General features: G+C 45.3%; 6 protein-coding genes across 9 annotated transcripts in view; 3 read left to right on the top strand and 3 right to left on the bottom strand.

Annotated features, from left to right (window-relative positions):
* Positions 1-46,019: 46,019 nt before the first annotated feature.
* LOC129834732 (interferon regulatory factor 8-like) lies at positions 46,020-92,046 on the bottom strand. Of its 3 annotated transcripts, none has more exons than XM_055899969.1 (14): positions 91,719-92,046; positions 89,403-89,436; positions 88,510-88,592; positions 87,732-87,781; positions 77,187-77,261; positions 76,920-77,091; positions 52,396-52,569; positions 50,158-50,341; positions 49,761-49,864; positions 49,408-49,516; positions 48,640-48,687; positions 48,123-48,527; positions 47,810-47,925; positions 46,020-47,258 (listed from the first exon to the last, which is right to left on the bottom strand). In XM_055899969.1, exons 1-14 carry the CDS (start codon positions 91,737-91,739, stop codon positions 47,061-47,063), a joined length of 1,773 nt encoding a protein of 590 aa, XP_055755944.1. In that variant the 5' UTR covers positions 91,740-92,046; the 3' UTR covers positions 46,020-47,060. The 3 variants fall into 3 exon arrangements, with proteins under 3 accessions (XP_055755944.1, XP_055755946.1, XP_055755945.1); XM_055899971.1 differs by having other exon boundaries at positions 49,770-49,864; XM_055899970.1 differs by having other exon boundaries at positions 49,761-49,861.
* A 478-nt stretch (positions 92,047-92,524) lies between these two features.
* LOC129834730 (cytochrome c oxidase subunit 4 isoform 1, mitochondrial-like) lies at positions 92,525-101,694 on the bottom strand. Of its 2 annotated transcripts, none has more exons than XM_055899967.1 (5): positions 101,587-101,694; positions 97,893-97,969; positions 97,370-97,534; positions 94,037-94,168; positions 92,525-92,839 (listed from the first exon to the last, which is right to left on the bottom strand). In XM_055899967.1, exons 2-5 carry the CDS (start codon positions 97,966-97,968, stop codon positions 92,703-92,705), a joined length of 510 nt encoding a protein of 169 aa, XP_055755942.1. In that variant the 5' UTR covers position 97,969; positions 101,587-101,694; the 3' UTR covers positions 92,525-92,702. The 2 variants fall into 2 exon arrangements, with proteins under 2 accessions (XP_055755942.1, XP_055755940.1); XM_055899965.1 differs by having other exon boundaries at positions 101,573-101,674.
* Positions 99,513-100,038, top strand: LOC129834731 (histone H3.3A-like). The gene has a single exon (XM_055899968.1). The coding sequence runs from the start codon at positions 99,579-99,581 to the stop codon at positions 99,987-99,989; it is 411 nt and encodes a 136-aa protein (XP_055755943.1). The 5' UTR covers positions 99,513-99,578; the 3' UTR covers positions 99,990-100,038.
* A 1,757-nt stretch (positions 101,695-103,451) lies between the features above and the next one.
* On the top strand, positions 103,452-106,330 carry emc8 (ER membrane protein complex subunit 8). Its single transcript, XM_055899964.1, has 5 exons — positions 103,452-103,979; positions 104,266-104,342; positions 104,438-104,507; positions 104,606-104,700; positions 105,381-106,330. The coding sequence occupies exons 1-5, from the start codon at positions 103,761-103,763 to the stop codon at positions 105,538-105,540; spliced, it is 621 nt and encodes a 206-aa protein (XP_055755939.1). The 5' UTR covers positions 103,452-103,760; the 3' UTR covers positions 105,541-106,330.
* A 3,574-nt stretch (positions 106,331-109,904) lies between these two features.
* On the top strand, positions 109,905-113,018 carry gins2 (GINS complex subunit 2). The gene is made up of 6 exons (XM_055899963.1): positions 109,905-109,973; positions 110,129-110,450; positions 110,771-110,885; positions 111,044-111,143; positions 111,279-111,405; positions 111,698-113,018. Exons 2-6 carry the CDS (start codon positions 110,361-110,363, stop codon positions 111,824-111,826), a joined length of 561 nt encoding a protein of 186 aa, XP_055755938.1. The 5' UTR covers positions 109,905-109,973; positions 110,129-110,360; the 3' UTR covers positions 111,827-113,018.
* Positions 113,019-118,910: 5,892 nt separating this feature from the next.
* LOC129834726 (genetic suppressor element 1-like) overlaps positions 118,911-144,179 on the bottom strand; it is a 569,678-nt gene continuing 544,409 nt past the window's right edge. The window contains exons 13-17 of the mRNA XM_055899962.1: positions 143,419-143,532; positions 142,819-143,178; positions 122,675-123,019; positions 121,778-121,881; positions 118,911-121,399 (exon numbers count right to left, since the gene is read on the bottom strand). Coding sequence (XP_055755937.1) covers positions 121,259-121,399; positions 121,778-121,881; positions 122,675-123,019; positions 142,819-143,178; positions 143,419-143,532 — 1,064 coding nt within the window. The 3' untranslated portion in view covers positions 118,911-121,258. The remainder of the gene's footprint in view (positions 121,400-121,777; positions 121,882-122,674; positions 123,020-142,818; positions 143,179-143,418; positions 143,533-144,179) is intronic.

Below are 144,179 nucleotides of genomic sequence, written 5' to 3'. Positions count from 1 at the left end.
GGGACAGGGACAGGGAAAGGGACAGGGTAAGGGACAGGGAAAGGGACAGGGACAGGGAAAGGGACAGGGACAGGGACAGGGGCAGGGACAGGGACAGGGACAGGGACAGGGGCAGGGAAAGGGGCAGGGGCAGGGGCAGGGACAGGGTAAGGGACAGGAGCAGGGTAAGGGACAGGGACAGGGACAGGGGCAGGGAAAGGGGCAGGGGTAGGGGCAGGGGCAGGGACAGGGACAGGGACAAGGACAGGGACAGGGACAGGGACAGGGACAGGGAAAGGGACAGGGACAGGGACAGGGCAGGGAAAAGGACAGGGAAGGGGACAGGGAAAGGGACAGGGTAAGGGAAAGGAAAAGGGACAGGAACAGGGAAAGGGACAGGGACAGGGGCATGGAAAGGGACAGGGACAGGGGCAAGGGCAGGGACAGGGACAAGGTAAGGGACAGGGTAAGGGACAGGGAAAGGGACAGGGACAGGGTCAGGGAAAGGTACAGGGTCAGGGACAGGGAAAGGGAAAGGGACAGGGTAAGGGGCAGGGATAGGGACAGGGACAGGGAAAGGGACAGGGAAAGGGGCAGAGGCAGGGGCAGGGAAAGGTGCAGGGGCAGGGGCAGAGACAGGGAAAGGGACAGGGTAAGGGACAGGGTAAGGGACAGGGAAAGGGACAGGGAAAGGGACAGGGACAGGGAAAGGGACAGGGTAAGGGACAGGGAAAGGGACAGGTACAGGGGCAGGGAAAGGGGCAGGGACAGGGTAAGGGACAGGGACAGGGTAAGGGACAGGGACAGGGACAGGGGCAGGGAAAGGGGCAGGGGTAGGGGCGGGGGCAGGGAAAGGGACAGGGACAGGGACAAGGACAGGGGCATGGACAGGGACAGGGACAGGGAAAGGGACAGGGACAGGGACAGGGAAAAGGACAGGGACAGGGACAGGGAAAGGGACAGGGTAAGGGACAGGGAAAGGGACAGGAACAGGGAAAGGGACAGGGACAGGGGCAGGGAAAGGGACAGGGGGAGGGGCAGGGACAGGGACAAGGTAAGGGACAGGGAAAGGGACAGGGACAGCGTCAGGGAAAGGGACAGGGTCAGGGAAAGGGACAGGGACAGGGGCAGGGAAAGGGACAGGGACAGTGACAGGGACAGGGGCAGGGACAGGCACAGGGAAAGGGACAGGGTAAGGGGCAGGGACAGGGACAGGGACAGGGAAAGGGACAGGGAAAGGGACAGGGTAAGGGGCAGGGACAGGGACAGGGACAGGGAAAGAGAAAGGGACAGCGACAGGGACAGGGACAGGGACAAGGACAGGGAAAGGGACAGGGACAGGGGCAGGGACAGGGGCAGGGACAGGGACAGGGACAGGGACAGGGAAAGGGACAGGGAAAGGGACAGGGGCAGGGACAGGGACAGGGAAAGGGACAGGGAAAGGGAAAGGGACAGGGACAGGGACAGGGACAGGGGAAGGGACAGGGGCAGGGACAGGGACAGGGACAGGTACAGGGACAGGGAAAGGGACAGGGACAGGGACAGGGTAAGGGGCAGGGACAGGGACAGGGAAAGGGACAGGGTAAGGGGCAGGGACAAGGAAAGGGAGAGGGACAGGGACAGGGTCAGGGACAGGGACAGGGTCAGGAACAGGGAAAGGGGCAGGGACAGGGGCAGTGAAAGGGACAGGGACAGGGACAGGAACAGGGGCAGGGTCAGGGACAGGGAAAGGGACAGGGGCAGGGACAGAGGCAGGGACAGGGAAAGGGACAGGGGCAGGGGCAGGGACAGGGACTGGGAAAGGGACAGGGACAGGGACAGGGACAGAGAAAGGGACAGGGTCAGGAACAGGGAAAGGGACTGGGACAGGGACAGGGACAGGGGTAGGGAAAGGGAAAGGGACAGGGACAGGGACAGAGACAGGGAAAGGGACAGGATTAGGGACAGGGAAAGGGACAGGGAAAGGGACAGTGACAGGGACAGGGACAGGGAAAGGGACAGGGACAGGGAAAGGGACAGGGACAGGGAAAAGGACAGGGACAGGGACAGGAACAGGAACAGGAACAGGGAGAGGGAGAGGGAGAGGGACAGGGGAAGGGAAAGGGAAAGGGACAGGGGCAGGGGCAGGGGCAGGAACAGGGACAGGGTAAGGGAAAAGGACAGAAAGGGAAAGGGACAGGGAGAGGGAGAGGGAGAGGGAGAGGGAAAGGGACAGGGACAGGGACAGGGACAGGGACAGGGACAGGGAAAGGGACAGGGACAGTGGAAGGGGCAGGGGCAGGGTAAGGGACAGGGGCAGGGGCAGGGGCAGGGACAGGGTAAGGGACAGGGTAAGGGACAGGGAAAGGGACAGGGACAGGGACAGGGACAGGTACAGGGACAGGGAAAGGGACAGGGTAAAGGACAGGGTATGGGGACAGGGAAAGGGACAGGGACAGGGACAGGGAAAGGGACAGGGACAGGGAAAGGGACAGGGTAAGGGACAGGGAAAGGGACAGGGACAGGGAAAGGGACAGGGAAAGGGACAGGGAAAGGGACAGGGACAGGGGCAGGGACAGGGACAGGGACAGGGACAGGGGCAGGGAAAGGGGCAGGGGCAGGGGCAGGGACAGGTTAAGGGACAGGGGCAGGGTAAGGGACAGGGACAGGGACAGGGGCAGGGAAAGGGGCAGGGGTAGGGGCAGGGGCAGGGAAAGGGACAGGGACAGGGACAAGGACAGGGACAGGGAAAGGGACATGGACAGGGACAGGGCAGGGAAAAGGACAGGGACAGGGACAGGGAAAGGGACAGGGTAAGGGAAAGGAAAAGGGACAGGAACAGGAAAAGGGACAGGGACAGGGGCATGGAAAGGGACAGGGGCAGGGGCAGGGGCAGGGACAGGGACAAGGTAAGGGACAGGGTAAGGGGCAGGGAAAGGGACAGGGACAGGGTCAGGGAAAGGGACAGGGTCAGGGACAGGGACAGGGACAGGGGCAGGGACAGGGACAGGGAAAGGGACAGGGTAAGGGGCAGGGACAGGGACAGGGACAGGGAAAGGGACAGGGAAAGGGGCAGAGGCAGGGGCAGGGAAAGGGGCAGGGGCAGGGGCAGAGACAGGGAAAGGGACAGGGTAAAGGACAGGGAAAGGGACAGGGAAAGGGACAGGGTAAGGGACAGGGAAAGGGACAGGGACAGGGAGAGGGACAGGGAGAGGGACACAGAAAGGGACAGGGACAGGGACAGGGGCAGGGAAAGGGGCAGGGGTAGGGGCAGGGGCAGGGAAAGGGACAGGGACAGGGACAAGGACAGGGGCAGGGACAGGGACAGGGAAAGGGACAGGGACAGGGAAAAGGACAGGGACAGGGACAGGGAATGGGACAGGGAAAGGGACAGGGACAGCGGCAGGGAAAGGGACAGGGGGAGGGGCAGGGACAGGGACAGGGTAAGGGACAGGGAAAGGGACAGGGACAGCGCCAGGGAAAGGGACAGGGTCAGGGAAAGGGACAGGGACAGGGGCAGGGAAAGGGACAGGGACAGTGACAGGGACAGGGGCAGGGACAGGGACAGGGAAAGCGACAGGGTAAGGGGCAGGGACAGGGACAGGGACAGGGACAGGGAAAGGGAAAGGGACAGCGTAAGGGGCAGGGACAGGGACAGGGACAGGGAAAGGGACAGCGACAGCGACAGGGACAGGGACAGGGATAGGGAAAGGGACAGGGAAAGGGACAGGGACAGGGGCAGGGACAGGGACAGGGGCAGGGACAGGGACAGGGACAGGGAAAGGGACAGGGAAAGGGACAGGGGCACGGACAGGGACAGGGAAAGGGACAGGGAAAGGGACAGGGACAGGGACAGGGACATGGGAAGGGACAGGGGCAGGGACAGGGACAGGGACAGGGACAGGGAAAGGGACAGGGAAAGGGAAAGGGACAGGGTAAGGGGCAGGGACAGGGACAGGGAAAGGTAAAGGGACAGGGTAAGGGACAAGGAAAGGGAGAGGGACAGGGACAGGGACAGGGACAGGGAAAGGGACAGGGAAAGGGACAGGGAAAGGGACAGGGACAGGGACAGGGAAAGGGACGGGGTAAGGGACAGGGATAGGGACAGGGACAGGTAAAGGGACAGGGACAGGGAAAGGGACAGGGACAGGGAAAGGGACAGGGGCAGGGAAAGGGACAGACACAGGGGCAGGGGCAGGGACAGGGACAGGGACAGGGACAGGGAAAGGAAAAGGGACAGGGAGAGGGAGAGGGAATGGGACAGGGACAGGGACAGGGACAGGGAAAGGGACAGGGACAGTGGCAGGGGAAGGGGCAGGGGCAGGGGCAGGGGCAGGGGCAGGGTAAGGGACAGGTGCAGGGGCAGGGACAGGGTAAGGGACAGTGTAAGGGACAGGGAAAGGGACAGGGACAGGGAAAGGGACAGGGACAGGGACAGGGACAGGGTAAGGGACAGGGAAAGGGAAAGGGACAGGGACAGGGACAGGGAAAGGGACAGGGACAGGGACAGGGGCAGGGAAAGGGACGGGGACAGGGGCAGGGACAGGGACAGGGACAGGGACAGGGGCAGGGGCAGGGACAGGGTCAGGGAAAGGGACAGGGACAGGGAAAAGGACAGGGACAGGGACAGGGACAGGGACAGGATCAGGGAGAGGGAGATGGAGACGGAGAGGGAGAGGGAAAGGGACAGGGAGAGGGACAGGGACAGGGGAAGGGGCAGGGAAAAGGACAGGGTCAGGGGCAGGGACAGGGACAGGGACAAGGACAGGGAAAAGGACAGAAAGGGAAAGGGACAGGGAGAGGGAGAGGGAGAGGGAGAGGGAAAGGGACAGGGACAGGGACAGGGACAGGGTCAGGGACAGGGAAAGGGACAGGGACAGGGAAAGGGACAGGGACAGGGAAAAGGACAGGGACAGGGACAGGAACAGGAACAGGGAGAGGGAGAGGGAGAGGGAGAGGGACAGGGGAAGGGAAAGGGACAGGGACAGGGGCAGGGGCAGGGGCAGGGACAGGGACAGGGTAAGGGAAAAGGACAGAAAGGGAAAGGGACAGGGAGAGGGAGAGGGAGAGGGAGAGGGAGAGGGAAAGGGACAGGGACAGGGACAGGGACAGGGACAGGGAAAGGGACAGGGACAGTGGAAGGGGCAGGGGCAGGGTAAGGGACAGGGGCAGGGGCAGGGGCAGGGACAGGGTAAGGGACAGGGTAAGGGACAGGGAAAGGGACAGGGACAGGGACAGGGACAGGGACAGGGAAAGGGACAGGGTAAAGGACAGGGTATGGGGACAGGGAAAGGGACAGGGACAGGGACAGGGAAAGGGACAGGGACAGGGACAGGGAAAGGGACAGGGACAGTGACAGGGACAGGGGCAGGGACAGGGACAGGGAAAGCGACAGGGTAAGGGGCAGGGACAGGGACAGGGACAGGGAAAGGGACAGCGACAGCGACAGGGACAGGGACAGGGATAGGGAAAGGGACAGGGAAAGGGACAGGGACAGGGGCAGGGACAGGGACAGGGGCAGGGACAGGGACAGGGACAGGGACAGGGAAAGGGACAGGGAAAGGGACAGGGGCACGGACAGGGACAGGGAAAGGGACAGGGAAAGGGACAGGGACAGGGACAGGGACATGGGAAGGGACAGGGGCAGGGACAGGGACAGGGACAGGGACAGGGAAAGGGACAGGGAAAGGGAAAGGGACAGGGTAAGGGGCAGGGACAGGGACAGGGAAAGGTAAAGGGACAGGGTAAGGGACAAGGAAAGGGAGAGGGACAGGGACAGGGACAGGGACAGGGAAAGGGACAGGGAAAGGGACAGGGAAAGGGACAGGGACAGGGACAGGGAAAGGGACGGGGTAAGGGACAGGGATAGGGACAGGGACAGGTAAAGGGACAGGGACAGGGAAAGGGACAGGGACAGGGAAAGGGACAGGGGCAGGGAAAGGGACAGACACAGGGGCAGGGGCAGGGACAGGGACAGGGACAGGGACAGGGAAAGGAAAAGGGACAGGGAGAGGGAGAGGGAATGGGACAGGGACAGGGACAGGGACAGGGAAAGGGACAGGGACAGTGGCAGGGGAAGGGGCAGGGGCAGGGGCAGGGGCAGGGGCAGGGTAAGGGACAGGTGCAGGGGCAGGGACAGGGTAAGGGACAGTGTAAGGGACAGGGAAAGGGACAGGGACAGGGAAAGGGACAGGGACAGGGACAGGGACAGGGTAAGGGACAGGGAAAGGGAAAGGGACAGGGACAGGGACAGGGAAAGGGACAGGGACAGGGACAGGGGCAGGGAAAGGGACGGGGACAGGGGCAGGGACAGGGACAGGGACAGGGGCAGGGGCAGGGACAGGGTCAGGGAAAGGGACAGGGACAGGGAAAAGGACAGGGACAGGGACAGGGACAGGGACAGGATCAGGGAGAGGGAGATGGAGACGGAGAGGGAGAGGGAAAGGGACAGGGAGAGGGACAGGGACAGGGGAAGGGGCAGGGAAAAGGACAGGGTCAGGGGCAGGGACAGGGACAGGGACAAGGACAGGGAAAAGGACAGAAAGGGAAAGGGACAGGGAGAGGGAGAGGGAGAGGGAGAGGGAAAGGGACAGGGACAGGGACAGGGACAGGGTCAGGGACAGGGAAAGGGACAGGGACAGGGAAAGGGACAGGGACAGGGAAAAGGACAGGGACAGGGACAGGAACAGGAACAGGGAGAGGGAGAGGGAGAGGGAGAGGGACAGGGGAAGGGAAAGGGACAGGGACAGGGGCAGGGGCAGGGGCAGGGACAGGGACAGGGTAAGGGAAAAGGACAGAAAGGGAAAGGGACAGGGAGAGGGAGAGGGAGAGGGAGAGGGAGAGGGAAAGGGACAGGGACAGGGACAGGGACAGGGACAGGGAAAGGGACAGGGACAGTGGAAGGGGCAGGGGCAGGGTAAGGGACAGGGGCAGGGGCAGGGGCAGGGACAGGGTAAGGGACAGGGTAAGGGACAGGGAAAGGGACAGGGACAGGGACAGGGACAGGGACAGGGAAAGGGACAGGGTAAAGGACAGGGTATGGGGACAGGGAAAGGGACAGGGACAGGGACAGGGAAAGGGACAGGGACAGGGACAGGGAAAGGGACAGGGGCAGGGAAAGGGACAGGGACAGGGACAGGGGCAGAGGCAGGGAAAGGGGCACGGGCAGAGGCAGAGACAGGGAAAGGGACAGGGTAAGGGACAGGGAAAGGGACAGGGAAAGGGACAGGGACAGGGAAAGGTACAGGGTAAGGGACAGGGAAAGGGACAGGGACAGAGAGAGGGACAGGGACAGGGAAATGAACAGGGACAGGGGCAGGGACAGGGACAGGGTAAGGGACAGGGTAAGGGCCAGGGAAAGGGACAGGGACAGGGACAGGGAAAGGGACAGGGACAGGGAAAGGGACAGGGTAAGGGACAGGGAAAGGGACAGGGACAGGGAAAGGGACAGGGACAGGGAAAGGGACAGGGACAGGGGCAGGGACAGGGACAGGGACAGGGGCAGGGAAAGGGGCAGGGGCAGGGGCAGGGACAGGTTAAGGGACAGGGGTAGGGGAAGGGGCAGGGAAAGGGACAGGGACAGGGACAAGGACAGGGGCAGGGACAGGGACAGGGATAGGGAAAGGGACATGGACATGGACAGGGCAGGGAAAAGGACAGGGACAGGGACAGGGAAAGGGACAGGGTAAGGGAAAGGAAAAGGGACAGGAACAGGGAAAGGGACAGGGGCATGGAAAGGGACAGGGACAGGGGCAGGGGCAGGGACAGGGACAAGGTAAGGGACAGGGTAAGGGACAGGGAAAGGGACAGGGACAGGGTCAGGGAAAGGGACAGGGTCAGGGACAGGGACAGGGACAGGGAAAGGGACAGGGACAGGGGCAGGGACAGGGAAAGGGAAAGGGACAGGGTAAGGGGCAGGGACAGGGACAGGGACAGGGAAAGGGACAGGGAAAGGGGCAGAGGCAGGGGCAGGGAAAGGGGCAGGGGCAGGGGCAGAGACAGGGAAAGGGACAGGGTAAGGGACAGGGAAAGGGACAGGGACAGGGAAAGGGACAGGGTAAGGGACAAGGAAAGGGACAGGGACAGGGAGAGGGACAGGGAGAGGGACACGGAAAGGGACAGGGACAGGGACAGGGTAAGGGAAAGGGACAGGGACAGGGACAGGGACAGGGACAGGGTAAGGGATAGGGAAAGGGACAGGGACAGGGAAAGGGACAGGGACAGGGAAATGGACAGGGCCAGGGGCGGGGAAAGGGACAGGGACAGGTACAGGGGCAGGGAAAGGGGCAGGGACAGGGTAAGGGACAGGGACAGGGTAAGGGACAGGGACAGGGACAGGGGCAGGGAAAGGGGCAGGGGTAGGGGCAGGGGCAGGGAAAGGGACAGGGACAGGGACAAGGACAGGGGCAGGGACAGGGACAGGGACAGGGACAGGGACAGGGACAGGGACAGGGAAAGGGACAGGGACAGGGACAGGGACAGGGAAAGGGACAGGGACAGGGACAGGGAAAAGGACAGGGACAGGGACAGGGAATGGGACAGGGAAAGGGACAGGGACAGGGGCAGGGAAAGGGACAGGGGGAGGGGCAGGGACAGGGACAAGGTAAGGGACAGGGAAAGGGACAGGGACAGCGTCAGGGAAAGGGACAGGGTCAGGGAAAGGGACAGGGACAGGGGCAGGGAAAGGGACAGGGACAGTGACAGGGACAGGGGCAGGGACAGGGACAGGGAAAGGGACAGGGTAAGGGTTAGGTACAGGGACAGGGACAGGGAAAGGGAAAGGGACAGCGTAAGGGGCAGGGACAGGGACAGGGACAGGGAAAGGGACAGCGACAGCGACAGGGACAGGGACAGGGATAGGGAAAGGGACAGGGAAAGGGACAGGGACAGGGGCAGGGACAGGGGCAGGGACAGGGACAGGGACAGGGAAAGGGACAGGGAAAGGGACAGGGGCAGGGACAGGGACAGGGAAAGGGACAGGGAAAGGGAAAGGGACAGGGACAGGGACAGGGACAGGGGAAGGGACAGGGGCAGGGACAGGGACAGGGACAGGGACAGGGAAAGGGACAGGGAAAGGGAAAGGGACAGGGTAAGGGGCAGGGACAGGGACAGGGAAAGGTAAAGGGACAGGGTAAGGGACAAGGAAAGGGAGAGGGACAGGGACAGGGACAGGGACAGGGACAGGGACAGGGACAGGGACAGGGAAAGGGACAGGGTCAGGGACAGGGACAGGGTCAGGAACAGGGAAAGGGACAGGGACTGGGACAGTGAAAGGGACAGGGACAGGGAAAGGAACAGGGGCAGGTACAGGGACAGGGAAAGGGACAGGGGCAGGGACAGAGGCAGGGACAGGGACAGTGAAAGGGACAGGGGCAGGGTCAGGGACAGGGACTGGGAAAGGGACAGGGACAGGGACAGGGAAAGGGACAGGGTCAGGAACAGGGAAAGGGACTGGGACAGGGACAGGGACAGGGGTATGGAAAGGGAAAGGGAAAGGGACAGGGACAGGGACAGATACAGGGAAAGGACAGGATTAGGGACAGGGAAAGGGACAGGGAAAGGGACAGTGACAGGGACAGGGACAGGGAAAGGGACAGGGACAGGGGCAGGGACAGGGAAAGGGACAGGGACAGGGAAAGGGAGAGGGAGAGGGAAAGGGACAGGGAGAGGGACAGGGACAGGGGAAGGGGCAGGGACAGGGACAGGGACAGGCGCAGGGGCAGGGACAGGGACAGGGACAGGGACAGGGAAAGGGACAAGGAAAGGGACAGGGACATGGACAGGGACATGGACAGGGAAAGGGACAGGGACAGGGACAGGGACAGGGACAGGGAAAGGGACAGGGACAGGGTAAGGGACAGGGTAAGGGCCAGGGAAAGGGACAGGGACAGGGACAGGGAAAGGGACAGGGACAGGGAAAGGGACAGGGTAAGGGACAGGGAAAGGGACAGGGACAGGGAAAGGGACAGGGACAGGGACAGGGGCAGGGACAGGGACAGGGACAGGGGCAGGGAAAGGGGCAGGGGCAGGGGCAGGGACAGGGTAAGGGACAGGGGCAGGGTAAGGGACAGGGACAGGGACAGGGGCAGGGAAAGGGGCAGGGGTAGGGGCAGGGGCAGGGAAAGGGACAGGGACAAGGACAGGGACAGGGACAGGGACAGGGACAGGGAAAGGGACAGGGACAGGGACAGGGCAGGGAAAAGGACAGGGAAGGGGACAGGGAAAGGGACAGGGTAAGGGAAAGGAAAAGGGACAGGAACAGGGAAAGGGACAGGGACAGGGGCATGGAAAGGGACAGGGACAGGGGCAAGGGCAGGGACAGGGACAAGGTAAGGGACAGGGTAAGGGACAGGGAAAGGGACAGGGACAGGGTCAGGGAAAGGTACAGGGTCAGGGACAGGGACAGGGACAGGGGCAGGGAAAGGGACAGGGACAGGGACAGGGGCAGGGACAGGGACAGGGAAAGGGAAAGGGACAGGGTAAGGGGCAGGGACAGGGACAGGGACAGGGAAAGGGACAGGGAAAGGGGCAGAGGCAGGGGCAGGGAAAGGGGCAGGGGCAGGGGCAGAGACAGGGAAAGGGACAGGGTAAGGGACAGGGTAAGGGACAGGGAAAGGGACAGGGAAAGGGACAAGGACAGGGAAAGGGACAGGGTAAGGGACAGGGAAAGGGACAGGTACAGGGGCATGGAAAGGGGCAGGGACAGGGTAAGGGACAGGGACAGGGTAAGGGACAGGGACAGGGACAGGGGCAGGGAAAGGGGCAGGGGTAGGGGCAGGGGCAGGGAAAGGGACAGGGACAGGGACAAGGACAGGGGCATGGACAGGGACAGGGACAGGGAAAGGGACAGGGACAGGGACAGGGAAAAGGACAGGGACAGGGACAGGGAAAGGGACAGGGTAAGGGACAGGGAAAGGGACAGGAACAGGGAAAGGGACAGGGACAGGGGCAGGGAAAGGGACAGGGGGAGGGGCAGGGACAGGGACAAGGTAAGGGACAGGGAAAGGGACAGGGACAGCGTCAGGGAAAGGGACAGGGTCAGGGAAAGGGACAGGGACAGGGGCAGGGAAAGGGACAGGGACAGTGACAGGGACAGGGGCAGGGACAGGCACAGGGAAAGGGACAGGGTAAGGGGCAGGGACAGGGACAGGGACAGGGAAAGGGACAGGGAAAGGGAAAGGGACAGGGTAAGGGGCAGGGACAGGGACAGGGACAGGGACAAGGACAGGGAAAGGGACAGGGACAGGGGCAGGGACAGGGGCAGGGACAGGGACAGGGACAGGGAAAGGGACAGGGAAAGGGACAGGGGCAGGGACAGGGACAGGGAAAGGGACAGGGAAAGGGAAAGGGACAGGGACAGGGACAGGGACAGGGACAGGGGAAGGGGCAGGGACAGGGACAGGGACAGGTACAGGGACAGGGAAAGGGACAGGGACAGGGACAGGGTAAGGGGCAGGGACAGGGACAGGGACAGGGAAAGGGACAGGGTCAGGAACAGGGAAAGGGACTGGGACAGGGACAGGGACAGGGGTAGGGAAAGGGAAAGGGACAGGGACAGGGACAGAGACAGGGAAAGGGACAGGATTAGGGACAGGGAAAGGGACAGGGAAAGGGACAGTGACAGGGACAGGGACAGGGAAAGGGACAGGGACAGGGGAAGGGACAGGGAAAGGGACAGGGACAGGGAAAGGGAGAGGGAGAGGGAGAGGGAGAGGGAGAGGGAAAGGGACAGGGAGAGGGACAGGGACAGGGGAAGGGACAGGGACAGGGAAAAGGACAGGGACAGGGACAGGGACAGGGACAGGGAGAGGGAGAGGGAAAGGGACAGGGAAAGGGACAGGGACAGGGTAAGGGACAGGGGCAGGGACAGGGAAAGGGACAGGGACAGGGAAAGGGACAGGGACAGGGGCAGGGAAAGTGACAGGGACAGGGGCAGGGAAAGGGGCAGGGGCAGGGGCAGGGGCAGGGACAGGGACAGGGTAAGGGACAGGGACAGGGTAAGGGACAGGGACAGGGTCAGGGGCAGGGAAAGGGGCAGGGGTCGAGGCAGGGGCAGGGGCAGGGAAAGGGACAGGGACAGGGACAAGGACAGGGACAGGGACAGGGGTAGGGAAAGGGAAAGGGACAGGGACAGGGACAGAGACAGGGAAAGGGACAGGATTAGGGACAGGGAAAGGGACAGGGAAAGGGACAGTGACAGGGACAGGGACAGGGAAAGGGACAGGGACAGGGGAAGGGACAGGGAAAGGGACAGGGACAGGGAAAGGGAGAGGGAGAGGGAGAGGGAGAGGGAGAGGGAAAGGGACAGGGAGAGGGACAGGGACAGGGGAAGGGACAGGGACAGGGAAAAGGACAGGGACAGGGACAGGGACAGGGACAGGGAGAGGGAGAGGGAAAGGGACAGGGAAAGGGACAGGGACAGGGTAAGGGACAGGGGCAGGGACAGGGAAAGGGACAGGGACAGGGAAAGGGACAGGGACAGGGGCAGGGAAAGTGACAGGGACAGGGGCAGGGAAAGGGGCAGGGGCAGGGGCAGGGGCAGGGACAGGGACAGGGTAAGGGACAGGGACAGGGTAAGGGACAGGGACAGGGTCAGGGGCAGGGAAAGGGGCAGGGGTCGAGGCAGGGGCAGGGGCAGGGAAAGGGACAGGGACAGGGACAAGGACAGGGGCAGGGACAGGGACAGGGAAAGGGACAGGGACAGGGACAGGGAAAAGGACAGCGACAGGGACAGGGACAGGGACAAGGACAGGGAAAGGGACAGGGACAGTGGCAGGGACAGGGGCAGGGACAGGGACAGGGACAGGGAAAGGGACAGGGAAAGGGACAGGGGCAGGGACAGGGACAGGGAAAGGGACAGGGAAAGGGAAAGGGACAGGGACAGGGACAGGGACAGGGGAAGGGACAGGGGCAGGGACAGGGACAGGGACAGGTACAGGGACAGGGAAAGGGACAGGGACAGGGTAAGGGGCAGGGACAGGGACAGGGAAAGGGACAGGGTAAGGGGCAGGGACAAGGAAAGGGAGAGGGACAGGGACAGGGTCAGGGACAGGGACAGGGTCAGGAACAGGGAAAGGGGCAGGGACAGGGACAGTGAAAGGGACAGGGACAGGGAAAGGAACAGGGGCAGGTACAAGGACAGGGAAAGGGACAGTGGCAGGGACAGAGGCAGGGACAGGGAAAGGGAAAGGGACAGGGACAGGGACAGGGACAGGGACAGGGTAAGGGATAGGGAAAGGGACAGGGCCAGGGAAAGGGACAGGGACAGGGAAATGGACAGGGCCAGGGGCGGGGAAAGGGACAGGGACAGGTACAGGGGCAGGGAAAGGGGCAGGGACAGGGTAAGGGACAGGGACAGGGTAAGGGACAGGGACAGGGACAGGGGCAGGGAAAGGGGCAGGGGTAGGGGCAGGGGCAGGGAAAGGGACAGGGACAGGGACAAGGACAGGGGCAGGGACAGGGACAGGGACAGGGACAGGGACAGGGAAAGGGACAGGGACAGGGACAGGGACAGGGAAAGGGACAGGGACAGGGACAGGGAAAAGGACAGGGACAGGGACAGGGAATGGGACAGGGAAAGGGACAGGGACAGGGGCAGGGAAAGGGACAGGGGGAGGGGCAGGGACAGGGACAAGGTAAGGGACAGGGAAAGGGACAGGGACAGCGTCAGGGAAAGGGACAGGGTCAGGGAAAGGGACAGGGACAGGGGCAGGGAAAGGGACAGGGACAGTGACAGGGACAGGGGCAGGGACAGGGACAGGGAAAGGGACAGGGTAAGGGTTAGGTACAGGGACAGGGACAGGGAAAGGGAAAGGGACAGCGTAAGGGGCAGGGACAGGGACAGGGACAGGGAAAGGGACAGCGACAGCGACAGGGACAGGGACAGGGATAGGGAAAGGGACAGGGAAAGGGACAGGGACAGGGGCAGGGACAGGGGCAGGGACAGGGACAGGGACAGGGAAAGGGACAGGGAAAGGGACAGGGGCAGGGACAGGGACAGGGAAAGGGACAGGGAAAGGGAAAGGGACAGGGACAGGGACAGGGACAGGGGAAGGGACAGGGGCAGGGACAGGGACAGGGACAGGGACAGGGAAAGGGACAGGGAAAGGGAAAGGGACAGGGTAAGGGGCAGGGACAGGGACAGGGAAAGGTAAAGGGACAGGGTAAGGGACAAGGAAAGGGAGAGGGACAGGGACAGGGACAGGGACAGGGACAGGGACAGGGACAGGGAAAGGGACAGGGTCAGGGACAGGGACAGGGTCAGGAACAGGGAAAGGGACAGGGACTGGGACAGTGAAAGGGACAGGGACAGGGAAAGGAACAGGGGCAGGTACAGGGACAGGGAAAGGGACAGGGGCAGGGACAGAGGCAGGGACAGGGACAGTGAAAGGGACAGGGGCAGGGTCAGGGACAGGGACTGGGAAAGGGACAGGGACAGGGACAGGGAAAGGGACAGGGTCAGGAACAGGGAAAGGGACTGGGACAGGGACAGGGACAGGGGTATGGAAAGGGAAAGGGAAAGGGACAGGGACAGGGACAGAGACAGGGAAAGGACAGGATTAGGGACAGGGAAAGGGACAGGGAAAGGGACAGTGACAGGGACAGGGACAGGGAAAGGGACAGGGACAGGGGCAGGGACAGGGAAAGGGACAGGGACAGGGAAAGGGAGAGGGAGAGGGAAAGGGACAGGGAGAGGGACAGGGACAGGGGAAGGGGCAGGGACAGGGACAGGGACAGGCGCAGGGGCAGGGACAGGGACAGGGACAGGGAAAGGGACAAGGAAAGGGACAGGGACATGGACAGGGACATGGACAGGGAAAGGGACAGGGACAGGGACAGGGACAGGGACAGGGACAGGGAAAGGGACAGGGACAGGGTAAGGGACAGGGTAAGGGCCAGGGAAAGGGACAGGGACAGGGACAGGGAAAGGGACAGGGACAGGGAAAGGGACAGGGTAAGGGACAGGGAAAGGGACAGGGACAGGGAAAGGGACAGGGACACGGACAGGGGCAGGGACAGGGACAGGGACAGGGGCAGGGAAAGGGGCAGGGGCAGGGGCAGGGACAGGGTAAGGGACAGGGGCAGGGTAAGGGACAGGGACAGGGACAGGGGCAGGGAAAGGGGCAGGGGTAGGGGCAGGGGCAGGGACAGGGACAGGGACAAGGACAGGGACAGGGACAGGGACAGGGACAGGGAAAGGGACAGGGACAGGGACAGGGCAGGGAAAAGGACAGGGAAGGGGACAGGGAAAGGGACAGGGTAAGGGAAAGGAAAAGGGACAGGAACAGGGAAAGGGACAGGGACAGGGGCATGGAAAGGGACAGGGACAGGGGCAAGGGCAGGGACAGGGACAAGGTAAGGGACAGGGTAAGGGACAGGGAAAGGGACAGGGACAGGGTCAGGGAAAGGTACAGGGTCAGGGACAGGGACAGGGACAGGGGCAGGGAAAGGGACAGGGACAGGGACAGGGGCAGGGACAGGGACAGGGAAAGGGAAAGGGACAGGGTAAGGGGCAGGGACAGGGACAGGGACAGGGAAAGGGACAGGGAAAGGGGCAGAGGCAGGGGCAGGGAAAGGGGCAGGGGCAGGGGCAGAGACAGGGAAAGGGACAGGGTAAGGGACAGGGTAAGGGACAGGGAAAGGGACAGGGAAAGGGACAGGGACAGGGAAAGGGACAGGGTAAGGGACAGGGAAAGGGACAGGTACAGGGGCATGGAAAGGGGCAGGGACAGGGTAAGGGACAGGGACAGGGTAAGGGACAGGGACAGGGACAGGGGCAGGGAAAGGGGCAGGGGTAGGGGCAGGGGCAGGGAAAGGGACAGGGACAGGGACAAGGACAGGGGCATGGACAGGGACAGGGACAGGGAAAGGGACAGGGACAGGGACAGGGAAAAGGACAGGGACAGGGACAGGGAAAGGGACAGGGTAAGGGACAGGGAAAGGGACAGGAACAGGGAAAGGGACAGGGACAGGGGCAGGGAAAGGGACAGGGGGAGGGGCAGGGACAGGGACAAGGTAAGGGACAGGGAAAGGGACAGGGACAGCGTCAGGGAAAGGGACAGGGTCAGGGAAAGGGACAGGGACAGGGGCAGGGAAAGGGACAGGGACAGTGACAGGGACAGGGGCAGGGACAGGCACAGGGAAAGGGACAGGGTAAGGGGCAGGGACAGGGACAGGGACAGGGAAAGGGACAGGGAAAGGGAAAGGGACAGGGTAAGGGGCAGGGACAGGGACAGGGACAGGGAAAGGGAAAGGGACAGCGACAGGGACAGGGACAGGGACAAGGACAGGGAAAGGGACAGGGACAGGGGCAGGGACAGGGGCAGGGACAGGGACAGGGACAGGGACAGGGAAAGGGACAGGGAAAGGGACAGGGACATGGGCAGGGACAGGGGCAGGGACAGGGACAGGGACAGGGAAAGGGACAGGGAAAGGGACAGGGGCAGGGACAGGGACAGGGAAAGGGACAGGGAAAGGGAAAGGGACAGGGACAGGGACAGGGACAGGGGAAGGGACAGGGGCAGGGACAGGGACAGGGACAGGTACAGGGACAGGGAAAGGGACAGGGACAGGGTAAGGGGCAGGGACAGGGACAGGGAAAGGGACATGGTAAGGGGCAGGGACAAGGAAAGGGAGAGGGACAGGGACAGGGTCAGGGACAGGGACAGGGTCAGGAACAGGGAAAGGGGCAGGGACAGGGACAGTGAAAGGGACAGGGACAGGGAAAGGAACAGGGGCAGGTACAAGGACAGGGAAAGGGACAGTGGCAGGGACAGAGGCAGGGACAGGGAAAGGGACAGGGGCAGGGGCAGGGACAGGGACTGGGAAAGGGACAGGGACAGGGACAGGGACAGGGAAAGGGACAGGGTCAGGAACAGGGAAAGGGACTGGGACAGGGACAGGGACAGGGGTAGGGAAAGGGAAAGGGACAGGGACAGGGACAGAGACAGGGAAAGGGACAGGATTAGGGACAGGGAAAGGGACAGGGAAAGGGACAGTGACAGGGACAGGGACAGGGAAAGGGACAGGGACAGGGGAAGGGACAGGGAAAGGGACAGGGACAGGGAAAGGGAGAGGGAGAGGGAGAGGGAGAGGGAAAGGGACAGGGAGAGGGACAGGGACAGGGGAAGGGACAGGGACAGGGACAGGGACAGGCGCAGGGGCAGGGAAAGGGACAGGGAAAGGGACAAGGAAAGGGACAGGGACAGGGACAGGGACATGGACAGGGAAAGGGACAGGGACAGGGACAGGGACAGGGAAAAGGACAGGGACAGGGACAGGGACAGGGACAGGGAGAGGGAGAGGGAAAGGGACAGGGACAGGGAAAGGGACAGGGACAGGGTAAGGGGCAGGGACAGGGAGAGGGAAAGGGACAGGGTAAGGGGCAGGGACAAGGAAAGGGAGAGGGACAGGGACAGGGTCAGGGACAGGGACAGGGTCAGGAACAGGGAAAGGGGCAGGGACAGGGACAGTGAAAGGGACAGGGACAGGGAAAGGAACAGGGGCAGGGACAGGGACAGGGAAAGGGACAGGGGCAGGGACAGAGGCAGGGACAGGGAAAGGGACAGGGGCAGGGGCAGGGACAGGGACTGGGAAAGGGACAGGGACAGGGACAGGGACAGGGAAAGGGACAGGGTCAGGAACAGGGAAAGGGACTGGGACAGGGACAGGGACAGGGGTAGGGAAAGGGAAAGGGACAGGGACAGGGACAGAGACAGGGAAAGGGACAGGATTAGGAACAGGGAAAGGGACAGGGAAAGGGACAGTGACAGGGACAGGGACAGGGAAAGGGACAGGGACAGGGGAAGGGACAGGGAAAGGGACAGGGACAGGGAAAGGGAGAGGGAGAGGGAGAGGGAGAGGGAAAGGGACAGGGAGAGGGACAGGGACAGGGGAAGGGACAGGGACAGGGACAGGCGCAGGGGCAGGGACAGGGACAGGGACAGGGACAGGGAAAAGGACAGGGACAGGGACAGGGACAGGGACAGGGAGAGGGAGAGGGAAAGGGACAGGGACAGGGACAGGGACAGGGTAAGGGACAGGGGCAGGGACAGGGAAAGGGACAGGGACAGGGAAAGGGACAGGGACAGGGGCAGGGAAAGCGACAGGGACAGGGGCAGGGAAAGGGGCAGGGGCAGGGGCAGGGACAGGGACAGGGACAGGGACAGGGAAAAGGACAGGGACAGGGACAGGGACAGGGACAGGGAGAGGGAGAGGGAAAGGGACAGGGACAGGGACAGGGACAGGGTAAGGGACAGGGGCAGGGACAGGGAAAGGGACAGGGACAGGGAAAGGGACAGGGACAGGGGCAGGGAAAGCGACAGGGACAGGGGCAGGGAAAGGGGCAGGGGCAGGGGCAGGGGCAGGGACAGGGACAGGGTAAGGGACAGGGACAGGGACAGGGTAAGGGACAGGGACAGGGGCAGGGGCAGGGAAAGGGGCAGTGGTCGAGGCAGGGGCAGGGGCAGGGAAAGGGACAGGGACAGGGACAAGGACAGGGGCAGGGACAGGGACAGGGAAAGGGACAGGGACAGGGACAGGGAAAAGGACAGGGACAGGGACAGGGACAGGGTAAGGGACAGGGAAAGGGACAGGAACAGGGAAAGGGACAGGGACAGGGGCAGGGAAAGGGACAGGGGCAGGGGCAGGGACAGGGACAAGGTAAGGGACAGGGTAACGGACAGGGAGGGGGACAGGGTCAGGGAAAGGGACAGGGTCAGGGAAAGGGACAGGGACAGGGGCAGGGAAAGGGACAGGGACAGGGACAGGGACAGGGAAAGGGAAAGGGACAGGGTAAGGGGCAGGGACAGGGACAGTGGCAGGGACAGGGACAGGGAAAGGGACAGGGAAAGGGAAAGGGACAGGGACAGCGACAGGGACAGGGACAGGGACAGGGACAGGGACAGGGAAAGGGACAGCGACAGCGACAGGGACAGGGACAGGGACAGGGAAAGGGACAGGGACAGGGACAGGGACAGGGAAAGGGACAGCGACAGCGACAGGGACAGGGACAGGGAAAGGGACAGGGAAAGGGACAGGGTAAGGGGCAGGGACAGGGACAGGGACAGGGAAAGGGAAAGGGACAGGGTAAGGGGCAGGGACAAGGAAAGGGAGACGGACAGGGACAGGGACAGGGACAGGGAAAGGGACAGGGGCAGGGACAGGGACAGGGTCAGGAACAGGGAAAGGGACAGGGACAGGGACAGGGAAAGGGACTGGAACAGGGACAGGGACAGGGGTAGGGAAAGGGAAAGGGACAGGGACAGGGACAGAGACAGGGAAAGGGACAGGGTCAGGGACAGGGAAAGGGACAGGGTCAGGGACAGGGAAAGGGACAGGGACAGGGACAGGGACAGGGAAAGGGACAGGGACAGGGGTAGGGACAGGGACAGGGAAAGGGACAGGGACAGGGAAAGGAAGAGGGAGAGGGAGAGGGAAAGGGACAGGGAGAGGGACAGGGACAGGGGAAGGGACAGGGACAGGGACAGGGACAGGGACAGGGACAGGGACAGGCGCAGGGGCAGGGACAGGGACAGGGACAGGGACAGGGACAGGGAAATGGACAAGGAAAGGGACAGGGACAGGGACAGGGACAGGGAAAGGGACAGGGACAGGGACAGGGACAGGGGAAATGACAGGGACAGGGACAAGGACAGGGACAGGGACAGGAACAGGGACAGGGACAGGGAGAGGGAGAGGGAGAGGGAAAGGGACAGGGAGAGGGACAGGGACAGGGTAAGGGACAGGGACAGGGACAGGGACAGGGACAGGGACAGGGGCAGGGACAGGGACAGGGAGAGGGACAGGGACAGGGACAGGGACAGGGACAGGGGCAGGGACAGGGACAGGGAAAGGAACAGGGAAAGGGGGGATATCAAGTCAATTGTACAACTGAATGCGTTCATTTCCTTTCTTTCTTTCTAAGATGGACAGATCGGGTGAAAAAAGCTGTTACCCACATGGGATATCTCCCTCTATCACTATCACACAGTTTGTTTCGCTTCCCCACCCGCCATCTTTAAAAAGACCCGACAGAGCTCATAGCCTTCTTGAGGGTCTCGTCATTCATTTTGCTGGAAAGGGGAGAAATTGTGCTTTACAATGGTATTCATATTACAGTTGACCTGGAAGTGTTATGTTTTTTAGGAGCTAAAATTGTACGTTACAGCGCGATATACAAAAGTGCGTTAGCTAACTATAGTAGAGTGAGTCTTCTATCAATATTAAAGCCGTGGTCTCTGTGTATACACCTCACTACACACCTCACTGTTCCTCTGTCCCCCTCTGTGTATCTCTCTTTACTGCAGAAAGAGCTGAGGAGGGAAATGGCCGCCACAGAGGAATTTACTCTGGTGTTTGGTTTTCTTTAATCCCAACCACTTCAGGAAGGTCTCTTTCTCTCTTCATCCCTCTCTTTAACCCCCCCCCCCTCTCTCTCTCTCTCTCTCTCTCTCTCTCTCTCTCTCTCTCTCTCTCCCTCTGTCTGTCTGTCTGTCTGTCTGTCTCTCTCTCTCTCTCTGTCTGTCTGTCTCTCTCTCTCTCTCTCTCTCTCTCTCTCTCTCTCTCTCTCTCTCTGTCTCTCTCTCTCTCTCTCTCACTCTCTGTCTCTCTCTCTGCCTCTCTCTCTCTGTCTCTCTCTCTGCCTCTCTCTCTCTCTCTGTCTCTCTCTCTCGCTCTCTCTCTGTCTCACAGAAAGTTGCGAAGTTGTGCAGATGAGCAATATCCTGTCTGAGTGTGCATGTGTTTCTTTGAGTTAAATGTCAGAGTATCACATGTGTTTATGTTAGTGACCACAGCCTTCTGAGGCCTGACTTACAGGAGCCATTCATGTTTTTTCCTGTTGGAAACGAGGCACTGCTGTAGGCAAGGGTGCAACTTTGGTTTTAGAAGTGGAGGGGACATGTCCCCCCGTCCCCAGTGAAAGTTGCGCCCCTGGCTGTAGGTGTACTGAACCTCTCTCACTCTCTCTCCTTCTCTCTCTTTTTTTCTCTCCCTCTCTCTGTTAGTAGGTGAAAACATACATATTTCTTCCCCATTCACAGGTGTTATCTGTGATTGCGCGTGCGTGTGGTGTGTGTGTGTGCGTGTGTGTGTGCGTGCGTGCGTGCGTGTGTGTGTGTGTGGGTGTGTGTGCGTGTGCGTGTGTGAGCATGTTTCCTAATAATTGACCTTGAATGACAAGAAGGATGTCTGAATTACCCAATCTTTTATTTTAACCTCAAAACATAACTGATAATTAAAATCATTCCAGACTATTCTGCCCTTGAGTTGCGTTCCCATGCAAAACTAGACAGATAGCTAACAACTAAGTCTTCAATAAAACTCCCAAGGCGTGACTTTTCTTGAATGAATATATTGAAAACATTTATGTTGTAAAACTGCAAAATACAGAAAAGAATATACTTTAGTATTCAATTCACACAGACATACCGTAGCTGTACATTATACATTTGAAGTTGCATGAATACAAAGCACGTGTTAAGGTACCATGCATCTGGCATGATGCCAAATCATTTGGCTAATTGTTACTCATATGGTAATTGGCTAACTCTTTTCATTACTCTAATAATGTACAGCCATCTATGTAGAATAACAAAGCATATTACACTAGAAACAGTAACAAAACTACACTAATGTATATTTTACAATTCGTTTGCATGACGCACGAGGAAAGTAATACAGCTAACGGCATACATGAAAGGCATTGCAATTTCTGTGAGTAAATGCAACCAACCAACATTGATATGTAAACAACTCTATCAATAACAAGATTATCATCATTAGCTAAATGCTTGAATCGAACTTACAAACAAATATTTTCCAAGGCTGAAGCGTGACAAGAAATAACTACACTGAAAGACCTGCACAGTAGCGTTGTTTTTAGCTGCTTCTATGTGTGCAGAATGAATTCTCTACTTCCTGTTTGCGTACAGTCTAAGTACCAGAAAGCTCCACTAGGGGGCAAATAACACCATGGAACACAATGAAAATCCATTTTAACCATTGTAATAAAATAATCTGTTACCTTCTAACAGGATGGCAGCACACAGACCATAGACTGGAATTTACATGACCACAGACACACATACATACACACACACACCTACCTAACAATGGCGCTGGAGTAGAAGGCTGACGTTTCACATTCTCCCAAATAAATGTTAGCTTATTGTGTACATAATGTTGCTGCTACCATCTCTTATACCTGAAAATAACTTCTGGACATCAGAACAGCGATTATTCACCTCGGACTGGAATAAACTTTTTCCTTTAGCGAGTCCGATGAGAAAGATATACTGTTTTAACTGGAACAGGCCCAGATCTCCGAAAAGTGGCCGCAGATTGGGCAGCCTTCTGAGAATCCGTAGGCAAGCGAGTAAACTCCACTGCTATCTGTTTTTCTTGCTAATGTGCAATCATTGGAAAATAAAATTGATAACCTACGATTAAGATTATCCTGCCAACGGGACATTAAAAACTGTAATATCTTATGTTTCACCGAGATGTGGCCGAACGACGATACGGACAATATAGAGCTAGCGGGATTTTCCATGCACCGGCAGAACAGAGACACTACCTCTGGTTAGACAAGGGGTGTGGGTGTGTGTCTTTTTGTCAATAACAGCTGGTGTACGAGGTCTAATATTAAAGAGGTCTCGAGGTATTGCTCGCCTGAGGTAGAGTACCTTATGATAAGCTGTAGACCACACTATCTACCAAGAGAGTTCTCATCTATATTATTCGTAGCCGTCTATTTATCACCACAGAACAAAGCTGGCACTAAGACCGCTCTCAACCAACTCTATAAGGCCATAAGCAAAGAAGAAAATGCTCACCCAGAAGCGGCGCTCCTAGTGGCCGGGGACTTTAATGCAGGCAAACTTAAACCAGTTTTACCAATTTTTTACCAGCATGTCACATGTGCAACCAGAGGGAAAAAAATTCTAGACCACATTTACTCCACACACAGAGATGCATACAAAGCTCTCCCCCGCCCTCCATTTGGCAAATCTGACCATAATTCTATCCTCCTGATTCCTGCTTACAAGCAAAAACTAAAGCAGGAAGTACCAATGACTTGCTCAATACGGAAGTGGTCAGATGACGTGGATGCTACACTACAGGACTGTTTTGTTAGCACAGACTGGAATATGTTCCAGGATTCATCCAATGGCTTTGAGGAGTACACAACCTCAGTCAATAAGCTTCATCAATAAGTGCATCATCAATAAGTACATCGACGACGTTGTCCCCACAGTGACTGTACGTACATATCCCAACCAGAAGCCATGGATTACAGGCAACATGCGCATCGAGCAAAAAGCTAGAGCTGCCGCTTTCAACGAGCGGGAGACTAATCCGGACGCTTATAAGAAATCCTGCTATGCCCTCAGACGAACCATCAAACAAGTAAAGCATCAATACAGGATTAAGATTGAATCCTACAACACCGGCTCTGGCGCTCGTTGGATGTGGCAGGGATTGAAAACTACTACGGTCTACAAAGGGAAACCCAGACGCGAGCTGCCGAGTCACGCGAGCCTACCAGACGAGCTAAATGCCTTTTATGCTCGCTTCGAGGCAAACAACACTGAAGCATGCACGAGATTATCAGCTGTTCTGGATGACTGTGTGATAACGCGATCGGTAGCCGATGTGAACTAAACCTTTAAACAGGTCAACATTCACAAAGCCGCTGGGTCAGACGGATTACCAGGACGTGTACTCAAAGCATGCGTGGACCAACTGTGTCTTCACTGACATTTTCACCCTCTCCCTGACCGAGTCTGTAATACCTACATGTTTCAAGCAGACCACCATAGTCCCAGTGCCCAAGGAAGCGAAGGTAACCAGCCTAAATTATTACCGCCCCGTGGCACTCACGTCGGTAGCCATGAAGTGCTTTGAAAGGCTGGTCATGGCTCACATCAACAGCATCCTCCCGAACACCCTAGAACATCTCCAAATCGCATACCGCAACAACAGATCCACAGATGACGCAATCTCAATCGCACTCCACACTGCCCGTTCTCACCTGGACAAAAGGAACACCTATGTGAGAATGATGTTCATTGACTACAGCTCAACACCATAGTGCCCATGAAGCTCATCACTCAGCTAAGGACTCTGGGACTAAACATCTCCCTCTGCAACTGGATCCTGGACATCCTGACGGGCCGCTCCCCAGGTGGTAAGAGTCGGCAACAACATGTCTGCCACGCTGATCCTTAACACTGGGGCCCCTCAGGGGTGTGTACTTAGTCCCCTCCTGTACTCCCTGTTCACCCACGCCTGCATGGCTAAACACAACTCCAACACCATCATTAAGTTTGCTGATGACACAACAGCCTGATCACCAACAACGATGAGAAAGACTATAGGGAGGAGGTCAGAGAACTGGCAGTGTCGTGCCAGGACAACAACCTCTCCCTCAATGTGAGGAAGACTAAGGAGCTGATCGTGGACTACAGGAAAAAGAGGACTGAGCAAGCCCCCATTCTCATCGACGGGGCTGCTTAGGAGCAGGTCGAGAGCTTCAAGTTCCTTGGTGTTCACATCACCAACAAACTAACATGGTCCAAGCACACCAAGACAGTCGTGAAGAGGGCACGACAAAAACGTTTCAAGATTTGGCATGGGTCCTCAGATCCTCAAAAGATTCTACAGCTGCACCATCGAGAGCATCCTGATGGGTTGCATCACTGCCTGGTATGGCAACTGCTCAGCCTCAGACCGCAAGGCACTACAGAGGGTAGTGCAACCAGCCCAGGACATCACTGGGGCCAAGCTTCCTGCCATCCAGGACCTCTATACCAGGTGGTGTCAGAGGAAGGCCCTAAAAATTGTCAAAGACTCCAGCCACCCTAGTCATAGATTGTTCGCTCTGCAACCGCACGGCAAGCGGTACCGGAGCGCCAAGTCTAGGTCCAAGAGGCTTCTAAACAGCTTCTACCCCCAAGCCATAACATGCTGACCAGACCGGACACGTCGCGTGCGCGAGCGTCGCAAAATAAATGTAGAAATCCATGTTATTCAATTATTGCACCCACACTGCTTGCGCGCGCCAACGAGTGTCTGCGACGCCAAGGGCTAAAATAGAAGTCGTTCCTATTTCTGACGCAGATCGCGCTGAAAGTAATCTCCTCATTGGTTTATAGAAACAGGTACCCACGTGCCATCTCCTCATTGGTTGTACCCACGTGGGTGACTGAAAGACGAACTTTGTTGCCGGTTGTCGTGGTAATACAATGAAAGTTTAGATGCGATCACCATATAAGTTCAAAGATGAAAAAGCCTGGAAGGAGGAGAGATGACTAGAAACGATTCGGTTGGCCGTTTTATGTGTGGATTAATTGTCGGAGTAGAGGTCCTTGTGCATTTCAGGTAAAATAACAACTCAATGTTTATATCCCAGGAGAAATTAGCTAGCAACAGCAAGCTAGCTAAATAGGACAAATTAACATTAGCTAGCAAGTGCAAGCTAGCTAGCTAAATTGCCATACATGTTTAATGCTTTTCGACCTGTCCCCAAATTAATGTCATTGGTTCAGAGTTTGTTTTGATATTTTAACCTGTGTGTCGTGATCGCGTTTGGTGTGGGGGGGCAAAATACATTTATGCACGATGGCACACGCGCGCAGCCAGTTTGTGTTCCGTGTAAGACTCCTGAATATCTAATCAAATGGCTACCCAGGCTATTTGCATTTCCCCCCCCCCCCATCTTTTTACGCTGCTACTCTCTGTTGTTATCATCTATGCATAGTCACTTTAATAACTCTACCTACATGTACATATTACCTCAACTAACGAGTGACCCCGCACATTGACTCTGTACCAGTACCCCCCTGTATATAGTCTAACTATTGTTATTTTACTGCTGCTCTTTAATTACTTGTTACTTTTATCTCTTATTCTTATCCGTATTTTTTTTAACTGCATTGTTGGTTAGGGGCTCGTAAGAAAGCATTTCACTGTAAAGTGAATACCTGTTGTATTCTGCGCATGTGACAAATACAATTTGATTTGATTTGATAATCTGGTTGGGTTTGACCAAAACCACAAAATGCGAAAATCACAGTCTCACAGCCCCAAAAGCTGAGGGAACTCTCACACTCGAAACCTCAAATAAAACTAGAAAATAACTTTCACTATTTCGCTCTATTTCACAAAAAGAGGAATAGGACTTATGACCACAAAGCACTAAACATTTGTTTTTCTTTAATGATATTATGTTATTTCTGAATTTTATGTTTAGGATTCATCTTTCTGCCTGCTTCGCAAGCAATGTTGGGATACAGTCAATGTGTCCGTCGGTATGAGCTTTCATCCCAGTTGCCATCTAGCTCCCTCTCATGGCTGAGCCTCATACTACAGTTGAGATATTAAAGAGAAGTTGACAGGATTTTTCTATTTTCCAAACAATATTATCTCTTTGGGCAGCAATGCCCATCTTTGACACAAAATGTAACATCAATAAGTTTTAAATTAGACTTGTATTGTGGATTGAAGTCGGAAGTTAAAGTCGGATGTTTACATACACCTTAGCCAAATACATTTAAACTCAGTTTTTCACAATTCCTGTCATTTAATCCTGGTAAAAATTCCCTGTCTTAGGTCTGTTAGGATCACCACTTTATTTTAAGAATGTGAAATGTCAGAATAATAGTAGAGAGAATGATTTATTTCAGCTTTTATTTCTTTCATCACATTCCCAGTGGGTCAGAAGTTGATATACACTCAATTAGTATTTGGTAGCATTGCCTTTAAATTGTTTAATAACTTTGGTCAAAAGTTTCCGGTAAGCTTCCAACAGGCTTCCCACAATAAGTTGGGTGAATTTTGGCCCATTCCTCCTGACAGAGCTGGTGTAACTGAGTCAGGTTTGTAGGCCTCCTTGCTCGCTAACGCTTTTTCAGTTCTGCCCACAAATTTTCTATAGGATTGAGGTCAGGGCTTTGTGATGGCCACTCCAATACCTTGACTTTGTTGTCCTTAATCCATTTTGCCACAACTTTGGAAGTATGCTTGGGGTCATTGTCCATTTGGAAGACCCATTTGAGACCAAGCTTTAACTTCCTGACTGATGTCTTGAGATGTTGCTTTTATATATCTACACAATTTTCCATTCCTCATGATGCCATCTATTTTGTGAAGTGCACCAGTCCCTCCTGCAGCAAAGCACCCCCACAACATGATGCTGCCACCCCCTTGCTTCACGGTTGAGATGGTGTTCTTCGGCTTGCAAGCCTCCCCCTTTTTCCTCCAAACATAACGATGGTCATTATGGCCAAACAGTAAAAAAATTGTTTCATCAGACCAGAGGACATTTCTCCAAAAAGTATGATCTTTGTCTCCATGTGCATTTGCAAACTGTAGTCTGGCTTTTTTAATGCGGTTTGGAGTAGTGGCCTCTCCTTGCTGAGCGGCCTTTCAGGTTATGTTGATATAGGACTCGTTTTACTGTGGATATAGATACTTTTGTATCTTTTTCCTCCGGCATCATCACAAGGTCCGTTGCTGTTGTTCTGGGATTGATTTGCACTTTTCGCACAAAAGTACATTCATCTCTAGGAGACAAAACACGTCTCCTTCCTGAGCGGTATGACGGCTGCGTGGTCCCATGGTGTTTATACTTGCGTGCTATTGTGCGTACAGATGAACGTGGTACCTTCAGGCATTTGGCAATTGCTCTCAAGGATGAACCAGACTTGTGGAGGTCTCCATTTCTTTTTGAGGTATTGGCTGATTTTTGGGGATTTTCCCATGATGTCAAGCAAAGAGGCACTGAGTTTGAAGGTAGGCCTTGAAAGACATCCACAGGTACACCTCCAATTGACTCAAATGATGTCAATTAGCCTATCAGAAGCTTCTAAAGCCATGACATTATTTTCTGGAATTTTCCAAGCTGTTTAAAGGCACAGTCAATTTGGTGTATTTTAACTTCTGACCCACTGGATTGGTGATACAGTGAATTATAAGTGAAATAATCTGTCTGTAAACAATTATTGGAAAAATTACTTCTGCCATGCACAAAGTAGATGTCCTAACTGACTTGCCAAAACTATAGTTTGTTAACAAGAAATGTGTGGAGTGGTTGAAAAACGAGTTTTAATGACTCCATCCTAAGTGTATGTAAACTTCTGACTTCAACTGTATATCCTGGGAAGCTCTTGTACCCCATTAGACCCAATTTTCCAGCAGCATACAACCCTGCATCCCACTGTTGGCTTGCCTCTGAAGCTAAGCAGGGTTGGTTATGGTCAGTCCCTGGACGGGAGTCCAGATGCTGCTGGAAGTGGTGTTGGAGGGCCAGTAGGAGGCACTCTTTCCTCTGGTCTAAAGAAAATATCCCAATGCCCCAGGGCAGTGATTGGGGACATTGCCTTGTGTAGGGTGCCGTCTTTCGGATGGGACGTTAAATGAGTGTCCTGACTCTCTGTGGTCACTTAAGATCCCATGGCACTTATCGTAAGAGTAGGGGTGTTAACCCCAGTGTCCTGGCTAAATTCCCAATCTGGCCCTCATACCATCATGGTCACCTAATCATCCCCAGCTTACAATTGGCTCATTCATCCACCCTCCCCTGCCCTGTAACTATTCCCCAGGCCGTTGCTGTAAATGAGAATGTGTTCTCAGTCAACTTTCCTGGTAAAATAAAGGTAAAAAAGACAATGGCATCATAGGTCACTACGGTTGCCTAATGGGGCCCGAAGACCAAGACAGATGCTCTGGACCTAGGCATGCAATCCTCTCTCTCTCTCACACACACACACGCACGCGCGCGCACGCACACACGCACGCACGCGCGCACACACACACACACACACACACAAATGCGCACATTCTCTTACTCTACTTCCTCCTCCCTCACTCTGCCAAGTCTTCAATTAGACGGCCCAGTGAGTAATTGTGTGTTGTTGATTGGTAATCGAGAATCAGTCATTAGGCTGGATTTGGAAAGTCTCTGCATGGGAAAGCCTTGTTGTGTTTCCCCTGTCGTGTCCAGGGTGACAGTCTAAGAGAGGGTTTCTAAACACATGCCATTGTAAACACACTCTGAAGAGGCATGCAAGCAGCCCACTCAGCCTGTACAGTATATGTCTCCCTGGGTTTTCATCCCCTCTGGTTGCATGGTGCTTTAATGGAACCAAAGTTAATGGAAGATGTCAGAGAGCTGAGGTAGTCATAGATAATGGAAGATGTCAGAGAGCTGAGGTAGTCATAGATAATGGAAGATGCCAGAGAGCTGAGGTAATCATAGATAATGGAAGATGTCAGAGAGCTGAGGTAGTCATAGATAATGGAAGATGTCAGAGAGCTGAGGTAATCATAGATAATGGAAGATGTCAGAGAGCTGAGGTAGTCATAGATAATGGAAGATGCCAGAGAGCTGAGGTAATCATAGATAATGGAAGATGTCAGAGAGCTGAGGTAGTCATAGATAATGGAAGATGCCAGAGAGCTGAGGTAGTCATAGATAATGGAAGATGTCAGAGAGCTGAGGTAGTCATAGATAATGGAAGATGTCAGAGAGCTGAGGTAATCATAGATAATGGAAGATGCCAGAGAGCTGAGGTAGTCATAGGTAGGGCCAAAGACCCCTTAAGCCCTTAGAGACTAGGTGGGAAGAAATGTAAATTGAAGCAATTCCAATGAAAAATTCAGATTTTTTTATTATTGTAATCTCATCATTAACACAGTAATCAAGACGCTGACCTCATTGTACAGAGTCACATTCATATTGGAACCCCTGCCAATTTGTCTCTAGTCTCTTCCTCTGCATGTAACATGAAAATGCTGCAAATAAAATAAAATTGTACTTGTCACATGCACCAAATACCGTGAAATTCTTACTTACAAGCGTACAATGGCCAATGTGAGTAGGAGACGTCACATCGTGGCGACCCTATGAGAAGTTTGGCAGGAGACGCTGTGCCTGTTCACCCTGACCAACCCCGCTTGCTTCTGCTACACCCCATTACACCCCCTTTTACACCCACGCACCCCAACCTTATCAGACACATTTTTCCTGTTTGTTTTTCCTGTGTGGTTACTGTAGTTGTTGGAATAACAGAGAGAGAGAGACTGACAGACAGGGACTGTACAGTAGGGAATGCCCAGATACATGCCACAGCTGCAATGGTGGAAATATGCAAACATGTGCAGTTCTGATTTGACAGTTCTGATTTGACAGTTCTGATTTGACAGTTCTGATTTGACAGTTCTGATTTGACAGTTCTGATTTGACAGTTCTGATTTGACAGTTCTGATTTGAAGGTTTAAGGGAACCTGCCGTCATTCTACTAAACTGTGGCATCATTATATTAGTGAGAGGATTGATACATGAGCTTAGGGTTTATTATTGAGTTATCAAATGAAGAGTTTATTGCCAAAACACTATATATCCATTTCAGAAATGTTCGCAAATTAGCTTTTATTGTTTGAAGAACTTATGAAAGAGATTGGTGTTTCTTTCTTACTTTCTAATCATGGTATGGGATTGTTCAATGACAGTCATGTATTTGCTTAAAATCAATCATTTTAGACAAATAAGGATGTTTGTTTTGCAAAATGCTCTATATCCGCTTCACTCTCAAAGAAACAAGTAGCATTGATAGGTTTTACACAGTCAAATGTAAGAAATAAGTACATTTTAGATAAAGAACCGTACAAATGATACATTTGTGACATCAATATTAATAAAATGTTTATATATTTGATAAAGTAATATGAGATCTGTATGTAAAACATTTACATTTGTCATTTTAGCAATTTAGCAGATGCTCTTATCCAGAGCAACTTACAGTTAATGAATTCCTCTTAAGATAGCTACAGTACATGAGACAAGCACATACCAGCGTCAAATTTACAGGATAAAATGGATATATAGCGTTTTGCAAAATAACACATTTTAATTCACATTTTAGTTTGACCCTATGCCACTAATCCTGTATGTTCTGGGATATAAATAATTATTTTGAGTAAAACTATTTAATTATTACCTTAGCATAGTTGTAGCTGCATTCAGGTCTGAATTCCAACTAGCAATAGGGAAGATTTTCTCTCTCAAATACTGTTATTATTAATTAACTTATATCATATTCTGAATTGGATTTTCATTAACTAAGTAATAGTATTATTTAATTCAGTAAATGTACTAATTTAATTCAGTAAATGAAAAATAATAGACATCCACTGTTTACACCATTAAAGTTTCCATACTTGACCCATTATTCATACATTTTGTTGGTAATGAAAAAACAATGATTTCCTGATATTAAAATGAAAATATATTTACTCTGTAAATATGCAACTTGAAAACACGGAAGTAAAAAGCAGAAGTGAATGCAGAAAATCCCTCTGTATTTCATCATAGGTAAATAACCATGGCTAATGCTGTGCAAACTTTATTTTCATTTTAGTCACATGATTTGTCTCATACAATATGTCATTTGTCATTGCAACAAAGTACATTACTGAGAACCAGTGTACATTTCGGAGAGTTTTCCTGCACACAGATTAAGCCTAATCCAATGCAGATTCTCCACTGAGTTTTCTTTTTAGTCAAAGACTAATCCTAATATGTGTCTGGGAAACCGGCCCTTCGTGTTTCTTGTTGGACTCAGTAAGGAGTAGTCCTGAGTAGCACCACTAGAGGGTAATGTGGTAACATAAACTCTGATGGTGGACTCACTGGACTGGCTCGCGGTTTATTACTGAGTTGAATAGGGCAGAGAATTATCAAGGTCACTTAGGCTTTACCAAGGTGTACGGAAATAGCATTCGTACCCCATTCACTTGTTTTCCTCTTTCACAAGCTATCCTTAGCTTGTTTCATATCTTTGAAAGATTCCGCATAGCATTACCCATTGTTCTTCTTGGTTCTTCTTGGTTCCATAACAAGGTCTATCCTCTACAGCTAGTGTAGCCTTCACTAGCATGGTTAGCCGGCCATAGGGGATGTGCTTCAGTGAGCTCTACAGCTCTGCGTTACCTTCCCCTCAAGCCCCAGCGTGGTGCATGTTAGACTTACATGCAAATGACCAGACAGAAATACACTTTCCCCCCCTCACCTAGCTGCTGTTTATAACCATGCAAATGACTGGATGTTACCCTGCCAGGCTGTCGATGAGACTCTGTTTACTGGGAGATTATTTTAGCTCAGTGTTTGTTATGTTTGTGAACCATGACGTTGATTTTCTTCATGGGTGGCGGGCTGAATGGTGACTGTCAACATTTTGTTTGCATGAAAACCTTCCAGATTGTTATCATGTGTGGTTCTTTTGTAATTCTTATCATAAAAGTTCCCAGGTCCCTTTTTTATTTTCTCATAATGATCGATAATGATCGATCGTTGATTACAGAAAATTGTCCTTCATACTAAATACAGTGCCTAGCAAAAGTATTCACCCCCATTGGCGTTTTTCCTATTTTGTTGCATTACGACCTGTAATTTAAATGGATTTTTATTTGGATTTCATGTAATGAACATACACATAATAGTCCAAATTGGTGAAGTGAAATGAAAAAGATTACTTGTTTCAAAAAATTCAAAAACTTAAAAACAGAAAAGTGGTGCGTGCATATGTATTCACCCCCTTTGCTATGAAGCCCCTAAATAAGATCTGGTGCAACCAATTACCTTCAGAAGTCACATAATTAGTTAAATAACGTCCACCTGTGTGGAATCTAAGTGACACATGAGCTGTCACATGATCTCAGTATATATACGCCTTTTCTGAAAGGCCCCAGAGTCTGCAACACCACTAAGCAAGGGGCACCACAAAGCAAGTGGCACTATGAAGACCAATGAGCTCTCCAAACAGGTCAGAGACAAAGTTGTAGAGAAGTACAGATCAGAGTTGGGTTATAAAAAAATATCAGAAACTTTGAACATCCCACGGAGCACCATTAAATCCATTAATCCATTATTAAAAAATGGAAAGAATATGGCACCACAAGAAACCTGTCAAGAGAGGGCCGCCCACCAAAACTCAAGGACCAGGCAAGGAGGGCATTAATCAGAGAGGCAACAAAGAGACCAAAGATAACCCTGAAGGAGCTTCAAAGCTCCACAGCGGAGATTGGAGTATCTGTCCATAGGACCACTTTAAGCCATGCACTCCACAGAGCTGTGCTTTACGGAAGAGTGGCCAGAAATAAGACATTACTTAAAGAAAAAATAAGAGAACATGTTTGGTGTTCGCCAAAAGGCATGTGGGAGACTCCTCAAACATATTGGAGAAGGTACTCTGGTCAGATGAGACAAAAATTAAGCTTTTTGGCATCAAGGAAAACACTATGTCTGGCGCAAACCTAACACCTCTCATCACCCTGAGAACACCATCCCCACAGTGAAGCATGGTGGTGGCAGCATTGTGAAGCATGGTGGTGGCAGAATTGAAGGATTGATGGATGGCTCTAAATACAGGGTAATTCTTGAGGGAAACCTGTTTCAGTCTTCCAGAGATTTGAGACTGGGACGGAGGTTCACCTTCCAGCAGGACAATGACCCTAAGCATACTGCTAAAGCAACACTCGAGTGGTTTACGGGGAAACATTTAAATGTATTGTAAGGGCCTAGTCAAAGCCCAGACTTCAATCAAATTGAGAATCTGTGGTATGACTTAAAGATTGCTGTACCCCAGCGGAACCCATCCAACTTGAAGGAGCTGGAGCAGTTTTGTCTTGAACAATGGGCAAAAATCCCAGTGGCTAGATGTGCCAAGCTTATAGAGACTTACCCCAAGAGACTTGCAGCTGTAATTGCTGCAAATGGTGGCTCTACAAAGTATTGACTTTGGGGGAGTGAATAGTTATGCACGCTCAAGTTTTGCGCGCTTATTTCTTGTTTATTTCACAATAAAAGTGGTAGGCATGTTGTGTAAATCAAATCATACAAACCCCCAAAAAATCTATTTTAATTCCAGGTTGTAAGGCAGCAAAATAGGAAAAATTCCAAGGGGGTGAATACTTTTGCAAGCCACTGTAGTAGCCAACATTTATTTACATCTACAACAGAATATTTTGCAACCATTAATTAGCTAGTGAGATGTTTACATCAAATTTTATCCAACCAATTCTTACATTTGATTCATAATACATCAGGATATTATACATAGAAAAATATACAACCTTTGTTCAAATGTGTTTACATAATAGTTCATGTTCAGGTTCCGATTGACATCAGAGAAAGAATCAAATGGCTACACACAGGCATACTGCAGTCAACAGACAACCCTGTAGCCCTATAGCTGAGGTTGGACCACACGCTCCTCCAGCTGCACTCCAACCGTTATAGACTGACTTTTATTAATATCCATCCCAGCAGCACCTGTGGCCTGAGCGGGTGGTTTTTCCTCAGTAAGAGGTTGTGTAATCACGATAACATATCTGGGGTCTGATGTGGTGGTTTCACCTACAACATGTTGTTCCTCTATCATACATGACAGGGTTGGATCATTCCATTTTGAAGAAAAACTCTATATCAACATTAGTTTCAGGGGGTATAGTGTGCATAACTTATGCACATAAATGTGTGCTTTATCTTTAAGATTTCTTGTAACTGTGCTAAATGTGCTAAAGGTTTCTAGTGCAGGTCTGCAGGAAGTTATTTCCACCTCCTTGTTACCAACTAGGTTTTAATTCCTTCACAAAGCTGTGACTTCAGTCACCAAGACACTTAATGCTGTTTATTTACAACCTACTCTATAGAGAGAAATATTAATGGCCTCTTTTTGTAGGCACTAACTCCGCCCTGGTTCGTTGGACAAAACTTATGGGAAAATGAATGGCGTTTTTGTAAGGGTTTTTATTAAACGCCAAAAATAAGGTCTGTGGTTAACACAGGCTTAGGACATATTATATGTTTTGTTCCATGAGATCATTTTCATTTTGTGAATTTATGAGCATTTATGTAATAAAAAAAAGCACATAAAGGCTTCATAATTCCTAGTCATGTTAACTGACTAATAATATGTCATAGAACAAAACGTCCCAATAAGCACAAAACAGATGGGATTGCGTATAACTGCAGAATTATGTGGTAGCCATGCTGGTTAAGTGTGCCTTGAATTCTAAATAAATCACAGACAGTGTCACCAGCAAAAGACCCCCACAACATCACACCTCCTCCTCCATGCTTCACGGTGGGAACCACACATGCGGAGATAATCTGTTCACCTACTCTGCGTCTCACAAAGACATGGCGGGTGGCAGGTAGCCTAGTGGTTAGAGTGTTGAACTAATAGCTGAGAGGTTGCAAAATCGAATCCCCGAGCTGACAAGGTAAAAATCTGTCATTCTTCCCCTGAACAAAAAAAAAAAAAAAAAAAAAGAAGTTAACCCAGGCCGTCACTGAAATAAGAATGAGTTCTTAACACTTACCTAGTTAAATTAAGCTAAAAAAATGGTGGTTGGAAGCAAAAATCTCAAATCTGGACTCATCAGACCAAAGGACAGATTTGCACTGGTCTAATGTCCATTGCTCGTGTTTTGTGGCCCAAGCAAGTCTCCCAAGCAAGTCTCTTCTTGTTATTGGTGTCCTTTAGTAGTGGTTTCTTTGCAGCAATTCGACCATGAAGGCCTGATTCACGCAGTCTCTGAACAGTTGATGTTGAGATGTGTCTGTTACTTGAACTCTGTGATGCATTTATTTGGGCTGCAATTTCTGAGGCTGGTAACTCTAATGAACTTATCCTCTGCAGCAGAGGAAACTCTGAGTCTTCCTTTCCTGTGGCGGCCCTCATGAGAGACAGTTTCATCATAGCGCTTGATGGTTTTTGCAACTGATTAACTGACCCTCATGTCTTAAAGTAATGATGGACTGTCATTTATCTTTGCTTATTTGAGCTGTTCTTGCCATAATATGGACTATCTTCTGTATACCACCCCTACCTTGTCAGAACACAACTGATTAGCTCAAACGCATTAAGAAGGAAATCAATTCCACAAATGAACCTGTTAACTGAAATGCATTCCAGGTGACTACCTCATGAAGCTGGTTGAGAGAATGCCAAGTGTGTAAAGCTGTCATCAAGGCAAATAGTTTGAATAATCTCAAATATAAAATATATTTGGATTTGTTTAACACCATTTTGGTTATTACATGACTCCAAACATGTTATTTCATAGTTTTTATGTCTTTACTATTATTCTACAATGTAAAAAAATAAAAAAAATAAAGAAAAACCCTTGAATGAGTTGGTGTGCCCAAACTTTTGACTGGTACTGTACACTTCAGCTATTCTCATCTCAGGTGCTTTTCTGTGTCTCTCACCTATCGGAACCCTATGACTGTCACCTGTCTTTGAGCTGGCCAACCACATCCTGTCCCCTGACACACACACACACAATCCAGTGAGCACTGAGCCGTTTGAGGTGGCCTGGGTCAGAGCGGCAGGTTGGAGCAGAAATCCCCTGTACTGTGACCCTGAGATCACTGTGGCAGCCCCCATACTCTCCCTTGGGACTGACACCCCACCCCACTCTACACAACCACCACCCACCCCCTATTACCCTGCTGACACTGTAAGTTTTGTTCCACCCGAATACAAAACAGAAGAGCAAAGGGTCAACCTAGGACTCACCAAGTTAAAAAAAAAAAAAAACTATTTAAAAGTTGTCTATATTTCAATGGCGAACAATTCCTGTTCAGCAATGTCCTCTCGATGTGTACAGACACCTCCCCTACACACAATTTCCCCTTTCACTTCTAAATGTAGTATTTTCTATATGAGTATAATCTATGTGCTCCAGCCAGGATATTTGACTCCTTGACCACTGTCTGTCTCTGGCTCCAATGCTCTGTGTCTTCTTCCTCTTTTCTATAGGGAAGTTGCATGCTGCTCAGTCGGATCCTCTCCGGTCCACATGCTCTTCCTGTCCAGGCCAGGCCAGATGAGGAGGTCACAGATCACTCCTCCGGACAGGAACACCAGATGCCCTCACACTGCTGCAACTCTCAACTGACTTTACACAGTGAAAGCTCTATGTATTTTATGTTCTATGGACTTTAAACTGTGAACTGTACGTGCATGTTAGCTAGTAGGAGATGGATACAGTGTGTTATATGTACTGTATACCTTTAGGGCTCTTCAGTTGAAAAAAGGTTAAATAAAAAATAAAAACATTCACACCTTTAGACAGCCTACTGTATACATTTCTCACTCACATTAAAGGATGTTCAACACATGTAGAGTATGTGTCTTCAGCTGGTCTTATCTAACTCATTATTTCTGAAACAAAAGCTTGCTAATAAGCTTCCTATGGGCCCAGACCCCTGTAGAGGCTGGTTACACATGGGCCCAGACCCACTGGCTTATAGCAGATCACCATGTGCAATGCCAACCGTTGGCTGGAGTGGTGTAAACTTGCCGTTATTGGATTCTGGAGCAGAGGAAACACGTTATCTGGAGTGATGAATCACACTTCACCATCTGGCAGTCCAACGGATGATTCTGGGTTTGGCGGATACCAGAAGAACGCTACCTGCCCCAATGCATAGTGCCTACTGTACAGTTTGGTGGAGGAGGAATAATGGTCTGGGCTGTTTGTCATGGTTCGACCTAGGCCCCTTAGTTCCAGTGAAGGGATATCTTAACGCTACAGCATACAGTGAAATTCTAAACAATTCTGTGCTTCCAACTTTGTGGCAACAGTTTGGGGAAGGCCCTTTCCTGTTTCAGCATGACAATGCCCCTGTGCACAAAGGGAGGTCCATACAGAAATGCTTTGTCGAGATCAGTGTGGAAGAACTTAACTGGCCTGCACAGAGCCCTGACCTCAACCCCATCGAACACTTTTGGGATGAACTGGAATGCCAACTGCGAGGCAGGCCTAATCGCCCAACATCAGTGCCCGACCTCGCAAATGCTCTTGTGGCTAAATCGAAGACCACATGTAACCATGCCAACTCAGGACCTCCACATCCGGCTTTACCTGGATCGTCTGACACCAGCCACCTGGACAGCTGATGAAACTATGGTTTTGACTATGGGTTTGCACAACTGAAGAATTTCTGCACAAACTCTCAGAAACCATCTCAGGGAAGCTCATCTGTCCCAGTTCTTCCTGTCCCAGTTCTTCCATGCATACTCACCAGACATGTCAACCATTGAGCATGTTTGGGATGATCTGGATTTTGATGTACAGTACCAGTCAAAAGTTTGGACACACCTACTCATTCAAGGGTTTTTCTTTATTTTTACTGTTTTCTAAATTGTAGAATAATTGTGAAGACATCAAAACTGTAAAATAATACGTATGGAATCAAAATATATTTTACATTTGAGCAATGGACATTAGACCGGTGGAAATCTGTCCTTTGGTCTGATGAGTCCAAATTTGAGATTTTTGGTTCCAACTGCCATGTCTTTGTGAGACGCAGAGTAGGTGAACGGATGATCTCCACATGTGTGGTTCTTCATGAAGCATGGAGGAGGTGTGATGGTGTGGAGGTGCTTTGATGGTGACACTGTCTGTGATTTATTTAGAATTCAAGGCACACTTAACCAGCATGGCTACCACAGAATTCTGCAGCGATATGCCATTGCATCTGGTTTGCGCTTAGTGGGACTATAATTTGTTTTTGAAAACAGGACAATGACCCAACACACCTCCAGGCTGTGTAAGGGCTATTTGACCAAGAAAGAGAGTAATGGAGTGCTGCATCAGATGACCTGGCCTCCACAATCACCCAACCTCAACCCAATTAAGATGGTTTAGGATGAGTTGGACAGCAGAGTGAAGGAAAAGCAGCCAGCAAGTGCTCAGCATATGTGGGAACTACTTCAAGACTGTTGGAAAAGCATTCCAGGTGAAGCTGGTTGAGAGAATGCCAAGAGTGTGCAATGCTATCATCAAGGCAAAGGGTGGCTACTTTGAAGAATCTAAAATCTAAAATGGATTTGTATTTGGATTTGTTTAACACTTTTTTGGTTACTACATGATTCCATATGTGTTATTTCATAGTTTTGATGTCTTCACTATTACTCTACAATGGAGACAATAGCAAAAATAAAGAAAATCCCTTGAAAGAGTAGGTGTGTTCAAACTTTTGACAGGTATTGTACATGTTCCAGTTTCTGCCAATATCCAGCAAGTTTGCACAGCCATTGAAGAGAAGTGGGACAACATTCCACAGGCCACAATCAACAGCCTGATCAACTCTATGTGAAGGAGATGTGTCACGCTGCATGAGGCAAATGGTGGTCACACCAGATACTGACTGGTTTTCTGATCCACGCCCCTACCTTTTTTTAAAGGTATCTGTGACCAACAGATGCATATCTTTATTCCCAGTATTGTGAAATCCATAGATTAGGCCGTAATGAATTTATTTCAATTCACTGATTTCCTTATATGAACTGTAACTCATTAAAATATTTTCAAATTTTTGCATGTTGCATTTATATTTTTGTTCAGTGTAGATGCATGACAACTATATTTATTACCTGTCTGTCTCACCTACTAGTCCATGTAGATTGCTTGCTACATGTGGACATGAAAAAGGAGTGTCACTTAAAAAATTCATAAAATGTAAAGATAGGTGTGAGATAAAAGGCGCATAGACCCTCAGCGCTCGTGACTCCCCCGCCTTGCAGGGACCCTTCCCAGAGGGGCTTGGTGGTGGGTTTGGGGTCAGAGGGACATAAGTGAACCGATACTGATTAGAGGAAACAACCCTGGACTGCCGGCCAATGTGTGTGTGTGTGTTTGTGGTTTGTGTGAATGCATGTGGGTGTGTGTGTGTGTTTGTGTTTGTGTGGGTGAGGTCAGGTGTCTATCCTCCAGGTTCCAGGATGTGGGTTCCCTCTCCACCTGTCTCTCCACCCCTCAGTGTTCACGCTGCTCTCCCAGTTCCTCTCTTGATGACTATTCTCGTGTCACACATGCTTGTCTCTAACCCACTCCTCCCCAGAGACACAAGTCAAACTCCCAACTCACTCTGATTGCATAACAAAGATCCTTTTCTTAGGAAATCACAGGTTCTAGCATAATATTGAATTCTGTTGTTTTGTGTATGTCTTGGTTATGCTTCTGCTTCTCACTTGGTATTTACTTTGTCAAATGTTTTTTTAACCTTTATTGTAACAGGAAGTGATGATGAGACCAATCTCTCTTTCACAGATGAGCCTTGTGTACAAATCAATACACATCACTATACTCCCGAGTGGCGCAGCGGTCTAAGGCGCTGCATCTCAGTGCTAGAATCGTCACTACAGATCTTGGTTTGATTCCAGGCTGTATCACAACCGGCCGTGATTCGGAGTCCCATAGGGCGGCGCACAATTGGCCCAGCGTCGTTAGGGTTTTACCGGGTTAGGCCGTTGTTGTAAATAATAATTTGTTCTTAACTGACTTGCCTAATTAAATAAAGGTTAAATAAATAAACATCAACACACGAAAAGCAAAACACAATCATAGAATCATTCTTCAGTAAAGTTTCCACAATCATCCTTTTGAAATGCCCTAGAGGCACCAATTTATCCACCTTTAGAGAGCCTTGGAGATCATTCCACAAGTAATGTGCAAAAAAACTAAAAGCAGATTTACCTAACTTAGTGGAGATGGAGGGGATCTCCAGATTTAGCCTTCCCTGAGACCGGGTCTGGTATCTTGTACATCTGTAAGTTAAAAATGAAGTAAGGTACGGAGGAGTTTATAAAGGAGGGCTTTATAAACAAAAACATCACTTAACAAATTAATAAAACAATGATATCATTTGAAACAAGCAGTAGAAAATACCATTTAGCAAAAAGGTTATGTGGGAATGCACCTGTAGATCTCACCAAGACCTTTGAACTTTAAGTCATCATCTATTTGGGTGGGGCAGCTAAAGCATCATCAACAACAATTGTCAATCTTTAATCTGGTATGTATTTACTGTATGTCCATTATTCATGGCAATTCACACAGTCTTTCTCCACATCCTTCTGTCCTGGGTTTCTGTTACCTGCTTCTCCACCTTGTCCCTGTGGTTAGTGAGACCAGGATTAATATGATATAGTATCATCCAATCATCAGCACTGATACAGTAACTTGAATAACTTGATAACAGTAGTCACAATACAGTATTCAAAACACATCTCAATACGGTTAAGAAAATGAAAAACATATACAGAAGATAGTATGGTTATACAAACATGTATAATATTGAACACAAGTGAGAGAAGAAAACAAAGTGTTTGCCACTAGATATGACTCTACCCACAGCTTCACATGCATTGTTTCTTGTAAATGTTGTCTTTCTTTAAAAAAGGCAAACGATCTCATATGTTGTCACGTCCTGACCTTAGTTCCTTTTTTATGTCTCTATTTTGGTTTGGTCAGGGCGTGAGTTGGGGTGGGCATTCTATGTTGTTCATTCTATGTTTTGTTCTGTGTGTTGTATTTCTATGTGTTTGGCCTGGTATGGTTCCCAATCAGAGGCAGTTGTCAATCGTTGTCTCTGATTGAGAACCATACTTAGGTAGCCTGTTCCCACCTGTGTTTGTGGGTAGTTGTTTCCTGTTTTGTGTTGTGTCACCTGATAGGACTGTTTCGATTTTTGTTGTTTCACTTTTGTTATTTTGTATTCAGTGTTCAGTTTAATAAATTTAACATGGACACGTACCACGCTGCATTTTGGTCCGATCCTTCCTATTCCTCATCAGACGAGGATGACGATCGTTACAGAACTACCCACCACCAAAGGACCAAGCAGTGTGGAGAAGAGGACTGGACATGGGAACAGGCGGAGGCAGCAGGAGAAGGGAACCGGAGATACGAGGGAACACGGCTGGCAAGGAAGCCCGAGAGGCAGCCCCCAAGATTTTTGGGGGAGAGGCACACGGGGAGTGTGGCAGAGTCAGGTTGGAGACCTGAGCCCACTCCCCGTGCTTACCGTGGCGATCATGGGACTGGTCAGGCCCCGGGCTATGGGGTGAAATTGGAGGTGAGCAAAGGAAGCAAAGTCGAGACTGTGAAGGAGTTGATGGGGAGATTGGAGGAGAGAGCAATGAGAGAGCTGCTGTGTTGGTGCATGAGGCACGACATCCGCCCGACGGAGCGTGTCCGCGATTTGATGTCACCTTAGTCAGCTCTCCATACTCGTCCTGAGGTGCGTGCTAGCCGTCTGGTGAAGACTGTGCCAGTCCCACGCACCAGGCCTCCTGTGCGCCTCCCTAGCCCTGCACGTCCTGTGCCAGCTCGGCGCTACAGCTCTCCAATACGTGCTCTGAGCCCGGTGCGCTACATTCCAGTTCCCCGCATCTGCTGGGCTAGGGTGAGGATCCAGCCAGGACGGATGATGCCAGCCCTGCTCTCCAGACCGCCAGTGCGTCTCCTCGGGCCAGGATATCCTGCGTCGGCTCTGCGCACTGTGTGTCCCGTGTGTCGGGCTAAAATCACCATCCAGCCAGGACGGGTTGTGCAGGCCCTTAGTTCGAGACCTCCAGTGCGCCTCCACGGCCCGGTCTATCCTGTGCCTCCTCCAAGGACCAGGCTGTCTCTCCGTCTCCTCCCTCCAGGTTCTCCCGCCTGTCCGGCGCTGCCAGAGTCTCCCGCCTGTCCGGCGCTGCCAGAGTCTCCCGCCTGTCCGGCGCTGACAGAGTCTCCCGCCTATTCGGGGCCCGCTGTAAGGGTCCCCAGTCCAGGGTCGGCGGCGAGGGTCGCCACTCCAGAGGCGCCACCTAAGTGGGCCAAGACTAAGGTGGAGTGGTGTCTAAGTCCCGCACCAGAGCCGCCACCGCAGTGAAATGCCCACCCAGACCCTCCCCTATAGGTTCAGGTTTTGCGGCCGGAGTCCGCACCTTTTGGGGGGGTACTGTCACGTCCTGACCTTAGTTCCTTTTTTATGTCTCTATTTTGGTTTGTAGCCTAGATGTTAAGTTAACTGAATGAACACAATTCTTGTTTCACATCAAAATTAAATAAATGAAAAACATAGCAGTACAGTAAATGCTACTGTTGTGTTCTGCTTTTACATACGACTGTGCTCACATGGGAAAAATGACATATTTTTGTTTCCTGTGTGTTTGTGTGTCAATGGTGAATATGATGAAACAGGATGAGGGGATTCACAGACCAAAACATTGTGAGGGAAGAGGGTGGTGGTGGTGTGTGTGTGTGTGTGTGGGGGGGGGGGGGGTCATTGCTGACTCTACAGTCCATTTCAGAGACATCTTGACATTTTCAGAGAAGTAAGCAACAAATCTGGCCACAAAACCAAAAAGAGAAAAAGCAGATTTTCAAGGAAATACTTTGGAGAATAGTAATTCCTCTTTATTTAATCTTTAATTTCTTTGATGATTCTTGTTAGTTCGTGAGAGGCTGAAGTGTATGTCAGTGTCTCTAGATCTGGCATAATAAACTCAGCAAAAAAAGAAAGGTCCCTTTTTCAGGACCCTGTTTTCCAAATATAATTCGTAAAAATCCAATAACTTTACAGATCTTCATAGTAAAGGGTTATAACACTGTTTCCCATGCTTGTTCAATGACGTATAAACAATTAATGAACATGCACCTGTGGAACGGTCGCTAAGACACTAACAGCTTACAGACGGTAGGAAATTAAGGTCACAGTTATGAAAACTTAGGACACTAAAGAGGCCTTTCTACTGACTCTGAAAAACACCAAAAGAAAGATGCCCAGGGTCCCTGCTCAGCTGCGTGAATGTGCCTTAGGCATGCTGCAAGGAGGCATGAGGACTGCAGATGTGGCCAGGGCAATAAATTGCAATGTCCGTACTATGAGACGCCTAAGACAGTGCTACAGGGAGACAGGACGGACAGCTGATCGTCCTCACAGTGGCAGACCACGTGTAACAACACCTGCACAGGATCGATACATCCGAACATCACACCTGCGGGACAGGTACAGGATGGCAACACTAACTGCCCGAGTTCCACCAGGAACGCACAATCCCTCCATCAGTGCTCAGACTGTCCACAATAGGCTGAAAGAGGCTGGACTGAGGGCTTGTAGGCCTGTTGTAAGGCAGGTTGCAGGCAATCTCAACGCTGTGCGTTACAGGGAAGACATCCTCCTCCCTCATGTGGTACCCTTCCTGCAGGCTCATCCTGACATGACCCTCCAGCATGACAATGCCACCAGCCATACTGCTCGTTCTGTGTGTGATTTCCTGCAAGACAGGAATGTCAGTGTTCTGCCATGGCCAGCGAAGAGCCTGGATCTCAATCCCATTGAGCACGTCTGGGACCTGAGGGCTAGGGCCGTTCCCCCCCCAGAAATGTCTGGGAACTTGCAGGTGCCTTGGTGGAAGAGTGGGGTAACATCTCACAGCAAGAACTAGCAAATCTGGTGCAGTCCAGGAGGAGATGCACTACAGTACTTAATGCAGCTGGTGGCCACACCAGATACTGACTGTTACTTTTGATTTTGACCCACCCTTTGTTCAGGGACACATTATTCAATTTCTGTTAATCACATGTCTGCGGAACTTGTTCAGTTTATGTCTCAGTTGTTGAATTTTGTTATGTTCATACAAATATTTACACATGTTAAGTTTTCTGAAAGGAGTGAGAGGATGTTTCTTTTTTTGCTGAGTTTATATGTGTAGAGAACATTACATTCCACTACTACTGTAGTGTCTGTATGCTACCACCACAGCTGCTGATGTTAAATGGAAGACTTGCTTTTTTATGATCATTTATTGTGGGAAGCCTCAGACACCACAAGGCAGCCTTGCAACACAGGAGACATCACACTGCAGATACTGCAACTGTAGACAGAAAACATAGGCTCGTGCTTCGTGCATAACCTCACTCTATCCCCCCATAACCAACTTTTCTCATTATAACTAGGGACAGCAGTTTTTCCTGACCACTTGATCTGACCAGGAAGTCTGAGCTCTAGTTATTATTGTCCTGGCCAGATCACATAAGTAGAGTCAATAGGCTATTCTTCTGAATATTAGAGACACAGGGGGTTAAATTAGCCTAGTCTCAGACTGATCTTATTTGGGGGGTAGACTTGGTTTCCGTTGACAGTTTCTGATGGCTTGCAGTCAGTTCCTGCTCGTTGAAACCCTGTGGAGGGGTTCTGACAGACGTGTAACACCTCTACATGTCTGTGGACCACACGCGCACACGCACACACACGCACGCGCACACACACACAAATGTATCCGAGCCAGTACGGTTCTGGTCATCCCTGTAGTGTGAATCAGGCCCAATTCAAGTGAAATAGATGACCTAGACTGTTTGTGATGAGAGTGTACGAGTACGTGTGTGGCATGTTAGCAATGTTTTGTTGCTGAATTCCAAATAAATAAGTGCTGAATGACCTGAGAACTCTAATATCTGTGTGGGTGTGAAGTGGAACTGAGAGTGGGGGGGGGGGGGGGGGGGGGGCATGTTTGCGTTTTGTGTAGGTTTGTTCTTTTGTACTTGAGTAGTTTCTCATGAATGGAGATGGGAGAATAGCCCATTCTCTAGAAATTACCAGCAATGAGAAGAACAAATAATGAATACCCCACAGAAGGAATGGGGAGATCACAATGACCTTTGTCTCTCTTCTTCTGCTGTCATCCTCCTTCTCCATCAGCCATGTCTTACTCACTGGGGATGTCCTAGACACTAGTTTCACTCCTCTATAGTACCCTTTCTAAGGTCCGTCCTCTCTATGGTTTCTGACCAACAATAGAAAATGTTGGCTGTTGTTCCATCACTAATATACTCATTCACTCACTCAGACACCCGCGATTTCACTTGTGGGATGTAAGTTCACTTGTGGGATGCATGTGAAGGAGTTCCTTATATACTATTGTGACAAGGAGCGCTACTGCCATGGAACAGTCGGTGGTGGCTAGTATGGGTACACTTCTCTGGAAGATGCTTTTTTAGGCTGGCTGCAGCTTTGAAAGTATTCAATGAAATACACACACACACAGAAAAAATATGTAATTTTACCATTTATTCTGGCCTATGGTGTGCTGAATAGTTTTAGCTGTGGTTTTCAAGCCATCATCAAAACCTCAATCAATGATACTTTCAGTAAGTGACTTTATAGATATTGCTGTATAACAGCTCATAAATAAAATACAAGCCAAATGAAGAGATTTACTGAAAAGTTTGATATTTATTTCAAAGTTTGAAAAATTAATTCAGAGAGAGTAAAACAGTGGGCAGAATACGATAGTAAAACCTATCTATATCAAATACAATCCAAGCAATCATGTTGCTGTTAAAATCTCTCATACAGTATATGAAAATGTTGTTTCTACAGTACGTCTACAGTATGTTTCTACAGTACAAATAGAACAAATGTAAAAGTTTAGGATGTTCTACATATAAAGAAAATAGGTAATCTGGTGTACTGGTAGCTAAATGTCCTGCCTTCCTTTTACAGTTATACTGGCCCTTGATTTAAAATGTTTAAATGTATATACACTCTGATATGATGACTAGTATGGCGTATTGGATTGAATATCAATCATATTTTCCATAATAAAAATACATTAAAAGCAAGTGAGAAATCTGACAAACAAATCACACAAAAGCTAGTCAGTCGATAGACACACAAATTCTAATATAACATTCAACACTTCAGGGTTTATTCAATCAGCTTTACTGCTGTAGTAAATTAACCACATGTTGTTTAAAAATGAATAGTGATAACCTTGATGATAGTAGGTTTACAAGACAGAATAGTTCAAAACACTATTTATTCTGAATTGTATTACATTTGAACTATTTTTCTTCTGGATTGGGGGAAACATGTGGTATACTTACTGGGGTGGTACATTTGATGAGTAAACCCTTTAATACCTTTACAGCACCATTTGTAATACGGTTGTATAGTACTTCCCTTTCGTGACACACAGTGCCTCTGTAACACCCAAGCTGCACAGCTTTGGGTCCTATCAGTTCACACCTTGCAAGTGTTGCCTTTGTTCTGATCCTCTATCCCATCTCTTTCTCCATTCATCAAAGTATGCTCTTGCTCATTGGCTCTGAAGAATTGAAAAGCATTGGAATGGTGTAAGCAAGGGCTAAAAGGTGTGAGAGGCTGAAGTGTATGTTAGTGACATATTTCACCATATGTCATGTCAGTCCTTTCTTGTTACATCAATGAGGGGGAGTGAAGGAAGGTGCTCTGTTCAGGCGGTGATGGGCATGTTGTCCCTGTAGCAGGCTGCCCTCTGGGGGGCGGTGTAGCTACACAGGTCCTGGTAGATCCTGGCCATCTGTTCCCCGGCCTGCAGCTCGTCTGACTCGATCTCCAGGTTAGGACTGCTGTACTGGGAACGACGTATGCTCACTGCATCCAACAGCTGCTGACAGTTCACTGGAGTGACCTGTAGCCGAGCACAGACAGAGAAAAAAGAAGAGAAGGGGAGAGGGAGAGAAGGAGAGGGGGAACTGTAAGCTCAGTCTGCCAGCTTCTGACAGTAGACTGGAGTGATCTGAACACAACCAGACAGGGAGAGAAGAAGAGAGGTAACTGTTAGCTCAGCTTGTATTTTTAAGGTACACTCTTAGAAAAAAAGGTGCTATCTAGAACCTTAAAGGGTTCTTCGACTGTCCCCATAAGAGAACCATTTGAAGAACCCTTTTTAGTTGCCAGTAGAACACTTTTGGTTCCAGATAGAACCCTTTTAGGTTCCATGTAGAACCTTTTTCTAGAGGGTTCTACATGGAACCCAAAAGGGTTCTACCTGGAAGCAAAAAGGGTTGGGGACAGCCCGAAGAACCCCTTTGGAACACTTTTTTCTAAGAGTGTAGTGGTGCCCTTTTGACCAAATCACCTTGAAGACTGAAGTTACCTCTATTTACTCAAACACATTCTGGGACTGTGCTGGGGGGATACCACATGTTTCAGTGATCCAGGGGATATAACCTCTGTTACCTGGACGATGATAAGTTTGCTCTTGGCTGTGCTGAGGTCATGAAGCTCCTCCCCGAAACACAGGGTCACCATGGGGTCAGGGGCGGGAAGCTGGCCCTCCTGGTACAGCTGGAGAGCTGGGACAAACAAAGCAGACAGAGAAGAACTTATTACACAGACGGATAATGCTTCATCATAACTGCACACTGATGAGCGAAGGCATGTACTCCAAAGAGTATCTGTCTGTCAGTAAAGAGTACATGTATTCCTGTCCTCTTCAGAGCACAACATCCTAAATCAACAACAAAAACAACATGAGTTCCTTTCTCCTCACCTTGGAAGAACCTTCCTGTGTCAAAAATCTTGACCACAGCATCTCTCTCCAGTTTGCAGGGCCCCCCAGGGCTGTAGTGGGGGCCCAATCCCCCCAGCCCGCTCCAGAACACACGGCTCTGGCACAGCCTCTTGATGAAGATGCCCTCGCGGTTGGCACGGACCAGCACACCCCTCTCCAGGTGGCCCAGGAGCTTGCGGGTGACATGGCGTTGGCGCTCAACCTCGATGAGTTCAGCGGGAGGGAAACAGACGTTCTGCAGGCTGTCTGGGAGACCGTAGGGGGACCTGTGCTGGACCAAGGGAGGCTGACCCGGAGAGATACGACAGCCATCAGAATGAGATGTCACCACGCTGTCCATCAGCTTCCCACCATAGAAGAAGTTAATGATCATCTGGGAGAAGGCTGGAAACAGAGGGAGGAAAGTGTTGAGAAAGCCACTGCATTGTCTTCTATTAAGTCTCACAGAGGAATGGAAATAAATACATCTGTATTTAGAAATACTGAGGAAACTTACCGGCATTGAAAGAACCCATCGGCGAGGGATCTTGATGCCCCGGGAAGACTGCAGGGTAATAAAAAAAAAGGATAACTGACTTTGTGGTATAGATTTTTCTATCATGAAATTCAAATATGGCCTTCCTCTTACATATGCAGCATGCTCGTTAAGATGCAATGATCTTGAGTGACCGTGAAAAACATCTCACCCCTCTATCATGTCATGGTTTGTCATTTTATCAAAAAATACAGCCCGTCAAGCACAACAGGTGGCGTGACCAAGAAAAAAACACCTTAGTCAGCAAAGTGCTAAAGGAAATGAGCAAATCGTTCCCCCTCTAGAATTCTAGAATCATGTAAACAAGCCTGTGTTAGAAGCCATAACTGCAAGGTAATGTCGCAGTTTTGCATTGCTATAGATACGCAGTTATTTTTAAACAAATAAATCTCAACTCTCACAAAGGAGGAACTGTAGCCTCATGCTGTAGCCTCATAGAACATACCACAATAATGCACACTTTGATACAGGAGATATAAACATGCAAGTTTCTCTAGAAAATGTCCTCATGGAAAACAGCTAGACAGATACTTTTAACAAAGAACAATATGATGTATAGGCATTTGCTAACTCTAATGAAATAGATCAGATAATTGACATATATTCCAGTCGCCACTGTATGAAAGTGTTTAAATGGACATGACACCACTGCATGTTGGAGATACTCCACTAGATTGGATGACACTGCTAAAGAAAATAACCGTTGACTGAGTGGAGAAGGACCCTTACCACTGACGCTGCCCTGGGACCAGTACTCTGGGCTGGGCTGCATCCTACAGCCATCCTCCTGGGGAGAGTGGCTCCTCTTGACGATGCCAAGGTACTCATCACTGGAAGACTGACAATTGAATGACACACCATGCAATTAGTCTCTAATAACGATACATCAACAACCATACATATAAAAGCTGCTTTAGAAACAGAAGAGGTAATATAGTTGATAGTGGAGGATAGAGACAGAAAAGGAGGGAAAACTTGACAGACATTAAAACAAGAAAACAGAAAAACAGAGTGAGTGAAGTCGGTGAGAAATATAGACAGAGAGAGGAAGGGAAGAAATTGATGGAAGTAAGAAAACATACCTGTTTTACCTCTTTGATGAGCTCCTCCAGGTGTGCAGAGCTGCAGTCCATGTCAGTACTGTCACCAGGGCTAGATGTCAGAGCTGCTGCTGCACTTTTACCTGCTGGAGCAGAGGGGGACAGCATGGTTGTTAGTCTTATTATCACAGCTATTCTTTCTATTTACTACGGAAAAGGCTGATGGTCAAATGTAAATCAAGTTTTTAGTTTTAGCAGCAAGTTGTCTTTGTCCGGATTTCTGAGTTTTCAACTCTGATCAAGGCAACGTCCTGCTGCTGAAACATTAGTGACTTTTAATAAATAATTTGCATTGGTGCAATTTGACTCTACATCCATTCAATACAGGTGTTTATAATGTTCATTATTCTAATGTCTCCATAGTGAAATATGAACTCACTCTTCTGCTCCTCCTCTGGGACAATGCGGTACACCTTGTAGGGCTCAGAGATGTCCAGCTGCGACCTGTCTCCCACCTCCTCGAAGTCAGGGCTCTTATTCAGGGCACACCGCAGCCTGGTCTTCCATGTAGCAGGCTCAGCCTTCTCCCCCTCCTTAAACTTCCCCTTAAACACAGCCCAGGCCTGCAGGGAGGGAGCAGGTGCATTAGAACGAGAGTCATAGTAACACACATCCAAACATAACACATACCTGCTGGTGCTATCAACAACTTGTTATATTCAAAAAGGTCTGGAACTGAATGATAGAGATTACAAAAGTCCATGATGAAGCCATACATAGAAGTAATTAGAATTGAACTACTTTCATAGCCAGAATACAATTAATCACATGATAAATACAGATAGGTTACATAAAACAAAGGTTGAATTGTAATGACATGAAACTGGATAGGTTCTGTTTTAAATTATTTGTCAACTGTTAAGTTATAATTACATATAATTACACAAAGATATTCGATTTTCAATGTAATTTTTCTCTGCTTGTCTTATTATGAACATGGGCTCTATTTTAGCTGGCTCCAAGGAGGCGCAAGTGTCAAATGCAGATTAGTTTGCAATTTCATCATGTAAAAACTGGTACACTGGCATTTTCCAGCCATAACGCCAGGTTCAGCAATTTACCTGTCTAAAATCCGCTCGCTTGCACTGATATGTGTAGCCTTACGCACGACTTTTGGAGAGGCACATCTGAGGAGGAGGGGTGGTAATATTTGAGGTGTAAACAAGCGCAAAAGTGACAATTTCATGGAGCGCAAATGGGAAGTTTTAAGACTCACAAAAACAGGTTAACGGTAACACAGTTGATAATGGCATGGATTTTGAGAGGTAGCCTATCCAGGTATAATGCACAGTGCCCATGGAAGAGAGATGTGCTTTTTATGCCAGTGAATCTCTTATTTAGAAACATAAAAAAAACGATTGGTTTCATTTAGTTTAATTGTATATATTTTTTTCATGAGCATAGCCTAACCTCCCCTTATTCAAGGCCGATTTATCAGCATTGCATAGATGCATATTTTTATCCTGGCCATTAGCCAAGTAGCCTGTGGAAAAGGGGGTTAATGGTCTGCTGAGAGTGCGTAGAAATATTTTGGAGGTTATCGCTCTCATGCTTTTTCATTTTCAAAATTCACATACCTGCGTAGTTCATTTCGCTTGTTCAAGTATCCATCCTCATCTCCACAGAGTGCATTTCATCTGGTTACCAAAGACACGTTCCTCCAAATGTATTTAAATTATTCAGTCCTATAATGCATTATCAACGGTAGGCCTATGCTATATTTTGCTTATTGATAACGTGCCCCACACATACAATGTGACTTGCGGGAACGTAGTGTTCTTTATTTTAGAAGAAGTGCGATGCGTAAAGACATGTAGGCTATAGGCTAGGCTCATTGAAGCCAATTACAACACTGTTGACTGACAACATTGCAAACATAGGCTATTGAGCTAACTCTTTTTTTTACTGTTGCTATTACTCATTACTGTAGCCTATGCTATTTAATAAGCTTTAGTAGCAATCCACAATGGACAAGCAGGAATTGGAGTAGATGACAATGCAAAGATCATCAATAACCTACAGAACTTGAGACAAATGCATGCATTATTAAGCCATGGAATGTGTTGAGCTCTTGTCACACCTACAAGACCTTGTCACAACTACAACTTGTTTATTCATCAAAACCCAGCCCTTTCGTGCCACTGCCAGCTATTGTGCTTATAATTCTGGCTATGAAAACAGCAAAAATATTTCTGACACACCCCCAGAACAAGAGATACTGCCAGCACTTAGATTTAGTATTGTGTTAGTTAAAATAGAGCCACATGACTCATAGATCAACGTATTGTCATCATACTCTGCAATTAATGTGTAACCTATATGTGCGTTACAGGTGGTGAGAATGTGTTAGTTAAACAAACAAAACGTTCTATCTGTAGGCGCATACTCAACAATTAATGTGTATCGTATGTGTGTTACAGGTGGTGAGAATGTTTTAGTTAAAGCAACAAAACGTAATTCACACCTGCTCTATTTGTAGGCGCGGGAAAAAAGTGTGTGTTATATGTGCCTCTCCAAAAGTCGTGCGTAAGGCTACACATATCGGTGATCTAAATATGCTCTCAAATCCACCGCTATCAACACAATCCTGGTTTGAAATTTGTGTCAATGAACCTACCTTGAAGATAGAAGCGTCGACCTCCTGGTTGTAATCCTGCTTCCCAGCATGTTTCCAGGGGATTCGGAACATAGTGCGGCTGTCGTCCTCCCAGACCAGCCCCGGATACTGGTCGCTCTGGATCTGCTCAACTAGCCACTGTTTCAGCCTCCGACCGCCCGGGTTTATAGACATCTGTAATAAACATTCATAAGATATGTCACTGTATGGGCTAAACGTTTGTTTTAATTTTATGCTTGTTTGTGATAATTAGGAACTTATTTCAAGAGAGAGAGAGAGACGGAGAGGGGAGAGACAAAGAGAGAGAGCAAAAAGTAAAACAAGATAATAATGGTTTATTATTTCAAAACAACTATAATTTTCTAATAGCCTACGTTGTTATATAGGTAGCAAAGGGAACACGCTTGAAGAGTTAAAACAAAGACAACTAAATCTTACCTTTTATTTTTGTATTGATAAGTATTTTAGATATCCTTGAGATATCCTTCAAATAGCTTATTCAAGACTATTGTTAAACCTTAATACCAAGTCGATGTCTCAGCGTCAATAGAATAAGTCTTTACTCGCATAACAGTTTAATATCTTCTTTCAGATGAATGAAACATTGACTGGGGGCTGATTGGACGGATGCGTTTCATTTGTATCCAATAAGGTTTGGGAAATACTTATAGACAACCCAATCCGGAAGTCTTGTTCTTCGACGCAGTGTCATTTACAAGAAATCATCTGACAGGAGATATCGTAGGGTCTATGCCACAGTTGGCTACAGACGGCGGGGTATTGAACAACACTGGATAATAATTAGTAAAGGATAAAGGGGATTTCACAGCGTCATAAAATACATTTTACTGTAAAGGTTGGCCCAACAGGTATTGTTCCTTCGTTACTAAACCCCCACTTGTGCAGGTTTTACTACAGTTTAGGCTACATTCAAACATAATGTAGGTGTAGGCAGGGTAACTTTCAGGTTGGCTATGGTTGACTGATATGTACGCTGAAATAGATGCAATTATATAGTGTTTATCATGTTACCATGTTAATTAGTTTTTATTTCGTGAGAATAAGTGTCCCAAAAAAAATACAAAGTCTCTAATGCCAACATGCTTATTCATAGGCCTTATACTGAAAGGACTATACACCGAGTGTACAAAACATTTAAGAACACCTGCTCATTCCATGCATTTACTGACCAGGTGAATCTAGGTGAAAGCTATGATCTATTAATGTCACCTGTTAAATCCACTTCAATCAGTATAGATGAAGGGGAGAAGACAGGTTGAAGAAGATTTTTAAGCCTTGGGGCAATTGAGATATGGATTGTGTATGTGTGCCATTCAGAGGGTGAATGGGCAAGACAAAATATTTAAGTGCCTTTGAATGGGGTATGGAAGTAGCTGCCAGTTACACTGGTTTGAGTGTATCAAGAACTGCAACGCTGATGGGTTTTTCACACTCAACAGTTTCACGTGTGTATCAAAAATGGTCCACCACGATTCATTTCAATTTTAAAAGCTTCTATGAAAATGTATATAAATCAGAATTAAACAACAGTTGGACTGATACTATAGCCTTCTTAGACTCAACAACTCTGAACCAAGACAAAAAATAATCACTAAAAACAGAGATAACCCAAGAATAAATATTAGATACTGTTAAAACATTCACATGGAGAAAAACACCAGGAATGGATGGCTTTCCCATAGAATTCTATTCAACATTTGGTGACAAAGTAGCCCCACTATTTACACAACTGACAAAACACGTTACTCAAACCAGTACTTCCTAGTTCCATGTATCAAACAGTTGTTTCAGTTATATTAAAACCAGGAAAATTTGGAGAGTCCTCTGCTGATTATTGACCCATAAGTTTAATAAATTATGACAAAATATTAAAACTTATAAACAATAGAATGGCAAAAGTCTTATCAGACTTGATGCATATCAATCAAACAGGGTTTATTCAAAATAGACACAAGCAAATACGAGAACATGTTTCAGTTTAATACAATACTCAAAAAAACTAAATATAGATTTATCAGTAATGGTTGTTGATGACAAAAATACTTTAAATGGTCATGAATGGCCTTTTCGATTAAAAACTTTGGAAGCTTTCAACTTTCCAGCTGTAATAATACATTTAATAAAAATGCTGTACAATTGTCCTGAAGTAAAAATACACACAAATAATACAATATCTGATGAAATTGGGGCGGCAGCGTGGCCTAGTGGTTAGAGCATTGGACCAGTAACCAAAAGGTTGCAAGATCAAATCCCCAGGCTGATAAGGTACAAATCTGTCGTTCTGCCCCTGAACAAGGCACTGTTCCTAGGCCGTCATTGAAAATAAGAATTTGTTCTTTTAACTGACTTGCCTAGTTAAGTAAAGGTAAAAAAAAATAATAATAATTGCTTTAGAAAGGGGCATAAGACAGGGATGTCCCCTCTCCCCCACCTGTTTGCACTGGCAATTGAACCGCTTGCAGAAATAATTAGACAGGTCCCAAACATAACAGGTGTCAGTATTGGTAAACATGAATATAAACTAATCTTATTGGGAGATGACCTCTTGATATACAGGTGCAGTCAGAAGTTTACATACACTTAGGTTGGAGTCATTAAAACTCGTTTTTCAACCACTTCACAAATTTCTTGTTAACAAACTATAGTTTTGGCCAGTCGGTTAGAACATCTACTTTGTGCATGACACAAGTCATTTTTCCAACAATTGTTTACAGACAGATTATTTCACTTATAATTCACTGTATCACAATTACAGTGGGTCAGAAGTTTACATACACTAAGTTGACTGTGCCTTTAAACAGCTTGGAAAATTACAGAAAATAATGTCATGGCTTTAGAAGCTTCTGATAGGCTAATTGACATCGTTTGAGTCAATTGGAGGTGTACCTGTGGATGTTTTTCATGGCCTACCTTCAAACTCAGTGCCTCTTTGCTTGACATCATGGGACAATTAAAAGAAATCAGCCAAGACCTCAGAAAAAAAATTGTAGACCTCCACAAGTCTGGTTCATCCTTGGGTGCAATTTCCAAACGCCTGAAAGTACCACGTTCATCTGTACAAACAATATTATGCAAGTATAAACACCATGGGACCACACAGCCGTCATACCGCTCAGGAAGGAGACGCGTTCTGTCTCCTAGAGATAAACGTACTTTGGTGTGAAAAGTGCAAATCAATCCCAGAACAACAGCAAAGGACCTTGTGAAGATACTGGAGGAAACAGGTAGAAAAGTATCTATATCCACAGTAAAATGAGTCCTATATTGACATAACCTGAAAGGCCGCTCAGCAAAGAAAAAGCCACTGCTCCAAAACCGGCATAAAAAAGCCAGACTACGGTTTACAACTGCACATGGGGACAAAGATCATACTTTTTGGAGAAATGTCCTCTGGTCTGATGAAACAAAAATAGAACTGTTTGGCCATAATGACCATCGTTATGTTTGGAGGATAAAGGGGGAGGCTTGCAAGCCGAAAAACACCATCCCAACTATGAAGCACTGGGGTGGCAGCATCATGTTGTGGGGGTGCTTTGCTGCAGGAGGGACTGGTGCACTTCACAAAATAGATGGCATCATGAGGCAGGAAAATGATGTGGATATATTGAAGCAACATCTCAAGACATCAGTCAGGACGTTAAAGCTTGGTCGCAAATGGGTCTTCCAAATGGACAATGACCCCAGCATACTTCCAAAGTTGTGGCAAAATGGCTTAAGGACAACAAAGTCAAGGTATTGGAGTGGCCATAACAAAGCCCTGACCTCAATCCAATAGAACATTTGTGGGCAGAACTGAAAATCCGTGTGCGAGCAAGGAGGCCTACAAACCTGACTCGGTTACACCAGCTCTGTCAGGAGGAATGGGCCAAAATTCACCCAACTTATTGCGGGAAGCTTGTGGAAGACTACCCGAAACGTTTGGCCCAAGTTATTAAACAATTTAAAGGCAATGCTACCAAATACTAATTGAGTGTATGTAAACTTCTGACCCACTGGGAATGTGATGAAAGAAATAAAAGCTGAAATAAATCATTCTCTCTACTATTATTCTGGCATTTCACATTCTTAAAATAAAGTGGTGATCCTAACTGACATAAGACAGGGAATTTTTACTAGGATTAAATGTCAGGAATTGTGAAAAACTGAGTTTAAATGTATTTGGCTAAGGTGTATATAAACTTCCGACTTCAACTGTACCTGACCAATATTGAAAACTCAATGCCCCCTTTGCTAAAATTATTTACAGAATATTCGAAAATCTCAGGAAATAATATTAACATAGGAAAAAACTAAATAATGGAAATGGAACATAAAAAAAAAATACTCACGATATACAGCAGTACTTTAAGTGGACCACAAAAAATATAAAATACTTAGGATACTTAATAAGTGACAACAAACTTCAAATATATACAGATAACTTTATTCCATTACTCAACAATATGAAAGCAGATCTAATTCAATTCAATTGTCTTCCCATAAATCTTACAGGTAGAATAAACCTCTTTAGAATGGCATGGCTGACAAAGTTTTTGTATTTATTTTCAGTAATACCAATACACTACCAACCAAAGAGAGTCTTAAAAAAAAGTGTACTCAGTCATAACAGACTTTATATGGGAAAATAAAATGCATAGAAAAAAAGGAAAGTTTTACATCTTCCTAAATCTGAGGTCGGTTTTAACCTTCCAGACTCGGTAAAGAGGAAAAATGGGTACATACTGAAGAAGCGCATGATCATCCCCAGAATCTTTTCACGTGTCTATTTTCAAAGGATAAAGCTAAGAACACTATCACAACATGGAAGAAAATTAAACCAATATCACTTTTTAAAAACACAACCCTATGGAACAATCCTTGGAGAGCTTTTCAGAATTCCCAGATAAGTTGGTCAACATGGAAAATGTAAGGCATTGAAACCGGAATTGACTTGGTAACAGGAAATACATGTATTTCCATGACAGAATAAAAAATCCATGCAACTTAAAAGTGAGATATCACAAAATGTATATTTGAAAACTTTTGGGCATCAGAGCAACCTTGAGGGAATCTTATTTGAGTCAGATAAAGGATATTCATTAAATCGGGAAGATATACAAAACCTAGAGAGCATATCCAACTGACAATCTCTTAGAAAAAATAAATAAACTATTGAAACCAAGACTTTAAAAAATGATGTTGGCACAAAATGGAAGGAAAGTTGTAGCATAACTAATGAAATTACAGCTAACAAAAATGTACGCCTAATCCAGTTTAAAATGATGTATAGAATTTATTATACAAGAGACAAAATTCACAAATTCTACATTACAATGACAGAATCATGTCTTTAGTGTAAAACGAATAATGACTCAATAATCCATGCTTTGTGGATGGAGCTAGAAAGTTGGCTGTCAGAAGTATTACAATGTAAACTTAATTTTTATCTGTCTGTCTGCATATTTCAAGACATGGCATAGTGAGATACCCAATGGGTGGGACAATTATCTTCTCATCACTCATCTTGAAAAAATAGATACAGAAAACTTGGAAATCAATCAATCCGCCATCATTAACACAATGGAAAAATGTAATGATTTATTATTTAAATATTGAAAGTGCGTGGGCTACAGAGGGGGGGAAATGGTGCAGTGTCAGGCCATGTTGAAAGTGATTCGGGCACTGGAGATGGGGGTGTGTGCTAGTGGGTCTGGCCAGGTGGGATGTAGTTAATGTTTGTATGATGTTGTCATTTATGTGTATGTTTTGTATTGTTTATAAAATCTTACAAAAAAAGAATGGTTCACCACCCAAAGGACATCCAGCCATTTGTGGGAAGCATTGGAGTCAACATGGGCCAGCATCCCTGTAGAATGCTTTCGAAACCTTGTAGTCCATGCCCCGACGAATTGAGGCTGTTCTGAGGGAAAAAGGGGATGCAAATCAATATTAGGAATGCGTTCCTAATGTTTTGTACACTCAGTTTATATGCTAAAAATAGCCTGCCCTACAGCAGAGAGCTGATTTCATCTGACTAATATTAAAACTTTATTCTACACAGGAATGGTTCAGTGGTTTCAACAGATACCACAGGACTGAATGTTGGCGGAGAGGGTTAACTTGTTGTACCCAATCCTCAGTATTGTGATCACACAGCCTTAGTATGTATCATTTCGAAACTAAGAAAAGCAGTTGTGGTGGAGGTAAGGTCACATGTCCAGGGTAAGTTTTGAGGATTTGAGCCATGTCGTGGTCTGGCCTCACCTGTACGGAAAGGGGTGGAGTCTGTACGGGGTGAGGACTGTTTGGGGAAGCTGGGGGTGGCATGGTCTCTGGGTCAGAGAAGGACTTCTCACTGAGGGGAACAGAACACTAATTGTTACTACTGTGTCCATGCCAGTCTGGGGTGGCACGGCGAAGGCACTCTGTCTTTGACCAACCCTCCATCTCTGGGTCTTTCCCTAACACATACACAAATAACATTTTACTTGTCACATGTTATCACTGAATACAACAGGTGTAGACTGAATAGTGAAATTCTTATTGACGCTCCCTTCCCAACGATGCAGAGGAAAAAAATATATAACACGAGGAAAAAAATACACAAGAATGGAGTTACACTACATAACCAGAAGTAAGTGGACACCTAATCGTCGAACATCTAATTTCAAAATCATGGGCATTAGTATGGAGTTGGTCCCCCCTTTGCTGCTATAACAGCCTCCACTCTTCTGGGAAGGCTAGATGCTAGAACAATGCTACGGAGACTTGCTTCCATTCAGCCACAAGATCATTAGTGAGGTCGGGCACTGATGTTGGGCGATTAGCCCTGGCTCGCAGTCTGGGCTCCAATTCATCCCAAAGGTGTTCGATGGGGTTGAGGACAGGGCTCTGTGCAGGCCAGTCAAGCTCTTCCACACCGATCTCGACAAACCATTTCTGTATGGACCTCGCTTTGTGCACAGGCATGCTGAAACAGGAAAGGGCCTTCCCCAAACTGTTGCCACAAAGTTGGAAACACAGACTCGCTAGAATGTCATTGTATGCTGTAGTGCAGTGGTTCCCAAACTTTTTATAGTCCCAAACATTCAACCTCCTGCTGCGTACCCCCTCTAGCAGCAGGGTCAGCGCACTCTCAAATGTTGTTTTTTGCCATCAATGTAAGCCTGCCACACACACACTATACGATACACTTATTAAACATAAGAATGAGTGTGAGTTTTTGTCACAACCCAGCTGGTGGGAAGTGACAAAGAGCTCTTATAGGACCAGGGCACAAATAATAATATAATAATATTCAATAATTTTGCTCTTTGTTTAACCATCTTACATATAAAACCTTATTTGTTCATCTAAAATTGTGAATAACTCACCACAGGTTAATGAGAAGGGTCTGTTTGAAAGGATGCACATAACTCTGCAATGTTGGGTTGTATTGGAGGGAGTCTCAGTCTTAAATCATTTCCCACACACAGTCTGTGTCTGTATTTAGTTTTCATGCTAGTGAGGGCCGAGAATCCACTCTCACATAGGTACGTGGTTGCAAATGGCATTAGTGTCTTAACAGCACAATTTGCCAAGGCAGGATACTCTGAGCGCAGCCCAATCCAGAAATCTGGCAGTGGCTTCTGATTAAATTCAATTTTCACAGAACCGTGTGTTGCAATTTCGATGAGTCTCTCTTGTTCAGATAACGGTAAGTGGACTGGAGGCAGGGCATGAAAGGGATACCGAATCCAGTTGTTTATGTCATCCGTTTCGGGAAAGTACCTGCGTAATTGCATACCCAACTCACTCAGGTGCTTCGCTATATCACATTTGACATAGTCCGTAAGCTTGAGTTCATTTGCATACAAAAAATCATACAATGATGGAAAGACCTGTGTGTTGTCTTTGTTAATGCAGACTTAGAAGAGCTCCAACTTCTTAATCATAGACTCAATTTTCCCGCACATTGAATATAGTTGCGGAGAGTCTCTGTAATCTTAGATTCAGATCATTCAGGCGAGAAAAAACATCACCCAGATAGGCCAGTCGTGTGAGAAACTCATCATCATGCAAGCAGTCAGACAAGTGAAAATTATGGTCAGTAAAGAAAATTTTAAGCTCGTCTCTCAATTAAAAAAGTGTCAATACTTAGCCCCTTGATAACCAGCGCACTTCTGTATGTTGTAAAAGCGTTACATGGTCGCTACCCATATCATTGCATAGTGCAGAAAATACACGAGAGTTCAGGGGCCTTGCTTTAACCAAGTTAACCATTTTCACTGTAGTGTCCAAAACGTCTTTCAAGCTGTTAGGCATTCCCTTGGCAGCAAGAGCCTCTCGGTGTATGCTGCAGTATACCCAAGTGGCGTCAGGAGCAATTGCTTGCATGTGCGTTACCAATCCACTATGTCTCCCTGTCATGGCTTTTACGCCATCAGTACAGATACCAACACATCTTGACCACCAAAGTCCATTTGATGTCACAAAACTGTCCAGTACTTAAAAAATATCCTCTCCTGTTGTCCTGGTTTCCAGAAGAGGATGTCTTCATTAATTGATCCCCCCCCCCATAAACGTAACGGACATATACCAGGAGCTGTGCCAGGCCCGCGTCTGTTGGACACTACGTCAACGGACACTACGTCTGTTGACTCATTCAGCTGTAATGCATAGAATTCACTTGCTTGTATGCAAAGCAGTAATTGTTTCAAAACATCTCCTGCCATGTCACTGATGCGTCGTGAAACAGTGTTGTTTGATGAAGGCATTGTCTGTATAGTTTTTTTGGCCTTTTCCCCCAGCATTGTCCCAGCCATATCCGCGGCAGCAGGAAGAATTAAGTCCTCCACAATAGTATGGGGCTTGCCTGTCATAGCCACTCGGTAGCTCACCATAAAAGACTCTTCTTGCCCCTTCTTATTAATGGTATCTTTTGCTTTTATACTTGCCTTACTACTCGAAAGTCGTCTTAATTCTCACTCAAAACACTCCTGTGGCTTTTTTTTCAAATTGGCATGTGTTGTTTCTAAAAGTCTGAAGGTTTCATCGAGTTGTGAGATAGTACTTTTGCACATATAACACACTGTGGCTGAGGAAAGGCACTACTCTCAATATAAGTGAACCCCAAATCAATGTAGTTCTCATCATATTTGCGCCTCTTCGATTGTCCAACGTCCCTGTCTGTTGTTCGGTGCTTTCCCAGGTAAGGGGGCAGTACTGTATCTCTTCAGCTGCATCAGATTCACAATTGTCAGTGTCCATGCTAGCTGGGCTAACAACAAATGTAGAATTACTGATGCTAGCATTGGATGTGCTCGTGGAAGCAGAACAACTTGTTTCGTCGACAGGTGCAGGTGTAGCACTTCTGGTAGTAGCAGTACTACCAGTAGAGCTGGTATGTGTCTATGGACGCGGGCCTTACCTTTTTTAACCATTTATCAATTTTCTTGCAAACGGAATGAGAAGCAGCTACGTTTGGCTACATACGGACCATTAGTGAAATTCCCGCGACAGAGTAACAGTTAATGTGATTGGATGTAAATTATTTGACGAGGCTACCTGTATTTGACATTGTGTTGTTATTTTGCTGAACACCAGATGGTTTAATTACATTTTTGGCAGTGAAACGAGGCTACTCAGGCGAGAGAAAAAAACTCACCCAACTGTATAGCCCCGTTGGAAAATAGAAATGGACTGTTTGAAAATGTGAAGAATTATTATTCTTTTTTAAATATTTGTATGATTTAAAAAAAACGTGAATCACATTTTTATTTGGCGTACCCCCGACGGCATGAGAGGACTGCGTACCCCAGTTTGGGAATACCTGCTGTAATGTTAAGATTTTTCTTCACTGGAACTAGTGTGCCTAGTCCGAGCCATAGTAACAACCCCAGACCATTATTCCTCCTCCACCAAACTTTACAGTTAGCACTAAGCATTGGGGCAGCTAGTGTTCTCCTGGTATCCGCCAAACCCATATTCTTCTGTTAGACTGCCAGATGGTGAAGCGTGATTCATCACTCCAAAGAATGCGTTTCCACTGCTCCATAGTCCAACGGCAGCGAGCTTTACACCACTCCAGCCGATGCTTGGCATTGCGCATGGAGATCTTAGGCTTGTGTGCTGTTGCTCGGCCATGGAAACCTATTTCATGAAGCTCCAGACAAACAGTTATTGTGCTGATGTTGCTTCCAGAGGCAGTTTGGAACTCAGTAGTGAGTGTTGCAACAGAGAACAGACGATTTTTATGCGCTTCAGCACTCGGCGGTCCTGTTCTGTGAGCTTGTGTGGTCTACCACTTCGTGGCTGAGCCTTTGCTGTTCCTAGACGTTTCCACTTCACAATAACAGCACTTACAGTTGACCGGGGCAGCTCTAGCAGGGCAGAAATTTGACAAACTGATTTGTTGGAAAGGTGGCATCCTATGACAGTGCCACATTGAAAGTCACTTTGCTCTTCAGTAAGACCATTCTACTGCCAATGTTTGTCGATAGAGATTTCATGGCTGTGTGCTTGATTTTATACACCTGCCAGCAACAGATGTGGCTGAAATAGCCGAATCCACTCATTTGAAGGGGTGTCCACATACTTTAATATAGGTTCCATGTGGCTCAGTTGGTAGAACAGGTCACTTGCAACGCCAGGGTTGGGATTCGATTCCCACGAGGGACCAGTACGAAAAAAATGCATAAGAGTGTCTGCTAAATGACTAAAACCTCAAATGTAAAAATATATACAGGAAGTACCAGTACCAGATCAATGTGCAGGGGTATGAGGTATTTGAGGTAGTGATAAAATAATTTATAAGGTTTAAGATAAATTATTAAATAATAGTACTTGGAAACTTAACCATTAGGGATTAGAGGTTATGTAGCATAGACAAGGAGTAATTAAAAATATTAAAGATATGTCCAACTAGGTTGGACTGGGGAAGAGAGGAATGTGTGTGTATGCCTAAGAAAACACCTAGAAACAATTAAACTATGGTTGGACCGACCCGGCTATAACTCTTGAGAAAGTACGATAGGAGAGGGAGTACCCCTCCAGGTTTACTTTATCTGGGGGGGGACTGGAACTGTCAGCTAGGTAGTGAGAATTCTGGAGAAGAAGCTAGCTCTCCTAATGTTAGTGTGCATGTGTGTGCGTAGGTTAGAAGAATGTTATAAAAGGAATATCTTTGTATATAAACGGCAGAGCTCTCGTGAATAAACTTTGATTTGACTAATGGTGAGCTGGGAATTCTGTCTGTTTCATTTAAACCAGAACTTTACACACTCTGGGTTGCAGACCAATTAGAATAATTGAAAATTATAGACATTGATAATACAATTCTATATCAGGTAGATATAGAAAGTCTACACTCCCATTCAACATTTTCATCTCGCCTGGAATTAAAATGGTATTTTTCCCCCCATTGATTTACACATCCTGCCCCACAACTATGAAGTGAAAAAAATATTCTGGATTTTTTAAATTAAATTGAATTGAAAAAAATTGAATTGAAAAGCTTGGTTGGTTAATAGGATAGCAATCCTGAATTACCTCAGGTGTAACCAATCACCTTCAAAATCACACACTAAGTTTATTGGCCTCTATCTGTGTTAAATTGTAGTGATTCACATAATTTCAGGATAAATTCAGCAGTTCAAATCAAATTGTATTTATCACATACAAAGAATACAACAGGTGTAGACCTTACAGTGAAATGCTTACTTACAAGCCCTTAACCAACAAATAAAAATAAAAGTAACAAATAATTAAAGAGCAACAGTAAAATAACAATAGCGAGGCTATATACAGGGGGTACCGCTACTGAGTCAATGTGCGGGGGCACCGGTTACTTTAGGTAATTGAGGTAATATGTACATGTAGGTAGAGTTATTAAAGTGACTATGCATAAATAATAACAGAGAGTAACAGCAGCGTAAAAGGGGAGGGGGGAGTGGCAATGCAAACAGTCTGCGTAGCCATTTGATTAGATGTTCAGGAGTCTTATGGCTTGGGGGTAGAAGCTGTTTAGAAGCCTCTTGGACCTAGACTTGGCACTCTGGTTCCGCTTGCCGTGTGGTAGCAGAAAGAACAGTCTATGACTAGGTTGGCTGGATTCTTTGACAATTTCTAGGGCCTTCCTCTGACACCGCCTGGTGTAGAGGTCCTGGATGGCAGAAAGTTTGGCCCAAGTGATGTACTGGGCCGTACACACTACCCTCTGTAGTGCCTTGCGGTCGGAGGCCGAACAGTTACCATACCAAGCAGTGATGCAACCCATCAGGATGCTCTCGATGGTGAGGATCTGAGGACCCATGCCAAATCTTTTCAAGTCTCCTGAGGAGGAATAGGTTTTGTCGTGCCCTCTTCACGATTGTCTTGTTGTGCTTGGACCATGTTAGTTTGTTGGTGATGTGGACACCAAGGAACTTGAAGCTCTCAACCTGCTCCACTACAGCCCCGGCGATGAGAATGGGGGCATGCTACCGGGGCCAAACTACCTGCCCTCCAGGACACCTACACCACCCGATGTCACAGGAAGGCCAAAAAGATCATCAAGGACAACAACCCCCCGAGCCACTGCCTGGTCACCCCGCCATCATCCAGAAGGCGAGGTCAGTACAGGTGCATCAAAGCTGGGACCAAGAGACTGAAAAACAGCTTCTATCTCAAGGCCATCAGACTGTTAAACAGCCATCACTAACATTGAGTGGCTGCTGCCAACATACTGACTCAAATCTCTAGCCACTTTAATAATTACAAATTGGATGTAATAAATGTATCACTAGTCACTTTAAACAATGCCACTTTATATCATGTTTACATACCCTACATTACTCATCTCATATGTATATGCTGTACTCTATACCATCTACTGCATCTTGCCTATGCCGTTCAGCCATCGCTCATCCATATATTTATGTACATATTCTTATTCATTCCTTGTTGTTGTGAAATTGTTAGATTACTTGTTAGATATTACTGCATGGTCGGAACTAGAAGCACAAGCATTTCACTACACTCACATCTGCTAACCATGTGTTTGTAACCAATCAAATTTGATTCATTTGCTCAGTCCTCCTTCAGTCCACAATCATCTCCTTTGTCCTGATCACGTTGAGGGAGAGATTGTTGTCCTGGCACCACACCTGTAGGTTAACTCTGTTGGGTAGTGAATTGCAAAGCAAACACTCAACCATGAGCTCCAGGGCACTTTCAAAAGAACTCTGGGACAAAGTTGTGGAAAGGCACAGATCAGGGGATGGGTATGAAAATATTTTAAATGCCTTGAATATCCCTTGAAGCATAGACAAGACGATTATTAAGAAGTGGAAGGTGTATGGCACCATCAAGACAGTGCCTGAATCAGGCTGTCCCTCCAAACTTGATGACTGGTCAAGTATGAGACTAATCAGAGAGGCTACCAACAGTCCAATGGCAACTTTTAAAGAGCTACAGGCTTTTATAGCCAAGACTGGTCAAAGTGTGCATGTGACAACAATATCCCAAGCACTCCACAAATCTGGCATGTATGGTAGGGTGGCAAGAAGGAAGCCATTACTCAAGAAAGCCCACCTTGAATCCATTTGAAGTATATAATAAAACACTTGGGAGATTCTGTAACCGTGTGGCCAAAATTTTTGTGGTCTGACAAAACTAAAATTAAACTATTTGGCCTAAATGTAAAGCGTTACGTTTGGCGCAAACCCAACACATCAGCCAAAGTACACTATCCCTAATGTGAAGCATGGTGGTGGCAGCATCATGTTATGGGGATGTTTTTTATCGTCAGGGACTGATCAGGATAGAAGGTAAAATTAACAGAGCAATGTACAGAAAAGGTTTGATCAATGAAGACATCCACTACAACCATCCTCTACAACCATTCATGCAACAACAAAAAATATAATTATAATATAGGTGTACTGTCTGTAATAAAATGTAAGAAATTAAATGAAACAAATGAAATCAATGATAATAAAACATAACGCTTAGCACACATTAATTTGCATCAAGCCTGTCTTGAGCGTTTGGCCATAAATTGCCATCCACATCACAGTGAATGTCCTCATTGTTCATGCACCACCGGAAAAAGCTTTTGGCATGGCGAATCCAAGCTTGACATTTGGTCTGCATTGATGTCGTAACATGCCTCATCCATGGCCAGGAGGGTGTCACGCTCATGGGGATGTGATAAAGGAATTTATATGTTTAAAGTAATGACTAAAGAATTCCACCCTGAAACATATAACACTATAAATCTAATAATGTATGTGTGTGTGTAAGAGAAGAAAAAAGAGGCTGGTAGACTACATATGATAACTCTGAAAAAGCTGACAACAGGAGGGCCTGTTTATCACTTCCAAGGCCTCTCTAATTTAGGGAGGAGAGAACAGTGAGAAAGTGCCAAGGCTGGTAGAAAAGTGATAAACCTGTGTGTGTGTGTGTGTGTGGGGGGGGGGGGGGGGGTTAGAGGGGGTTATAAAGACTGTTCAAATTTTGGTTGACTTTAGAGCTCTCATGAAAAAACTACAACAAACCTTTTGCAGAATGCCTAATTCTTATTAATTGGTCAAAGCTATAGTGATTGTTATCATCATTGGGATTGAAAATTCTCGTGACAGGATGTCATCGTTCTCCTCAATGGCCTGCTTTATTTCAGACAGTCGTATGTCATTCCTGGCCCTCACCATTTCCACTACTTCCCACTCCTGCTGGTCGGTCAGCACACGGCCACCACCATTTGGTCTTCTGTCAAGTCTGACTGTAGAACAGAGTATACTGTCAATAGATCATACTGTAAGAATACTGTAACATTTTATGTGAATTTACTTGCATTACAATGTAATTTACTGTAAATGTATTGGCAAAGCATTGTGCATATCCTGCAGACTTACCGGTTTTCTTGGCGAAATGTTCTCATTATCAAATTGACAGTTGATCTTTTTAGATTGGGGTGAACTAATTTGGCAGCCTCTGCCATGGTAAGGCCTCTGTTTGCCACATGGTCAATGATGATGGCCCGAGCTTCATTAGACACAACAGTTCCCTGACGGAGCCCATGCCCAGGTCTTAGACCTCTTAATGTTTTAAAAAACAGCCTATTTGAGGATATGTTTTGAGTTTTGTACTAAGAGTTGTGAAATTTTACCACATACTTGCAAAAATAGTACCAAAGCGATTAAAAAACAGCGTTTCCCAAACAGCTCTAAAGCACTGACACAACCAAGTGTGAAAAAAGTTCAAGGGGGTGTAGACTTTCTATAGGCACTGTACATGAAGGCAGGGTAAAGTGACTAGACATCAGCATAGATAATAATAAGGTATTAGAGGTAGATATGTACATGAAGGCAGGGTAAAGTGACTAGACATCAGCATAGATAATAAGGTATTAGAGGTAGATATGTACATGAAGGCAGGGTAAAGTGACTAGACATCAGCATAGATAATAATAAGGTATTAGAGGTAGATATGTACATGAAGGCAGGGTAAAGTGACTAGACATCAGCATAGAAAATAATAAGGTATTAGAGGTAGATATGTACATGAAGGCAGGGTAAAGTGACTAGACATCAGCATAGATAATAATAAGGTATTCGAGGTAGATGTGTACATGAAGGCAGGGTAAAGTGACTAGACATCAGCATAGATAATAAGAAGGTATTATAGGTAGATATGTACATGAAGCCAGGGTAAAGTGACTAGACATCAGCATAGATAATAATAAGGTATTAGAGGTAGATATGTACATGAAGGCAGGGTAAAGTGACTAGACATCAGCATAGATAATAAGAACATAAACAACATAGTAGCAGCAGCATATGATGTGTAGAAGTGTATGCGTGTGTGTGTGCGCGCGTATGTAAATGTGTGAGGGTTTTGTGTGAGAGTGTCAGTGTAGTGTGCGTGTGTATATAGTGTGTATATATAGTCTTGTGAGTGTGCATAGAGTCAGGGTCAGTGTGGATAGTTAATTAGTGGTTACCTGGACTATGTAGTAGTCTTATGGCTATTTAGCAGTATTATGGCATGATAGAAGCTGTTGCAGAGCCTGTTGGTCCAAGAGCTGATGCTCCAGTACCATCCACTTTCAAGCACAAGCTCTATCTATCTCTCGCACACACACATGTATGTACGTGTCGACACACACACACGCACACACAAACACACATTAGTTTTGTTATGATTTGTTACAATAATACTTCGGTTTGTAGCCAGCCTTATACAATTGTTGTAAGGTTGTTTCAGCCTCAATTACAGGATGCTGCTTTGGCTTCATAGTAGTATTTATTAGCATATATTTTTGGGCAAACAATGAAAGTGTACATTTTAATATTAATAAAGCAGATATATACACTATGATACAACATAATTTATACCACTAAACATTTAACAAAGATCTTAAAAATTCCCTAAAAATAAATGTATATTTATAGCTTCTGATAAATTGACAAGCAAATTTCCATAGCAGATTTATGGTAGATTTTAGGAAGACCCCATATTATGGCTTTGGGCTGTAATGATCCTTCATTTTACTAGCTGGAACGAGGCATTCATTTTCTATGGCAAAGCTGCTGTTATTTAAAGCTTTATCACATGCAGGTATACAGTAGCTGGATCAGTTTAAATTAGGGCGGAGAGCATCTTATGTTCATTCATATGTCCATTCAACCCTCAACACCAATCAGATCCTCCATCTAACCAGTGGACTGCATTTAACATGACGTAATCATGGTACCATGTAATAACATATTGATAAACATATTAATAATAATTGATTAAATGTAATGTTATGTGCAGGACTTTTTCCTGATCATGTGACCTAACCAGGTCCTTGTTATAGGTCTTAGGCAGATGATTACGGAAAAAAAACTGCTAGTCCTACAATTCTTTATCTATTGACCCGTTGGGTTTAGAGGTGAGTTGAGGCGAGGTTATAGGACAGGTGAAGCCTCATGGTAGTATGTGGCTGTAAGGTCAAGGTGTTGAGGTGTGGAGGTGTTTGGACTAAGGCTTCAGTGAGCATCAGAGCTCCTGATCAGACTGCACTAAGGTCAGTTCAGTGGTGAAGGTGGCGAGGGACATGGGAGGTAGTGCAGTGGTGAGAGAGTCAGTTAGCAAATGCCCCCAAAATACCCCTATGCACTTGGGACCTGTAAGTACTAAATAGTTACAGGCAATAGGGTGACAATTCCACCTAGTCTATCAGAGGGCAGGGTGGAGCTATTCCCATATTGCTTAGGACTAGGGTTTGGAGAATGTCTTGGTCAAGAGAAACCCCTGGCCCTATCTTACACCCATCCGATCCTTTCAGATCTAAGTGCCTAGGGGTGATTTTGGGACTGGGCCATTGTCTCACTCTCCAGGCAGGCCTGAGCTGGAGGTTGGTGGGATCACGGAGACTCGAGGCCCCTTGGCTCATCTGTTGCCCCCAGAGCCGTTGTAGGCATTGTAGGGTAGAGGGTAGACACTGGAGGCCTGGTTCATCCAGCCCTGGTCCCCTCCTCTCCTCTGGTTCTCCTGCTGCTGCTGCTCTATGTACTGGTTCAGCAGCGCTCCCACCTGCTCCTGGTCCTTAAAAGGACTGGGGCGGAAACTGTCCCGCAGCCACGCCCGGTACTGGAGAGAAGACAGACAGACAGAAAATACCATGTTCGATGGTTCAGCTCAATTAGTGTTCTATGGTCCTCCAAGGGTGGGATGTCAGAGCAGAGTGTTCTGGTGTCAGAGAAGAGTGTTCTGGTGTCAGAGAAGAGTGTTCTGGTGTCAGAGAAGAGTGTTCTGGTGTCAGAGCAGTGTTCTGGTGTCAGAGAAGAGTGTTCTGGTATCAGAGCAGTGTTCTGGTGTCAGAGAAGAGTGTTCTGGTGTCAGAGCAGAGTGTTCTGGTATCTGAGCAGTGTTCTGGTGTCAGAGAAGAGTGTTCTGGTGTCAGAGCAGAGTGTTCTGGTATCAGAGCAGTGTTCTGGTGTCAGAGAAGAGTGTTCTGGTGTCAGAGAAGAGTGTTCTGGTATCAGAGCAGTGTTCTGGTGTCAGAGAAGAGTGTTCTGGTATCAGAGCAGTGTTCTGGTGTCAGAGAAGAGTGTTCTGGTGTCAGAGCAGAGTGTTCTGGTATCAGAGCAGTGTTCTGGTGTCAGAGAAGAGTGTTCTGGTGTCAGAGAAGAGTGTTCTGGTGTCAGAGCAGAGTGTTCTGGTATCAGAGCAGTGTTCTGGTGTCAGAGAAGAGTGTTCTGGTGTCAGAGAAGAGTGTTCTGGTGTCAGAGAAGAGTGTTCTGGTGTCAGAGAAGAGTGTTCTGGTGTTAGAGAAGTGTGTTCTGGTGTCAGAGAAGTGTGTTCTGGTGTCAGAGAAGTGTGTTCTGGTATCAGAGCAGAGTGGGCTGGTATCAGAGCAGAGTGTGCTGGTATCAGAGCAGAGTGGTCTGGTATCAGAGCAGAGTGGTCTGGTATCAGAGAAGAGTGGTCTGGTATCAGAGAAGAGTGGGCTGGTGTCTGAGAAGAGTGGGATGGTGTCAGAGCAGAGTGGGCTGGTGTCAGAGCAGAGTGGGCTGGTGTCAGAGCAGAGTGGGCTGGTGTCAGAGAAGAGTGTGCTGGTGTCTGAGCAGTGTTCTGGTATCAGAGCAGAGTGTGCTGGTGTCTGAGAAGAGTGGGCTGGTATCAGAGAAGAGTGTTCTGGTGTCAGAGAAGAGTGTTCTGGTGTCAGAGAAGAGTGTTCTGGTGTCAGAGAAGAGTGTTCTGGTGTTAGAGAAGTGTGTTCTGGTGTCAGAGAAGTGTGTTCTGGTGTCAGAGAAGTGTGTTCTGGTATCAGAGCAGAGTGTGCTGGTATCAGAGCAGAGTGGTCTGGTATCAGAGAAGAGTGTGCTGGTGTCTGAGAAGAGTGGGCTGGTGTCAGAGCAGAGTGGTCTGGTATCAGAGAAGAGTGGTCTGGTGTCAGAGCAGAGTGGGCTGGTGTCAGAGCAGAGTGGGCTGGTGTCAGAGAAGAGTGTGCTGGTGTCTGAGAAGAGTGGGCTGGTGTCAGAGCAGAGTGGGCTGGTGTCAGAGCAGAGTGGGCTGGTGTCAGAGAAGAGTGTGCTGGTGTCTGAGCAGTGTTCTGGTATCAGAGCAGAGTGTGCTGGTATCAGAGCAGAGTGGGCTGGTATCAGAGCAGAGTGGGCTGGTGTCAGAGCAGAGTGTGCTGGTATCAGAGCAGAGTGTGCTGGTATCAGAGCAGAGTGTGCTGGTATCAGAGCAGAGTGGGCTGGTGTCAGAGCAGAGTGTGCTGGTGTCTGAGAAGAGTGGGCTGGTATCAGAGCAGAGTGTGCTGGTATCAGAGCAGAGTGGGCTGGTGTCAGAGCAGAGTGTGCTGGTGTCTGAGAAGAGTGGTCTGGTATCAGAGCAGAGTGTGCTGGTATCAGAGCAGAGTGTGCTTGTGTCAGAGCAGAGTGTGCTTGTGTCTGAGCAGAGTGTGCTTGTGTCAGAGCAGAGTGTTCTGGTATCAAAGGAGATTTTTGTATTGTGGTGTAGTTTACCACACTTTCTCTTGTTTCTTTCCCTTCCCAGTAGATGGTGATAGATGTAGATAGAGGCAGCTACAATCTAAGCAATCTATCTCTAGATCAATCTCTGTGTGTGGTTGGCAAACGGACGGCAGACATTCCTGAAAACGAGGGACTTTCCTCGGCAGCTCAGAGAGCCATAAGAGGTCCAACAGCTATGCCCCCAACACACTCACTCTGGCTTTACCAACATTGCTTCTGGGCTTGATCCCAACTTGAATTCTGTGCACGTAAATCATGCTTTGATGTCATTGCATGTGTAACTTGTGAAAATTGAAGTTACACATGCTGATCTCAAGATGAGATGTGACCTTCTATGAGGAGTGTAAGTATCATATCCTTACACAGACAATGTCCTCTATAATGGCCCAGTGTCTGTGTTTTCTGGGTTTAACGGTACACAGGGATTAGTCCTGGTTAGAGGGCCTCGAGGAGGCAGCAGGGGTTGGGTGGGAAACCCCTGGCAGAAGTCCCAGGTCTTTAGCCCAGCGGTCAGTGGGCCCACATAGGGACCAGTGAGAGCTGAGGAAGGGGTGGGGAAAGCTAGCTCTGAATCAGAGCTTTACCAGGAACCTGCCTCCACTTCTGTCACTTCTCCTCTGACATTCCTGCTCACACAGTAGCTACAGGGCTCTCAAGCAAAAACAGATCTAGGACCAGCTTAGATTGTAATGACTGTACAAGTGATGTCTCCCAATTCCATTGAAGCTTGTAGAAAAGTACACTTTACAAAAAAGGACTTAGGAAAATCTCAATTGGTTCAGAACAGAGCAGCACGGCTGGCCCTTGGATGTACACAGAGAACTAATATTAATCATATGCATGTCAAAAAGCAACTTATGGATCAGCGGGGACTGTGAAGCAGCACAAACATAGGCACAGACACATGCATACACCTACACACAATAGCATACGCACTATACACAAACATACACATGGATTTTGTTCGGTATATACGTGGTAGTGGTGGAGTAGGGGCCTGATGACACACAGTCTGTGAATGTATTGTAATGTTTTTGCTTCAGTTGTCACATACCTTTTGGCACCTGTGTGTTCACTAATCAAGGTTATGCAGCTTAGATGTGTTCCACACCGCTGGGCTTCTGGTAGACAGGTGTTGAACAGCTCATCATGGGCTTCTGGTAGACAGGTGTTGAACAGCTCATCATGGGCTTCTGGTAGACAGGTGTTGAACAGCTCATCATGGGCTTCTGGTAGACAGGAGTTGAACATCACATCATGGGCTTCTGGTAGACAGGTGTTGAACATCACATCATGGGCTTCTGGTAGACAGGTGTTGAACAGCTCATCATGGGCTTCTGGTAGACAGGAGTTGAACATCACATCATGGGCTTCTGGTAGACAGGTGTTGAACATCACATCATGGGCTTCTGGTAGACAGGTGTTGAACAGCTCATCATGGGCTTCTGGTAGACAGGTGTTGAACATCACATCATGGGCTTCTGGTAGACAGGTGTTGAACAGCTCATCATGGGCTTCTGGTAGACAGGTGTTGAACATCACATCATGGGCTTCTAGTAGACAGGTGTTGAACATCACATCATGGGCTTCTGGTAGACAGGTGTTGAACATCACATCATGGGCTTCTGGTAGACAGGTGTTGAACATCACATCATGGGCTTCTGGTAGACAGGTGTTGAACAGCTCATCATGGGCTTCTGGTAGACAGGTGTTGAACATCACATCATGGGCTTCTGGTAGACAGGTGTTCAACATCACATCATGGGCTTCTGGTAGACAGGTGTTCAACATCACATCATGGGCTTCTAGTAGACAGGTGTTGAACAGCTCATCATGGGCTTCTGGTAGACAGGTGTTGAACATCACATCATGGGCTTCTGGTAGACAGGTGTTGAACAGCTCATCATGGGCTTCTGGTAGACAGGTGTTGAACAGCTCATCATGGGCTTCTGGTAGACAGGAGTTGAACATCACATCATGGGCTTCTGGTAGACAGGAGTTGAACAGCTCATCATGGGCTTCTGGTATACAGGTGTTGAACATCACATCATGGGCTTCTGGTAGACAGGTGTTGAACATCACATCATGGGCTTCTGGTAGACAGGTGTTGAACAGCTCATCATGGGCTTCTGGTAGACAGGTGTTGAACATCACATCATGGGCTTCTGGTAGACAGGTGTTGAACATCACATCATGGGCTTCTGGTAGACAGGTGTTGAACAGCTCGTCATGGGCTTCTGGTAGACAGGTGTTAGACATCACATCATGGGCTTCTGGTAGACAGGTGTTGAACATCACATCATGGGCTTCTGGTAGACAGGTGTTGAACATCACATCATGGGCTTCTGGTAGACAGGTGTTGAACATCACATCATGGGCTTCTGGTAGACAGGTGTTGAACATCACATCATGGGCTTCTGGTATACAGGTGTTGAACAGCTCATCATGGGCTTCTGGTAGACAGGTGTTAGACATCACATCATGGGCTTCTGGTAGACAGGTGTTGAACATCACATCATGGGATTCTGGTAGACAGGAGTTGAACAGCTCATCATGGGCTTCTGGTAGACAGGAGTTGAACAGCTCATCATGGGCTTCTGGTAGACAGGTGTTGAACATCACATCATGGGCTTCTAGTAGACAGGTGTTGAACAGCTCATCATGGGCTTCTGGTAGACAGGTGTTGAACAGCTCATCATGGGCTTCTGGTAGACAGGTGTTGGATGGAGTGGTGGGTGGCTACTAGTATCAGTGCATAGCCACCAATGTGATAGTCCAATACACTACTGTAATAAATTATAGGTAAAAAAACTAGTGGTACATTATTTACGTTAGATGGGTAATCATGATGTACAGTATAATTTTATGTTATATCAAAATAGTGTTACAGACTCCCTATCATAAATGCAGGAGTTCCAGATGAACCAAGACAGTTCCCATGTCTGGTAAAAGAGAAGAGTTGTGCTCAGGTGTGTCGCATGTTTCTTCCCACACAACCGTCAGGTGTCACAGCGACTCCCACACATTACCACCATCCATAACCAGCCATACAACATTCTCAAACCTCTTTAAAATAACATGCACTGTGTTACAAAAATACACACCAAGGAAGGTACAATGAACAGTTAGACTACACATGATAAGGACAGACAAAAGACTTGAGTCCCAAACCCAGCTTTGAGTCAGACTCTCCACCATTCCTTTACCAGTTTTCACTTCCGGATCATCAATTCTTGAGAAAAGGATTACTCAAAATTTGAACAAATTATGTCAATTTCAGTTTTGTTTGCTTGAAAACAACTCTCTGCTTTGAATCCATTCAAAGTAAGTCAAAGTCAAAACTGAGAAACAAGGACCTGGACACAACCCCTAAGACACTATCACACTTACTGAACCTTACCTTACACTCAACAAAACACCCACGTAATAATGCATTTATAATCATTTTTAACAACAGACATGCCTTAGTTGTATCAGTGTTTTTGGCAAAGTGTTGTGAAATGAAAGAAAGATAAAAGTGATCAACCCTATAAACAATACAACATATATACAATGCAACACTAGATACAACTATTGGTATGACAATAGCAAATTCTCTCTAAGACACAGTCATGGGAAAAGCATGAAGAAAGGAATCCCATTTCCCCTTTGATCCTCAAAATCACTGTCAACTCAACCAAACAATAAGAAAATAACAAATGTTTTTTTCTTCAGTGAAGACATGTTGCAAGCCTCTGACAGTAATTACAGTCACGTGATGGTTAGTACCAGGCTAATGCAATTTCAGCAAGCCCCTCCAGTTCCCCTTCTGTATACGACACACACGTACTGAGTACCACTGGCTGGGTGCATGTCATCAGCTAGAGAGACAAAGCCTCTCTCAGCAACCTCCATACACAGCTCTCTTTGCAGCATGTTCTAGAAACGTGTGTGTGTGTGTGTGTGTGTGTGTGTGTGTGTGCGTGTGCATGTCACATATCATTTCACAGGTTTGAAGTCTGATGTGTGTGGAAATAGCTGCCCCACAACAGGAAAGCCATTTTCTCACCCCACTACATCTTGTGTGAATAACATGCAGATGGGTATAAATAAACTGACAACACAGATACTCACTTTGAAACCAGCAAACACTTTAGTGTAGGTCTAGTGACATGAGAGTGAAGGAGGGTGAAGTCACGGTTAATATACACGATGGTGGTACTTCTAATTAAATAACTTATGTATTTCTGGTGAACCAGACAAAAGTCACAGAGTAGCAGTTTACACAGGATCTAATAGTCTTCTGTTGGCCTCAATACATTGAGGGTTCATAACCCACCTCAGGCATAACAGCAATTCCAGACAAGCCATCAGCCATCACAGAGATCATCTCCCAGTATGATGAGTTTAGGAAGATCCCTGGTAGGCCATATAAAGTTGAGACAGGAAACCAGGAAGGATGGGCTCCAGGTTTACTGTCAGAGACCCACCTCCATCCACAGAAGTGAAAGTAAACCAAAAGTATGAACCTGACAGGGCAGGCGTGGCCTTGTAAAAACAGCTGCATCATTAACTGATAGCAGCTGAATGATGACATATTCCTGTGACTCTGTACTATGAGTGGGAGTAAGCTAACAGTTTGGCTTCCGAGTGGGTGTTAGAGAAAAGGTGGGCCTTAACCGGCATTCTTCTTACTCACTGAAATTGTTTACTGTTGATATGCCTGAACTATGCAAGTCTAAATATTACGCCTGAGCTGTGTTACAGGGTGTTTTTCTGCCCACATTGAATTGCGGGAAGCTGTAGAATAATAACAACAATTTGGGGGTTGCTTATATTTGTCCTGTTATTTGTTACATATCCCAACTCCCCCTGAGACACCCGCAGGGAGTGGGGTCACGTCCAGGGTCACCATTGTACAGCACCCCTGGAGCATTAAGGGTTAAGTGCCTTGCTCAAGGGCACAGCGAGTATATTTTTGTGGTTAGGGGACATCATTATGTTATCTATACAGGGTGTGTGTATGTATATTGTGTGTTTCAATGTGTGTGTAACTACCTCTGTGACTTGGTTCATCTGGTACTCCTGTAGTTGATGTTGGAAGCCATAATTCGGGCCTACAAAGGAACGCACAGCCTTGACAGCCGACAGACACTCCTCCCAGCTGTAGGTGGTGACGGTCATCAGGTAGGCCACCACCATGGTAGTACTACGGGACACACCAGCCAGGCTGCATTATGGGACAGGGACATGGAGAGCATAGTCATGAGGGGTCAGGTACGGTCAACAGAAAGTTAGTGGTTTATGGTTAGGTGGTGTACGTACCAGTGCACCAGACAGGCCCCTCCATTTAGACGACATTCGTGGATGAACCTGATGCTCTCTTTGAAATGCTGTGACCTGCAAAGACAAAAACACATGGCCTTATAGGTACAAGTACAGAACAAACAGTGTAGTGTAAAAAGTGTATCACTGATCATATCAGGATGTGGATTGTCATGTCATAGGTGAGACTAGGGCTGTTAAGATGACCATATTACCGTCCCACTGGTGGTCATGAGTCATGACCATTTAGTCACAGTAATTAGGCTTCTCCAAGCTCTGATGCTGCCAATGGTCATTAGTAGCCTACCTAACTTGCTAACTGCTTGGTACTCAGCACTCTATTGTCCCTCTAATCACTCTGACATCAATGCAAATGTAATTGAAAATCTAAATCAAACACTTCATGAGAGCCCATGAGCTCATGTTGTGCAACATTTCTATAGGCTATGCAATTGCATGAGAAAACAGAGTGATGGCCTCTATTAGAAAGAGGAGGATCCCATCAGCTTTCTATAGGCTAGGTATACTATAGTTATTTCTCAACTTTCCTAATACTAAGCAAATTGATTATATTTACAACAGGAGTATAGCCTACCTGGCTGGCATGAAAATAAACCACGGGGAAAAGCATCCTCCATTCGCTATTTAAGTGCATAGATTACATGTATTTTTCCCCCTGCCCCTGTTTGGAGACAGGGGTATGATAAATCAAAATTTCCCACATATTTTATTTAGTATATGTAAAGACAATATTAAATCAAGAATAGTCTGATGGGTGACAATATTATCCTATCACTTGTGAATGATGCCCAGATTAAGGCAAGAAACAGTTCATGCCGTTTTGGGGGGACTTTTTCAAATCATAGTCGCACACCTCATCTAGCCTAGCCCATAGGCCTATATGTTTGATACGGTTTGTATCACAACTGAAGTGGCCAAATAACTTCTACAACAGGTGCAGAGCCTAACTGGCATACATACGCAGCGCGTGCGTTTCAAGTTTCGGGAAAATCATTTTCACCATAAAAATTAACTTCTATAATAAAAGCATTACATTCATAATCACATTTGCGGTCACTTTTGAGAATGGTGTTTTCCTGCTAATGGAAGATTTGCATTTTTAGCCTACTACGATGTGCACATTGCTGTGCTTATAATGTGAAGAAATATCCTAATAGTTTATCAACATTTTATGCTAAATTTTCTGGAGAAGGGAATTATAATTATTATATTCAGCCCAAGGGCACAATGGCCACTGGCTGCAAAATACATTGATTTTTGGCATTACAGCCACACAAAGGGGATGCCACCGCAAAATTCTATGCATTGTCAAGTGCTTGTCAAAATGGGAATGAGAGACTGGTGAAGTGTGTACAGCTTGAGCAAAAAACAAAGCAGAGCTTATGCCTTTCATGCAACTTTCTTCAAATCATCATTAGAGTCGCATCATGCAGCCTTAGAATGTATTAAATATCAGAACAGATAGCCCAATGTTTGTATCACAATCAAAGTTACATAAATAACTCGAAATTAAGTATTTAGGAAATGTTTGGATAAAATATCCTTTCTATTTTATTCAGCTATGTTGAATTGTATTCTTCATGCTATAAAAGAATGTAAAATAATGCCACAGAATTCTAAGCAAATCTTGTCTGCTAAATGAACTAGTGTAGCCCACAGCCATATGGCATAGCCAGATCAGGGCCTAACATTAGGACAACTCAGAGTAGGCTATTCTGTTCTTCTGAAGTAGACTTCATTTTCTTCATATCATGTTTCTTTTTACCTGTCTAAAATACATAACGGATTTATTGTGATGATGTAGGCAATATTACATGGATTTATTCGACTTTTTAAAATGTAGATATTCCAAAGGTCTGCATCAGTGTGGAAGCCCGGGGACGCTAAAATGTGTTTATGTTAATTACCGGTCAATTACTTGACAATCCCCAGCTGACAAAATGTCATGACCGTCACAGCCCTAGGTGAGACCAGATCTATAACTATATAAATAGATTTCAGGTCACATTTTATGGGAAATGAGAAAGAACAGGAAGAAGTGAAACTAAGGTGTAAAAGTCATCTGGACCCCATCTCTGCACAGCACAAGTTCCTTCAATCCGTTTCATCTTATTCATGATGTCCAGATAGATACCTGACCTGTCTTATACCCAAGTAACCATGTATCTGTGTCCAATCATCACATCACTGGGAAGTCCCAGGGCATATTTTATAGTTTAGTAATTTAGCAGATGCTCTTATCTAGAACGACTTACATTCATGCATTCATCTTAAGATAGCTACTGTAGGTGAGACAACAACACATCACAATTGTATCAAGTACATTTTCCCTGAACAAAGTATTTATCAGCAAAGTCAGTGCTAGTGGGAAAAGACGCATAAGGATGTTATGGAGGGGGAAGGGATGGGTAGCTTACTCTGGAGATGGTGGTGGAAGTGATCTGTCCTATACAGTTGTCTTGTTTAGTAGCACTCTCCACTGGACAACCAGGAGAACCTAGAAGTATTTTCTATTCAACTTCCACTGTCATCCTAGATAGTCATAATATCTCTCATACAGCCCATCGTTTTGTCAATTCAAGCACCTTTGTAGGACTGTGAGGTAATGAGAGTATAGGGGACTCCTATACTGCTTCCCCTCACAGACTTCATAACCACTATCATTCCATCTTTAGAGATCATCTGTTCATGTAGATCAATACAGCATATACCCCAACTAACATTCTCCTTCCCTATACTGTGACTTGATCTGTTTTTTGCTGTTGGTGTATGGCTACCACTCCAAACACTATTGGGAAATAGTAGTGAAGCGTTGCACAATAGGAGAGTCATATGGTGGGGAGCATTGTCCTATAACAGTAAAGGCTGCTTGGTTACCCAACCAACTCAACAGCCAGGGGCTAAAATAGATGGATTGCACGTTCCCTCCTCACTTGGAGCCAAACTCTTGCTGAAAGATGTCTCCTCAGCACTTTTATAATTATTTCTGGTCCAGCAGTTTCCGGCTATCTTGTTAAATGTGCAGAAATGTATTAGGTGGCGACTATTTTGTGTTTTGACAGGCTGAACTCCAAATGAAAACAAAAAGAATTAGGATCTTACACTGAGTAGACAAAACATTAAGAACACCTGCTCTTTCCATGACAGACTGACAAGGTGAATCCAGGTGAAAGCTATGATCCCTTATTGATGTCACTTGATTGAATCCAATTCAATCAGTGTAGATGAAGGGGCGGAGACAGGCTAAAGAAAAATTCTTAAACCTTGAGACACGGATTGTGTGTGTGTGCCATTCAGAGGGTGAATGGGCAAGACAAAATAGTGCCTTTGAAAGGGGTATGGTAGTAGGTGCCAGGTGCACCGGTTCGTGTCAAGAACTGCAATGGGGGGGTTGGTATACTCAGTGTATATTTAAGCAATAAGGCCCGAGGAGGTGTGGTATATAGCCGATATACCACGGCTAAGGGCTGTTCTTATGCACGACACATCGCAGAGTGCCTGGACACAGCCCTTAGCCGTGGTATATTGGCCATATATCACTAACCCCCGAGGTGCCTTATTGCTATTATAAACTGGTTACCAACGTAATTAGAGCAGTAAAAATACATGTTTTGTCATACACGTGGTATATGGTCTGATATACCACGGCTGTCAGCCAATCAGCATTCAGGGCTCGAACCACCCATATTAAAATCACAAATGAAGGACAGTGGCAAACTGTATGGTTGTATCCAAACAAAGACTCTGTGGTGCTTATCTGGTAACTGAAGATATAGGACATGTCCACCTGATTCTAATTATAATTCTTGGTTCTTGAGTGTTTAATGCGGACCTGACCCCCAACATGAAGTGGGGGTCAGGTCCGCATCCTACCACAATCATTTGACACACACAGACTCATCAGGAGCTCAAAGATATTTATTTATTTCACCTTTATTTAACCAGGTAGGCCAGTTGAAAACAAGTTCTCATTTACAACTGCGACCTGGCCAAGATAAAGCAAAGCAGTGCGACAAAAACAACACAGAGTTACACATAAAGTCCTAGCCCCTAGCCATGTCAGTCCCTGGCCTGGTCTCTAAAAGCGGGGAACAGGGGGACGTGATGAAACCAGCGGGACGACCGTTAGCCCTGTTTTCCCAGCCTAGGGATTGTGACAGAGAGGGACTATAATAGGCCTGGTGACCGAGGCACAGCAGGATGTCACAGCAAGGCTTCCTTCCTGCTGCCTGCAGACCAGTTGGTTGCGACAGGGGGGTCAGAGGCCCCCCAACCCAACAACAATATCCCCTCATCCACAACCTCCAACCACCCTCATCATTATCATCATCATTATCTCTCCTTTTCCTCTGAGAAGACAAGTGATTGACAGACCGAGTTATGCTCTGCTTGCGGAGGTATAAAAAAAGACTTACTAGTCGCCAAAGTTACGGAGCATGTCTTTAACTCTAGTGTCTGTCTCTTTCTGACTGACTGGCAGACAGGGTGTTTCTGTCCAGGTATGAAAAGCAGGGTAGGACATTCCACCCTTCCATCCAATTAATGTGGACAGTGGACACAGAACAAACTCAACAGATGGTACAGGTCATAGGTACCAGGGAAGTAGCTAGCTCTCTTTTATAGGAGCTCTAATAGTAGTGCGTGGAACAAAGGTTATGAGCATGACTAAAGACTAGGGTTGAATAGCGGGAACTGGGTTACTGAGATTTACCGCCCAAACCAACTCCCTTTTCCTGGAGTAAATAACTGTGAAAAAACAGTAAATTATAATAAATGATTTATATGAACAGCATGATGTGAAATGGAACTGTTACATTATATGTGATGTATAAATCTGGCTTCTCTACGGACTTCTATTTGACATCTGCATGACCAATCATCTCGTCATGGTAACTTTTTTTCTTGTGACAGGTAGGCCCTGCATTTGCTGAAGCATTGCCTATGGTAGAGTAATATAAAGACTGAATACGCATCTAATTTATACATCTCCATCTGGCTTTCAGGGGTCACCAAATTTTTTGTAGAGATAATTTAATTTTTTCTTGCAGCTGCAGGGTTTCAAAACAGCCTATCACTCGAATATCTTTGCTCTCTCACAGTCTCTCGCTCTCCATCAATTACATTCAAATTGCATTTAAAATAGATAATCCATAAAAAAATACACACACATTATATATATATATATATATATATAGTACCAGTCAAAAGTTTGGACACACCTACTAATTAAAGGGTTTTTCTTTATTTTTACTATGTTCTACATTGTAGAATAATAGTGAAGACATCAAAACTATGAAATAACACATATGCAATCATGTAGAAACCAAAAAAGTGTTAAATAAATCTAAACATATTTTATATGAGATTCTTCAAAATAGTTACCCTTTGCCTTGATGACAGCTTTGCACACTTTTGGCATTCACTCAACCAGCTTCATGAGGTAGTCGCCTGAAATGCATTTCAATTAACAGGTGTGCCTTGTAAAAAGTACATTTGTGGAATTTTTATCCTTAATGCGTTTGAGGCAATCAGTTGTGTTGTGACAAGGTAGGGTTGGTTTACAGAAGATAGCCCTATTTGGTAAAATACCAAGTCCATGTTATGGCAAGAACAGCTCAAATAAGCAAAGAGAAATGACAGTCCATCCATTACTTTAAGACATGAAGATCAGTCAATACGGAACATTTCAAGAAATTTGAAAGTTTCTTCAAGTGCAGTCGCAAAAACCATCAAGCGCTGTGATGAAACTGGCTCTCATGAGGACCACCACAGGAAAGGAAGACCCAGAGTTACCTCTGCTGCAGAGAATAAGTTCATTAGAGTTACCAGCCTCAGAAATTGCAGCCCAAATAAATGCTTCACAGAGTTCAAGTAACAGACACATCTCAACATCAACTGTTCAGAGGAGACGGTGTAAATCAGGCCTTCATGGTCAAATTGCTGCAAAGAAACCCCTACTAAAGGACACCAATAAGAAGAAGAGACTTGCTTGGCCAAGAAACACGAGCAATGGACATTAGACCGGTGGAAATCTGTCCTTTTGTCAGATGAGTTCAGAATTTAGATTTTTGGTTCCAACCGCCATGTCTTTGTGAGACACAGAATAGGTTAACGGATGATCTCCACGTGTGGCTCCCACCGTGGAGCATGGAGGAGGAGGTGTGATGGTGTGGGGGTGCTTTGATGGTGACACTGTCGGTAATTTATTTAGAATTCAAGGCACACTTCACTTCTTATGGCTGGGGGCAGTACTGAGTAGCTTGGATGAATAAGGTGCCCAGAGGTGCCCAGAGTAAACTGCCTGCTACTCAGTCCCAGAAGCTAAGATATGCATATTATTAGTAGATTTGGATAGAAAACACTCTGAAGTTTCTAAAACTGTTTGAATGATGTCTGTGAGTATAACAGAACTCACATGACTGGCAAAAACCCGAGAAAGAATCCAACCAGGAAGTGGGAAATCTGAGGTTTGTAGGTTTGTCTATCCAATATACAGTGTCTTTGGGGTCATATTGCACTTCCTAAGGCTTCCAACAGATGTCTTTAGAACCTTGTTTCAGGCTTCTACTGTGAAGAATGAGGGAAGGAGAGCTCTTTGAGTCAGGTGTCTGGCAAGAGCTGGTCACGCGTGCACCCGTGAGAGCGACCTGCGTTCCATCGCATTTCTGAAGACAAAGGAATTCTCCGGTTGAAACCTTATTGAAGATTTATGTTAAAAACATCCTAAAGATTGATTCTATACATCGCTTGACATGTTTCTACGAACTGTAATGGAATTTTTGACTTTTCGTCTGACCTGCTCGTCAACAATTTGGATTTTGGAATTAAACGCGCGAACAAAAAGGAGGTATTTGGACATAAATGATTAACTTTATCGAACAAATCAAACATTTATGGTGGAACTGGGATTCCTGGGAGTGCATTCTGATGAAGATCATCAAAGGTAAGTGAATATTTATAATGCTATTTCTGACTTCTGTTGACCACACAACATGGCGGATATCTGTTTGGCTTGTTTTGGTCTCTGAGCACTGTACTCAGATTATTGCATGGTGGGCTTTTTCGGTAAAGCTTTTTTGAAATCTGACACAGCGGTTGCATTAAGGAGAAGTTTATCTAAAGTTCCATGTATAACCCTTGTATTTTCATCAACATTTATGATGAGTATTTCTGTAAATTGATGTGGCTCTCTGCAAAATCACCGGATGTTTTTGGAACTACTGAACATAACGCGCCAATATATACTGAGATTTGAATTTTCATGCCGATCAAAGCTCTAATCTATTCCAGACATACTTGCCCAGTGTACCAAATATTGTTCTTTCTATGACATAGACTGACCAAGTGAATCCAGGTTAGAGGTCGACCAACTATGATTTTTCAACGCAGATATCAATTGGAGGTCCAAAAAAAGCCGATACCGATTAATCGGCCGATTTTTATTCATATCTTTGTAATAAATGACAACAATACTGAATGTACAATGAACACTTATTTTAACTTAGTATAATACATAAATAAAATCAATTTAGTCTCATAAATAATGAAACATGTTCAATTTGGTTTAAATAATGTAAAAAAACTGTGTTGGAGAAGAAAGTGAAAGTGCAATATGTGCCATGTAAAAAAGCTAACGTTTAAGTTCCTTGCTCAGAACATGAGAACATATGAAAGCTGGTGGTTCCTTTTAACATGAGTCTTCAATATTTCCAGTTAAGAAGTTTTAGGTTGTAGTTACTATAGGAATTATAGGACTATTTCTCTCTATACCATTTGTATTTCATATACCTTTGACTATTGGATGTTCTAATAGGCACTTTAGTATTGCCAGCCTAATCTCAGGAGTTGATAGGCTTGAAGTCATAAACAGAGCTGTGCATCCCAGCATTGCTAAGAGCTGCTGTTTGAATGAATGCTTACGAGCCTGCTGCTGCCTACCACCGCTTAGTCAGACTGCTCTATCAAATCATATACTTAATTATAATATAATAAACACACAAAAATACGAGCCTTTGGTCATTAATATGGTCAAATCCGGAAACTATAATTTCGAAAACGTTTATTCTTTCAGTGAAATACGGAACCGTTCCGTATTTTATCGAACGGGTGGCAACCTTAAGTCTAAATATTACTGTTACATTGCACAACCTTCAATGTTATGTCATAATTATGTAAAATTCTGGTAAATTCATTACGGTCTTTGTTAGGAATAAATGGCCTTTCAACAGTTCGCAACGAGCCAGGCGGCCTAAACTGCTGCATATACCCTGACTATGCTTGCACTGAACACAAGGGAAGTGACACAATTTCCCTAGTTAATATTGCCTGCTGACATGAATTTATTTTAACTACATATGCAGGTTTAAAAAATATATACTTGTGTATTGATTTTAAGAAAGGCATTGATGTTTGTGGTTGGGTACATTATTGCAACGATTGTGCTTTTCTCACGAATGCGCTTTTGTTAAATCAAGTTGAAGTAGGCTGTGATTTGATGATAAATTAATAGGCACCGCATTGATTATATGCAACGCAGAACAAGATAGTTAACCTAGTAATATCTTCAACCATGTGTAGTTAACTAGTGATTATGTGAAGATTGATTGTTTTTTTTATAAGTTTAATGCTAGCTAGCAACTTACCTTGGCTCCTTGCAGCCACAAGGTCATTTTGATGCTGCACTCGCGTAACATGTGGTCAGCCTGGCACGCAGTCTCCTCATGGATTGCAATGTAATCGGCCATAATCACCATAAAAAGCTGTTTACCGATTGTTATGAAAACTTGAAATCGACCTCTAATCCAGGTGAAAGTTATCATCACTTAATGATATCGCTTGTTAAATCCACTTCAATCAGTGTACAAGAAGGGGAAGAGACAGGTGGAAAAAATATTTTTAAGCCTTGACACAATTGAGACATGGATTGTGTATGTGTGCCATTCATTGGTTGAATGGGCAAGACAAAAGATTTAAGTGCCTTTGAACGGGGTATGGTAGTAGGTGTCAGGTGCACCAGTTTGAGTGTGTCAAGAACTGCAACACTGCTGGACCCACTACCCAAAGGACATCCAGTTAACTGTGGAAAGCATTGGGAGTCAACATGTGCCAGCATTCCTGTGGAATGGATTCGACACCTTGTAGAGTCCATGCTCCGATTAATTGAGGCTGTTCTGAGGGCACAAGGGGGAGCAACTCAATATTAGGATAGGTGTTCCTAATGTTTGGTACACTCAGTGTATATGTTTTACATGCTTTGGAATGACACTTCCGGATTTGGCGGGAAATATCGGGTGCCCGAGAGAAAAGTGATTTATTCTCGGGATGGAACATTTTTTAAATACCGGGAAAATATTCAACTCTACTAAAGACTGAATGTGAAAGTGATAATGGCATGGGTGGAAGGAAGGACACCCACACAGAGCAGAGCAGAATGGTCTCAGTGCTACAGGGACTCTACACTCAGCTGTCAAGTCACTTGGAGAGACATCACAGGGTTACCATGTGATGCTAGGGGGACTCTGACACTACTTTTCTTTTCAAATAACCACAATGTGTAATCAAGTGACATGAAAGACCTGCCTCCAAAGACCACCACAACACTAGAGTCGGAGTCCCTTACTACTGAAATGATTCTCGTGTGTTACAGCATTTGTATTATTATTTTCATGGGTTGGAACCGGTTCAAGGAACAGAACCGAAAACCGGAAAATAATGACATTTTTCAAGGAACACAAATGGAACCGGGAATGAAAGTGATCCATACTGTTCTGGAGCAGAACCGTTATTTTAAAAGCAAGGACACCCTTTAATAACGTTATTTTACGTTCCAGGCATTTTTTTTCTCTTCGGTTCCAACCCCTGATTAGTTTTTATTTTCAACTGTTACATTTCTGCAACTTGTTTTATAACATTTTCAGTATTTATACTAAATGGTAGTATGCCAATGGCGACCCACCAAACATGAGAGCAGCTTAGAGACAGAGAAGTAAATGTTTTGGTCTGCTGCTACAATGACAGAGGGGGACTTGATAACACACGTGAAGCAGCAGCAGTCTATCTAGCTCATTTCACACAGTGGGGATGGGGTCTATATAAAACTACAGCCATTTAAAATACTGCACCATCTCCACACTCTTTCCTGCTCTGATAGCAGAGCCAGACAAGTCAAACTGAGATGTCTTTCTCTCAGAGTCCTTTAGATTATCAGGTCTTATTATTATTGGTCCCTGACTTGATAATGTAGGTACCTTGTTTATCTCTACCTGATACATACTGTATGAACCTTTAAAAGACTTCCAGGCTTATTTCAGTTGTTTCAACGACAAAGTGACTAATCTACTTTTCCTGCCTGCGTGACACCCTGGAGTCACAAACTGAAGAGTTATGTTCAACAAAATGACACGAGTCATGTCTTGTTCACAGGAAGAAAAGAAGGACCTCTGACGATGGTACACAGTGGAGTGGCTTGTGTTGGTGGATTTGTTTGACAATGAATAGGGTGTGTGTGTGTGCGTGGTAACTCACAGGTTCTGGCTAGACGCATCAGCTGCGTGGATACACAGGTAGGTCATGTCCTGTGAGAGGTAAACAAAAAGGAGTACAAACACAAAGGTCCGTTTTGTTCTGCACACAACACATACCATCTACATGGATTCACAGTACAGTTTATCAGCTGTATATCCTTCACTTTCTGTCAATTAGCATAGTAATTAGTAGGTAAGGTGTGTGGTCATCAACTGCACATTGTAAATGCACACACATACTCAACTGAGTATTATAAATGAACCCCATAGGTCAAATAAAACAAACATTTGATGCTTCAAGTAGAGTGAAGTGCTTTAATGAACAGTTAAAGCTTTGTCTAAAGTTCTACAGCCCAATGTCACTGGTATGTATTAAACTGTGAGACACCACTACCCCCAGCTGGCAACAACTGTGTACTACAAAGTCAATGTTTTCCACTTTTACAAAATGTACAGATTTCATTACACTTCACAATTCCCATGAATCAAATCCAAGGAACTGAATACTGACCCAAAAAGTTATTAGACATCTCTCTAGAATTTGAGACAAAGTACCATATTTACTGACTGAGTATGAGGAAGTAAAAAATAATTTCAATGAGTTTGACTCATGTAAGACATGTTATTCAAGGTTATAGTCAATGGTCATGAAATCCCTTTTTCAGTTCATGACCAACTAAGCCAGAATGAAGCCTACTCCAGACGACTCAAGACAACAATTTATTCAGTCTGTCTGTGAAACTGGCCTTGGGTCCTCTATGGCCACCTGCCCCACTCACCTCCAGCACGGGTTTAGCATTGTTATACACAGACAGGATGTGGGTGATGTTGTTCTGGGACAAACTTTCTCTGTTCTCAGAGTCTGGGAAAAGATGAAGGGAGGGAGAAAATGTGAATTTCTATGAGATCCTCAGTAGACAAAGCAATGTCATAAGGAGAGATGTGTTGAAGTGTTTAAGACCCAGGAGTGGCTTGCCCAGAAGCAGCATCTGTGATAGTGTGGCTGTAATTTGGGTAGCAATCATTTGGCCTTGTCACTTAAAGCTATTTTCAGTGTGTGAGCAGTACTTGGACCATCTTGTGAAGCCATCATTAGTATGGGTAACATTATAGCAGGGTAGATGTCACATTAAGCTGGTAGGGCAGAAACCCCCTTGGCTGAGGAGCAGAAATATTGCCCAATATTGTACACGATGTATGTGTTTGCCTTAAACATTTTTTTACTTTTCTTTTGATTAATCCCCAACATTATCAGAGGGAGTAAATGTGCTATATGCTACTGATGGATACAGTATGATGCATGCAGCAGCCTTAATTCAGGCCATGCCTTAGTTAATTGAGCTACAGTATACGTATAACCTTCTGCTACTCTATTTCGATCTATACATAACTATAGTCCACTCACTAGATATTCTTGTCATCTCTTCCCTTGTAGCATTTGACCATACCTGCAGGTAACGTATCAACAACATAAGGACAGAGAAAGTAAAGCTCATGTGCATCAATAACAGAAGAAAATGCCTGAGTCTCTTTGAAAGCTGCCCTGGATTCAAGCAAGCTGCTGCTGCTGCCACACCTAGTGAATTAGAGTGAGTGTTGTCTCTTGGGTGGGATGCCTGACTGTGCAACATATAAAACAACTGAATGGATTTCAACAGAATCTTGTTCCCACCTCTGATATTTCCCAGGTAGACCCCATCAACAACCTGCAAATAGGAAAACAAAGAGACATTTCACTAGTTAGATATTCACAATTTGAGCATGGCCTTAACCTTAGTGATGCTCCTTATCTATGGTCATAGGATGTATTCAGGTGTCCAGTTTGGTCAAACAGTATTTTCCCAATTGAGAAAACAAACAGGAACCGTTCTCATAGCTAAGTCAAGCCTTATAGGGCATGTAATACATAGTATTGCCTGACATGACTGGGAGTGAGGAGCACTGAACCAACTGATGGTTAAGGCCATGTTGACACAAAGCTGTGCAATAAAGCTGTAGCGATCCGATCATGATCTCATCTAGACATTACAAGACTCCAGCATTACTTAAGACTTCAAAATAAAAAGTATATGCCTGCCTATGATGTTAGTGTCCTCTGAAATTCAGATAAGCTTAGAGCTTCAGTCAGGGTGGAATTAGTGGTGCCCAGAGGTGCTTCTGGACACTCCCATCACCGTTAACGGGACACTAAGAAGTGTAATATATACAGTACCAGTCAAAAGCGGAGACACCCACTCATTCCAGGGTTTTTCTTTATTTTTACTATTTTCTACATTGTAGAATAATAGTGAAGACATAAACACTATGTAATAACACAAATGGAATAATGTATTAACCCCAAAAAAGTGTTAAACAAAACAAGCAATGCTAAGCACTTGTTGGTTGCTTTTCCTTCACTCTGAGGTCCAACTCATCCCAAACCATCTCAATAGGGATGAGGTTGGGTGATTGTGGAGGCCAGGTCATCTGATGCAGCACTCCATCACTCTCCTTCTTGGTCAAATAGCCCTTACACAGCCTGGAGGTGTGTTGGGTCATTGTCCTGTTGAAAAACAAATGATAGTCCCACTGAGCGTAAACCAGATGGGATGGCGTATCACTGCAGAATGCTGGGATAGCCATGCTGGTTAAGTGTGCCTTGAATTCTAAATAAATCAACGCAATGACACCAGCAAAGCACTCCCACACTATCATACGTCCATGCTTCATGGTGGGAACCACACATGCAGAGATTATCCGTTCACCTACTCTGTCTCACAAAGACACAGCGGTTGGAATGAAAAATCTCATATTTGGACTCATCAGACCAAAGGAAAATATTTCCACTGGTCTAATGTCCATTGCTCGTGTTTCTTGGCCAAGCAAGTCTCTTCTTATTGGTGTCCTTTAGTAGTGGTTTCTTTGCAGCAATTCAACCATGAATGCCTGATTCACGCAGTCTCCTCTGAACAGTGGATGTTGAGATGTGTCTGTTACTTGAACTCTGTGAGGCATTTATTTGGGCTGCAACTCTAATTAACTTATCCTCTGCAGCAGAAGTAACTCTTGGTCTTCCTTTCCTGTGGCGGTCCTCATGAGGGCCAGTTTCATCACAGGGATTCATGGTTTTGGCGACTTCACTTGAAGAAACTTTCAAAGTTCTTTACATTTTCTGCATTGACTAACCTTCATGTCTTAAATTTATGATGAACTGTCATTTCTCTTTGCTTATTTGAGCTGTTCTTGCCATCATATGGACTTGGTATTTTGCCAAATAGGGCTATCTTCTGTATACCACCCTTACCTTGTCACAATACAACTGATTGGCTCAAACACATTAAGAAGGAAAGATATTCCACAAATTAACAAGGCACACGTGTTAATTGAAATGCATTCCAGATGACTACCTCATGAAGCTGGTTGAGAGAATACCAAGAGTGTATAAAGCTGTCATCAAGGCAAAGGGTGACTACTTTGAAGAAACTCAAATATAAAATATATTTTCATTTGTTTAACACTTTTTTGGTTACTACATGATTCCATGTGTTATTTCATAGTTTTGATGTCTTCACTGTTATTCTACAATGTAGACAATATTAAAAAATAAAGACAAAACCTTGAATGAATACATGTGGCCAAACCTTTGACTGGTACTGTATATACAAAACATTTAAACACCCAACGATTGACAGATCACAATACGGGCTTTAAAACAGTCAAAATAGAAGGGCTAAGTGTTTTCTCCATTTGATACCCTAAATCCAAACCTGTATGAGTTATCACGTTATTATATCAAGTGACAGTGTGTGATGAGTAGCATACCCTTTGGTTTTATTCAGGGGACTTCAGCGTTGCATGTAGATGGTTGATGTAAATAACATGACAATCTATTCCGCGCATATCTATGTGCAACGTTCACGGAGGAAGTGTAGCAAGGAAGTGCCTTGCTACAATCAAAAGCCATTGAACAGAACAGCTACATTAATAACAAAAACACAAAGGCCCCTACCTTGTTCATTCCATTCCCCATGTCTCTCGCAGGCGATAACGATTATGAAGAATTTAAAATACAGCTGAGTATTTACGTCTCAATGCAACAACGCAAAATATTGGAAAAGAACATGGACGGACTTTCACTAACATGAAGGGGTGCCAGCGAATGATTGCGAAATGGTCGGTCGGTCGGTCACTAGCGAGACCACTTTGCGCCTCTGTAGATCAACATGGGTGTACTTTTGACCGCTTTGTCTACATTGCTTCACAAGACGATCGCCATAATGTTGCTCTGTATGACCTGCGCTCCATAATCCTCTTCCGGGTTTCCCCCGATAAATGATTTCATTGGTACATGGGACCGTAATGCAAACCAGTCCGCGCGGGTTTCGCGATCTCAGAGCTGGAAAGGATTATCAATTCATTCAGTACTACTGCTTTGTACTATGTGCTAAATATATGCATTTGAAGTATTGGAATGATCTGATAGCCTATGCTTTTTTCATTCCTGTAAACCCACAAATGCTTGCCATAGCCTAATCCAGGACTACAGCGTGGATTCCTTAAAAATGGCAACTAAAAACATGGTGCTTTACAATTTATTGACCCCAGTACAGGTTTCACACAGTTAGAGGCAACAAAACAAATCTTGCCAGTTTTTAAAAAATAGGGAAAACCATCGATGTGGAAATATCACACTTATGCCGTTTATGATGTTCCTTGTACTAGTAAGCCCTACACCTATACCTGACATGTAGGGCCTACTCCTCCAGTGTCATTTAACCCTCCACATGGTAGTATAACAGCAAAGTGGAGACATACTATTGGGTAAACATAGGAACTTTATTTTTCTCTATAATACATGATAACCTTAAGAGGAAGAGGCCTTCCAAAACGTACTGACTGAGGTAATGTGGACAATAGATAACAGACAAGTAATTGGTATGTTTGTACGTTTGTTGGTGTCATGGTATGTAACATGGTCCTCTGGATGGTTGGTTTACTTCTTCCATTCCTTGTTCTCATAGTCCCATTTGGCTGAGAAGCCCTCCACAGGGTTGATCCTCATGTCCAGCATCCTCTGCACCTCCTTCTCTTTCCATTCTGACTCAAAGGTGGGGGGGACAGGTCCGTACACTGCAGCGAGACAGATAGCTTGTTAGGCTCTGCCTCAAAGTTCACCTATGGACATCTATTCTCTAATAGTCTGTATTGAACATTTATCTACCATGGTAATTATAATTGAAACATTCTGTTTCACAATACCAACCTGGTTGGTGGTCAGTTACACCAATTATGGTTGAGGCAATACATTGGGCAGAGAAGACACACAACCCATTTATTTGAAGGGGCACTGATGGCCAAATACAGTATTTGAATTATGTCAAATAATATATTGTATAAATATGTCTGAAAATAATATATTGTATATCCATGTCATTGCAAAATAATGCTGACTTATGGCTTTTAACAGGTGGGTGGAAAAACCATTAACATCAACAAACACTGAACAAAAATATAAACGCAACATGTAAAGTGTTGGATCCATGTTTTATGAGATGAAATAAAACAGCCAAGAAATGTTCCACACAAAGCTTATTTCGCTCAAATTTTGAGCACAAATTTGTTTACAGCCCTTTGAGTGAGCATTTATCCTTTGCCAAGATCATCCATCCTGACAGTTGTGGCATATCAAGAAGCTGATTAAACAGCATGATCATTAAACAGGTGCACCTTGTGCTGGGGACAATAAAAGGCCATTCTAAAATGTGCAGTTTGTCACACAACATAATGTAACAGATGTCTCAAGTTGGGGGAGTGTGCAATTGGCATGCTGACTGCAGGAAGGTCCACCAGAGCTGTTGCTAGAGAATTTAATATCCATCTCTGCCTCCAATGTTGTTTTAGAGAATTTGTCAGTACGTCCAGCCGGCCTCACAACCGCAGACCATGTGTTACCACGCCAGCCCTAGATCTCCACATCCAGCTTCTTCACCTGCAGGATCGTCTGAGGGTGGGTGGGGGGGATGCTGAGGAGTATTTCTGTCTGGAATAATGCCCTTTTCTGGGGATAAACCTCATCCTGATTGGCTGGGCCTGGCTCCCTAGTGAGTGGGCCTATGCCCTCCAAGGCCCACCCATGGCTGCACCCCTACCCAGTCACGTGAAATCTATAGATTAGGGCCTTATTTATTTATTTCCTTACTTGAACTTTAACTCAGTAAAATCTGAAATTGTTGCGTTGATATTTTTTGTTCAGTATATTACAACTGAACGATCACAGACTCCATCCACAATAAATGTTCTCATTCCTTTTCTTATTAGAAGACATACCAAACTTCCTCTGCCATAGGACAACCAGTCCTGTCATGCCAATAAAGAAGAACATTCCTGCGATAACTGATTTCCACTCCTTTGTGCCCTCGTTCATCTCTGCGAAGCTCTGCTTGAAGCTAATACGGTACACTGTAGGAAAAAAGAAAATGCAAGACTTGTTAGATAACATTTAACACAGCCTAACGGGTAGGGATGTACATTGCTCCTTACAAGCACGATTCAATATGCATCTAGATACATGGGTTCCGATGCAGGAACGATATTTGTAGTTTGAAACGATTTGATTTAATTAGTGGAATGAGTCGATGCGATTAACAAGGGCATGAACACATTCATTTTCCATTCTAAATTAATATCCGATAGCGATGGAGCTCAGAAGCTGAGTTCGATCTGTCTGAGCTGACTTCTCTGAGCTGAGTGAACGAACCATGGCTTGTCGTTGCTGTATGATAGAAAAGTATTTCTGCCGTGTGTGTAATGTAACGTGTGAGTTGATCCATAGGGCAGACTGAGCATCTACCACTATCAGATTAGGGGGGGCAATTTATGTCTTGTCCCCACACTGCAATTTGAGCTAGTAAAATGTATATATTTATCTTAAGAAATTAGCTTTTACATACATAGCCAATTAATATAACCCAGGTTTAGATTTCACCTCTCAAAAGTGAATGGTATTGACAGTTTGGAACCAGAGCGGCTCTCTTCTCCCGTTCTGACCAGTGCGGCTAGCAAATATGATTGCTGTCCTTGAAATGAAATACACCTTTACCCTGTTCATGTAAAAATGACCAAATCCATTAACTGTTTAAAGCAGAACAAAAATATTTTGTATGGTGAACTTGGCAATCGAAAAACCCTAATCAGCAGTTAGATGTGCAATCAGCAAGATGTGAGTTGTGTCCACTCCGGTAGCCTAAACAGCACCACATGTAAAACTATTTTCTACAGCGCATTTGGTAACACAAACCAGGTTTCCATCCAACCTTTTAATGCAAGTAAAGTACATGTCAGAACTCAAAAAAGTTATGCCATGCCTGATGGAAAATTTGTCAGTAAACTTTCAAATGTCAACAAAATAAAATACGCTAGACAAGGTGGGATCCTTTAGTGTCTGTAAATTAATTATGCTTGAAATGTCGGTGGAAACACTTACATGAGCAAATATTGATATAATTGTGGTGAAATCCTGCACGGCGCCTTCACCGTGCGCTGCCACTTTAAGAGCGCATCAGCAGTAAGGAAGGAGGAAATAAAGATGGCTCTTTCAGGTCTCTGGGGAGGAGCTCTTGGGTGGCGCGACAGTTTGATTGTGTGTGCTATGCTGCAGACGTCCTTGTTAATTTTCAGCGTGTGTAGTTTATAAAGTATTTAACTAAATCATCAGTGTGACCGCTCTAGGTCGTGGTTGTTTTCGTTTGGGACCACACCAGTTATGGATCGCATGGATTAGTAGCAACATTGTTGCGAAGCTTTGACATACAAACCAACAAATCAGACGGTCAGACAGCTGTGGTCTTCCGGCTTGCCGGTGTACTAAGATCTCTTGTTCTCTTTCTCTCCTCTCGTTCCAGTGCTTTACCCTGCAACAGACTTTCTATTTTTTAAATGCACTTCCCGTTGATGTTCATTAGTGTTGGACTATTATTGCCCTGCCAGAAGTATTTGGGTTGACTTTTTAGTTAAAAGGGAGGTTGCTTGCAAGTTGTGGATTGTTACTTCAACTGTATTGAGGCGGGGTGTACTAATGACATGTGGTCGAGAAGATTGTGGACATTTTTAAGGCCTTTGTTTTGTGTATGAACACCCCCCACATTCATACCCTCTGCACTCCTCCACTGGAAGATAATACAGATGATTGCAAATCCTCTGTTGACGACTGGGTTCTTTCTTGTAAGTTGTTTCTATGAAGTTGCCGTTCAATTGTTCTGCCATTATTATTATTGTATGAGGTATTATTGGTGGGGTTACCCCTCTGCTGTGACATGGGTTTATATGGTGTCTCCTCTTTTCTCTCCACTGGCTATCTGGCAAACAGGCTACACTCGAAGCAGTCTCTTCTGCTGATGTGTGTGGGTCTGGTAGTGGTACTCTCTCTAATCTACTCTTTTCCTTTCGGCATGGTTAATACCTGCCTGGCGCCCGAACAAAATCTTTATATTTACCCCTCTCTAATAAATACCGCTACATAACCAGTATATCGAAGTAAACTTGGAGTCACGCAATGACGTGTGATCCTCCCACATTAGGACTTGTCAGGAAAGCATGCAGTTTATGAGGATACAGATGAAATAAGTGAACTTCACAGAGTGGTGAAAGTGCAGGTGATGAGCTTGATGCTACCTCCCAATAAATAGAGTGTCTTATTCTGGTGACATGATCGTTGACGCTTGGCTGCCGTGACAAAAATAATCTCTCTTTTGTCCATAATAATCTCATGTAGGCTATACCCACACTGTGTCTGCGACCTGATGGCTACAGTACATGTGCCAATACCAGAGTGGGTACACTCACTATATAATTTTTTTTTTTTGTGAGAAAACCATCAGTAGAGTTGAAAATGCAGTGGAAACCCATTTATCTTGTATTTTCTATTCGGTACATGAGAATTTAACCGCAAACGCTATTTTTATGTGCACAACGCCAGCCTTTTATCCCCAACAAGTCAATTGGATGGAAAATTGTGTGAAGAAAATCTGCATATGGTTTTTATGCAGATTTGAGAATATTCCAATTGGATGGAAGCCTAGCTAAATGACCCAGCAAATTACATAGGTTTTATTAATTGAGGGACAACCAATTTAATATTGTAAAAGCCATTTTAAAAACATCTAAATGCTGAAGGTGCTGTGCAGATGTTGCCTACGAATATTAGAACTGGGATAGGGTAGCGCTACCTCTCGTTGGCGCGAGCAGCTGCGTCTCCCGCACTGCGCAGTTATCTGACTTGTAGATCAATATCACATGCAGTTACATGCATAAAAGTGTGATAGGCTGAAGGAGAGGCTGAAGGAGAGGACGCATCAATTCAAACAGATTAGTTATTTTCAGAATAAGGCAACAAAAAAAAGGCGTAATAAACATTAGGGAACCGATTCGTAACAGTTTAATTTGTTCTTACCGATGCATGCTACATATGGATCGGTTTGGGCTCCCACAGACAGATGCACTCACATCTTAAACATTTGAACCGGGGACCGACGCGTATCGGTGAATCATTATATCCCTACTAACAGAACAGATAGGCAAACAATACTTCTGTCTTGTTTTGAGTAAGCAAAAAAAAAAATGACAAATGTCAAGTATTCAACAACAAAGGTGAAAACCACTTACATGCAATCTTCTCCTCATTGGAGAGTGTGGCCCAGGAGCCCTTCTCCTTCTCCTTTAAGGACTTCTGCACTGCATTCAGCTCTGTCACAAACTGGACGTCTGGGAGGGGGTTCTCCCGCCTGTCAAAGTAGGCTGGGAGAGCGTAGTCGTCCACCTTGGCAACACCTGCAGGAAACTTACCATGTTACTACATAGGACTGACACACAACCAGTAAATTCAAGCCTGCATGGGACCTGCTTAGCAAATATGTGTATATGCAAATACATATTGTGTGCCCATGGGAGCCGCATAACTGCTTTTTCAGTTTACCTAAAAAAAAACTTAATCTCTAATTCTACAATAAACTGGTATTTTCTGATTACTGTACATCTCCAAACCATGCTGGTGGTGGTGTATTTGATCCATTGTTAACATTTGTTTGTGTGCCAACTTTTTAGTGGTAGGTACAATTTACAGACGGTGGTTTAAAGGCCCATACCATGAAGGTCAAGTACGTGGTGTGTGCTGCCAACAGTCACTCACCATGACCCCCACGTACACAGATTGATGTGGAAATGGCACGTTTGCCAACAAGGCTAAGGGCTCTGGTGGCCAGCATTCTGAAAGAAAATAACATGTATGAGAAAAACCTTGATGAAAAATGAATATCGCTAGCTACTAATGTAACAAAACATTACTGACCAACGAATCGCAAAGAGGTTATTCTGATGACATGGAACTATAGCCTAGCGGCTAGCCATCAGGTCTTTGTAAAATAGTTTTTTTCTTAATCAATTTGTCAAAAAATAGCAACTGTTCAACAAAATAATTTATGAAACTGCACACCTCCCTAATCTGACATTTAGCAACTAGTTATGGTCACTGCCCAAGCACACATAGCCAGCAACCAGTTTTTGTAACAAATACAAATCTAAGAAACAGAGCTGGCAAAAAATAGGAAAAACTAGCTAGCTACTTAGCTACGTTAACCTAGATAAAGTTACCCAGCTAAAATGTCTATGCTAGAAAGTTGCCTAGCAAACTAAACCTAACTAGCCATCCCATCAGCAGTGGACATTTCAAGCTTCCATTAACCAAACATTTCAATGGTAACATTAGACAGGCTAATAGATAGCTAGCTAACATATATGTTGAAAATAATGATATGTTATTTTCAACCTAGGCTAACGTTAGCTGAACTAGTACCTGGGCTTGTGGAGGGGATGAATATGAGATTTCCTCCGACGCCCAGGATCCTTCAGTTAAAGTCCCATTAGCCAGCTCTGCAAACTTTAATTATGCAAAAATGCATTCTGGACTCATCAAAATATGGAGTTTCAAATAACTACTATTGTTATTACTGATGTTACGCATGGCATGCACTTCCAAAAAAGGTCAACAAAAATGTGTTTTTACTTTGACCTTTATTGGAAGTACAAACCATGAGTAACGGCAGTAATGACAATAGTTGCTCTATGAAACACCATATATTGTTGAGTACTGAACGTTTTGACATAACATTTGCAGAACTGGTTAATGGGACTTTGAATTGAAGGATCTGGACGTCAGAGGAAATGTCATCATATTCATCATCTCCTCAAGCCCAGGTATTGGTTCAAACCAATCGACGCAAATTGAATTATGGGGAGTTTCAGGTCCCGGAGTGAACTTAATTGTACACTCGCAAACTCGACTAAAAACGAGGGCCAATTCGCGACAATTGTACATCCGCTAAGAAAAGTCAGCTAAAACATAAAAACAACAATGGAGAAGTCAACATATAAGTGTAAGTAAAAACTAATGTAAAAAGGTTAGAAATTGTACTACTAATGCACATGACAGCACACACACATCTCGTAAAAGTAATTATGTTTTTGTTTGGTTATCTTTTGGAAATTGTAGAAAACATGTTCCTTCTTCAGAAATTCCAGCTAGGCAGGCTAACATTAGTTAGATAATTAATTTGATAGCTATCATATAGTAGGCGTAAATTGATAATTATATAGTTAATATAAGTAGACATGCAATCATAATTGACTGTAGCGTGTATAAAGCACCCACAATCTACAGTGGCTGAAAACAATCATCGCAGGATGAACAAGTGACACATTTTTGGGCAAGGGCGGTCCGTTTAAAAATCGTTCCTTCCAGGTGTGAACGCAATAAATAAGGACACGAGATTCATATTTTTAACATTGTCTGTTGTATCAAAGGTGATTTGTAGGAGCCATGGCCCGTACCAAGCAGACAGCCTGTAAATCTACTGGAGGCAAAGCCCCACGTAAGCAGCTGGCCACCAAAGCTGCCTGCAAGATCGCCCCTTCTACTGGTGGGGTCAAGAAGCCCCATCGCCACAAGCCTGGTACGGTGGCCCTGCATGAGATCCGTCGGTACCAGAAGTCCGCTGAGCTGCTGATCCGCAAGCTGCCCTTCCAGCGCTTGGTGAGAGAAATCGCTCAGGACTTCAAGAATGACCTGCCTTTCCAGAGTGCAGCCATTGGTGCCCTGCAGGAGGCCAGCAAGGCATACCTTGTTGGTTTGTTTGAGGACACCAACTTGTGCAGCATCCATGCCAAGCGTGTCACCATCATGCCCAAAGACATCCAGCTGGCCCGTCGTATCCGTGGGGAGCGCGCTTAGATGCCTCCCTAATTTACGTGTCCTCAAGCCGTCTTTCCCGCCCTTCCCATTTTTCCTCGAGTAGCTTGATCCGAGTAATGATGTGTTAAAAGTAGTGTGCCGTCTTGTCCCCTGTAGTTCTCTTAGCAGAAGACTTTTAGGGTACTTTGTGTATGTGTTTTGAAGCTGATTGGAGTCACACCTTTAATGTATGTGAAAATCAGCACGGCAAAGGGTGCATGCATGAAGCATCTTGGGCAAGCATTTTATCCTATTGACGATGCTATTACATTATTATAACAGGCTTTTCTAATTGATATACATGCATTTTCTTTTTTTACAAGTACCCTTTCATTTTATTTATTTTTTTACAACTAGTGTTTCTACTGTTTACAGGATACATTTACAAATAGTTAATTCTGTTCTGAAATTGATAAATGACATTGATTCAAAACATTGCAAAGGCTTATATGTAGTGTAATGTTTATGTATTTCTCCCATTTTTTATCCAGGTAATATTTTAGTTCCTTTCTCAGGTTGTGATACCCTTTTCTTACTGGTTTTGATTTTAATTTTCTGTTCATTTTTTTAAAGCAGACATTTGTAATATCCAGAATTCTCACAAAAGGTGATAAACTGATGTTCCACAAAAAAACATGTGTTCCTTCCTCGCCTCTTGCCCTGAAAGTGTACTCGTCAGACGTCATAATACGTCATCAGAGGTGTCCACTTAATTTGAGGGCTGAGGGGATAGTGTGTCTTTTAAGTGTTTGGACTGCAACCTATGTAATGGTCATTGAGATGCTTTGAAGCCACCGGTCGGCCATATTGGCACTCACAAGTAGGAGCAGTCAGCTATTGGAATGATTGGAATTCTACAGTATTTCAATTAAATGTTTCAAAGACAAAATTGTATGTATTTAAGTATATTCGTTGTTGTACTGGGGACAGTAACATTAGTACTATACAAATATATAATTTTAGGAAATTGTTATTTATTTGTTTCTCGCTTAATGTAAAAGTATGCATGAAGGTGTCTAATAGAATGAACGTGTCAAAAACGAATGTAGAAATTAATAAATGCATTTCTATAGCTTCCAAAATATGTTTTACAATTGAGGAGTACCACCAAGATGACTGCGCAGTGACCTCAATACTCCGCCCCGTCAGGCATCCGGGGGTTATACACACCATTGGCTCAAACGATAGCTAGCTAGAAGGCTCACACGCAAACTAACAATGCTAATCATCGCTAACTGGCGCAAGGTCAAATACATGGCAGACATCCAACATTGTGTAATATTCCTGTTCCGGTCTAAAATCCACAGTAACACTACACATTACTATGAGGAGGAATACCCACAAAACTGACTATATACAGGAAAAGGGCACCTTGCTAACGTTAGCTAGGAAGCTAGCCTAGCCAACCATTGCCTATTTGCCCCTTGTCTTGTCTCTCTTCAATGTCACATCTCTTCGGAAACATTGACAAATCCATTGCTGATTACACAGCACATGTGTAGCATGTTTATCTTCATTAAAAAACGATATAATATTTTCTATGACAGCTGTATATCAGACGTCTAATAATTTCGAAAATTCACCCGCAATCTCTTACTTGTTCTCGTTTCGCCAACGCTCCAAAAACCATAAAGGATATGTGATTAACCGGAAATACGTAGCTAGCGCGGGATTATGGGAAACTATGGAAGGTCAATCGGTCATAGTAGTCACACTATTATATACATATTCAAATGTGTTTGTAAAATAATGTGCGTGGTGATTCATTTAGCTGTGCAATTGAATTTGAACTTTTACGACAATGTAGCGAAACTAGTGTTCATTTGCTACCATGTTGCGCAGTATTGGTATTCTTCCTGTCACGCGGTGTGCCCTGATATTAACCAAAATGGTGTATTTGGCCTGCCATACGGTGTGGGATTCAACCAGGGTGTGTGCTACCTTCGTTCCGCCAGCAAGAATAAGCAAGACCTAGCTAGAATAAGGCCTTGACCTCGGAGATTTTCCTTTAAAGTAAAAGTTTCGCAATGAAGATGATGAAAAATAATACAAACGGTTGAAATTCGTAACATTTTATGAGGAAATGTTAGCAGACTTAGAATTTTGTGAAAAAGGAATACAGTTAATCGCCATTATAGCACAAATAATATTATAGCATTGACATTATTGTTAACAGCATTACAAATAATTTTATTTAACCTTTATTTAACTAGGCAAGTCAATAAGAACAAATTATTATTTACAATGAAGGCCGACCAAAAGGCCTCCTGCCAGTGACGTGTGCTGGGATTAAAAATAAATTAAATAAAAAATATAGTACAGAAACACACATCATGAGAAGACAGACAACACAACACTACATGAAGAGATACCCAAGACAACAACATAGCATGGTAGCAACACAACATGACAAAAACATGGTAGCAGCACAAAACAACAGCACAAAGGGCAAGAAGGTTGAGACAACAATACATCACTTAAAGCAGCCACAACTGTCAGTAATAGTGTCCATGATTGATTCTTTGAATGAAGAGATTGAGATAAAACTAATGATGACTAAATAGTTATCATGGTAAGAACAGTAATAAATAACAAAACATGATTTATAATGCTACTATTAATACTAATAGTAATAACAATATTAATAATATTACAGTAATTATAATAATCAACTTTTGAAAAGACTTGTAAATACCATTATTAATTAACCCATTTGGTTTGAACACTGTTCAGTACGTTTTTCTTTTTGCATAGTAGTAAAAAATCCAATCTACTTAGGAGCAAGTTTCCAAATCCACAGAGTTTACACCCAGAGGAGTGTCGCTGCTCAGTTGGTGGGCCTTATAGGGTGGCCCATCAATTTAAATAAAACAGATTTTTCATATTGGACATTGGATTTAAGTTGATGGGCCACACGTTAAAGGCCACCAAATCAGCAGTGATGCTCCTCTGGGTGGAAACTCTGTGTATTTGGAAACTAAATGTGCTCCTGAGTAGAATGACCCCCCTTTTACTGTGACACAATGTACAGATAGGTACAATATGTATGTCCAATATGAAAAACCGATTGGATTTAAGATGACGGGCCACTCTAAGTGCCGCCAAATGAACAGCAACACTCCTCTGGGTGTAAACTCTGTGTATTTGGAAACAAGAAGTGCTCCTGAGTAGAGTGGAATCCCCTTTTACTGTGACACAACGTACAAATAATTTTGTAAGGTGCAATAAATGAGTACACACACAAAAAACATTGATGACCATTTAGGCTTTAAAATATAAACATATCAACAAATAAATGACAATGTCTTATATAATTACTTTAAATTATTATTTGTATGATAAGTAGTATACAATATATCGATAATTGTGCACATTTTACATAATTTTAATAAGTATACAGGGCTGGATTTTTATTCTGAAGGATTCCAAATATCCGTGACCCAGAAGTACTTAGTTATTCTTGCCTGTTTCACAGCGGTGTGTGTGTAGTATAGTACCGGTGCAAACCACCAGAGAGAAGCCAAGCAGAGTGAATTTGTAGTAGGATATAACGTTATCGTCGTGACCAACATACATCACTGCACTGTAACATTCACGAAAAGTGACCTTAATGTAGGTAGCTAGTTATAAGAGACTCGATTACCGTGGTCAACCTGGCGGAGCTGTCACTGTCTCTCTGTTGTATCGGGTATGATATCCGTTGGCTAGCTGTCAAGCTAGCAGTCTCCAGACCATCCTTGTACAATTAGCTAGTTTAGTGTTTATCTCGGAATGAGAATGAGTATTAAATTGACAACTCAGGCTTATTGCAAGATGCTTTTGCATGCTGCTAAATATCCTCATTGCGCCGTGAACGGATTACTGGTTGCTGAGAAACAGAAGGAGAAGAAAAAAGACAGCCACTCCACTCCAATCCTCTGTGTGGATTGTATACCACTATTCCACGGCACACTTGCATTGGCACCTATGCTGGAAGTGGCACTTACATTGGTGAGTGAATTGATCGTCTTTATCTTCTATTCACATCATGTTTATAAAATATTCATGTTACTCCATTGCATGTTCACCACAGCAAGTTACTGGGGCTGTTGAAGTAGAAGTGCATTAACAGCTGTCAGTCCTGCTGACACGTCAAGCTAAACTCAACATCATAGTGAAGGAAGTTTCTGATGAACTTGTCCATTGGTGGAGTTTATCAGAAACTTCCTTCACAGTGGTGTTGAGTTCAGTCAGCAAGTCAAACAAGCTAATCATTTTTTTCTTTCCCCACTTCCAGATTGACACGTGGTGTAAAGAGAACAAATATGTCATAGCTGGGTATTACCAAGCCAACGAGCGCACAAAGGACTTCAGGTAACAATATTTTGATACAGGATCCCGTTCAAGCTCTGTGGAGAGTTGTGTTGATATGATATACAATGTACTCTGTCTTCTTTTGACTCCCACAGACCTAACCAGGTTGCTGAAAAAGTTGGGGCCAGGATTGCAGAGAACTTCAGCGAAGCAGCAATGATTATGGTAATCCTCTATTAGCCGTCCAGTATCAGAACTGCCACAATACTGAATTCAGTAATGTACACTGACCACTGTATCTCTAATAATGTTGTGTTCCTCAGGTGGACAGCACCAGATTCACCATGGGCTGCTATGAGCCCATATTAGCCATATATGACCACCATGAAAACAAGTGGAAATGCAGGGACTGTAATGCGTAAGTGTTCCTGAGCTTTCCTAATATGTAATGTGGGCTAGATATATCAAAGCTACTGAACAGCCATTTATCCAAATAGATTTGGACATGCAGACATTTGACAGTCTTAACTGCTATACGATATACACAGGCTGTCGACCTCTCAGAGATCCTATAAAATTACTGATTGGATCAGAAATGAGTTCTATATGTAATTATATGGTCAGCCTTGCATACCGCATTGCAACACTGCAGCAGTTTTAGACTTGTAGAAGCATCATTTCTTGATGGGTGTCTTATTCCTGTCCAAAGAAAAAGATTTGGAACTACATGGTATACTATATCTGTTAGTGAAATAGAACCTAGTGTCGTAGATATTTATTTTACTATTATTATCTATCCTGATGCCTAGTCACTTTACCCTGCCTTAATGTACATATCTACCTCAAATACCTCGTACCTCTGCACATTGATCTGGTACTGGTACTCCCTGAATATTGCTCCATTCTTGTGTATTTTCATTTATTCCTCGTGTTACTATTTTATTTTTAAACTCTGCATTGTTGGGAAGGGCTCGTAAGCGAGCATTTCACGGTGAAGTCTACACCAGTTATATTTGGCGCTTGTGACAAATGCAATTTGATTTGTGATTCTCGAAGGTGGAGCTGAGGTTCTGGAGTGTTGGTTTGTGTGTGTTCCAGGGACTGCTTTGAGGACTGGTGTGAGGCTCAGAAGATCACGTCGGCTCTGCTGGAGGGCAGGTCCTACGAGAGCCTGATCGACTTCGACAATCACCTAGACGACCTCAGGAATGACTGGACCAACCCTGAGATCAACAAGTCTGTGCTGCACCTGTGCTAAGCCTTCCAGTCGAGTGACTGCACTGCACTAGACAAAGACCTTGCGGCCAAAACGGCGTTGGACGTGCTAATACTACTGTAGCGCAGGAATGCTGAATGCTAAGTCTTTGTTCCTAGTGAATTGCTCTCACAGGGAAGAGAGCTTTCGGAGCACTGGCCAGTCTATTTTCATGGGCAAGCAGGACACAGGTACCATTGGGATCTTCGATCCCATAGTAGGGAGGATCAAGACCTTGGTGTCATTCAATGCAAGGTGTTAATTTTCTTTCTCATGGTTTTTGTATGCTAATAGTTAATGAAGATGTATGTGTAATTCTGAATGGTGGGGAAACATGAATATCATTTATTTTGACTTATTGAATACTTTAGGTTCTTCAGAAATAGTAGTGTTAAAGAGATGATAGACATTATAAATTATTGTTCTGAGCTGTGACTTATTGAAATATTACAGGATTGTAATCAATGAGATATGTTGTTTTATTTCACTACCTATTAAGTCTTAATGTTTATATTCTCAGAACTGTTTTCCTCCTGTTTTTCTTAGCTTAGTATTTATTTGTTAAAAGATGATCTGATTATTCTTTACTTTAATTGCTGAAATAAATGATGTTGGATAGGTAATAAACTAAGTCACTCGGGATAAAAGCATATCCATGTTATTATTATTGATTAATTATATATTTCAGGTTGAATTAAGATAAGTCTAAATAAAATTATTTGAGGTTTTGATATATTAAACCTTTTTGTAAAAAAAAAAAATCGACAATGTACAAATAAAATGTAACTTTTCAGAGATTGTGCATGTTTTTAATGCCTTTTTCTAAAATCACTCCCTTACTCTAGTGCTGCCCTACACACTTGAGGGATCCATAGATCTGAATGAGTTGAGTGTTAAATTTAGGATGCAGTGTTCCATCACTTTGGGTTGAGACAGCATACAGTGGATATTAATGGAGTCACCCTATGGGACTCCCGGTCACGGCCGGTTGTGACACAGCCCGGGATCAAACCCGGGTCTGTAGTGACGCCTCAAGCAATTCAATGCAGTGCCTTAGACCGCTGCACCACTCGGGAGGCCGGAAAATACTTTCCAATCTATGAGGGTCCATCAAGACAACATATAGAAGCTGAAACAGTATAGAAAAGTTCATTCTAAACCATCTCTGGTAGAAGTAAGGGGCCATGACAAATGGTATGGTGAAAAACTGATTCCTGAAAGAGCACATACCCCAAAGAACTTTCCATAACCTGAGAATATGATGGAACTACTACCATAGGGCCCCATTCCGACAGGAAATGATCAGGAAAGCCTTTCTTACACACGCCTTTCCTAAGCACTTCTCAGTAGTTAGTAATCAGACTTACCCAGTGCTTGGACTGAAATAGGTGTCCGTACTCATTTTGGGTGCCATTACTGTTTACATTTAGGTGCAGGAGCTCCACAATACTTTTGAACTAATATTCTGTAAGCGAAACAGGAGCTTAAGCAGTAGAACATTTGAGGTGATTCCCTTGCATGTGCTGAATACATTTGGCCAAAAGATTTTCTTGTGGAGTTTTCATTCAATAGGATTTATAGTACATTTATCTTAAGCCATCCCTTTAAATATGGTGTACCTTTAATTAGAATTTTGTAGACAGACTAGGAAACATAGAGATAAGGGACTCAGAATACAGGGATCAATGAAAGATCCCACTGTTTCAGTACCAACTGGTAGATTTTAGGGTTAGGAAAGTATGTATGAATCATTAATAAAACAGGTTTGGAGAGCCTTTATGAACAAAATATATTGATGAATCGAAAATAGTGGTTTGTTTCATCCTGAAAGTTGTCAAATTCGAGTTTAAACCACTAAATGTTGGAAGGTGGAAAAAATCAGACAATAAGTGTTGAACAACAGTCATATTAATCTACCCTAATCCTCACTAATCATGGAACTGTATGACAATGGGTATGTGTGGTCTGAGTTCCATAATTATTCTAATAGGCTACATGTCCCACACTATTGCACAACATTACCCTAATATGATCCACACATTTTTTATTTATTTTACCTTTATTTAACTAGGCAAGTCAGTTAAGAACAAATTCTTATTTTCAATGACGGCCTAGGAACAGTGGGTTAACACAACATGACAACAACATGGTAGCAACACAACATGGTAGCAGCACAAAACATGGTACAAACATTATTGAGCACAAACATCAGCACAAAGGGCAAGAAGGTAGAGACAACAATACTTCACGCAAAGCAGCCACAACTGACATGATTGAGTCTTTGAATGAAGAGATTGAGATAAAACTGTCCAGTTTGAGTGTTTGTTGTAGCTCGTTCCAGTCGCTAGCTGCAGCAAACTGAAAAGACGAGCGACCCAGGGATGTGTGTGCTTTGGGGACCTTTAACAGAATGTGACTGGCAGAATGGGTGTTATATGTCGAGTATGAGGGCTGCAGTAGATATCTCAGATAGGGGGGAGTGAGACCTAAGAGGGTTTGATAAATAAGCATCAACCAGTGGGTCTTGCGATGGGTATACAGAGATGACCAGTTTACAGAAGAGTATAGAGTGCAGTGATGTGTCCTTTAAGGAGCATTGGCGGAAAATCTGATGGCCAAATGGTAAAGAACATCTAGCCGCTCGAGAGCACTCTTACCTGCCGATCTATAAATTATGTCTCCGTAATCTAGCATGGGTAGGATAGTCATCTGAATCAGGTTTAGTTTGGCAGCTGGAGTGAAAGAGGCGCAATTACAATAGAGGAAACCAAGTCTAGATTTAACTTTAGTCTGCAGCTTTGATATGTGCTGAGAGAAGGACAGTGTACCGTCTAGCCATACTCTCAAGTACTTGTATGAGGTGACTACCTCAAGCTCTAAACCCTCAGAGGTAGTAATAACACATGTGGGAAGAGGGGCATTCCATCTTACTAAACCACATGACCTTTGTTTTGGAGGTGTTCAGGACAAGGTTAAGGGTAAAGAAAGCTTGTTGGACAGTAAGAAAGATTTGTTGTAGAGCATTTAACACAAAATCCGGGGAGGGGCCAGCTGACGGTATCATCTGCATATAAATGGATGAGAGAGCTTCTTACTGCCTGAGCTATGTTGTTGATGTAAATTGAGAAGAGCGTGGGGCCTAGGATCGAGCCTTGGAGAGCTCCATTGGTGACAGGCAGTGGCTGAGACAGCAGATTTTCTGACTTTTTACACTGCGCTCTTTGAATGAGGTAATTAGCAAACCAGGCCAAAGACCCCTCAGAGACACCCATACTCCTTAGCCGGGACACAAAAATGGAATGGTCTACCGCATCAAAAGCTTTGGCCAAGTCAATAAAAATAGCAGCACAACATTGCTTAGAATCAGGGGCAATGGTGACATCATTAAGGACCTATAAGGTTGCAGTGACACATCCATAACCTGAGCGGAAACCAGTTTGCATACCATAGAGAATACTATAGACATCAAGAAAGCCAGTCATTTGATTATTGACAAGTTTTTCCAACAGGGCAAAATAGAAATATGCCTGTAACAATTAGGATCAGCTTGATCTCCCCCTTTAAATAAAGGACGAACTGTGGCTGCCTTCCAAGCAATGGGAACCTCCCCAGAAAGGAGAGACAGGTTAAAAAGGTCGGAGATAGGCTTGGCAATGATAGGGGCAGCAACCTTAAAGAAGAAAGGTTTTTTTGGGGGTCAAGTTTCAGGAGCTCCTTTAGAACCTCGGACTCAGTGACTGCCTGCAGGGAGAAACTATGAGGCGGGCAGGGGAAAAAGAGGGAGAAGCATCGGGGATAGTCATATTAGAAGGGGTGGGAGATGAGGAAATGTTGGACGGGCAAGGAGGCATGGCTGAGTCAAATAGGAATCCTGACTTAATGAAGTGTTGATTAAAGAGCTCAGCCATGTGCTTCTTGTCAGTAACAACCACATCATCAACATTAAGGGACATGGGCAGCTGTGAGGAGGAAGGTTTATTCTCCAGGTCTTTAACCATTTTCCAGAACTTCTTGGGGTTAGACTCACAGAGAACTGCTCCTTAAAGTAACTAACTTTGGCCTTCCGGATAGCCTGAGTGGACTTATTTCTCATTTGCCTGAACGAGAGCTAGTCAGCCTGATTATAACATTGACATTATTGTTAACAGCTTTAAAAATAATGATTACTAAATAGTTATCATGGAAATAACAGTTATAAATAACAAAACGTTATTTTTAATGGTACTATTAATAATACTAGTAATAACAATATGAATAATAATATAATTATAATAATTATAATAATCAACTTTAGAAAACACTTTTAAATCCCATTGTTAATTACCCCATTCCTATTGAACACTGTTCAGTACGTTTTTCTTTTTGGACATATCTCCGCCACACCTTCATTTCTTAGCTCTCCAGCCGGAACGAATAGCGGGTTGAATAGAATCAAGGTCAGCATACACATAGATAGAAAAGTGCATAAAAAGGGAATTAGCCTACATTCCATTTACGCACGCTTAACTCGGGTCGGAATCGACCCCAAATTGTTTATGAAACCCATCCAATGATTTCAGATGGCTACATGAAGTGTTGTTTCTCTCTGCAGGTCTTTCTCTACGGCTTCGGGCCATGTTGTGCGTCTGTGCCTCTAATGTGGGTAAATACTGCCACCCAGTGACGATTGTATGCAATTGACTGATTTGGAGAGGAGGCGGGACTTCCGCGTTTGAAGTGACACTACTCTGAATATTTCGCGGGAACTTGCGAAAACGTCGATACTATAGGCACTGTTGCTGCGGAGATAACGTTACACGTAAAACGATAAAAGTAAGGTTATAATGGACCCTTCTGAGGTCGAATTCCTTGCCGAGAAGGAGGTAGTGAAGATTATCCCCAATTTCAGTCTTGACAAAATCTACTTGATCGGGGTGAGTTGGTTAACGTCTTTAGCATGGCTAACCAGTTTCTTGTTTATTTACGACGTTAGCCCAGCTTGCTAGCTAGCTAGGCTATTTTTGTGGCCTGATCACGGATGTTGTTTAATAACTAGCTAATTCATAACTACTAGCTAGCTACATGAATAGAGACCACAATAATTTACTAGCCATATAGCTAGCTGGCTACACTCCAGACTCCCATGTTTTTATGCCAGATATGAGAATGGCACATGGCTAACTAGCTAACGCGTTACTGATACTGTACGTTTGTTTACATTCTGTATGACTCAGAAGTGGATTTCTGTCTCCAGGGTGATCTTGGTCCTTTTAACCCAGGGCTACCTGTCGACGTGCCTGTGTGGCTGGCCCTCAATCTGAAACAGAGGCAGAAATGCAGGATAGTGCCACCAGAGTGGATGGATGTAGGTAAGTTAAGGAGACCGGTGTCTCTGAGGGTTTATCATAATCCTGGTTAAATATCAATATGTATAAATTATGTATGTTAATATATTCTCTACAAAGATGGTACTTCTACTTAAACCATTGTCAGAGCTGAACTTCTTTATTTTTTCACATGTGTGAAGAGAAACTGGAGGAGATAAGAGAGCTAGAGAGGAAGGAAGAGACATTCACCCCTGTCCCCAGTCCATACTACATGGAGCTGACCAAGCTGCTACTCAACCAGTCAGTATCATCCTACACTTCCTAACTTTAAGCTTGGATATATTGTCTTAGTTTGGATATAGCTATTGATTTATAATTTGACTAGAATTGGAAGGTGTGTTCAAGCTGTTGTTATATATCCCTGTTTCTCTGCAGTGCATCTGATAACATTCCCAAAGCGGATGAGATCCGCACACTGGTGAAGGACATCTGGGACACGCGCATCGCCAAGCTCCGCCTCTCTGCTGACAGCTTCATCAGCCAGCAGGAAGCACACGCCAAGGTATCAATCAATCACAGAGGAAGTTCGATTATAACCTGGGGACACCGGGTTATGGCCCGTCATTTGACCGGAAAAACCGACAAGGGCGTACCTCCCTGCTCAAATGGAACAGTAGTCAGCGCCACCGGGTCATATTGTCAACAAGGCAGCATGATAGACGTGGCATTAATATGTTGATAAAGTAAAGTATAGTTAGATGAATGCATCTGTCTATGAACTTTGTGTAGAAACATTATTTCTTCCCTTATTTACATTCTCCTTTTCATCTCCCTCTCCATCTTTCCCTCTCCAGCTGGACAACCTGACTCTGATGGAGATTAACACGACACGGTCGTTCCTGCTGGACACTCTCAACTGCATGTATAAGCTGCGCTCCAACCTGCAGCCCGGCTCCAGTGGGGGCAAAGCCCAGGACCACTGATCTGTATTTACGGACTAGATCTGGACCTGCGCCGCAGCCTCTCCTTCTCCTCCAAGATGGAGCAGACTTAGGCCCAGCTTTACTAAGCATTTGCACCAGCTGCAAAGTAAAATAAAATCTGCAATACGGAGAACGCGGATGGAATCATGGAATCCAGACATTAAATCAGAATTCAACAAAATTCTAAAATGCATTGAACTTAGTAGGGTATCTTATTGAACATTAATTAGCCCAAGTTTATCATAAGGCATGAACAGAATGCGTCAGTGATTTGTATTTCCTGCTACTTTCTGAAGAGTCTGATGTGGTTTAATCATTCTTGTGGACTTTTCTATTAAAAGTGTTGTTTTTGTGAGTGAAAACACGAAACCTGGAAAACAAAATGGAAATTTAGAAAAAAAATAATGGAATCAGGCAAAAAGTAAAACCGATTTTATAGGGCCCTAAGTCTGGTCCTAGTGAAGACAGAGCTGACCAGCAGATATTTTGGGAGCCCTTATCTGAAGATGTCATGCCACAACTATCTGATTCCTTAGTACAATGTGTTATCTCATTGGATTTGTTTCTAGTTGAAGCTTCGGCAGTCCTCTTCAACAGGTCATGGACTCCCTGGTGGAAACGCCCTGCTTTGGTCTGGCTGATCCATGTATCGTTGGACTTTTCCCCCCAAAATCTGGGTTGATGCCTTTTAAAATATTTGTATAAATGTCATGCTTAATAGAGGTAACAGTGATGGTTTAGAGATATATACCTTGTGTAACAGGTATCATCCATGTATGATTCTGAATAGACTGGTAAGTCTAGTTTGAGGAAGAGGAACAACATAATGTTATGGATGGAGAGGGGCAGGTCTACATGTATGATTCTGAATAGACTGGTAAGTCTAGTTTGAGGAAGAGGAACAACATAATGTTATGGATGGAGAGGGGCAGGTCTACATGTATGATTCTGAATAGACTGGTAAGTCTAGTTTGAGGAAGAGGAACAACATAATGTTATGGATGGAGAGGGGCAGGTCTACATGTATGATTCTGAATAGACTGGTAAGTCTAGTTTGAGGAAGAGGAACAACATAATGTTATGGATGGAGGGGGGCAGGTCTACATTGGGAAATCAAAGAAGCAACATGCAGAATGTTAGAACATGTTATGTTTCAGTATGTGTAATTAAAATATGTATATATTTTTGTTAAGTGTGTGTTGTCACAAAGTACATCCCCTTATGTTAGGCCAGGGAACACCTCATAACCCACATTTCTACATGTATGCTCCTCTGGATATATAAGACAGTTGCATGTACACTCTTTATGTGTATTCTGACCTCATAACCGCTATTCGTTTGGGGTGGCGATTAAAGAAATGAAGGTGTGGTGGAGGTGTGTCTACAGATACGCTGTATTCTACACTGTTTTTTTAACTTAATTCCCTCATTATTCTACCTCCATTACGCCGAGCAACCTTTCGGTTTCCAATAGAAATAATACCATCCTCCATGCACTGCAATTTACAGATTGATAAGAGCTAGCTAAATGAGTAAACCGTTTGGATAATGGGATTGTAGTTAGAAATGACAGTTGTTTTAGGTCTATTTTACCTTATAATCACTGGAAACAAAATGTGAAACCAGTCGTATGGCAGCTTTCCCAGTTAAGTTTATTAAAGTTGAGTTGACAGCTGTTTCGCTATGGCTGTAGTCATGAATCTAGCAAGAGGGCAATATTTTATTAATCTAGCTATGACCTTAGGCTTTCATCTGAGAAAAAAAAAAACTTTTCAACCCATATGATCTAGCACACAACGAAAGTATAATAAAACCGATAGAAATGTAAAAAAATTGGGAATTAAGTATTTCTGTCTGTAATAAAGCCCCTTTGTGTGGAAAAAAAATAATTCTGGTTGGCTGGGCCTGGCTGCCAAGTGGGTGGGCCCATGCCCTCCAAGGCCCACCCATGGCTGCACCCCTACCCAATCATGTGAAATCCATAGATTAGGGCCCAATTCATTTATTTCAATTGACTTATCTCTTTATATGAACTGTAACTCAGTAAAAACTTTGAAGTTGTTGCATGTTGCGTAAAATTTTTGTTCAGTATATTTAGATCCGCCTACTCTAGATAAATTCAGTGATTGCTTTGCCATGTCTGTGCCATGAAGCAGTCCAGCTGGATATATTTTTTTACTAAGGACTGCTTCTTTGACATGATGTCGCAGTCAGTAAGTGAAAGTAAAGATACCTTAATAGAAAATCACTCAAGTAAAAGTGAAAGTCACCCAATAAAATGCTACTTCAGTAAAAGTCTAAAAGTATTTGGTTTTAAATATACTTAAGTATCAAAAGTAAATGTAATTGCTATAAATCATTTCAAATTCCCTATATTAAACAAACTAGATAGCACAATTTGTTTTTATTTATTTATGGATAACCAGGAGCACACTCCAACACAGACATAATTTACAAACAAAGTATTTGTGTTTAGTGAGTCTGCCCGATTAGAGGCAATAGGGATGACCAGGGATGCTCTCTTTTTTTTTTTCTTTTTTTTTTTTTTTTTCTTTTTTTTAATTTTTTTTTTAGGGGTGGATCAGCTTAGTATTGCGGAAAGAATGTTGCTTCCAATGTAATTGTCTGCATCATTTCCATTCCCCCATATTTTTTGGGGTAAATATATATATCCATACACGTATGCATACATATACACATATATACATACACATACCTATATAGACATACATACTTTTTTAAAGAATATGCCTTTATTATTATTCCCCGCGACCCTACCACCAATCCCCCAATTGGAGTAAACTTATAAACACTTCTGCTTTTACCTTCAATTTCTACATCTTATACCTATTTTACAGACACAGTCCACTTTACAATAGTTCTCTCTTATTTGTTCTTAGTCCTTCCTCTATTTCTGTTGTCCATCCAATTTTATTTCCACTTGTAACTGTGCTATTTCACAAAAGCTCCGCACCTATACACATTTCACAGATCCCGTATGCCCTATATTGTTTATCTTGTTATTAGTCCCACCCTTCAGCTCCACCCAACCCCTCCCATCTATCTTCCAACATCATCCATTTCGGATTTCTATTTGCCATACATTTCTCAACTGTGCTGTGATGCTTCACAAAAGACCTGAACCTTCCTATTCTCATAGCTTCTACAGATTGTAAATTAAAAATAAACATCTTTGCCAAAATAATTATTATATTATTGATTGATTGACTATGGCTTTTCAAATCCCCCAGTATTGCTATCTGTAGCGTTAGTTTTAGGCAAATGTTGCAATTCTTCAGCCATTCCTGGACCTGTGACCAAAAACGAGCTACATATGGACAATACCAAAATAAATGATCTAATGACTCTGCCTCCTCACAACAGAATCTGCAGAGCTGGGAAGATTGTATACCCCATATATATAACTTTCTATTAGTTGCAAGAATTTTGTACAGTAATTTATATTGAAAAATTCGAAGTTTTGAATCCGGCGTTGTTTTGCGTATCAATTCATAAACCATGTGCCATGGAATGGGTACATCGAAAATCTCTTCCCAACTATTTTGCAATTTGTATGGCACAGCTGTTAGTTTTTTGGTCCTTAAATGAAATTGGTATATGTTTTTATTTATCACACTTTTCTTTAACCATTTTTGTTCTTTAATACAGGGCCGACATACAAGTTCCTTACTTTTTTCCCCTTCTACTTGCCTCTTCCATTTTTGTGGTAATGCTGCAATTAATTGGTTGTAATTTTGGGTAGAGCAGACTTTTCCATATGTCTGTGTTAGCTGCATGTGTGACATAACTCCACCAGTCCTATTTATGATATCATTCACAAAAATTATACCTTTTTTAAACATTTCTTCGATAAATACAGTTTTTTTATCAATTATTATATTTGAATTTAACCACAATATTTGTTGTACTAGGGATGCTCTCTTGATATGTGTGTGAATTGGACCATTTTCCTGTCATGCTAGCCGTTCAAAATGTAATGAGTACTTTTGAGTTTCAGGGAAAAACTGAAACAAGTTTGTAGTCACAAGCTTGATATCGTCATTGTGTGCTAGGAATATGGGACCAAATACTTAACTTGACTAAATTGAAAGAACTATAAGTGAATTTCTCAGAATACTTATGACGCATTCAAATGGGGGGACTAGATACATAAAGTGCTTTCATTTATAAACGGTAAAACAGATATGTATGAAAAGACCCTCAAATAAAAGGTGACATTCTGTACTGTCACCTCATAGAAAACATTTGATCTCAAATCCAAAATGCTGGAGTATAGAGCCAAATGAAAAGTTTTAGCCAGTCTATGTCCAAATAACTATGTACAGTACTTTGCCTCACCGTATACATTCTACATAAAATGTCTAGTGTTGCAGTGTTTGTCAGTGTAAACTGACATGATTTCATGTAATATTGTCCTCACAAAAATATGGTTTGCTGCAGGAGAATTACAGCCCTAGATAGCGCTAGTAAGGACAACACACCTACACCGACAGAACTAGTATGAGTCTTCCGCCCTGGTAAGACCATGGAATAGAATCCTACAGGTTTTAGTATTAACAATGTTGTGTAGCCTTTCTATTTACTGACAGAATAGATGTTACACCTCAGGAAATGTTTTTCATGTGGGACTGGGCAGCCCTCTCGCATGTTGCACAGTTCCTAAGAAATGATAGAGTGGAGAATCAGACCTCAGCCGACTTGAGAAATGTCATCCACCCACAGAAAAGTCTTTCTTCTTCCATCTTTGGTTAACCCACGCAATGACTACTGTTTACTGCTACATTTTTAATTTTGGCTATACAGTGCCTATAGTAATTCTACAACCCACTTGGACTTCTTCACATTTTATTGCGTTACAAAGTGGGATTAAAATGGATTTGATTGCCATTTTTTTTGTCAATGATCTACACTAAATATTGTGTAATGATAAATTGGAAGAAAAATTCATGAAAATGTTATAACTAAAATATAGTAGTTGCAGAAGTAGGGGGGGAACTAGATACATAAAATGCTTTAATTTCTAAATGGAAAAACAGACAGTGCATTCGGAAAGTATTCACACCCCTTGACTTTTCCACATTTTCTTGCATTGCATCCTTATTTTAAAATTGATAAAAACATATTTTTTAACTGTATGTAGATTGATGAGGGAAAAAACACATTCAGTCAATTTTACAATAATACCTCTTAATGACAAAGCAAAAACAGTTTTTTGTGTGTGCAAATGTAGGTCCCGGCTGGACGGCTCTGGCAGGTCCCGGCTGGACGGCTCTGGCAGGTCCCGGCTGGACGGCTCTGGCAGGTCCCGGCTGGACGGCTCTGGCAGGTCCCGGCTGGACGGCTCTGGCAGGTCCCGGCTGGACGGCTCTGGCTGGTCCCGGCTGGACGGCTCTGGCTGGTCCCGGCTGGACGGCTCTGGCTGGTCCCGGCTGGACGGCTCCGGCTGGTCATGGCAGGACGGCTCCGGCTGGTCATGGCAGGACGGCTCCGGCTGGTCATGGCAGGACGGCTCCGGCTGGTCATGGCAGGACGGCTCCGGCTGGTCATGGCAGGACGGCTCTGTAGGGAGGAGAAGGAGAGACAGCCTGGTGCGTGGTATAGGCACTGGCTGCGCTGGAGAGGAGGAAACAGCTGGAGAGAGAACCCGGAGAGACAGCCTGGTACGGGGGGCTGCCACCGGAGGACTGGTACATGGAGGTGGCACCGGGTCTACCGGACCGTGAAGGAGGACACGTGCTCTTGAGCATCGAGCCTGCCCAACCTTACCAGGTTGAATGGTGCCCGTAGCCCTGCCAGTGCGGCAAGGTGGAATAGCCCGCACTGAGCTAAGCACGCGTACTGGGGACACCATTCGTAAGGCTGGTGCCATGTATGCCGGCCCTAGGAGACGCACTGGTGGCCAGATGCGTTGGGCCGGCTTCATGACATCCGGCTCGATGCCCAACTTAGCCCTCCCAGTGCGGCGAGGTGGAATAGCCCGCACTGGGCTAAGCACGCGTACTGGGGACACCGTGCGCTTTACCGCATAACACGGTGTCTGACCAGTACGACGCCCTCTCACTCCACGGTAAGCACGGGGAGTTGGCTCAGGTATCCTACCCGGCTTTGCCACACTCCTCGTGTGCCCCCCCCCCAAGAAATTTTTGGGTCTGACTCACGGGCTCCCAACCGCGTCGCCGCGCTGCCTCCTCATACCAGCGCCTCTCTGCCTTCGCTGCTTCCAACTCCGCCTTGGGACGGCGATATTCCCCTGGCTGAGCCCAGGGTCCTTTACCGTCCAGGATCTCCTCCCAAGTCCAGGAGTCCTGGTTGCTCTGTTGAGCTTTCCCTTGCCGCTTGGTCCTAGTTTTTTGGGTGATTCTGTAAGGGCTGTTGTCCTCCTCTTCCTCGGACGAGGAGAGGAGAAAAGGATCAGTGGACCAATACGCAGCAGTAGGAAAATAAGCCATCTCTTTATTTGAATACGACGGCAAAACGAAAACAAAAACACTTACAAAATTACAAAATAAGAAAACGACGTAGACGAAAACCTGAACATGAACTTACATAACTAAACGTAGAACTCACGGACAGGAACAGACTACATCAAACGAACGAACAGCCAAACAGTCCCGTATGGTACAGACATGGACGAAACAGGAGACAATCACCCCCAAACAAACAGTGAGAACACCCTACCTAAATATGACTCAATTAGAGGAAAACGCAAAACACCTGCCTCTAATTAAGAGCCATACCAGGCAACACAAAACCAACATAGAAACAGAAAACATAGACTGCCCACCCAAAACTCACGCCCTGACCATCATACACATACAAAAACAACAGAAAACAGGTCAGGAACGTGACACTCTTGTCAGTTTTTGCCTGCCTCATAATAAACAGATGGTAAATCCAATGTAGTAGAAACACTTAATTGATAACCCCCATCTCTATCAGACATGTGTGACTTCAGTCTCACTGTTAAACACACATCAGAGTTCGAATTTTACTCAGATACTGAAAAAGGATGCAGTGAACCTGCAGGAAGATATGGTGCCAAGAGAAGACTTAACTATTCAAGTACATTTTTGAAATATTTTCTTTTATTTTTTTGTCTGAAATTACAGCAATATATTCATAAATACCTAATTACTACATTCAACAAATAATATATTACATTACAATTAATTCAAACAAGTACATTTTAAAATCAGAGTTTCACAGCATCTAGAGTCTAGACATCCTCCATAGAGCCAGGGGGCTATTGCGTGTGCGTGCGTGGTAGAGTAAGGAGGCTCTGGGGAAGGGCCTAACGTCCTCCCGCTAACTCATTGGCTGCTTAACTCAGTGGTAGCGCTTGCTGTCTGATTGACAAGTGGTGCTCCTATCGTAGCTCTGCTCTGGTCTGTAAACATGGTTCCGCCTCCCTAACTGGGTGTTCCTCTGAGAGCTCACCAGGAGTGGAACAAAGAGGGATGTAAGGACCAGACCTGCAGCCACCCTCCCCTCCCTGCCATCTCACATCCACAGCATCAGACTGGAGTTCAAACAGAACCCGTTTAGGACTACATACTCTGCCTTGTCAACTCTGACTGACAGCACTACAATACCCACGCTGCATTGCGATCTATGCTGCCGAAGGTCCTCATGCAAGGCTAAAAGGCCAGACACTCCCACAGAAGGAAGGTATGGGAATAGAGAGACTGGGGAACAGGGGTACTGAGGCACAGGAGACAGCTATGGCCAGCAGCGAGGTGGACACTGATGTAGGCATGAAAACACACACTATAGATGCACAGTGCAGAGCAGGACAAGGATTCATATTCTTGGCAAAAGAGAACCTTTAATTGACTTTGGATTTGAGGGCCCTCAAGTGAAAAACAATTGTCAATTAACCAATTGTTGGCAAGGAATTTGACATTATGATAAGTGGGATCAATGTAGTAATATAATATGTTTAGAAGTGGGATGGTCATTTAAATTCAGGGAGTTAGTTTAATTACTCTATTTGGAGGTTTAAAAAAGTCTCTCTCATGATATTGTGTGCGAGGGAGGGCTACTTTTTGGCACTATTTCCTTTTATGGCAAACACAAAGGAGAAGAATCTTGATGTGGTATTGTCTGCATTGTTCCCTCCTCTCTGTGGGTTTAGTGATATGAATGTCTCATCATAATGGGTGTTGTGCCCCCCGTGCTTAATGATAAGGTCCAGAGAGATGGGTCTAGTTATCAGTTAACAGTTCTACTAAGGGCTCATCCCTGGACTAGAGCTGAAGGGGGGAAAAGGAGAGAGAGAAAGTAAAGGATGACATTGTAACTGTAGCTGTCACTCACTCTTTCCCATGGGTAACTACTCACACAGGGAGAGTGGTAAAACATGCTGTTCCTGACAGGAGGGGTTCTGTGTGGGGCTGGTGTTCTGACGGAGTGCATGGATCTGGGAGGCCTGTGGGGCCTGGAGTTAGGTCTTACCCCCATCTCAGTGAGCCTTACGGGGCCTGGAGGCCAGGGGAGGGAGGGCTGTGGCTGGAGCTCAGGCTGCTGCTATGGCAGACCACATGGCTGGGTCAAAGGGGGAGAGGAGAGGAGTGGAGCATGTTCTCTCTCTCCTTTTCTCCTTCAATCTACACCCCCGAACAGGGCAGTCCTGACCAGCAGCAGAACAAACACTAAAAGCAAAGCTTTCTGTTTCAACCAAAAAAGCATGAACATATAAAAAAATGGCAGGCTTATTTTCTTCTTCTTAATAGAACAATGATTAAAGTAATAAAAACATACAAAATTATTTTTAGTCTTAATATTATTTACAATACAAGGCTGAAGCACCTTTTAAATTCTTATTCTCATCTCGAAATAAAACATTTCCTTTATTCATTCCAAAATGTGCATTTTGTAAATTCTTCCCTAATTTGAACAGTTCTTTGTCGTAACACAGTACCACCAGGTAGTTCTTCAGGTCTTTCTCTTTAAGTGCATTTCAAGTTTGAAAGCTGGCCTGACCTGCCACCAGGAGAGATGCTGGGAGGTTCAGTCCTGTCCGATTGGCCAGAGGTAGGGGCATTGGATTGGTGGTAGATGGCGCTCTGTCACGTGACCACACCCATTCTAGGGCTGAGCTGCTCTCCGGTTGCAGGATTGTCTGTGTGGGCGTGGCTGTGAGGGGAGCCCAGGATGGGTCTGGGACTGCAATGTAAGAGAGTAACTGGTGCCCGCTGAAGAGAATGGTGTGAGTGTGTTCTTCTGTATGTTTGTGTGTGTGTTGACCATGCCGTCCTAGAGCTTTGCCCCGTGTGTGACGTGCCCGTTGCTCCCTCTGACCCCAAGGTTAGCACAGACCACTGGCTGGTGGCACCGTCCCTGGCAGGCTGGCGGCAGCCCCATCCATCTATCAATGAATCCATGAATCCATCCCTCTCTCCTGTGGAGCTGTCACCTGGGGGGGTAACCCTTGTAGTGCCCTCCCCTGGCCCAGTGGGGCTGCGGCAGCGTCAGACACTTCCTGAAGTGCTCCAACTCGGCCTGTAACTTCTCCCTCTCCACCGCCAACTTCTGTCTCTGAGACATCAACTCCTTTAAACAGAGAAGGAGGGAGGGGGGAAGAGAGAGAGAGGAGAGAGAGGAGAGAGAGGAGAGAGAGGAGAGAGAGGAGAGAGAGCGAGATAGAGAGAGAGGGGAGTAGAGTCAATAAAACCATATTAACAAAAATGTAACAACACCATAAAGAGAAAGTAACAAAAACGCAGCACAAGTATACACACACACACACACACACACACACACACACACACACACACACACACACTTGCTTAGAATTCTGTGGCATTATTTAATAATATTTTACAGTATGAAGAATACAATTGAACATAGCGGATTAAAATAGAAACTATATTTCCTCCAAACGATTTGAAAGAAGCTCAGTGATGATAGATGTAGCAGACAGGGTCTTACCCCCATGCTGTGGGAGAGCTGCTCTGCTGTCAGGCTCAGGTTGTAGTGCTGGTTCTCCAGTCTCCGACACTGGCTCTGCAGCACCTGGCGCTCCACACCTTGCTCTGGAGGAGGGAGGGAGGACCGAAGGCGGGGGAAGAGAAGGGGGGGGAGAGGAGAAGGAGGAGAAGGAGAGGAGGGAGGCAGAGGAGGAGAGGGAGAGAGGAAGGAGAAGAGAATAACAGTGAGCCTGAGGGGATATGACCTGGGTTCTCATTAGCATCCACGCTAACACTCCCTACCTGTCTCTCCCCATGTACCAATAACCAGAGAGCAGCACACAGCTAGAGCTACAGCAGACCATACTGCCACAGGCAAGCAGCACACAACTCCAAGACTCATTACAGATAGTGTATGTATGTTTGACTGTTTACATCCTATTTGTTGGACCAACAGAGTAGTAGAAAAAAGATAAATACCACCCTCTAGTGTTGGGAATACGCTACAACTACTCATAACCAATAAGTCATAAATGTCCATTGGTCTCTAGATTTCAACAATACATGAACGATTCCAAAATCAAGGACATTAGACATTAAAGATCCAATGCAGCCAGTTAAGTACCTTATTGTGATTGTTTTCAATTGAAATGGTCAAAAAAAGAAAAGAAAAAAAGCTTCTTAGCAAATAGCAATTTCTCAAACAAGAATTTGACTAGGAGTGTCTGGTAGTGCTCTAAGTGGGAGGGGAAAACGGAAAACTATATTTTATTGGCAGAGAGGTTTGGAGCTCTCTTTCTTATTGGTCTATTAACTAATTCACTGCCAGGCAGGACAAAACTTCACCCCACTAAAAATAATAATAACGTTTTGACTGCACTGGACATTTAAATAAACAGAAAAGTGACTGACTGCTTACCTTCAATGTATTCCTGATAGGCTTCAAAGATCGCTTCAATCCCCTGCCACCTGGGTACTGGGGCCTCCTCTTCCTCCTCTTCCTCGTCTTCTTCTGAGTCCTCTGGTGCAGACTGCTCCTCCCTCGCTCCTGGGGGCTCGCGGTGGGGGGGCGGGGGGCAGTGCTGCCCATTGGGCTGGGGGTGCGGGTGTGAGTGCGGGTGTTGGATGGAGTGTGCGTGTGGGTGTGTGTGAGGGTGTGTGTGTGGCGGGGGCGGCCGGCTGGGGGTGCTCTGCAGCTCTGGAATGTTGTAGTGCACGGAGGAGTCCTGGAGGTGAGAGGGCACTGAGATCACTGTGGCTCCACCTTGAGAGGGGGGAGGGGGGTAGAGAGAAAGGGAGAGAAAGGGATATTTATATTTATTTAACCATTATTTAACTTAGCAAGTCAGTTGAGAACAAATGCTTATTTACAATGACGGCCTACACCAGCCAAACCCAGACAACGCTGGGCCAATTGTGCGCCGCCCTATAGGACTCCCAATCACAGCCAGATGTGGTACAGGATGGATTCGACCCCGGGGACTGTAGTGATGCCTCTTGCACTGAGATACAGTGTCTTAGACCGCTGCGCCGCTCGGGAGCCCAAGATATTACATTAACACATCATCACTGTTATTACTTGGGTTGTTCCACAAATAGAGAACATTTTGCGCCCCTTTGATATTTAAAGGAGAAATTGTGCACCAATACTGAATTGTATAAGTGTTACGTTCCCCAGTTTCTGTGTTCTGTTTTGTATTTTAGTGTGTGTGTTTCAGGAGATGGCTTCCTGAAATACTCCCCAACCAGCTGATTGGTCAACCCCAGGCTAATTGGTGATTGGAGCTGACCCCGCCCCCTCGTCAAGAAGCAGCTGACTCTAATCACCATTGCCACCTGAAGATAAAAGCCAGTGTTCTGCCCAGGAGAGAGAGAGAGGAGAGAGATGAGATAAGGAGTAGAGATTTGAGATAAGGAGTAGAGATTTGAGATAAGGAGTAGAGATTTGAGATAAGGAGTAGAGATTTGAGATAAGGAGTAGAGATTTGAGATAAGGAGTAGAGATTTGAGATAAGGAGTAGAGATTTGAGATAAGGAGTAGAGATTTGAGATAAGGAGTAGAGATTTGAGATAAGGAGTAGAGATTTGAGATAAGGAGTAGAGATTTGAGATAAGGAGTAGAGATTTGAGATAAGGAGTAGAGATTTGAGATAAGGAGTAGAGATTTGAGATAAGGAGTAGAGATTTGAGATAAGGAGTAGAGATTTGAGATAAGGAGTAGAGATTTGAGATAAGGAGTAGAGATTTGAGATAAGGAGTAGAGATTTGAGATAAGGAGTAGAGATTTGAGATAAGGAGTAGAGATTTGGAGATTGAGAGAGAGAAAAATTAGATTGTGATATAGTGTGGGTTGTGTATCAGAAAGTGTGGTATGTACTGTTGTTGTTGGTAGCAGTTTTTCTATGTCCTGTGTTTGAGTGTTTGTGAAATCATTAATAATTACTCTGTTTCATTTGTTCCCAGGGGGAAGGAGAAGGCACTTTGGGAGTGCTTAGGCAAGAGGCCTGAGGGCATACATATACCCGTAGTATATTTACTGTCTAGGCACACTAGGTAAGACCTGGGCGGACCACCCCCTGTATTTTGGTTAGGGCACCAGACGGTGCTAAGTTAGGTAAGTTTGATACCAAGCTGGCTTTGATACCAAGGTGGCTTAGCAGTTCAGACGTATTTTTCCGTGTTGTCGTGTCGTGTCCTGTATATATATATATTTACACCTTTTCTTCACATATCTTTTATTTATTTTATTATCCAAGAACTCAACTACAAAAGCTTTCCTGCAAAAGCTTTCCTGCAACCCGCTTCACCAATTACAATAAGTACTATTTACCTCAATCTGAAAATCCATCGTGGAAGATAGCCAGGGGCTAATTCAGAAGCTAGCCTGAAAGCTAACCGGAAGCTACTCCGATAGCTAGCCAGAAGCTAATCTGTAGCTGCCCCGAAATTAGCCGGTTTGCTGGCTAGCGTTGGTGTTTCAGCTGCCCACGTTTTGCGGTCATCAGCTATTCCTTTAGCTCGATAATCTACCGGCACTTTTGTGCAACGCGACTCGGACCGGAGCATTCCGGGACTTTTTTTCTCTCAGTTTCCCCGGATTCCAACCGCAGCCTCTGGACACTTGCACCTTGATTTCGCAGCTAGCTAGCTGCATACCGTGTGACTATTGGCTTACGTCGACCCCGGAGCTAACTCAAATCATGCTGGAGCTAGCCAGCTGAGGAGTTCCATCACCATCCGGACCCGTTTCTTTGTTGCTGCTGCAGATACGGAACCCCACCGGGCCTTCACGACTGACTGCCGACGTTATCTGCCCGAGGGATTTATCCAACCGGCACCTCCGTCCCGGCGTTACCTGAACGCTCATCTGAGGCCCGCTAATCGTTAGCTGTCTTATCGGCTGCTATCTGAACAAAACCCCACTACACGGAACCTACCGACGGAAACGCACGAGGTATCTACAAACAGACCTCCATCCTATGCTGCTACCGATAGCCATATACCCGGCCAGCTGTCTGGATCGCCACGACCCCAACCAACCTCTACTCACTGGACCCTTATTTATCACTCGATTAAGCTTGCCTCTCCTTAATGTAAATATGCCTTGTCCATTGCTGTTCTGGTTAGTGTTTATTGGCTTATTTCACTGTAGAGATTCTAGCCCTGCTCTCTATACCATATCCAACCCTGCAGTTCCACCACCCACATATGCGATGACATCACCTGGTTTCAATGATGATCCTAGAGACAAGATCTCTCTCATCATCACTCAATACCTAGGTTTACCTCCACTGTATTCACATCCTACCATACCTTTGTCTGTACATTATTCCTTTAAACTATTTTATCGCCCCCAGAAACTTCCTTTTACTCTCTGCTCTGGTAGCTCTAGGCGACCAATTCTCATAGCTTTTAGCCGTACCATTATCCTACTTCTCCTCTGTTCCTCTGGTGATGTAGAGGTGAATCCAGGCCCTGCAGTACCTGGCTCCACTCCTATTCCCCAGGCGCTCTCTTTTGATGACTTCTGTAACCGTAATAGCCTTGGCTTCATGCATGTTAACATTAGGAGCCTCCTCCCTAAGTTTGTTTTGTTCACTGCTTTAGCACACTCTACCAACCCGGATGTTTTAGCCGTGTCTGAATCCTGGCTTAGAAAGACCACCAAAAATTCAGACATTTTTATCCCCAATTACAATATTTTCAGACAAGATAGAACGGCCAAAGGGGGCGGTGTTGCAATCTACTGCAAAGACTGCCTGCAGAGTTCTGTTATACTATCCAGGTCTGTTCCCAAACAATTTGAACTTCTACTTTTAAAAATCCACCTCTCTAAAAACAAGTCTCTCACTGTTGCCGCCTGCTATAGACCACCCTCTGCCCCCAGCTGTGCTCTGGACACTATATGTGAACTGATTGCCCCCCATCTATCTTCAGAGCTCGTGCTGCTAGGCGACCTAAATTTGAACATGCTCAACACCCCAGCCACCCTACAATCTAAGCTTGATGCCCTCAATCTCACACAAATTATTAATGAACCTACCAGGTACCACCCCAATTCCGTAAACACGGGTACCCTCATAGATATCATCCTAACAAACTTGCCCTCCAAATACACCTCTGCTGTTTTTAACCAAGATCTCAGCGATCACTGCCTCATTGCCTGCATCCGTAATGGGTCAGCGGTCAAACGACCTCCACTCATCACTGTCAAACGCTCCCTAAAACACTTCAGCGAGCAGGCCTTCCTAATTGACCTGGCCGGGGTATCCTGGAAGGATATTGATCTCATCCCGTCAGTAGAGGATGCCTGGTCATTTTTTAAAAATGCCTTCCTCACCATCTTGAATAAGCATGCCCCATTCAAGAAATTTAGAACCAGGAACAGATATAGCCCTTGGTTCTCTCCTGACCTGACTGCCCTTAACCAACAGAAAAACATCCTATGGCGTTCTGCATTAGCATCGAACAGCCCCCGTGATATGCAACTTTTCAGGGAAGCCAGAAACCAATATACACAGGCAGTTAGAACAGCCAAGGCTAGCTTTTTCAAGCAGAAATTTGCTTCCTGCAACACAAATTCAAAAAAGTTCTGGGACACCGTAAAGTCCATGGAGAATAAGAACACCTCCTCCCAGCTTCCAACCGCCCTGAAGATAGGAAACACTGTCACCACCGACAAATCCACTATAATTGAGAATTTCAATAAGCATTTTTCTACGGCTGGCCATGCTTTCCACCTGGCTACCCCTACCCGGGACAACAGCACTGCCCTCCCCTCTGCTACTCGCCCAAGCCTTCCCCATTTCTCTTTCTCCCAAATACAGTCAGCTGATGTTCTTAATGAGCTGCAAAATCTGGACCCTTACAAATCAGCCGGGCTAGATAATCTGGACCCTTTCTTTCTAAAACTATCTGCTGAAATTGTTGCCACCCCTATTACTAGCCTCTTCAACCTCTCTTTCGTGTCGTCTGAGATCCCCAAAGATTGGAAAGCAGCTGCGGTTATCCCCCTCTTCAAAGGGGGGGACACCCTTGACCCTAACTGCTACAGACCTATATCTATCCTACCCTGCCTTTCTAAGGTCTTCGAAAGCCAAGTCAACAAACAGATTACCGACCATTTCGAATCACACCACACCTTCTCCGCTATGCAATCTGGTTTCAGAGCTGGTCATGGGTGCACCTCAGCCACGCTCAAGGTCATAAACGATATCGTAACCGCCATCGATAGGAAACAATACTGTGCAGCCGTATTCATTGACCTGGCCAAGGCTTTTGACTCTGTCAATCACCACATCCTCATTGGCAGACTCGACAGCCTTGGTTTCTCTAATGATTGCCTCGCCTGGTTCACCAACTACTTCTCTGATAGAGTTCAGTGTGTCAAATCGGAGGGTCTGTTGTCCGGGCCTCTGGCAGTCTCTATGGGGGTGCCACAGGGTTCAATTCTTGGACCGACTCTCTTCTCTGTTTACATCAATGATGTCGCTCTTGCTGCTGGTGATTCTCTGATCCACCTCTACGCAGACGACACTATTCTGTATACTTCTGGCCCTTCTTTTGACACTGTGTTAACAACCCTCCAGGCGAGCTTCAATGCCATACAACTCTCCTTCCGTGGCCTCCAACTGCTCTTAAATACAAGTAAAACCAAATGCATGCTCTTCAACCGATCGCTGCCTGCTCCTACCCGCCTGTCCAACATCACTACTTTGGACGGCTCTGACTTAGAATATGTGGACAACTACAAATACCTAGGTGTCTGGTTAGACTGTAAACTCTCCTTCCAGGCCCACATCAAACATCTCCAATCCAAAGTCAAATCTAGAATTGGCTTCCTATTCCGCAACAAAGCATCCTTTACTCATGCTGCCAAACATACCCTTGTAAAACTGACCATCCTACCAATCCTCGACTTCGGTGATGTCATTTACAAAATAGCCTCCAAAACCCTACTCAATAAATTGGATGCAGTCTATCACAGTGCCATCCGTTTTGTCACCAAAGCCCCATATACTACCCACCACTGCGACCTGTACACTCTCGTTGGCTGGCCCTCGCTTCATACTCGTCGCCAAACCCATTGGTTCCAGGTCATCTACAAGACCCTGCTAGGTAAAGTCCCCCCTTATCTCAGCTCGCTGGTCACCATAGCAGCACCTACCCGTAGCACGCGCTCCAGCAGGTATATCTCTCTAGTCACCCCCAAAACCAATTCTTCCTTTGGACGCCTCTCCTTCCAGTTCTCTGCTGCCAATGACTGGAACGAACTACAAAAATCTCTGAAACTGGAAACACCTATCTCCCTCACTAGCTTTAAGCACCAGCTGTCAGAGCAGCTCATAGATTACTGCACCTGTACATAACCCATCTACAATTTAGCCCAAACAACTACCTCTTTACCTACTGTATTTATTTATTAATTTATTTTGCTCCTTTGCACCCCATTATTTCTGTCTCTACTTTGCACTTTCTTCCAATGCAAACCAACCATTCCAGTGTTTTTTTAAAAGTTTTTATTTTACTTGCTGTGTTTTTATTTATTTATACATATATCTGTTTGCCTTCACCTCCCTTATCTCACCTCACTTGCTCACATTGTATATAGACTTATTTTTTATTTTTTTCACTGTATTATTGACTATATGTTTGTTTTTACTCCATGTGTAACTATGTGTTGTTGTATGTGTCGAACTGCTTTGCTTTATCTTGGCCAGGTCGCAATTGTAAATGAGAACGTGTTCTCAATTTGCCTACCTGGTTAAATAAAGGTTAAATAAAAATAAATAAATAAAAAAAGTTAAGTGGGTAGGCAGGTTAGATAGGAGAGGGGGAACTTTGATATTTATTTTCTTTGCTTTGGTTCCGTCCAGCCCCTTTTCCCCATATTACCGTGTAAGAAAATAAATCCAAGTAAACGTAAAATCTGCTTTTGTGTCATCCTTGCTCGCACCTACAGTCCATACCTCTTGCACTTCAGAGAGTTGAGTTATAGCAGGGAGTTGCGTTCCCTCTTCTCAGAGGCGTGCGTAACATAATGGGGGCTCATCCGGGATTCCATTAAACCCACCGGACCCTGCTGCACTGAGCTCTCTGTGGTTAGTGATTGAGGTGTGATGGTAGGTTGTGAGTTTGGATGACTTGTTTAGTTTGTGTTTTCAGTAGATTGTTGTGTACAAGATGGCTGCCTCAGCCATCTCCAAGTTCATTGAAGCGCCCTCTATTGATTGTTTGGTGAGGTTTCGAAAAGTAGACCTTATAGCTATAGCTGACCATTATGGATTTGTTATCCCTGAGAAAGCCCTAAAGGCTGAGCTTTTGGTGCTAGTCAGGGAGGGTTTAGTGAGAGAAAGAATTCTCTCATTTCAAGGAGAGGAGACGGGTAGACCTTCTGATGCCAAGTCGGAGGACAGGGCGGAGGAAGGGGTTGCTCGTACCCCCTTTACATTGCCGCGATTCGATCCTTTATCTTCTGCTTCAGGTCGTTCAGACGGGACCGCTAGGCTAAAGGTGAGGCTGGCCCGGTTAGAAATAGAGCAAAAAGATAAAGAGAGACAAATGCATTTTGACCTTGAAATTAGGAAAATAGAAGCCGACAAGGAGGTGAGGATCCGACAACTGGAGATAGAAGCTGGCTCCGGTACGACTCCAAAAGCTGCTCATCATCAAGCCCACTTTGATGTAAGTAAAAATATCGCTTTAGTCCCTCCATTCCGAGAGTCGGAAGTTGATTCCTATTTCTCTGCGTTTGAGCGTGTGGCCGCTGCGCTACATTGGCCACTCGAGGTTTGGCCGCTCCTGTTACAATGTAAATTGTCTGGGAAAGCCCAGGAAGTAGTAGCTGCTCTCTCGCTGGAAGACAGTTTACATTACGAAACAGTTAAAACTACCGTGTTGCGGGCTTATGAGTTGGTGCCTGAAGCTTATAGACAGCGCTTCAGGAACCACAAGAAACCCTCTCACCGTACTTTTGTTGAGTTTGCTAGGGACAAAGAGTCTCTGTTTAATCGATGGTGTTCAGCCAGCAAAGCTAACACCTTTGCTGATATTCGGGAGTTGATGCTGTTGGAGGATTTTAAAAACAACCTCCCTGATAGACTTGTAGTTCATTTAAATGAACAGAAAGTGGTGACATTGGCCCAGGCAGCAGTGTTGGCAGATGAGTACGCTTTGACACACAAGACTGTCTTTGGTGCACCTCGTTTTGAAGGTAGACTGATTACGTCATCAGTGCCTCATTCAGGTCGCTTTTCCTCTGACAAGCCTTTTCATGAGATCCGTGAATGTTTTTACTGTCACCAAAAGGGTCACGTGATTGCGGACTGCCCAGTTTTGAAAAATAAACCGAAACAGTCCCAGTCACCGTCCCCAAAAAGGAAAAGTTTGGGTTTAGTCAAGTCTTTGGCTTGTCCGTTGGTCCGAGGTATTGATTCAGCATTTGAGAAACCGGATGCTGTTTATGCTCCGTTTATCTCTACCGGTTATATTTCCTTAACTGGAGAACAAGCTGATCAAAAGCCAATTAAAATCTTACGAGACACCGGGGCGGCGCAGTCAGTAATCATTACTGATGCTTTACCCTGGTCTCCTGAAATGTATTGTGGCTCACATGTTATATTACAGGGGATAGAGACAAAAACAGTACCTGTACCATTACACTGGGTCCACTTAGTGTCAGACTTGGTATCAGGACGTTTCTGTGTTGGTGTAGTGTCTACACTGCCAGTAAAAGGAGTCACATTGCTATTAGGGAATGATATTGCTGGTGGTAACGTTACTCCTGTGTTAGAGGTAGTAGACAACCCAGAAATCAAAATTGCAGATGAGAAATTGGTTCAAGCATTTCCACATGTTTTTCCTGCTTGTGTGTTAACGAGGGCACAATCTCGCAAGCTTGGAGATGTGGTGGATTTGGCTAGTTCCATTTTTGAGAATATTGAAGTAGAAGACAATGCACCGAGTATTCCTTCTGCAAGTCCGACAGTTTTTACTCCTGTAAAAACTAAGGAAGGGGACTGCGAAATCGCACCCCAATTACATGACATTCTTTTGTCTGTCACCCCTGAGAAGGTGATTGAATGTCAAAAAGGAGACACCAGTCTTCGCAAGTGTTTTGCTTCGGTAATTTCCATTGAGGAAGCTAAAACTAGAGAGACTGCCTACTTTATGGAAGCAGGAGTTTTGATGCGTAAATGGGCAGCTCATGACACCGTTAATGACTGGAGTGAAGTGTGTCAAGTGGTTGTTCCTACACCGTTCCGACAGCAGGTGCTGTCACTCGCCCATGACCAGGCGTGGTCTGGACATTTGGGGATCACAAAGACTTATAACCGGGTCCTTCGTCATTTTTTCTGGCCAGGTTTGAAGTCTGACGTGGTCCAATTTTGTAAAACATGTCACGTATGTCAACTCACTGGGAAAGCGAATCAAACAATTCCTAGAGCACCGCTCTACCCGATTCCTGTGGTGGGGGAACCGTTTGAAAGAGTGATAGTTGATTGTGTAGGTCCATTGCCGAAAACCAGGTCAGGTAACCAGTTCCTATTAACAATAATGTGCAGTGCTACTCGATACCCAGAGGCTATTCCTCTCCGTACTATTACGGCTAAGACTGTGGTGAAGGCACTGGTGAAGTTTTTCTCTACGTTTGGACTCCCTAAAGTAATCCAAACAGATCAGGGATCCAACTTTATGTCCAAAATGTTTTCAAATGTGTTAAAGACGCTGTGTATTTCCCATCAGGTCTCAAGTCCGTATCATCCAGAGAGTCAAGTGGCTCTCGAACGCTGGCATCAGACGCTGAAGGCAATGCTACGCAAGTATTGTATGGATACCAGTACCGATTGGGATGAGGGGGTGCCCTTTGTCCTATTTGCTATTAGGGAAACGATACAAGAGTCCTTAGGGTTTAGCCCTGCTGACCTTGTGTTTGGACATACCCCAAGGGGTCCGCTGAAAGTGTTGAAGGAGCATATCTTATCTCCTACACCCAGTAGCGCCCCTAAAAATGTGTTGGATTATGTCAGTAAGATGCGGGAGAGACTGCACGCCGCATGTGCGTTGGCCCAAAAGTCTCTTTCCTCTTCGCAAAAACGCATGAAGGTGCATTATGACAAAAAGGCTGTTGGCCGTTCTTTTGCACCAGGGGATCAAGTTTTAGTTTTGTTGCCAATTCCTGGCTCATCACTGTCAGCACGTTTTTCTGGACCATATCTGGTGGAAAAGAAACTCAGTGACACCAATTATGTGATAAAGACTCCAGATCGAAGGCGTTCTTCCCGTGTGTGTCATGTTAACATGCTAAAAGAATATTATGTACGTGACTCTCCAGACAGCTCCTTAAGTAAGCCGGTCCAGCCCGCTGTCTCCAGTGTGGCTGCGGTGGTGCTGAAGCCTGGCTGGGACCTAGAGGAGGATAAGGAGGATGGGTTGGAGTTACGCCATACGTTACAGCAGTGTGAACGCCTATGTAATTCAGAGATGCTGAAGAAGTTACCCTCTCAAATGGAACATTTGGATAACGATCAAACTAAGGACCTTATCCTATTGATAAACAGTTTTCTCAGTGTGTTTCAGGACGTTCCGAGTCGCACATCCATCTTGGAACATGACGTGGATGTGGGCAATGCTGCTCCTATACGTCAGCATCCGTACCGGGTTAATGTAATGAAAAGTGAGGTAGCTTATTTATTACAGAATGACATGGCAAAACCCAGTAACAGCTCCTGGAGTTCCCCATGTATTCTTGTTCCTAAGCCTGACGGTACGTCCCGCTTATGCACGGACTATCGTCGTGTAAATGCAGTTACAAAGTCTGATTCTTTTCCTCTACCTCGATTAGATGACTGCATTGATAGAATTGGCTCTGCTTCTTACGTTAGTAAGTTAGATTTGTTAAAAGGTTATTGGCAGGTGCCTCTGACCTCTAGAGCTTCTGACATATCGGCTTTTGTTACGCCTGATAACTTTGTACAATACACTGTGATGCCCTTTGGCATGTGTAATGCACCTGCTACTTTTCAGCGTCTAGTTAACATTGTGTTTGCAGATGTGCCAAATTGTACTGCATACCTTGATGATGTGGTGATACATTCGTCTACTTGGTCTGATCATCTCTCCACTTTGAAAAGTGTGTTTCAGCGGTTGGAGAATGCTTCTTTAACCCTCAATTTGGCCAAGTGTGAGTTTGGGAAGGCTACGGTGACTTACTTAGGGAAACAAGTGGGACGAGGTCAAGTGCGCCCAGTAACTGGCAAGGTGGAGGCAATTGTTGCTTTTCCTGCTCCCACGACTCGACGCCAGTTGCGCAGATTCCTAGGGATGGTAGGGTACTATCGTACATTCTGTAAGAATTTCTCGACGGTAGTAGCTCCCCTTTCGTCTCTGCTTAGTCCCAAGGTACCATTTAGGTGGTCCAAGGACTGTAACCATGCTTTTGAGTCCGCTAAAGCGCTACTTTGTAGTGCCCCAGTGCTTGCCGCCCCCAACTTTGACAAACCTTTTAAGTTGGAGGTTGACGCTAGTATAGTGGGGGTGGGTGCGGTTCTCTTACAGGAAGATGAAGATGGAGTGGATCGGCCCGTCAGTTTCTTTTCCCGTAAGTTCAACTCGTGTCAGTCAAGGTACTCCACAATTGAACAAGAGACACTAGCTTTATTGCTAGCCTTACAGTTCTTTGAAGTATATGTGGGATCCAGTGCCTTGCCTGTAATGGTCTTCACGGACCATAATCCTTTAGTGTTCTTAAAGCAAATGTACAATCAGAACCGCCGCCTTATGCGGTGGGCTCTGATTGTACAAGGATATAATGTACAGATAGCCTATGTGAAGGGCTCAGCGAATGTGGTTGCTGACGCTCTATCACGGGTTTACTAACTGGGGAAGCGTTGGTTTTTGTTATTACAAACTGTATGTTTGCAATTTTTGTGGTGGGCGTGTTACGTTCCCCAGTTTCTGTGTTCTGTTTTGTATTTTAGTGTGTGTGTTTCAGGAGATGGCTTCCTGAAATACTCCCCAACCAGCTGATTGGTCAACCCCAGGCTAATTGGTGATTGGAGCTGACCCCGCCCCCTCGTCAAGAAGCAGCTGACTCTAATCACCATTGCCACCTGAAGATAAAAGCCAGTGTTCTGCCCAGGAGAGAGAGAGAGTAGAGATTTGAGATAAGGAGTAGAGATTTGAGATAAGGAGTAGAGATTTGAGATAAGGAGTAGAGATTTGAGATAAGGAGTAGAGATTTGAGATAAGGAGTAGAGATTTGGAGATTGAGAGAGAGAAAAATTAGATTGTGATATAGTGTGGGTTGTGTATCAGAAAGTGTGGTATGTACTGTTGTTGTTGGTAGCAGTTTTTCTATGTCCTGTGTTTGAGTGTTTGTGAAATCATTAATAATTACTCTGTTTCATTTGTTCCCAGGGGGGGAGAAGGCACTTTGGGAGTGCTTAGGCAAGAGGCCCGAGGGCATACATATACCCGTAGTATATTTACTGTCTAGGCACACTAGGTAAGACCTGGGCGGACCACCCCCTGTATTTTGGTTAGGGCACCAGACGGTGCTAAGTTAGGTAAGTTAAGTGGGTAGGCAGGTTAGATAGGAGAGGGGGAACTTTGATATTTATTTTCTTTGCTTTGGTTCCGTCCAGCCCCTTTTCCCCATATTACCGTGTAAGAAAATAAATCCAAGTAAACGGTAAAATCTGCTTTTGTGTCATCCTTGCTCGCACCTACAGTCCATACCTCTTGCACTTCAGAGAGTTGAGTTATAGCAGGGAGTTGCGTTCCCTCTTCTCAGAGGCGTGCGTAACAATAAGCCTGTTATACTCAATGAAGTGCCCTTTAATATTGACCACATGGGAAATTCAATAAATCAGATTTTTCTTTTGAATAAAAATTTGCTAAGGTGCCAAACTTCAGAACATGTCCTTTGCATGTTTTTAAAGGTCCAATGCAGCAGTTTTTATCTACATTTCAAACAATTTCTGGGTAAAAATGAAGGATCGTACTGTGATTGTTTTCAATTAAAATGGTCAAAAATAAACCAAAATAGCCTTTTAGCAAAGAGCAATTTCTCAAGCAAGAATTTTGCTATAACTGTCTGGGAGTGGTCAAAGTAGGGCAGGGAAAACTAAAAACTAGTAGTTATTCTCTTTCTTATTGGTTTATTAACAAATGTACCGCCTGGTGATGTCACCAGGCAGGCCAAAACTCCAATAACCAAACAGTCTTACACTAAAAGGGAATTATCATAATTTTCACAATTTCACAGTATTATCTCAAACTCATAGTGTGGAAATATTTATAAAACACAGGAATATCATGTTTCTGACTGTATTGGGTCTTTAACCCAAAGTTCTTCAAGTTTATTACCATCATTGTTAGGCCTAGTTATGTTCTTGTTTGACAAAATAATTTCTGAAGATTAATATTCATTTAATTTAGTGAACTTTTTTTTAATATGGTGAAACTATTCCTTTTTAAATATGTTTTTCAAAATAAACATTGAACAAATAATAGTCAAATCATCGTGTAAAAGCAGGTGAGTTGGGTCTATGCTTCTTGGCTGGAAAACCGTGCGAGTCAAGCAAAACAAGTCACCACTGTTACCCATTGATAGATGATAGAGATGATAGAGACCTTAGTGCTGCCTCTGATACCATCGATCACCACATTCTTTTGGAGAGGTTGGAAACCCAAATTGGTCAACACGGACAAGTTCTGGCCTGGTTTAGATCTTATCTGTCGGAAAGATATCAGTTTGTCTCTGTGAATGGTTTGTCCTCTAACAAATCAACTGTACATTTCGGTGTTCCTCAAGGTTCCGTTTTAGGACCACTATTGTTTTCACTATATTTTTACCTCTTCGGGATGTCATTCGAAAACATAATGTTAACTTTCACTGCTATGCGGATGACACACAGTTGTACATAAAAAAAAAAAATGGTGAAGCGCCGAAAATTCGCCCTCGCTAGAAGCCTGTGTTTCAGACATAAGGAAGTGGATGGCTGCAAACATTCTACTTTTAAACTCGGACAAAACAGAGATGCTTGTTCTAGGTCCCAGGAAACAAAGAGATCTTCTATTGAATCTGACAATTAATCTTGATGGTTGTAAAGTCGTCTCAAATAAAACTGAAGGACCTCGGCGTTACTCTGGACCCTGATCTCTCTTTTGACGAACATATCAAGACTGTTTCAAGGACATCTTTTTTCCATCTACGTAACATAGCAAAAATCAGAAACTTTCTGTACAAAAATGATGCAGAAAAATTAATCCATGCTTTTGTTACTTCTAGGTTAGACTACTGCAATGCTCTGCTTTCCGGCTACCCGGATAAAGCACTGAATAAACTTCAGTTAGTGCTAAATACGGCTGCTAGAATCCTGACTAGAACCCCAAAAATGTTATCATATTACTCCAATGCTAGCCTCCCTACACTGCCTTCCTGTTAAGGCAAGGGCTGATTTCAAGGTTTTACTGCTAACCTACAAAGCATTACATGGGCTTGCTCCTACCTATCTTTCCGATTTGGTCCTGCCGTACATACCTACACGTACGCTACGGTCACAAGACGCAGGCCTCCTAATTGTCCCTAGAATTTCTAAGCAAACAGCTGGAGGCAGGGCTTTCTCCTATATACACTGCTCAAAAAAATAAAGGGAACACTTAAACAACACAATGTAACTCCAAGTCAATCACACTTCTGTGAAATCAAACTGTCCACTTAGGAAGCAACACTGATTGACCATAAATTTCACATGCTGTTGTGCAACTGGAATAGACAAAAGGTGGACATTATAGGCAATTAGCAAGACACCCCCCAAAATAGGAGTGATTCTGCAGGTGGTGACCACAGACCACTTCTCAGTTCCTATGCTTCCTGGCTGATGTTTTGGTCACTTTTGAATGCTGGCGGTGCTCTCACTCTAGTGGTAGCATGAGACGGAGTCTACAACCCACACAAGTGGCTCAGGTAGTGCAGTTCATCCAGGATGGCACATCAATGCGAACTGTGGCAAAAAGGTTTGCTGTGTCTGTCAGCGTAGTGTCCAGAGCATGGAGGCGCTACCAGGAGACAGGCCAGTACATCAGGAGATGTGGAGGAGGCCGTAGGAGGGCAACAACCCAGCAGCAGGACCGCTACCTCCGCCTTTGAGCAGGAGGAGCACTGCCAGAGCCCTGCAAAATGACCTCCAGCAGTATTTATGCCCTAGGACCATGCCTCAGGACTACCTGGCATGATGACTCCTTGCTGTCCCCAGTCCACATGGCCGTGCTGCTGCTCCAGTTTCAACTGTTCTGCCTGCGGCTATGGAACCCTGACCTGTTCACCGGACATGCTACCTGTCCCAGACCTGCTGTTTTCAACTCTCTAGAGACAGCAGGAGCGGTAGAGATACTCTTAATGATCGGCTATGAAAAGCCAACTGACATTTACTCCTGAGGTGCTGACTTGCTGCACCCTCGACAACTACTGTGATTATTATTATTTGACCATGCTGGTCATTTATGAACATTTGAACATCTTGGCCATGTTCTGTTATAATCTCCACCCGGCACAGCCAGAAGAGGACTGGCCACCCCTCATAGCCTGGTTCCTCTCTAGGTTTCTTCCTAGGTTTTGGCCTTTCTAGGGAGTTTTTCCTAGCCACCGTGCTTCTACACCTGCATTGCTTGCTGTTTGGGGTTTTAGGCTGGGTTTCTGTACAGCACTTTGTAAATACATTTGATTTGATAGATAGGCGAGACATTTTTCAACAATACATTTTTTTGGGGGAAACTTGCATTCAATTGCCCATCCCTGTTGCTCAGAACAACCTTCCATTCCCTCTGTCACGAGGGGATTTATGGCTGATTTAACTTCTACTTGGTCACAATCCCGGATCCGGGAGCACCCTCATCAGTAAAAAAGCTGACTAGCATAGTCTAGCATAGCGCCACAAGTAAATACTAGCATCTAAATATCATTAAATCACAAGTCCAAGACACCAGATGAAAGATACACATCTTGTGAATCCAGCCATCATTTCTGATTTTTTAAATGTTTTACAGGGAAGACACAATATGTATTTCTATTAGCTAACCACGATAGCAAGACAACTTTTTTTTCCCACCATTTTTTTCCTGCATAGGTAGCTATCACAAATTCGACCAAATAAAGATATAAATAGTCACTAACCAATAAACAACTTCATCAGATGACAGTCTGATAACATATTTATTGTATAGCATATGTTTTGTTAGAAAAATTTGCATATTTCAGGTATAAATCATAGTTTTACATTGCAGCCACCATCACAACTCTCACCAAAGCAACTAGAATAACTACAGAGACCAACGTGAATTACCTAAATACTCATCATAAAACATTTATGAAAAATACACAGCGTACAGCAAGTGAAAGACAAAGATCTTGTGAATCCAGCCAATATTTCAGATTTTTTAAGTGTTTTACAGCGAAAACACAATATAGCATTATATTAGCTTACTACAATAGCCAACCACACAACAGCATTGATTCAAGCCAACAATAGCGATAACGAATAAACCAGCAAAATATATTATTTTTTTCACTAACCTTCTCAAACTTCTTCAGATGACAGTCCTATAGCATCATATTACACAATACATATAGAGTTTGTTCGAAAATGTGCATATTTAGCGGCACAAATCGTGGTTATACAATGAGAATAGTAGCCAAACTGCCAACAAAATGTCGGGAGAAATCTTGGGAGAGGCACGTAATCTAATCAGTAACTAATCATAAACTTGACAAAAAAATACAGGTTGGACAGCAAATGAAAGATACATTAGTTCTTAATGCAACCGCTGTGTTAGATTTTTAAAATTAACGTTACTACGACATACAGCGTGCGTTAAAGCGAGACCGCACCGAAATTAATGGCGGAATAGTAGTTTCACATTTTTCAACAGAACAACGAATTAACATCATAAATACTTCTTACTTTTTGATGAGTTTCCATCAGAATCTTGGGCAAGTTGTCCTTTGTCCAGAAGAATCGTTGCTCGGTTGTAGATTGTCGCCTTCAACTTTGGAATTAGCAGTAAACATTAGCCATGTGGCGAAGACGTGCCCAACTCACTATAACGCAGCACAAAGAAATATCCGAAAATCGCAATATACTGACATAAACTGATATAACTCGGTTTAAAATAACTACATTATGATGTCTTTAACACCTATATCGAATAAAATCAGAGCCGGATATATCTAAGGCCTATGACGGGAGCTTTCCAGAACGCCATCCTGAGGTCTGTCTTGCGTCATGGCGAATGTTGAAAAGAGTGTATCCCACGTACCCAGACCATTTATATGGCCTCAGATCTGCCTAGCAACTCCATTCCAATTCTCACTATTTGCTGACATCTAGGGGAAGGCGTATGCAGTGCATGTCGACCAATAGAAGACATGCAAATTAATAAACTGACCCTAGAACAGACTGCCTGATTTCAGATTTCTCACTTCCTCACAGGAAGTTTGCTCCAACTTGAGTTCTGTTTTACTCACAGATATAATTCAAACGGTTTTAGAAACTAGAGAGTGTTTTCTATCCAATAGTAATAATAATATGCATATTGTACGAGCAAGAATGGAGTACGAGGCAGTTTAATTTGGGAACTAAATTTTTACAAAGGGAAAACAGCACCCCCTATTGAGAAAAGGTTTTAAGATGAAAACCTCAACCCTGTTACAGTCAACCCTGTTACTTTAATAGCAATACATTGGCACTTACGATAGTATTTTTTAAAATTTAACCCCTTGCGATGAGAAAACACTATGAATGCTACACAACCTTAATGGTCAGGGTTAGGATCTATTTTGGTTTCAAGTGGTTTCTTCACTGACATTTTCAACCTCTCCCTGACCGAGTCTGTAATACCAACATGCTTCAAGCAGACCACCATAGTCCCTGTGCCCAAGAACACCAAGGTAACCTGCCTAAATAACTACCGACCCGTAGCACTCACATCAGTAGCCATGAAGTGCTTGAAAGGCTGATCATGGCTCACATCAACACCATCATCCCAGAAACCCTAGAGCCACTCCAATTTGCATACCGCCCCAACAGATCCACAGATGATGCAATCTCTATTGCACTCCACACTGCCCTTTCCCACCTGGTCAAAAGGAACACCTACGTGAGAATGCTATTCATTGACTTCAGCTTAGCGTTCAACACCATAGTACCCTCAAAGCTCATCACTAAGCTAAGGACCCTGGGACTAAACAGGGTAGGGTAGGCAACAACACATCTGCCACACTGATCCTCAACACCGGTGCCCCTCAAGGGTGCATGCTTAGTCTCTCCTGTATTCCCTGTTCACCCATGACTGCGTGGGCAAGCATGACTCCAACACCATCATTAAATTTGCAGATGACACAACAGTGGTAGGTCTGATCACCGTCAACAATGAGACAGCCTATAGGGAGGAGGTCAGAGACCTAGCAGTGTGGTGCCAGGACAACAACATCTCCCTCAACAATGAGACAGCCTATAGGGAGGAGGTCAGAGACCTAGCAGTGTGGTGCCAGGACAACAACATCTCCCTCAACAATGAGACAGCATATAGGGAGGAGGTCAGAGACCTGGCCGTGTGGTGCCAGGACAACAACATCTCCCTCAACAATGAGACAGCCTATAGGGAGGAGGTCAGAGACCTAGCAGTGTGGTGCCAGGACAACAACATCTCCCTCAACAATGAGACAGCATATAGGGAGGAGGTCAGAGACCTGGCCGTGTGGTGCCAGGACAACAACATCTCCCTCAACAATGAGACAGCATATAGGGAGGAGGTCAGAGACCTGGCCGTGTGGTGCCAGGACAACAACATCTCCCTCAACAATGAGACAGCCTATAGGGAGGAGGTCAGAGACCTAGCAGTGTGGTGCCAGGACAACAACATCTCCCTCAACAATGAGACAGCATATTGGGAGGAGGTCAGAGACCTGGCCGTGTGGTGCCAGGACAACAACATCTCCCTCAACAATGAGACAGCATATAGGGAGGAGGTCAGAGACCTGGCCGTGTGGTGCCAGGACAACAACATCTCCCTCAACAATGAGACAGCATATAGGGAGGAGGTCAGAGACCTGGCCGTGTGGTGCCAGGACAACAACATCTCCCTCAACAATGAGACAGCATATAGGGAGGAGGTCAGAGACCTGGCCGTGTGGTGCCAGGACAACAACATCTCCCTCAACAATGAGACAGCATATAGGGAGGAGGTCAGAGACCTGGCCGTGTGGTGCCAGGACAACAACATCTCCCTCAACAATGAGACAGCATATAGGGAGGAGGTCAGAGACCTGGCCGTGTGGTGCCAGGACAACAACATCTCCCTCAACAATGAGACAGCATATAGGGAGGAGGTCAGAGACCTGGCCGTGTGGTGCCAGGACAACAACATCTCCCTCAACATAATCAAGACAAAGGAGATGATCATGGACAACAGGAAAATCTAATCGAATCAAATTGACCCTACAGTGAAATGCTTACTTACAAGCCCTTAACCAACAATACCGTTTTAAGAAAAATAAGTGTTAGGTAAAAAATAGAAAATAAAAGCAACAAATAATTAAACAACAGCAGTAAAATAACAAGCGAGGCTATATACAGGGGGTACTGCTACAGAGTCAATGTGCGGGAGCACCGGTTAATTGAGGTAATATGTACATGTAGGTAGAGTTAAAGTGACTATGCATAGATTATAAACAGAGAGCAGCAGTAGCATAAAAGAGGGTGGGGGCAATGCAAATAGTCTGGGTAGCCATTTGATTAACTGTTCAGGAGTCTTATGGCTTGGGGGTAGAAGCTGTTAAGAAACCTCTTGGACCTAGACTCGGCGCTCCGGTTCCGCTTGCCGTGCAGTAGCAGAGAGAACAGTGTATGACTAGGGTGGCTGGAGTCTCCCTGCCATCCAGGACCTCTACACCAGGCGGTGTCAGAGGAAGGCCCTAAAAATTGTCAAAGACTCCAGCCACCCTAGTCATAGACTGTTCTCTCTGTTACCGCACGGCAAGAGGTACGGGAGTGCCAAGTCTAGGTCCAAAAGGCTCCTTAACAGCTTCTACCACCAAGCTATAAGACTGCTGGACAGTTAAGAAAATTGCTATTTGCATTTAACCCCGTTTTTTTACAATGCTGCTACTCGCTGTTTATTATCTATTATCTATACATAGTCACTTTACCCCTACCTACATGTACACATTACCTCAATTACCTCGACTAACCTGTACCCCAGCACATTGACTCAGTAGCGGTACCCCCTGTATATACCCTCGTTATTGTTACTTTATTGCGTTACTTTCTTTTTACTTTAGTTTATTTAGTAAATCTTTTCTTAACTCTTATTTTTCTTAAAACTGAATTTTGGTTGAGGGCTTGAAAGTAAGCATTTCACGGTAAGGTCTACACCTGTTGTATTCGGCGCATGTGACAAATACAATTTGATTTGATCTGGAGATTCACAGTATAAGCTGATCCTAGATCTGTGCCTGAGGATAACTTCCACCTGGAGTATGAACGAGAGCTGCTGCGGTACCTTTGTGCTTCTGTAGGGCCTTCTGTGTGGACTGGAGGACAGACTCGTGGAACTGCTGGGCAAACTCTTCAGCAGTAAAGCTCTCCCAGGGCTTGGTCCGGCCATTCAGGCTGGGGGGAGCGTCTTTAGGCTGCATGGGGGGCCGCAGGCTATTCAGCAGGCTGGATGACGAGGTCCTCTTGGAGGGGGGGCCCTCAGGGAGCCCACGGGTCTTTTCCGGGTAGGGGAGTGGAGGAGGGGGATCCTTTAGTCTCAGTGCGTCAGAGGAGGGGGGTTTAGACTGCCCCAGGAGTCCGCCGGGGGAGGAGGGACTGACACTGAGTGGCTCATCTGATTCGCTGGAAAGCGTTGAGGCAGGATCTGTCGGGACAGGCGGATGTCACAGTCAATGAATTGAGACACATTCCCACCCAGAATCATATAAATATACTGTATCAAGACATCAGCAGGCAATCAATCATTTGAACCACAACCCATAACATTACTGCCTGTAACATTACTACAGAGATGTCTCTCACACACCTGTCTGATAGATTAAGCACAAACAGCAGGGAAAGAATGAGGGTGTGTGTTTGTTTGTGTTTGTGCGTGCGCGCTTACCTGAGTTCTGTGCTTGGGGGGTCTTACATAGGGGTTGAGGGGCATGTCTGATGGTATCCAAGGTTACGCTCTTTTGTTTAATGGCCTGAAGCAATTCTACCACTGTCTCATTATCTGGCAGAGAGAGAGGTATATATAGAGAGAGAGAGTGGGAGAGCGAGAGAGAGAGAGCGAGAGCGAGAGAGAGAGAGAGAGAGGGGGAGAGAGAGAGAGAGAGAGAGAGAGAGAGGGGGGGGGAGAGAGAGCATTAACATCTCATCCACGTCTTTGTAATTCCTGCTGCACCTCTGCTGTGAGTGTGTGTGTGTGTGTGTGTTTGTGTGGGAGGCTGCACACTGCCATCTGCAGGCAGCATGCGGTAAATCCACAGGATTAGCACGGGATCGCCGTAAACCTGCCGCTGCCACAACACGCCTCACCACAGCAGTGTGTGTGTGTGTTTGTGTGTGTATCTGTTTCTCCTCACAGAAAGTCCAGCTGTCACACTGAAGAGGGAGGCAGTGTAATGTGTAATGCATGCTAGCAACAGTGTGTTTAATATATAACGTATAATTAAGCAATAAGGCACAAGGGCTGTGGTATATGGCCAATATACCAAGGCTAAGAGCTGTTCTTAGGCACAACGCATCTAAACTGGTTACCAACGTAATTAGAACAGTCAAAACAAATGGTCTTACCCGTGGTATACGGTTTGATATACAACGGCTTTCAGTCAATCAGGAATCAGGGATCGAACCACCCAGTTTATAATGTACAATAGA

This window comes from Salvelinus fontinalis, chromosome 35, assembly GCF_029448725.1.
Source record: "Salvelinus fontinalis isolate EN_2023a chromosome 35, ASM2944872v1, whole genome shotgun sequence".
Lineage (NCBI taxonomy): Eukaryota > Metazoa > Chordata > Actinopteri > Salmoniformes > Salmonidae > Salvelinus > Salvelinus fontinalis.
The sequence above is the reverse complement of the archived record's forward strand: the minus strand, read 5'-3'. Positions and strand labels throughout refer to the sequence as shown.

What these genes read in the sequence shown, in the direction of transcription:
- LOC129834732 (XM_055899969.1), bottom strand. Translation starts at nt 91,739, where the DNA reads ATGGGGAATGGAATGAACAAG. An exon ending in TGGGGAATGGAATGAACAAG is followed by an intron (nt 89,437 to 91,718) that starts GTAGGGGCCTTT and finishes TCCTATTTGCAG; the next exon opens with GTTGTTGATGGGGTCTACCT. An exon ending in AGATGAACCAAGTCACAGAG is followed by an intron (nt 52,570 to 76,919) that starts GTAGTTACACAC and finishes TGTTTATTACAG; the next exon opens with ATGTCTATAAACCCGGGCGG.
- LOC129834731 (XM_055899968.1), top strand. Translation starts at nt 99,579, where the DNA reads ATGGCCCGTACCAAGCAGACAGCCTGTAAATCTACTGGAGGCAAAGCC.
- LOC129834730 (XM_055899965.1), bottom strand. Translation starts at nt 101,619, where the DNA reads ATGGTTTTTGGAGCGTTGGCGAAACGAGAACAAGTAAGAGATTGCGG. An exon ending in GAACAAGTAAGAGATTGCGG is followed by an intron (nt 97,970 to 101,572) that starts GTGAATTTTCGA and finishes ATTTTCTTTCAG; the next exon opens with AATGCTGGCCACCAGAGCCC. An exon ending in CCTATGGCAGAGGAAGTTTG is followed by an intron (nt 92,840 to 94,036) that starts GTATGTCTTCTA and finishes GTCTCGCTGCAG; the next exon opens with TGTACGGACCTGTCCCCCCC.
- emc8 (XM_055899964.1), top strand. Translation starts at nt 103,761, where the DNA reads ATGAGAATGAGTATTAAATTGACAACTCAGGCTTATTGCAAGATGCTT. An exon ending in GCGAAGCAGCAATGATTATG is followed by an intron (nt 104,508 to 104,605) that starts GTAATCCTCTAT and finishes TGTGTTCCTCAG; the next exon opens with GTGGACAGCACCAGATTCAC. An exon ending in AAATGCAGGGACTGTAATGC is followed by an intron (nt 104,701 to 105,380) that starts GTAAGTGTTCCT and finishes TGTGTGTTCCAG; the next exon opens with GGACTGCTTTGAGGACTGGT.
- gins2 (XM_055899963.1), top strand. Translation starts at nt 110,361, where the DNA reads ATGGACCCTTCTGAGGTCGAATTCCTTGCCGAGAAGGAGGTAGTGAAG. An exon ending in ACCAGAGTGGATGGATGTAG is followed by an intron (nt 110,886 to 111,043) that starts GTAAGTTAAGGA and finishes ACATGTGTGAAG; the next exon opens with AGAAACTGGAGGAGATAAGA. An exon ending in AGCAGGAAGCACACGCCAAG is followed by an intron (nt 111,406 to 111,697) that starts GTATCAATCAAT and finishes TTCCCTCTCCAG; the next exon opens with CTGGACAACCTGACTCTGAT.